The sequence below is a fragment of the Salmo salar genome, chromosome ssa22, assembly GCF_905237065.1.
Source record: "Salmo salar chromosome ssa22, Ssal_v3.1, whole genome shotgun sequence".
Lineage (NCBI taxonomy): Eukaryota > Metazoa > Chordata > Actinopteri > Salmoniformes > Salmonidae > Salmo > Salmo salar.
In genome coordinates this window covers 17,519,820-17,663,998 of record NC_059463.1, presented here as the reverse complement: position 1 = coordinate 17,663,998, position 144,179 = coordinate 17,519,820, and the positions used below count along the sequence as shown (strand labels likewise).

The 144,179-nt window shown below is 42.4% G+C and overlaps 6 protein-coding genes across 16 annotated transcripts in view; 2 read left to right on the top strand and 4 right to left on the bottom strand.

The window, feature by feature from the left end:
* LOC106582916 (RNA-binding protein 38) overlaps positions 1–1,699 on the bottom strand; it is an 11,012-nt gene extending 9,313 nt beyond the window's left edge. The window contains exon 1 of one of the 2 annotated variants that reach the window (XM_014166543.2): positions 1,171–1,699. In XM_014166543.2, the coding sequence (XP_014022018.1) occupies positions 1,171–1,383 (213 nt within the window). In that variant the 5' untranslated portion in view covers positions 1,384–1,699. The remainder of the gene's footprint in view (positions 1–1,170) is intronic. The other variant, XM_014166541.2, reaches the window with a different exon arrangement.
* Positions 1,700–29,473: 27,774 nt separating this feature from the next.
* Positions 29,474–50,656, top strand: LOC106582915 (bone morphogenetic protein 7). Of its 2 annotated transcripts, none has more exons than XM_014166540.2 (7): positions 29,474–30,090; positions 46,956–47,145; positions 48,084–48,232; positions 48,739–48,945; positions 49,178–49,254; positions 49,435–49,545; positions 49,837–50,656. In XM_014166540.2, the coding sequence occupies exons 1-7, from the start codon at positions 29,679–29,681 to the stop codon at positions 49,984–49,986; spliced, it is 1,296 nt and encodes a 431-aa protein (XP_014022015.1). In that variant the 5' UTR covers positions 29,474–29,678; the 3' UTR covers positions 49,987–50,656. The 2 variants fall into 2 exon arrangements, with proteins under 2 accessions (XP_014022015.1, XP_014022014.1); XM_014166539.2 differs by having other exon boundaries at positions 48,081–48,232.
* LOC106582792 (uncharacterized) lies at positions 50,647–61,731 on the bottom strand. The gene is made up of 3 exons (XM_014166220.2): positions 61,600–61,731; positions 52,810–54,075; positions 50,647–52,459 (listed from the first exon to the last, which is right to left on the bottom strand). Exons 2-3 carry the CDS (start codon positions 53,896–53,898, stop codon positions 52,124–52,126), a joined length of 1,425 nt encoding a protein of 474 aa, XP_014021695.1. The 5' UTR covers positions 53,899–54,075; positions 61,600–61,731; the 3' UTR covers positions 50,647–52,123.
* Positions 61,732–66,071: 4,340 nt separating this feature from the next.
* On the top strand, positions 66,072–96,558 carry LOC106582913 (dysbindin). 3 transcript variants are annotated; one of them, XM_045705484.1, is made up of 5 exons: positions 66,072–66,393; positions 81,003–81,093; positions 94,016–94,168; positions 95,568–95,711; positions 95,885–96,558. In XM_045705484.1, the coding sequence occupies exons 2-5, from the start codon at positions 81,009–81,011 to the stop codon at positions 96,133–96,135; spliced, it is 633 nt and encodes a 210-aa protein (XP_045561440.1). In that variant the 5' UTR covers positions 66,072–66,393; positions 81,003–81,008; the 3' UTR covers positions 96,136–96,558. The 3 variants fall into 3 exon arrangements, with proteins under 3 accessions (XP_045561440.1, XP_014022012.1, XP_014022013.1); XM_014166537.2 differs by having other exon boundaries at positions 66,075–66,393; positions 95,568–95,717; XM_014166538.2 differs by lacking the exon at positions 81,003–81,093 and having other exon boundaries at positions 66,075–66,393; positions 95,568–95,717.
* Positions 96,559–101,578: 5,020 nt separating this feature from the next.
* Positions 101,579–104,871, bottom strand: LOC106582791 (protein LSM14 homolog B). 4 transcript variants are annotated; one of them, XM_045705596.1, is made up of 9 exons: positions 104,628–104,871; positions 104,306–104,469; positions 104,044–104,179; positions 103,627–103,815; positions 103,421–103,492; positions 103,143–103,220; positions 102,894–103,055; positions 102,523–102,661; positions 101,579–102,435 (listed from the first exon to the last, which is right to left on the bottom strand). In XM_045705596.1, exons 1-9 carry the CDS (start codon positions 104,746–104,748, stop codon positions 102,279–102,281), a joined length of 1,218 nt encoding a protein of 405 aa, XP_045561552.1. In that variant the 5' UTR covers positions 104,749–104,871; the 3' UTR covers positions 101,579–102,278. The 4 variants fall into 4 exon arrangements, with proteins under 4 accessions (XP_045561552.1, XP_014021693.1, XP_014021691.1 ...); XM_014166218.2 differs by having other exon boundaries at positions 101,579–102,438; positions 103,627–103,809; XM_014166216.2 differs by having other exon boundaries at positions 101,579–102,438; positions 104,628–104,868.
* Positions 104,872–129,404: 24,533 nt separating this feature from the next.
* The window catches only part of LOC106582912 (cadherin-4), a 260,714-nt gene continuing 245,939 nt past the window's right edge, over positions 129,405–144,179 (bottom strand). For all 4 annotated transcript variants that reach the window (XM_014166534.2, XM_014166535.2, XM_014166536.2 and 1 more), the window contains 4 exons: positions 132,105–132,338; positions 131,834–131,973; positions 131,470–131,634; positions 129,405–131,290 (listed from right to left, as the gene is read on the bottom strand). In XM_014166534.2, coding sequence (XP_014022009.2) covers positions 131,084–131,290; positions 131,470–131,634; positions 131,834–131,973; positions 132,105–132,338 — 746 coding nt within the window. In that variant the 3' untranslated portion in view covers positions 129,405–131,083. The remainder of the gene's footprint in view (positions 131,291–131,469; positions 131,635–131,833; positions 131,974–132,104; positions 132,339–144,179) is intronic.

The following is a 144,179-nucleotide window of genomic DNA, read 5'->3' as shown; positions in this document are numbered from 1 at the left end:
GATTACAGCAAGGCAAAAAACGATACTCTGCATTTGCGCGTTCAAGCCGTACATTTGGGCAAGGATTTATTTTGACATGCGTTTGAATGACCGCAATACAGCATTGTATTCTGCTGGGGATATCCATTTGTACTTAAAGGCCCAGTGCAGTCAATAACGTGATTATTCTGTGTTTTGTACACTGAGGTTGGAATGTGAAATTGTGAAAATGATGCCCTTTTAGTGGAATGGCGAGGTGTAGCTTAATGCAATGAGTTAAGTATTTTTTTTTTTAAAGAAAAAAAGAAAAGTGACCTACGTTTAAATTGTGCCACCATTTTCTGTCTGTTAAAATTGTAAGTTTCAGTTTATGTGACAAAACAAGCAAGTATAGCGCAGAGAATCATTGCCGCAATAAAATAACTTTATCATAAACAAAGTGTATTTTCAGCAAGTGTACAAAACAAGAATTAATGATCTTTAACTCACATTTCTATGAATTTGGTCAGGTTGCCCAAAAAGTTATTTATTGCAGCTTTAAAAAATGGGAAGTGGCAATGCTGACAGCATTCCCCAAACCAACCACTCCCCATTTAACTGCTCTTACAGTAAATGTTCCAGAATATGAAAATGTACTGAAAGCAGCCCTGGTCAAGTTCATTTTGTATGGCAGTGCCCCTGATGGGCAGCGTTTGCACATTATAGACCATTCCATTGGTCTTCAAGTGAACTCCACCAACAACTAGTTCAGTTTCCCCTCCCCACTCAGACCACTCACAGGCAGTCCTAGCTAAATTCTTGCTTGCGAAAATGCATATGCCAAGAGGAAATTAGTATTTTTGACCATTTTAATTGAAAACAATCACCGTCAGGTCCTTAATCGTTACCAACAAGTTATTTGATAATGAGATAAAAACTGCTGCATTGGGCCTTTATACAGGTACTTGGCGCAGCCTCATGTATTGTTTTCCTCTAGGCAAGTAGCCTAGACAGTTCCATGGAACAATAACTTGATGGCAGAAGGAAACGTAGTGAGCATTTGCCTAATGACAACTACATAGAAAACAAAGAGACCAACCATTAACATTTTATAGGCAACTCGATTTTACTGTGTTGCAGTAAAGACGCACGTGCTGCCACTGATCAAGCTGCAGGTTAAATGCATAACCGACAAGTGTCAATGTTACTTACAAAGCCATATCCTCTGGATTTCCCCGTTTGTCTGTCCGTTATCACCACAGCCTCGTCGATGTCTCCGAAGGCCTCAAAATACTTTCTCAAGGAAGCATCGTTAGTGTGGTAGGGCAAACCGCCGACGAAAATTTTGGTAAAAGTAGTGTCTTTTTGAACTGCTGTAGAATGCATCACTTCCAGGCCTCCGTTCCCGAACTGATGCAAAAGCATTGACAAGCCGAGCCGGTAAGAGAGCTAGGCTAAAGACTAGTGAACAGTTAACTAAAGGTAGCCTAGTTGGTTAACCAACTATTGATATGTCCAGCATCAAAAGGCTATTAGCCGCTAGACTCGAGATGTTTTCAAATATGCAACAGGGGTCTGTTCTCGCTTGCTTCTCAAATTTACGTTTTTTCTTCCTTGATTCAGACCTTGAACTTCTTGTTGCCAAGTTCACTGCGTTTCCGTATAGGCTACTGCTTGAAATAGTTTTTGCGCTTTCTATATAGTTCCTTCAGTTGCCTCTATATTGAAAGTGTTCCAGGAGCGTTTATATACTCGCCGAACCTGATCACGCCCATTTTAGATGACTGACCTATGGGCAATGATTCTGGATGACCATTTTTTTTCTAACGCAGTAAAGCCCGCCCCCACGCGTTCTTCTTGCACCTGCTTTTGTCCTTTACTACACAAAGACAAGTTATAACTGTAGGTCTACAGCCCGCCTCACGCACATGTTACATTGTGTCACTCTCGTAGTAATAGAGAAACAACTCTACCTCGTCTGTTGTACCTTAAAGATACATTTGTTGACTTCATTTAGATTTTGTTTTGCAATTTTCTATAACCATATGCTGCACATGTGATATGCCTAATGATTGTAATGGCTCAACGATAGTGCCACAGTATGCGTCATAATACTGACACCTCCACTGTGACGCTATTTTGACCATGCCTGCTAAAACGCATTACACATGTCTTATAGTTCATCTTGTCATTCTTCTCACTGTCATAAATTCCAAATTGTCAGTTCAGTTTTTAGACTTAGCCTACAAGGGGTTCTCAATATAAGTGGCACAAACACATGTGATTCCAATATACGAATTACATGGATTTCACCTTCAAGGTTAGTATATACCATTATAATGATAGCCTATAAGCCAAATTGTACACCTCAGTAGCAATAGGTTACAGACGGCCGCGTTTTCCGGTCAACCCATTCATATAACGAGGATGATACATAGCATTATAATAGGCCCGCCAAAGACGAGCGCCCTTTAGGCAATTATCAACAAGGTATTTTTGCCAGCGCCCATCATAAAACAAATGCTTGGCTCACATTGATTACAAGAGTGATAACAGCGTGCAAATACCGCATAACTCTGTTTACTTAAACATTGCCGTTATATGATTCCGAGGGAGTTCACAGACTCGTAAATGGTGTGTGTCGGTCAGACAAGATTGTAGGCTATAATGCCACGTTCACAATAACTGGGTATTCGGAAATCTCCGACTTCCGACTTCAATGCGCACAAGACAACTGGGAACTCGACAACAACAAAAAAGAGCTCAGACTGGAAAAAAAACGTTTAACGGTTATCCAACTTGGAATTCCAAGTCAGAAACTTGGGCATCTTTCTAGAGCTCTTACTTTCCGACCTGAAGATCACTGACATCATGATTTGACCTCATGTTTTCATAGTTCCCAGTTGTCTTGAAAGCACCATATGCAAGTATATCATCCTGAGACTCAGCAATTCATTTTTGTCCTCTAGTGGACATCAGTTCGTGGTCCGTATCTCTGAGGCTATACAAGCCACTGTATTAAATCCTGTTGTCCCTTTTCAGAGGACATTCTGCAGGCTTTTCATTGATATCATGTGTTGGGGTGTGACCTTGACAACTTTATCTTCCTGGTTCATACAAAAATGTCTTTCATCAAAATTAGCACATTTGATGGAAATTTAAAAAGTAGTGTGTGTAATTATTAATCATAATTTTTGTGAGTTTGATATTCAAATTGTTTCTAGTAAGTGAATATCTCAGGAATAGTTAAGTGAGTTGTCAGGACTGTGTTATAATTTTCACATTAAATAAGAGCTAAATAAGAGTTTATCAAGAAATGTCCTCTGTAGTGGACACCAGAGGCTGCAGCTCTGTTTTTCACCTACTGTACCCATTAACTGTAATGTTCATTTTTCATATTTACTTCCGAATGCCCACTACAGTGGACCATTTTGCACTTACAATAAAAGATAAATAACAATGTTTTGTCTATTTTTTTCTCGGTAACCTTTCCCAACTCCCTAAAAAAATAAAATAAAAAAATAATCCCCCCAAACAATTATCAGGAGGATAGGGAGAGGAGTAGAGCTATCCCGTAAAAGAAAGGTTCTTGGGGTTATTGCTCAAAAACAGTCAAGCCTTTCTTTTTGGAATAACCTACCCTCTGAATTTATCACTAACGGTTTAAGCCACGGCTTAATGTTACACTGGTTGCCATGTTCACAGTGACCTCCAGTAGTATATAAATGATCGGTTAATTGTTCGGAGAAACATCAGTTAGGGCTGACTAGGGTCTGGAGAACATGCCAGGGCAAGTACCAGAATTGTGGGTCACCACCATTACTCCTGAATAAGACATTCATAGGACTCTACTTACTACAGGAGCATGGTACAGCATGGTACAGTGTTAGCTGGAGTACTATTAAACAACTTGACACACTGACAACCACATAATTTATGAAAATATGGTGCGGAGAGGGTAGAGGTAATAAAACATTGGGTTTCAAATGATGGATTGTGACCTGTGTGGCTGGAAACATTGGTTTGTTTAAATTGACAAGGCCTTTTTGATGAAAGCACAGAACAGTTTGTGAGGAGCCAGTGGACAGTAACACTGTCTTCCAATCGCTGGTGCTTTGGAGCACATCCGCTAAGTACCCAGGTCCTGGCTGGCAGTGAGACACTAATGACCACAATATAAGGCATTTCAGTCACACCTTCTCCTCCATGACCAGCGTCTATTCACAAATGGCCTTTGTAGCTCCCCACCACCCCTTCATCATATCCTACTGATAAATCCCCAATATCAGACTCCTTTCCCACTCCAATTCAAGACTCACCTGATGAATCAAACTGCACTGCGTTGATCCTCAACTGACCTCCCAACCGTTCTCTCTTGTCTGTCTGGATCACCGCAGGCGCAGGGGCCAACTGAAAGACAAAACATACCACCTAGTGGCCAATTAAAGAGTATCATGGTCATGTTAGCTCCAGTTTGAAGTTAATACAGTTGAAGTTGGAAGTTTACATACACCTTAGCCAAATACATGTAAACTCAGTTTTTCACAATTCCTGACATTTAATCCTAGTAAAAATTCCCTGTCTTAGGTCAGTTAGGATCACCACTTTATTTTAATAATGTGAAATGTCAGAATAATAGTAGATAGAAAGAATGATTTATTTCAGCTTTTATTTCTTTCATCACATTCCCAGTGGGTCAGAGGTTTACATACACTCAATTAGTATTTGGTAGCATTGCCTTGAAATTGTTTAGCTTGGGTCAAACATTTCAGGTAGCCTTCCACAAGCTTCCCACAATAAGTTGGGTGAATTTTGGCCCATTCCTCCTGACAGAGCTGGTGTAACTGAGTCAAGTTTGTAGGCCTCCTTGCTCGCACAGGCTTATTCAGTTCTGCCCACAAATTGTCTATAGGGTTGAGGTCAGGGCTTTGTGATGGCCACTCCAATACATGGACTTTGTTGTCCTTAAGCCATTTTGCCACAACTTTGGAAGTATGCTTAGGGTCATTGTCCATTTGGAAGACCCATTTGCGACCAAGCTTTAACTTCCTGACTGATGTCTTGAGATGTTGCTTCAATATATCCAGATAATTTTCCTGCCTCATGATGCCATCTATTTTGTGAAGTGCACCAGTCCCTCCTGCAGCAAAGCACCCCCACAACATGATGCTGCCACCACTGTTCTTCACAGTTGGGGTGGTATTTTCAGTTTGCAAGCCTCCCCCTTTTCCCTTCAAACATGACGATGGTCATTATGGCCAAACAGTTCTATTTTTCTTTCATCAAACCAGAGGACATTTCTCCAAAAACTACAATCTTTGTCCCCATGTGCAGTTGCAAACTGTAGTCTGGCTTTTTTATGCCGGTTTTGGAGCAGTGGCTTCTTCCTTGCTGAGCTGCCTTTCAGGTTATGTCGATGTAGGACTCGTTTTACTGTGGACATAGATACTTTTGTACCTGTTTCCTCCAGCATCTTCACAAGGTCCTTTGCTTTTGTTCTGGGATTGATTTGCACTTTTCACACCAAAGTACATTCATCTCTAGGAGACATAACGCATCTCCTTCCTGAGCGGTATGACGGCTGTGTGGTCCCATGGTGTTTATACTTGCGTACTATTGTTTGTACAGATCAACGTGGTACCTTCAGGCGTTTGGAAATTGCTCCCAAGGATGAACCAGACTTGTGGAGGTCTACAATTTTTTTTCTGAGGTCTAAGCTGATTTCATTTGATTTACCAATGATGTCAAGCAAAGAGGCACTGAGTTTGAAGGTAGACCTTGAAATAAATCCACAGGTACACCTCCAATTGACTCAAATGATGTCAATTAGCCTTTCAGAAGCTTCTAAAGCCATGACATCATTTTTGGGAATTTTCCAAGCTGTTTAAAGGCACAGTCAACTTAGTGTATGTAAACTTCTGACCCACTGGAATTGTGATACAGTGAATTATCAGTGAAATAATCTGTCTGTAAACAATTGTTGGAAAAAATACTTGTGTCATGCACAAAGTAGATGTCCTAACCGACTTGCCAAAACTATAGTTTGTTAGCAAGAAATTTGTGGAGTGGTTGAAAAACGAGTTTTAATGACTCCAACCTAAGTGTATATAAACCTCCGACTTCAACTGTATATACTCAGCATAGCATAGTTTAAACCAAAACTCACAGCCTGACTTCAAGTCAGTACAACTGCAACCCCAAACTCAGCGCTACACAGCAGCACTGAAAACTTCTATCACACTACTCTCAAAACAGCCAAACTCCTGACAGCCCACATCCCTGAATTCAAAAAATCATGGGATACTGATAAAGGACCCAGGAAGTGATGAGCTTCAATCGGCATTTTTTTCAAAATTGTGTTATTGACATAGCTTTGTTCTGTTCAATGTTCTCTACCAACACTGAGTACACTTTACTAATATTGACTTGCACAAGGTGTTTAAAGCATTCCATAGGGATGCTGGCCCATGTTGACTCCAATGCTTCCCATAGTTGTATCAAGTTGGCTGGATGTCCTGTGGGTAGTGGACCATTCTTGATACACATGGGAAATCCAGCAGTGTTGCAGTTCTTGACACAAACCGGTGCTCCTGGCACCTACTAGCATACCCCATTCAAAGGCACTTAAATCTTTTGTCTTACCCATTCACCCTCTGAATGGCACACATACACAATACATGTCTCAATTGTCTCAAGGCTTAAAAATCATTTTTTAACCTTTCTCCTTCCATTCATCTACACTGATTGAAGTGGATTTAACAAGTGACATCAATAAGGGATAATAGCTTTCAACTGGACTCACCTGGTCAGTCTATGTCATGGAAAGAGCAGGTGTTCCTTATATTTGTATACAGTTCTCTCAGTGTATATTGTACTCTCAATACCCCAATTCATGTTGTTAAATTTAAAAGAATACAAGATAAAAAAAATGGCTGACACCACTCAAACCAATGAGGGTTTGGAACTTTTTCAGCCTCTGCTGATCTTACAGCTATTGTATGTAGTAATTGTGCCTATGAACCAGATTTGTACTGTTAGCACTGAGGCGGTGTGCCCTAGGAGGAAGTCCACTGTGTCCAACTCACCCTGCACTAACATAAATTACATGAGCACATCTACTTCTGCTAAACTTCCCAGTAAAGCAATGAAAACAAGTAAGCATCCCGGAAGAAAAGTGCTCAAAATAGCCAACGTTACCATATGTAGCTTAAGAAACAAGGTTCATGAAATCAATAATTTGCTAGTAACAGATGGCATTCATATTCTGAAACTCACTTAGATAATCCATTTTATGATACAGTGGTAGCAATACAAGGTTATAATACACTGCTCAAAAAAATAAAGGGAACACTTAAACAAGACAATGTAACTCCAAGTCAATCACACTTCTGTGAAATCAAACTGTCCACTTAGGAAGCAACACTGACTGACAATAAATTTCACATGCTGTTGTGCAAATTGAATAGACAACAGGTGGAAATTATAGGCAATTAGCAAGACACCCCCAATAAAGGAGTGGTTCTGCAGGTGGGGACCACAGACGACTTCAGTTCCCATGCTTCCTGGCTGATGTTTTGGTCACTTTTGAATGCTGGCGGTGCTTTCACTCTAGTGGTAGCATGAGACGGAGTCTACAACCCACACAAGTGGCTCAGGTAGTGCAGCTCATCCAGGATGGCACATCAATGCGAGCTGTGGCAAGAAGGTTTGCTGTGTCTGTCAGCGTAGTGTCCAGAGCATGGAGGCGCTACCAGGAGACAGGCCAGTACATCAGGAGACGTGGAGGAGGCCGTAGGAGGGCAACAACCCAGCAGCAGGACCGCTACCTCCGCCTTTGTGCAAGGAGGAGCAGGAGGAGCACTGCCAGAGCCCTGCAAAATGACCTCCAGCAGGCCACAAATGTGCATGTGTCTGCTCAAATGGTCAGAAACAGACTCCATGAGGGTGGTATGAGGGCCCAATGTCCACAGGTGGGGGTTGTGCTTACAGCCCAACACCGTGCAGGACGTTTGGCATTTGCCAGAGAACACCAAGATTGGAAAATTCGCCACTGGCGCCCTGTGCTCTTCACAGATGAAAGCAGGTTCACACTGAGCACATGTGACAGACGTGACAGAGTCTGGAGACGCCGTGGAGAAAGTTCTGCTGCCTGCAACATCATCCAGCATGACCGGTTTGGCGGTGGGTCAGTCATGGTGTGGGGTGGCATTTCTTTGGGGGGCCGCACAGCCCTCCATGTGCTCGCCAGAGGTAGCCTGACTGCCATTAGGTACCGAGATGAGATCCTCAGACCCCTTGTGAGACCATATGCTGGTGCGGTTGGCCCTGGGTTCCTCCTAATGCAAGACAATGCTAGACCTCATGTGGCTGGAGTGTGTCAGCAGTTCCTGCAAGAGGAAGGCATTGATGCTATGGACTGGCCCGCCCATTCCCCGGACCTGAATCCAATTGAGCACATCTGGGACATCATGTCTCGCTCCATCCACCAACGCCACGTTGCACCACAGACTGTCCAGGAGTTGGCGGATGCTTTAGTCCAGGTCTGGGAGGAGATCCCTCAGGAGACCATCCGCCACCTCATCAGGAGCATGCCCAGGCGTTGTAGGGAGGTCATACAGGCACGTGGAGGCCACACACACTACTGAGCCTCATTTTGACTTGTTTTAAGGACATTACATCAAAGTTGGATCAGCCTGTAGTGTGGTTTTCCACTTTAATTTTGAGTGTGACTCCAAATCCAGACCTCCATGGGTTGATAAATTGGATTTCCATTGATTATTTTTGTGTGATTTAGTTGTCAGCACATTCAACTATGTAAAGAAAAAAGTATTTAATAAGATTATTTCTTTCATTCAGATCTAGGATGTGCTGTTTAAGTGTTCCCTTTATTTTTTTGAGCAGTATATTTACATAAAATATAGAAATGCCAAAGGTGGAGGTGTTGCTGTTTAAATTCAGAACCACATTTCTGTAAAGATTAGAAAGGATCATGTTCAATACTGTTGAAGTAATATGGCTACAGGTTCATTTGCCTCAGCTAAAGCCCATTCTGGTGGGAAGCTGCTATAGACCATTAAGTGCTAACAGTCAGTATCTGGATAACATATGTGAAATGCTTGATAATGTATGTGATATCAACAGAGAGGTATATTTTCTGGGTGATTTAAATATTGACTGGCTTTCATCAAGCTGTCCACTCAAGAAAAAACTTCAAACTGTAACCAGTGCCGGCAATCTGGTTCAGGTTATCAGTCAACCTACCAGGGTAGTTACAAACAGCACAGAAATGAAATCATCAACATGTATTGATCACATCTTTTCTAATGCTGCATAAATTAGCTTGAAAGCAGTATCCAGATCCATTGGAAGTAGTGATCACAATATAGTAGCCATATCTAGGAAAACCGAAGCTCCAAAGGCTGGGCCTAATATGGTGTATAAGAGTTTATACAATACGTTTTGTAGTGATTCCTATGTTGTTGATGTAAAGAATATTTGTTGGTTCGTGGTGTGTAATGAGGAGCAAACAGACGCTGCACTAGATACATTTATGAAATTGCTTATTCCAGTTACTAATAAGCATGCACCCATTAAGAAAATGACTGTAAAAACTGTTAAATCTCTGTTGTTCGATGAGGAATTGGAAAAATTGTATGGTTGAGAGGGATGAGGCAAAAGGAATGGCAAATAAGTCTGGCTGCACAACCGATTGACAAATGTGTTGCAAAATGAGAAATCAAGTGACTAAACTTAATTAAAAAGAAACTACACTATGAAACAAAGATAAATGACATAAAGAATTGATAGTAAAAAGATTTGGGGACCTTAAATTACATTTTGGGAAAAAAGGCAAACTCAGCTCCATGATTCATTGAATCAGATGGCTCATTCATCACAAAACTAACTGATATTGCCAACTACAAATTCCTGAGGATAATAGCGGATGATATTGCCACTCCTATTTGCCATATTTTCAATTTAAGCCTACTAGAAAGTGTGTGACCCCAGGCTTGGAGGGAAGCAAAAGTCATTCCGCTACCTAAGAATAGTAAAGCCCCCTTTAGTGGCTCAAATAGCCGACCAATCAGCCTGTTACCAACCATTAGTAAACTTTTGGAAAAAATGGTGTTTGACCAGATACAATGCTATTTTATAGTAAACAAATTGACAACAAACTTTCAGCATGATTATAGGGAAGGACATTCAACAAGCACAGCACTTACACAAATGACTGATGATTGGCTGAGAGAAATTGATGATAAAAAGATTGCGGGGGCTGTTTTGTTAGACTTCAGTGCGGCTTTGACATTATCGATCATAGTCTGCTGCTGGAAAAACTTGTGTTATGGCTTTACATTCCCTGCTATATTGTGGATAAAGAGTTACCTGTCTAACAGAACACAGAGGGTGTTATTTAATGCAAGCCTCTCCAACATAATCCAGGTAGAATCAGGAATTTCCCAGGGCAGCTGTCTAGGCCCCTTACTTTTGAAAATCTGTACTAATGACATGCCACTGGCTTTGAGTAAAGCCAGTGTGTCTATGTATGCGGATGATTCAATACTATAAAGGTCAGCTATTTCATTGACTGAAATGACTGCAACACTTAACAAAGAGTTGCAGTTAGTTTCAGAGTGGGTGGCAAGGAATAAGTTAGTCCTAAATATTTTTGAAACTAAAATTATTGAATTTGGGACAAATCATTCACTAAACCTCAACTAAATCTTGTAATAAATAATGTGGAAATTGAGCAAGTTGAGGTGACTAAACTGCTTGGAGTAACCCTGGATTGTAAACTGTTATGGTCAAAACATATTGTCCATAATAATGTGCTGCTCTACCTTCAAATTAAAATAAAATATAATTTTATTGGTCACATACACATGGTTAGCAGATGTTAATGTGAGTGTAGTGAAATGCTTGTGCTTCTAGTTCCGACAGTGCAGTAATATCTAACAAGTAATCTAACATTTCCCCAACAACTACCTAATACACACAAATCTAAAGGGGTGAATGAGAATACACACACACACACACACACACACACACACACACACACACACACACACACACACACACACACACATATATATATATATATATATATATATATATATATATATATATATATATATATGGATGAGCAATGGCTGAGCGACAAGGTGCAATAGATGGTATAAAATACAGTATATACTGTACATATGATATGAGTAATGTAAGATATGTAAACTTTATTAAAGTGGCATTATTTAATGTGGCATTGTTTAAGGTGAATAGTGATCCATTTATTAAAGTGGCCAGTGATTGGGTCTCAATGTAGGCAGCAGCCTCTCTGAGTTAGTGATTGCTGTTTAGCCATCTGATGGCCTTGAGATAGAAGCTGTTTTTCAGTCTCTCTGTCCCAGCTTTCTGGATGGTAGTGGGGTGAACAAGCAGTGGCTCGGGTGGATGTTGTCCTTGATGATCTTTTTGGCCTTCCTGTGACATTGGGTGCCGTCGGTGTCATCGAGGGCAGGTAGTTTGCCCCCGGTGATGCATTGTGCAGACCACACCACCATCTGGAGAACCTTGCCACTGAGTGCGGTGCAGTTGCGTACCAGGCGGTGATACAGCCCGACAGGATGCTCTCGATTGTGCATCTGTAAAAGTTTGTTAGGGTTTTGGGTGACAAGCCAAATTTCTTCAGCCTCCTGAGGTTGAAGAGGCGCTGTTACGCCTTCTTCACCACACTGTCTGTGTGGGTGGACCATTTCAGTTTGTCTGTGATCTGTACGCCGAGGAACTTTCCACCTTCTCCACTGCTGTCCCTTTTGATGTGGATAGGGTGTGCTCCCTCTGCTGTTTCCTGAAGTCCACGATCATCTCCTTTGTTTTGTTGATGTTGAGTGAGAGGTTGTTTTCATGACACGACACTCCGAGAGCCCTCACCTCCTCCCTGTAGGCTGTCTCGTTGTTGTTGGTAATCAAGCTCACTATTGAGTTGGAGGTGTGCATGGCCACGCATTCCTGGGTGAACAAGGAGTACAAGAGGGGACTGAGCACTCACCCTTGTGGGGCCCCAGTGTTGAGGGTCAGCAAAGTGGAGATGTTGTTTCCTAACTTCACCACCTGGGGGCGGCCTGTCAGAAAGTACAGGACCCAATTGCACAGGACGGGGTTGAAACCCAGGGCCTCCAGCTTGATGATGAGCTTGGAGAGTACAGTGCCTTGCAAAAGTATTCACCCTCCTTGGCATTTTTCCTATTTTGTTGCATTACAACCTGTAATTTGAAATTGATTTTTATTTGGATTTCATGTAATAGACTACACAAAATAGTCCAAATTGGTGAAGTAAAATGAAAAAAATTACTTGTTTCAAAAAATAAATAAATGGAAAAGTGGTGCGTGCATATTTATTCACCCCCTTTGCTATGAAGCCCCTAAATAAGATCTGGTGCAACCAATTACCTTCAGAAGTCACATAATTAATTAAATAAAGGCCACCTGTGTGCAATCTAAGTGTCACATAATCTGTCACATGATCTCAGTATATTTACACCTGTTCTGAAAGGCCCCAGAGTCTGCAACACCACTAAGCAAGGGGCTCCACCAAGCAAGCAGCACTATGAAGACCAAGGAGCTCTCCAAACAGGTCAGGGAAAAAGTTGTGGAGAAGTGCAGATCAGGGTTGGGTTATAAAAAAATATCCGAAACCTTGAACATCCTACGGCGCACCATTTAATCCATTATTAAAAATGTTTAAGAATATGGTACCACAACAAACCTACCAAGAGAAGGCCGCCCACCAAAACTCACGGACCAGGCAAGGAGGGCATTAATCAAAGAGGGAACAAAGAGACCAAAGATAACACTGAAGGAGCTGCAAAGCTCCACAGAGGAGATTGGAGTATCTGTCCATAGGACCACTTTAAGCCGAGCTGGGCTTTACGGTAGAGTGGCCATTGCTTAAAGAAAAAAATAAGCAAACATGTTTGGTGTTTGCCAAAAGGCACGTGGGAGACTCCCCAAACATATGTAAGAAGGTACTCTGGTCAGATGAGACTAAAATATAGCTTTTTGGCCATCAAGGAAAACGCTATGTCTGGCGCAAACCCAACATCTCCCATCACCCTGAGAACACCATCCCCACAGGGAAGCATGGTGGTGGCAGCATCATGCTGTGGGGATGTTCTTCCATCGGCAGGGAGTGGGAAACTGGTCAAAAGGGAAATTCTTGAGGGAAACCTGTCTCAGTCTTCCAGAGATTTGAGACTGGGACTGAGGTTCACCTTCCAGCAGGACAATAACCTTAAGCATACTGCTAAAGCAACACTCAAGTGGTTTAAGGGGAAACATTCAAATGTCTTGGAAAGCCTAGTCAAAGCCCAGACCTCAATCCAATTGAGAATCTGTGGTATGACTTAAAGATTGCTGTACACCAGCGGAACCCATCCAACATGAAGGAGCTGGAGCAGTTTTGCCTTGATGAATGGGCAAAACACCCAGTGGCTAGATGTGCCAAGCTTATAGAGACATACCCCAAGACACTTGCATCTGTAATTGCTGCAAAATGTGTCTCTACAAAGTATTGACTTTGGGGGGTGAATAGTTATGTACACTCAAGTTTTGTGTGTTTTTTTGGTCTTATTTCTTCTTCAATGTGGTAGGAATGTTGTGTAAATCAAATGATACAAACCCCCCAAAAATCCATTTTAATTCCAGGTTGTAAGGCAACAAAATATGAAAAATGCCATGGGGGGTGAATACTTTCGCAAGCCACTGTACTATGGTGTTGAATGCTGAGCTGTAGTCAATGAACAGCATTCTTACATAGGTATTCCTCTTGTTCAGATGGGATGGGGCAGTGTGCAGTGTGATGGCGATTGCATCGTCTGTGGACCTGTTGGGGTGGTATGCAAACTGAAGTGGGTCTAGGGTGGCAGGTAAGGTGGAGGTGATATGATCCTTGACGAGTCTCTCAAAGCACTTCATGATGACAGAAGTGAGTGCTACGGGGCGGTAGTCATTTAGTTCTGTTATCTTTGCCTTCTTGGGTACAGCAACAATGGCGGCCATCTTGAAGCATGTGGGGACAGCAGACTAGGATAGGGAGCAATTGAATATGTCCATAAACACACCAGCTAGCTGGTCTGCGCATGCTCTGAGGACGCGGCTAGGGATGCCGTCTGGGCCAGCAGCCTTGTGAGGGTTAACACGTTTAAATGTTTTACTTACGTCGGCCACGGAGAAGGGGCGCAGTTCTTGTTAGCGGGCCGCGATGGTGGCACTGTATTATCCCCAAAGCGGGCAAAGAAGGTGTTTAGTTTGTCTGGAAGCGTGACGTCTGTGTCCGTGACATGGCTGGTTATCTTTTTGTAGTCCGTGATTTCCTGTAGACCCTGCCACATACATCTCGTGTTTGAGCCGTTGAATTGTGACTCCACTTAGTCCCTGTCCCGGCATTTTGCTTGTTTGATTGCCTTGCGGAGGGAATAACTACACCGTTTATATTCAGCCATATTCCCAGACCTCTTTCCATGGTTAAATGCAGTGGTTCGCACATTCAGTTTTGTGTGAATGACGCCATCCATCCACGGTTTCTGGTTAGGTTTTAATAGTCACAGTGGGTACAACATCTCCAATGCACTTCCTTATAAACTCATTCACCGAGTCAGCGTATAGATCGATGTTGTTCTGAGGCTGACCGGAACATATCCCAGTCCGCGTGATCAAAACAATCTTGAAGAGTGGATTCCGATTGGTCAGACCAGTGTTGAATGGTTCTAGTCACTGGTACATCCTGTTTGAGTTTCTGCCTATAGACTGTAGGAGCAAGATGGCGTCGTGGTCGGATTTGCTGAAGAGAGGTCGGGGGAGGGCTTTGTATGCAACGCGGAAGTTAGAGTAGCAATGATCGAGTGTATTACCCCCGAGTACTGCAATCAATATGCTGAAAGAATTTAGGTAGCCTTGTTTTCAAATTTGCTTTGTTAAAATCTACAGCTACAATAAATGCAGCCTCAGGATATATGGTTTCCAGTTTACATAGAGTCCAGTGAAGTTCCTAGATGGCCGTCTTGGTGTCTACTTGAGGGGGAATGTACACAGCTGTGATGGTAATATGGCCGGCATTTGATTGTAACAAATTCTAGGTTGGGTGAGCAGAAGGACTTTAGTTCCTGTATGTTGTTATGATTACACCATGAGTCGTTAATCATGAAGCATACACCCCCACCCTTCCTCTTCCTAGAGAGGTGTTTATCTCTGTCGGCGCGATGCATGGAGAAGCCCGGTGGCTGAACCTGATTCTGACAACATATCCCGAGAGAGACATGTTTCTGTGAAACAGAGGATGTTACAATCTCTGATGTCTCTCTGGAAGGCCACCCTTGCTCGAATGTCAAGAGACTGGACATTGGCGAGTAGTATACTCGGAAGCGGTGGGCGATGTGCACGTCTACGGAGCATGACCAGGAGGCCGCTCCGTCTGCCCCTTCTGCGGCGTTGTGGGAAGCTTGTGGAAGGCTACCTGAAACGTTTGACCCAAGTTAAACTATTTCAAGGCAATGCTACCAAATACTAATTGAGCGTATGTAAACTTCTGACCCACTGGGAATGTGATGAAAGAAATAAAAGCTGAAATAAATCATTCTCTCTACATTTATTCTGACATTTCTCTGACATAAAGTGGTGATCCTAACTGACCTAAGACAGGGAATTTCGACTAGGATTAAATGTCAGGAATTGTGAAAAACCAAGTTTAAATGTATTTGGCTAAGGCGTATGTAAACTTCTGACCCACTGGGAATATGATGAAAGAAATAAAAGCTGAAATAAATCATTCTCTCTACATTTATTCTGACATTATTCTGACATAAAGTGGTGACCCTAACTGACCTAAAACAGAGAATTCTTACTAGGATTAAATGTCAGGAATTGTGAAAAACCAAGTTTAAATGTATTTGGCTAAGGTGTATGTAAACTCCTGGCTTCAACTGTATATATACAGTACCAGTCAGAAGTTTGGACACACCTACTCATTCAAGGGTTTTTCGAGATTTGTTTTACTATTTTCTATATTGTAGAATAATCGTGAAGACATCAAAACTATGAAATAACACATATGGAATCATGTCGTAACCAAAAAAGTGTTAAACAAGTACAAATATATTTTTTATGTTTGATTCTTCAAAGTAGCCACCCTTTGCCTTGATGACAGCTTTGCACTGACCTTCATGTCTTACTCCAATTATGTCTTACTCCATGTCTTACTCTCCCGGTCGAGCCGAGGAGAGTGCCAGAGCCCGAATGGCAAACTCTGGAGGAGCGTGTTATCACACTACGGCCACAGAAACGGCAGAAACGGAGCTGGCGGCTGAGCCGCGGGAAGAGCCAGAGACTGTCAGGGAGGCAATGGAGAAGTTGGGAGAGAGAGAGATGAGAGAGATGTTGTGCAAGTGTGTTTTGCTCAACATTCGACCAGAAGATCCGGTTAGCAGCCTGGTGAAACCTGTGTCGGCTCCACGCATCTGTCCTCCAGTGCGCCTCCCCAGTCCGGTACGTCCTGTGCCTGCTCCTTGCACTCGCCCTGAAGTGTGTGTCACCAGTCCGGTGCCACCTGTGCCAGCTCCACACATCAGGCCTCCAGTGCGCCTCCCCAGTCCGGTACGTCTTGTGCCTATTCCCCGCACTCGCCCTGAAGTGCGTGTCACCATTCCGGTGCCACCTGTACCGGCTCCACGCACTAGGCCTCCAGTGCGCATTCACAGTCCAGAGCTTCCGGCGACGGTTACCAGTCCAGAGCTTTCCGGCGACGGTTCCCAATCCGGAGCTTCCGGCAACGGTTCCCGGTCTGGAGCTTTCGGCGACGGTTCCCGGTCCGAAGCTGCCGGCGATGGTTCCCGGTCCGGAGCTTCCGGCGACGGTTCCCGGTCCGGAGCTTCCCGGTGACGGTTCCCGGTCCAGAGCTTCCGGCGACGTTTCACAGTCCGGAACCTCCGGCGACGGTCCACGGTCCGGAACCTCCGGCGACGGTCCACGGTCCAGAACCTCCGGCGACGGTCCACGGTCCAGAACCTCCGGCGATGGAGGTTTAGTTTCACTTAAATAAATATGTGGAACTATACTCACGATGCACCTTGGTGCGCTCCTTTCCAAGAACGTGACATTATGATATCATATACAAAGATGATAAAAAACGTAACATTTACAAAAGATACTATATTCGAGTTTAACCACAATATTTGTTGTATTATTTGTTCTGTCTTTTCTGGTGGATTAAACTGAAATTGCAACCAACTTTCTGTGGCTTGTTTTTAAAATAGCAATATTTTGGAGATTATTTCATTTTCAAATAACCGAAAGTGAGAGGTTGAAATCTGAATAAAGAGGAAAAAGGCCATTCTTGAACACGGGGTGAGACATTCTTACTAATCTGTTAGAGAACCAGTTTGGATTTAAATATAACTTTTGCATGACTGATGCCTTTAGTGAGAGGTCTAATGCTTTAATATGTAATAATGCAGCCCTCCAAATTCCTATTCATTATATTAATAGATCCGTTTCATTTTGTCTGGCTTGCCATTCCAAAAAAATTGAATTTGTTTTGCTCATATAATTTTTAAAAACAGGTTGCTAGGTGTAGGCAAGAACATAAGCAAATAAGTAAACTGGGATATGACTAAAGAGTTCATCAGGGTGATTTTTCCACAAATAGACAGATATGTTCCTGTCCATGGTAGCTAATCGTATCTATTTTTGCTAGTTTTCTATTAAAATGTATTGGAAGATAATGTCTTTCTTATGATATGTACACCAAGTATGTCCACATCACCATCAGAACATTTCATTGGTAAACTGCACAGTAATGTAAAATGTGTATTTTTTTGTGTTCCAATACCAATCCAATCCAGAGAGGTTAGAGAAGATATCTAGCTCCTCTACAACGCTGTGGAGGGATCCAAATTGTGGATTTTAAAGAAAGCATGAATCATCAGCGTACAATGACACCTTTGTTTTTAAGCCCTTGATTTCTAACCCCTTGATATTATTGTTGGATCTGATTTTAACAGCTAACATTTCGATGGCAATAATAAATAGATATGCCGATGGTGGACAACCTTGTTTTACTCCTCTTGACAGTTTAATACTTTCTGAGAAATAACAATTATTTACAATTTCACAACTAGGGTTACTATACATAACTTTAACCCATTTTATAAGAGATTCTCCAAAATTGAAATATTCCAGGCATTTATATTTAAAATCCAGTCGTACTTTATCAAAAGCCTTTTCAAAGTCAGCTATGAATACCAGGCCTGGTTTCCCAGATTTTTCATAGTGTTCTATTGTTTCCAGTACTTGACTTATATTATCTGCAATGTATCATCCATGTAAAAAATCTCTCTGATTAGGATTAATTATTATTATTATTATGAATTATTAATGCCTTTATGGGCTATGCATTTTGCATCACAACACTGAAGTGTAAGGGGCCTCAAATTTTTTACATTGAATTATTAACTTTTTTTTACCTTTATTTAACTAGCCAAGTCAGCTAAGAACAAATTCTTATTTACAATGACAGCCTACACCGGACAAACCCGGACGATGCTGGGCCAATTGTGCGCTACCCTGTGGGACTCCCAATCATGGCTGGTTGTGATACGCTGGTTCGATTCCAGGCTGTGTCTGTAGTAATGCCTCAAGCACTAAGATCCAGTGCCTTAGACCGCTGCACCACTCGGGAGCCAAATGGACTGGATCTTTTATTCATCACTTCTATCCTGTTTCAGCAATAATGAAGTCAGACTTTCTTATTGAGTATCCGATAATCTACCATTTGTGTAAGAGTGATTAAAACATGCTAATAACGGTTTTCCGAGTATATCAAAAAAGGTATGGTATACCTCCACTGGTTTTAATTGAATCAAGAAGTTCCTCCTCTGTAATTTGGCCTTCACATGAGTCTTTCTTTACAGCTGTTCATTGTACATTATAAATAGAAAAGTTCCTCCATTTCTTTTTGTTTTCCCTCTCATTTATTCTGTACTTCTATGGAACAGTTTTAATTGCTATCGATCTGTATTAGTCCTTCCATTTCCTTTGTTAATATGGACTCTTTTGACCTAAATTGCTTTTGTTTTTGGGACATACTAATAACGATTTTCCGAGTATATCAAAAAAGGTATGGTATACCTCCACTGCTTTGGTTCCAGCAAGACTGGCATAAGAAAGTAGTCAAGACTACTAGTTTGATTGAACCTCCTTCATGTATATCTCACTAGGTCAGGATATTTAAGCCTCTATATATCCACTAGTTCCAATATCCATGACATTTGTGATTCCCTTAAGTGTATGAGGGTGATAGTTTGTAGTGTGATTTTCTTTATGGTCCATTGAGGTATTTAAAACTGTATTATTGTCAAGGCACAAGGCGAGACCCAATGCAGACACAGATGTTTGGAGTCTTACAATGTTTATTAATCCAAAGGGGTAGGCAAGAGAATGGTCGTGGACAGGCAAAAAGGTCAAAACCAGATCAGAGTCCAGGAGTTACAGAGTGGCTGTCACGTCCTGACCATAGTAAGATGTGATTTTCTATGGTAGAGTGGTCAGGGCGTGACAGGGGGTGTTTTTCTTTCTTTCTATGTTTCTATTTCTATGTTTAAGTTCTAGTTTTTCTATATCTATTTTTTTTTTGTGGGGTTGATCTCCAATTAGAGGCAGCTGGTCCTCGTTGTCTCTAATTGGAGATCATATTTAAGTAGGGGTTTTTCTTCCTGGGTTTTTGTGGGTTATTATCTTTTGAGTAGTTTTTGTGTCTCTCTGCGTCACGGTTTGTTATTTTGTTAATTCAGTTTATGTATTTGCAAAGTTTAATGGATTTAATAAAATGTGGAACTACAACTGCGCTGCACTTTGGTCTGCTCCTTTCAACAGCCGTGACAGAATAACCCACCATAAAGGACCAAGCAGCGTGGTAAGGGAAGGTAAGAGATTCTGGGCGGTAAAGGACCCGGGAGGCAGGCTGGGGAGTATTGCCACCCGAGGGAGGAGATTGAGGCAGCTAAAACAGAGCGGCGTTATTATGAGGCGCTGTACCAACAACAAGGCAAGTGCGAGAGACACACGGGGAGCACACGGGGAGATTTCTTGCACGGGGGGCACACGGGGAGATTGACAGAGTCAGGTTGGAGACCTGTGCCAACTCCCCGTGCTTACTGTGGGGGGCGAGTGACCGCGCAAGCACCATGTTATGCTGAGTTACGCACTGTGTCGCCAGTGCGCAGTGACAACCCGGTGCGCTCGGTACAAGCTCCTCACAGGTGCCGTGCAAGAGTTGGCATTCAGCCAGGAAGGAGGATGCCTGCTCAGCGTTCCTGGTCTCCGGTGCGTCTTCTCGGCCCAGGTTATCCTGCGCCAGCTCTACGCACAGTACCCCCAGTTCGGCAACACAAACCTGTGCGACCTGTCACAACGCCTCGCGCTTGTCTGGCTACGGAAGTTATCCAGCCAGGACAGGTTGTGCCAGCCATAAGCTCCAGATCTCCAGTGCGCCTCCATGACCCAGTATACCCTGTGCCTGCTCTGTGCACCTAGCCTCCGGCGACGCGCTCCAGTCCGGAGCCTCCAGCAACGTTCCCTAGTCCAAAACTCCCAGCGACGTTCCTAGTCCGGTGAGACCTATTCCAGCTCTACGAAGGAAGCCTCCAGCGACGTTCCCTAGTCCAGAACTCCCAGAGACGTTCCCTAGTCCAGAACTCCCAGCGACGTTCCCTAGTCCAGAACTCCCAGCGACGTTCCCTAGTCCGGTGAGACCTATTCCAGCTCCACGAATGAAGCCTTCAGTGATGATCTATGGTCCGAAGCCTGTAGAGATGATCCATGGGAAGAAACCTGTAGGGATGATCCATGGCCCGGAGCCTGTAGGGATAATCCATGGCAAGAAGCCTGTAGGGATGATCCATGGCCCGGAGCCTGTAGAGAGGAACCATGGCGTGAAGCCTCCAGTGATGATCCATGGCGCGGAACCTGTAGTGATGATCCATGGCACGGAGCCTGCAGTGACGGTCTACAGTCCGGAACCTCCTGAGACGGTCTACAGTCCGGAACCTCCTGAGACGGCCTACAGTCCGAAACCTCCTGAGACGGCCTACAGTCCGAAACCTCCTGAGACGGCCTACAGTCCGGAACCTCCTGAGACGGCCTACAGTCCAAAACCTCCTGAGACGGCCTACAGTCCGGAACCTTCGGAGACGGTCCACAGTTCGGAACCTCCTGAGACGGCCTGCAGCCCAGAACCTCCTGAGATGGCCTGCAGCCCAGAGTCTTCAGCGACGGCCTGCAGCCCAGTCTTCAGCGACGGCCTGCAGCCCAGAACCTCCAGCGGCGGCCTGCAGCCCAGAACCTCCAGCGGCAGCCTGCAGCCCAGAACCTCCAGCAATGATCTACAGTCCGGTTCCTCCTTCAACGATCCACGGTCCAGTGGTACTAAAGCGGGTGGAGCGGGGTTTACGCACCGAACCAGAGCCGCCTCCTCTGCTGGAGGTTAAGGTTATGTGGACTGCATTTGAGCCGCCATAGACAATTGTCACCCTCCCTACCCTCCCTTTTGTTTTGTGGTTTCTTTTGTTGTTGTAGGTGCATTCGGAGTCTGCACCTTTGGGGGGGGGGGGGTACTGTCACGTCCTGACCATAGTAAGATGTGATTTTCTATGGTCAGGGCGTGACAGGGGGTGTTTTGTTTTTTTCTATGTTTTCTATTTCTATGTTTAAGTTCTAGTTTTTCTATTTCTATGTTGTTTTTTGGGGTTGATCTCCAATTAGAGGCAGCTGGTTCTCGTTGTCTCTAATTGGAGATCATATTTAAGTAGGGGTTTTTCTTCCTGGGTTTTTGTGTGTTATCTTTTGAGTAGTTTTTGTGTCTCTCTGCGTCACGGTTTGTTATTTTGTTAATTTAGTTTATGTATTTGCAAAGTTTCACGGATTTAATAAAATGTGGAACTACAACCGTGCTGCACTTTGGTCTGCTCCTTTCGACAGCCGTGACAGTAGCAGACAGGCTCATGGTCAAGGCAGGCAGAATGGTCAGGCAGACAGGTACAAAGTCCAGAAACAGGCAACGGTCAAAACCAGGAGGACTAGAAAAAGGAGAATGCAAAAAGCAGGAGAACGGGAAAAACGCTGGTTGATTTGGAAACATAAAAGACGAACTGACACAGAGAGACAGGAAACATAAATACACTGGGGAAAACAGTGGAGAAAACAAGCGACACCTGGAGGGGGTGGAGACAATAAAGAGGACAGGTGAAACTGATTAGCGTGTGACAATTATAATCTCTCACCATAATAATAGAGTCTTGTATTGCTTGTATGTTTGATAAATTATTATATATATTTTCAAATAGGCATGGATCATAATTATTTGGACCGTATATATTAATGAGCCATATCTGTTTAATAACATACTTTAAAATCATCCATCTACCTGTCACAATTCCCACCGACGGTGGCGCCCCCTCCTGCTCGGGTGGCGCTCGGCGGTCGTTGTCACCGGCCTATTAGCTGCCACTGATTCCCTTTTTTGGTTTTCCCTTTTTTTTGTTTTGTGCACCTGTGTTTAGTTTAGTTAATTAGCGGGGCTATTTAATTTAGCTGGTCCGCTTCCGTGTTTTGCGGGATTATTTCGTTACTGACGGCTCATGTTCGTGTCGGAGCTGTTTTACACCGTGTGTGTTTTCTCCCCAGTGTTTGGGAATATTTGTTTTGTGTGTGAGTGTACATTAAATACGCCACTACCCTGTGCTCGCTGCTTCCTGTGCCTCATTCCTTCACCACGACTACCAAGCCCTTACACTACCTGCGGATCTGTTTGGACAATTTGCACATTTGGATCAAAATGATTGTTAATTAATATCATCACCCCTTTTGCCCATGGGAGAAGTATATTTCGCCCCCCCCCGACCCCCAAGCCTTTTTCCACACAACTTCATCTAACGTTGTTGACTGAGTTTCCTGTTAATTAACAATAGATATTATATTCCTTCTCTTTTAGCCAGGTAAATACTGATTGTCGTTTCTTATTATCTACTAAGCCATTACAATTATAGTTGGCTATACTTGTTTCACCATTTACCATAATGAGATACAAGTTTCAATTATATTAATCATAATATATGTTTGTAAACATACCGTTCAAAATTGCTATAGTAATTGAGTGTCCATACAGCTGTACTATGATATTTGCATTGCTACTGAGTAAACCTCCAATTGCCCCCCCCCCATCCCAAGTTGAGTTGTCATTCCAGTGACTGGCGGACCACCTCTGTCCCCTCAGATCACAGGGACCCTGAGAGACCGGGTCCCATCTTTCGAAAAGAGCACATAGTGCCACCCACAGAACAGAAGCAGATCAACCCCCAAAACCATTTCCATTTCCACTTAGACTTAGACTTGTATTATATATAGTTATCAAAACATACATATACTGTATATAAAATCTTGCATATCTTAATTTCCACAATTCACGAAAAATATGCGTATGTACTGTAGGCAGTTTATGTGAAGGATTGTTACTTATAACCGGTATCGCCATTACAAAGATTACATTTTTTGCAAGCAACTATTATTTTAGCAAACAATTATTGTCATTCATCCTATATTGTCCCTAACATCATGACCCCATAGCAACAGATGTGGTATACATTCACACACACACACACATACATACTCATACACACTCGACCCATTTCCCCCACAAACAACCACAAGCTCAGATGTTCAACAGTTGTTCCATACCCGAGCCCAACTCAAGAAAGGACTTGATGTGTGAATGCATATACAGTTGCAGCTGTTTGAGAAGGCATGCAAAATGTTGCAAAAAAAAAAAGTTACAAATTGGGAAACTTGATTAACTAATGTCAAGTCCTAGCTGTTGGAAACACACACACGCTGGTCCCCCGTTGTGACCATTTTCTCAAGCATCTCTGTGCAGTCAGACATTTGATCATTCCGTGCCACTAGGGCCACAGTAATTTGCCCCCTCTCTGAATGTCCGAGTGTGACCCCCTCCCCAATGGGTTACTGCAGCTAGTATTGCCAGCACCGCCACTAACTGGGTGGGGGCACCCCAATGGAATCCCCACCGGCTAGGTATAAGGTCATCAAGGTTCTCATAAACATCTTTAAGAAATTCCTTGCACATTATGCTCACCTAATCGGGGTGCTTTGGCTTTGTAGGACCAACCCAGCCAGGCAGGCTCAGACTCTAGAGGGGGCAGTGCTGCTTTAGTGGGTTTCTGACCTCATTTATCTTTCTGTTTTGGCTGCGTATAGGCTACTTACAGTAGTCCATTAAACAGATAAGGACTTCTCCTTAGTGTGTGGGTCGCACAGGTGGGTGTCTAGGGTATAGGGTTGGGGACCGTTCCATCATGATAGGACAATAAATAACTAAACTATATTTATTATTTATTTTGAAATGTTTATCCCATATCTGCACAAAATTGAAAGCTCTCTCTCACAACCCATGCTCGCAGACATACATGGGCTCTTGTATTCACAACCATTTTCCTTTTTCATTGACTTAACTCAGTTTTGTCACCACAGCCCCATATACTACCCACCACTGCGACCTGTATGCTCTCGTTGGCTGGCCCTCGCTTCATATTCGTTGCCAGAACCACTGGCTCCAGGTCATCTATAAGTCTTTGCTAGGTAAAGCTCCGCCTTATCTCAGCTCACTGGTCACCATAGAAGCACCCACCCGTAGCACGCGCTCCAGCAGGTATATTTCACTGGTCACCCACAAAGCCAATTCCTCCTTTGGCCGCCTTTCCTTCCAGTTCTCTGCTGCCAATGACTGGAACGAATTGCAAAAATCACTGAAGCTGGAGACCCATATCTCCCTCACTAACTTTAAGCACCAGCTGTCAGAGCAGCTCACAGATCACTGCACCTGTACATAGCCCATCTGTCACGACTTCCGCCGAAGTCGGTCCCTCTCCTTGTTCAGGCGGCGTTCGGCGGTCGACGTCACCGGCTTTCTAGCCACCGCTGATCCACTTTTCATTTTCCATTTGTTCTGTCTTTGTCTTATCACACCTGGCTTCACTCACCAATCACTTGTTTATTATTTAACCCTCTGTTCCCCATGTTGCATTTGTGAGTGATTGTTATTTGTTACGTGGATGATTGTCAGGCGTTGCACTTTTGTTTTAGACCGTGTTTTGGCACTTGTATGTGTTATGTGCTGTCATTTGGTAACCGGTATTAAAGTGCGCCTGTTTATTATAGTCCGCTCTCCAGCACTTGACTTCGCCTCCCATAAACATGCATTACACCATCCAACTACCTCATCCCCATACTGCTATTTATTTTTTTGCTATTTGCACCCCAGTATCTCTACTTGCACATCCATCTTCTGCACATCTATCACTCCAGTGTTTAATTGCTAAATTGTAATTATTTCGTCACTATGGCCTATTTATTGCCTTACCTCCATTATCTTACCTAATTTGTACACACTGTATATAGACTTTTTTCTCTATTGTGTTATTGACTGTATGTTTGTTTATCCCATGTGTAACTCTGTGTTGTTGTTTGTGTCGCACTGCTTTGCTTTATCTAGGCCAGGTCACAGTTGTAAATGATAACTTGTTCTCAACTAGCCTACCTAGTTAAATAAAGGTGAACATTTTTTTTTTTAAATAAAAAATAAACTCCACACTTTTTTCCAAACACAAAAACACACACCCCACCTTCCATCACAATACACCCGCATATACCCACATAATGTGCTTTCTATGTCTTCTGTGTTCTGCTGTGTTTTTATCTCTACCGTGTTGATTTTGAGTACTTTTGTGTTCCAATTTGTAATATTTAAAGATGTATTATTTTGCTAATTATCCTTTCTTCTAATGCTGACTTATCTATTTATAAACTACTATATATAGAAAGTGGAATACTAATTATTTTACAACATTCCCTATCTTGAACGGTATAGTTCAGTTGTGGTTTATTTCTTCATCAATTGTTGTATTTCATTGTTTTCCGATATATATATCGTTTTATTACAATCCCTACTGCGGGTAGTATTGGGTGTTCCATTATTCGACTCCTTTATGGGAACTTTGTAATATTTAGAATAACCATGGAGAAGTCTTGGTGTCTCGGAACTCAGATTTTTCACTTTAAAATGTATGACAAACTAAAACCAATGATTGCAAACCATACAACTCTATGCACAACATGTACTTTGTTATTGTTCAAAGTAGTCCTTGTGCATGAAGATTTATGGTTTGTTTAACTTTGCAATCATGCTGTGGAATTGCCCAACTAGACTTTTCAAGGGGTAGTGTTTTGTATTTTATTCAACAAATGTTAATGGTTGTAAATTAACCAATTAATTTGAATAGTCTATATATGCCTACTGATTAGTTTACTCACATAGGGAGTTTATTGCAAAAACCTATTTATTGAGCATAATACAACTTTTTTATTAGGTCATAATTGAGGAGGAAAGGTACCCTACTATACTATATGCTGATGTCTGTGTTCACGTGGTCCATTGCCACAATGATACACAAGAGGGCAGCATGTGGCTGTGTACGCAACAGTAGAATGTGGCAGATGTAAGGGTTTAGGGGATTTTGTTGTTTTTCCATGGTTGTTCTCAACAGCTATAAAATATATAACTTCCACAGCATCTTCTTCCCCAACAAAAAGTGGTTGAATTATGCCCCCCATTAAAATGACTAAGCTGAAGAAAATGATGTTGTACTCATTATAATGTTGTCCTTTTTAGTCACATCTTTTATGTGTAGTTAATATTAAAGTTAATTTTGGTTTGTTATAGGGTAAGATGTGAGGTTGCCCACATGTAAAAACCATGTCCTTTCATAGTTTCCTTTAGATGAATCCAGCAGTATGAAGAAGGGATTATTTCCACCCCAAACCCACCGAGACACAATTTCTGAGTGGGACATGGTTTTGACTGAGGCAGTTTGATGTGGGTTAAACAACTGGCTTTGTTCTTGGCATGAGGTCTCCCCCCCCCCACACACACACACACACTGCACACATACCTTTGAGTGGATTGACAAAAAATAAATAAAGGGATATGAAAGTGCGTATGCATGTTACTTAAATAGATCTTCATTATAATAACACCAAATTTATAGCCAGGAGAATATTTCGGTTTGGTGGCTCAAGGACAGCAAATGTAGGTACCCAGTGAGTAAAATGACGTTGAAAAGACAACGAAAAGACGTATTTTCCGGATGTTTCAAATTAGTATTTTAAACATGTTGAAAAAAAATATTTTATGGGTTGAAATCAGGTTCATTTTCAGTTCTGAATGAGTGTTGAAAATACATATTTTTTGGTAATTTACTCAATGGCCAAATTTCAACTGCACATATATTCTCAATGAAGTTAACATTGTATCACAATACTAACCATTTAATATAAAAAAGTGGAGCCAAAATAGAATATTTATTATTGCTCCCATCTTTCACATTCACTTATGTTAGCTTTTTCTAAATAAAAATAAAAATACACAAAAAAATACTAAAAAAGATTAATAAAATAAACAAAAAACAGCAGCAATGATGTTCATAGTAGGCCAACCTACATAGGAAATCAACAGAACACTTCAACTACCATAACATTCTCACCAAAGGTTATAGAATTATTGTTCTTACTATGACATGTTATTGTTTGTCTACCGTAGTTGAATGCAATGACCGAAAGTCACTCTAGATAATAGAGTCTACCGAATGACCAAATTCTAAATATAAAACAAACACTTGCAAAGCATACTGGGTATTATACGAATGAGCTCAAACCCCAAACGAGGAAAAATTTGGTCATTCCAGACCAGACAGAATCTGAATGAATCATTGACGTCTAGGCTATTTTTCACAAGTTTGAAAATCCCAGTTGAGTAGAGTACAGTATGGTACAGGACAGTAAAGTTTAATTCAGCAGAGTACAGTAGAGTTTAATACTCTGTACTGTACTGTACTGTACTTTACTGTACTGAACTATACTGCACTGTACTATACACTATTTTTCTTTACTGTACTGTACTGTACGCTTCTGTACTGTACTGTGCTGTCCAAACTGAACCATAGTCAAGGCCGGTCTATACACTACAAAAAAAAGACGTCCAAAAGACATCGTCGTCATTCGGTGCTTAGTGGGTATTTTACCTTTCAGGTGAGGATTTTCAGAAGTTATTTATAGGCCCACTACATTCTTAGTGCTCTGTAGTGTGGTCCTATCTCTTTTTTTCTTCTTCTGAACAATAGAAAACATCCACAGGAGTAGGCTGTGTGTTGTGTGTTGTGTGTGGGTGATGCCAAAGATTCTGGGCCCCTCCCCACCCTCCTCTCACACAAAAAGAAGAACCCTAGCCGTGGGGAACTTCGCACCTTGTCCTGTAATTCAGTGGCTACATTAGCACCTCCCTTGTTATGTGTCACCACAGGGCTGCTGTTGATCATTCACACACAACAAGGGTGGACCCTGACTCATTGTTTAGGTTCAAAGGTGTCTGCTGGTGTGAAAGAGGGATTAGAGGATTATCCCTCATTACCCATTACCTTTTGATTGACCACAGGGGAGTAGTGGGAACACTCATGCAACAATCGGTAATGTAGAACAGGTTTGCTTGTGCCCTAGCAAAACACTATTGGAATTTGGGATTTATTGACGTCATAGGCTGAAAAGCATGCTCTAAACTTTCCAGAGGGGTATTGAAACGAGATGTTGGTCAGATAGCAATTGAACCTTTCAGCTGAGGAGCTGTGTTGGGATGTATTTGACCTTTGAGCTAAGGAGCAGAGGAGTGAGGAATCCTGGGATGGCCACACAGCGGGAGGAATGCCAGGCCTGAAGCCTCTGTAGTTACAGTAATGGGAAAGGGAGGCACTGACACAGCAGGAGTCAATGCTGTGCCAAGAAGTAATCAACTGTCCCTAACTGTCACATGCTTCACTTGCGGTTCAAAATTAGGCTGGAGTGGAACCTTTGAGTCTGGATAGACCTATTGGAAACAGGTGCTTTCAGCTCTTGTAATTTATATTGGTATTTTGTGTGTGTGTGTGTGCGCACACATGCCAGCATGCAAGCTAGTAAAAACTGTATACGTAAATGTTGTCCCTATAGGAAAAGCTCAAATGAGTTAAACTGTGATAATGATAAACTTGTGGTGGTTAAACTATTTGCACACCTGCAAGTTTATCAGGTGCACAATTTAGCATAATCTACTGAATTCTTGTCTAAGTTACTTAGTAACTATATGGCACCAGTTTATCAACTGATGCACTAGTTGCAATCATGTCCAAAGGATTGATAGGACAGGACAATTAGGTTTTAAACGTTTACTCAGATAGAGGTGCATACGCAACCAGCGACGATATTGACCCCCCCCCCCACCACCACCACCCTGATCCCCCATGGGGAAATCCCATCCCAAAGCCCACTGACCCCTCCCCTCAGATACTGCAACTCAATAAAGTGGGATGGCAGGGGAGCTGCTTGACATCGCAGCAGCAGCGCGAGCACACTCCAACAGCAATCCCGAGTGGTGTGCACCAATGCAGATGATGTGTGGCTGATGTTTGATTCAGTTTCTAAAGTAAGATCAGGGTCTAAACTCGTCCTCCAATGCATGCGGATTTGAGACACTAATTTTAGATAGCCTGTCTCTACCCTTATATGAATCAATTACACGGATGAATTTGATCATGGTGGTTTTATTGCATCTACGTGCGTCGGCGATGGTTCTTGCATGGGGATTTTGTATTTTGGGCGAGACAACTTTTTCTAACTTCACTCTGGATAACGAAGTTCAATCCAGCTTCATCCAGCGCCGTCTGCGGAACCAGGAGCGCCGGGAGATGCAGCGAGAAATCCTCTCCATCCTGGGGCTGCCCCACCGGCCACGGCCGCACATCTACACCAAACAAAACGCAGCCCCGATGTTTATGCTGGATTTGTACAACGCTATTTCCACGTATGGACAACAGCCCACCGGCTTCTCATATTATAAACCCGTCTTCACGACCCAGGGACCCCCGATGGTGACCCCCCAAGACAGCAGTTTCCTCAATGACGCGGATATGGTGATGAGTTTTGTCAATATCGGTATGTCCTTATCATCACCTTATCCAGAGATGTATCAATTCATTTCGATGGATATGAATTGAGAAGTTATTGTTTAGTCTACATGATCTCATTAATGCTGTAGCATAAAACCGCTTTCACCATATATCTTACTTTATTTTTTAAAAGCAAAATTAATTTTTGTTCACCTTTGCGCAATATTACCTAGACATTACCTAAACAGCTGCTTATGTTTACTTTGTGATATCTGATACTGGCACTGTCATGCTGATAGTTTACAAAACAATCTTATTGCTTGCTTTGACTCATTCAGTGATTCAATGTCTCATCGCTAGGGTAGCCTACATTTCATTGGAAAATAGTTTTGAAAAACACTTCTCACCGGGGGTTCTCTGTGGACCTGTCTGGTCTGTAGGTCTGCTGACTAGGAGAGCAGAGGTCAGGCAAGGTGAAGTGTGGGTGTGTTTTACAGCTCAGACAGAGCACTGGTGAGGATCCAGTGGTGCTCCAGACAAGAGTCTCTCTGTGGTTAACCTTGCCTTATAGCACAGGAGTTGACAGAAAAAGCAGGCTTACTTCAAGTTTACCTGTTGGCATAAGGATTAAAGAGTGAAAGCTTTCTTCAATGCCTTTTTGTTGTCTGAAGGCACTTTGCAGAAAGGACAGTACTGTTGAACCCGAGTGCATTAGCTAAGTGTTTGTCTGTGTGTATGACGTTCGATTTGTGTACAGCTCCTAATGTGGAGGCTTTAAGGTAACTTTCTCTGTGCTTCAGATAAGACTGCTCTAAGACTGTTCTGCATTCCGAGTTGTAAATGTTATGACAACATAGCTGTATCCGATTTCCCCTGAATCCTGTTAAAGCTCTGGGAGACCGGCTTCAGCAAGGCTTTGTTTCGCATGACTAGGATTTGAACAGGCATTTCAGTACCCTGGGGAGGGCAGGACAAGTTGACAGGGAGATAAAGACTCAGGTACTGCATCTAAATACTCTTTACTGGAGACAGCTGGCAGTGTGTGTGTAAATCAAGGTGGGGGGGGGTGCTTCCTTGGACATTATTGCGTTTCTAAAACCAAAATCCTGCTTTTGTTTCCTTTGGAGATCTTACTACGGGTCTGATATCACTAAAGTGAAACAGTAGACGGAATGGTGCCTGTGATTCCCACCCGGATGTGGCTTTTCTTCCAAAGACAACCATTTCCCCTTCATTGTCCTGGCTCAGGGCTTACAGGTTGGGCTTCATGGCCTGCTTTACAATTCAGTCATTTAGCAGACGCTCTTATCCGGAGCAACACAGTAGTGAGAGCATATAGTTTCATACTGGTCCCCCGTGGGAATCAAACCTACAAACCTGGCGTTGCAAGCACCATGCTCTACCAACTGAGCCACACAGGACCACTGTATGTGTTAGGATGGCAGTTTATCATCAGGAATAGATTTGGCACTTTTACACTTTTATTCCCGTTCATGTGTCTGTGAGAATGTACGGAGTGACCTTGTTAGAGAGAAGGGGAAGAAGTAAGTGCATAAACTCAGCAAAAAAAGAAACGTCCCTTTTTCTGGACCCTGTCTTTCAAAGATAATTAGTAAAAATCCAAATAATTTCACAGATCTTCATTGTAAAGAGTTTAAACACTGTTTCCCACCATAAACAATTAATGAACATGCACCTGTGGAACGGTCAAGACAGTAACAGCTTACAGATGGTAGGCAATTAAGGTCACAGTTATGAAAACTTAGGACACTAAAGAGGCCTTTCTACTGACTCTGAAAAACACCAAAAGAAAGATGCCCAGGGTCCCTGCTCATTTGCGTGAACGTGCCTTAGGCATGCTGCAAAGAGGCATGAGGACTGCAGATGTGGCCAGGGCAATAAATGGCAATGTCCGTACTGACAGGGCGGACAGCTGATCGTCCTCGCAGTGGCAGACCACGTGTAACAACACCTGCACAGATCGGTACATCCGAATATCACACCTGCGGGACAGGTACAGGATGGCAACAACAACTGCCCGAGTTACACCAGGAACGCACAATCCCTCCATCAGTGCTCAGACTGTCCACAATAGGCTGAGAGAGGCTGGACTGAGGGCTTGTAGGCCTGTTGTAAGTCAGGTCCTCACCAGACATCACCGGCAACAACGTCGCCTATGGGCACAAACCCACCGTCGCTGGACCAGACAGGACTGGCAAAAAGTGCTCTTCACTGACGAGTCGTGGTTTTGTCTCACCAGGGGTGATGGTCGGATTCGCGTTTATCATCGAAGGAATGAGCATTACACCGAGGCCTGTACTCTGGAGCGGGATCGATTTGGAGGTTGAGGGTCCGTCATGGTCTGGGGTTGTGTGTCACAGCATCATCGGACTGAGCTTGTTGTCATTGCAGGCAATCTCAACACTGTGCTTTACAGGGAAGACATCCTCCTCCCTCATGTGGTACTCCTGCAGGCTCATCCTGACATGACCCTCCAGCATGACAATGCCACCAGCCATACAGCTCGTTCTGTGTGTGATTTCCTGCAAGACAGGAATGTCAGTGTTCTGCCATGGCCAGCGAAGAGCCTGGATCTCAATCCCATTGAGCACGTCTGGGACCTGTTGGATCGGAGGGTGAGGGCTAGGGCCATTCCCCCCAGAAATGTCTGGGAACTTGCAGGTGCCTTGGTGGAAGAGTGGGGTAACATCTCACAGCAAGAACTGGCAAATCTGGTGCAGTCCATGAGGAGGAGATGCACTGCAGTACTTAATGCAGCTAGTGGCCACACCAGATACTGACTGTTATTTTTGATTTTGACCCCCACCTTTGTTCAGGGACACATTATTCAATTTCTGTTAGTCACATGTCTGTGGAACTTTTTCAGTTCATGTCTCAGTTGTTGAATCTTGTTATGTTCATACAAATATTTACACATGTTAAGTTTGCTGAAAATAAACGTAGTTGACTGTGAGAGGACGTTTCTTTTTTTGCTGAGTTTACATATGAAGTGCAGAGAAAATAGAAAGAAAGAGAAGGAAACACAGTGCCCCAATCCTCTCATGAACCAATGGCCACTCTCCTGTTGATTGGCAGTCTGTTTTCCCACCATTTTGTAAAGAGCCAGTCATGGTGGTCTCTGGAGTGATCGCTTAAAGCCAAACTGGATTAAGGCATTTCCCCTCGACAAACCACAGCTTCCAGTGAGGGAAAGAGAGCTACTCTTCCCCCCTCTTTCTACGGTATGTGCAGGTATATAGGTGGCCAACATTGACGCTTCTTGGAAATTATGGAATCTGTTCAGTTTTATTTGTTTAGCGCCTTTCAATTTCTAAACAAATTAACGGTTGGAAAAAGCTTTGGCTTCCAATGCCCATTATTTTGGAATGAGACGCTTGACGAGGAGGTGTCCACATACTTTTGGCCATGGAGTGTATGCACACACACACAGACTCATGGGTGTTAGAATCTCCAACCACCATCCAGTCTGCCCACTACCAATATGTATTCATCTCATGTCCATGCAACACATCTGACCATACAGATGCAGTTTGACTGCACGCATCTGTAGCTTGCCTGCCCATCTGTGTGATTATAATAGAGCTATAGCGATACTGAATACAGAGCTCAGGCCTGCTTTAGCAGTCTGACTATATTCTGACTGCATGGTTCCTGGTTGGACTGATTTGACCTGCATTCCTGCACTGCTAGTGCTTCTTGCTGGGAGTCTGCCATAGGCTGATACAGATGTCTCTGGGATGTTCTTGTTCCCATGAGAACACACCTGCAGCATATGGGAATAGTAGACAGGCCTATCCGTTATCTTTCACAGCTCTCCATGTGAAACAAAATAAAGAAGATGATGCTGTATAGTTAAAGTTTGACTTATAACAATTTTGGGATAAAAAAAGGGTTTTATAGTATAGACATAATGTAACTGTAAAAATGTATTACCTTTAAATGTGGCATGAATACAACCATTCATGGTGTTTTCATCTGATTGTCAAACAAATCACTTCAAAAAGTAGGTTACCTTCACACATTCATCCAAAATAATTCCAGCATCTGAACTAGTGTGTTGTGCACCCGCCAATTTTCCTTCAATTCGCAAGAGGTTGAAACTATCTCACTGGAGAAAGGATCCGAGCAAGCAAAACAGTGCCTCTCTGTCTTAGTATATGTATCTGATGCTGTCTGGCCAAAAAATTCCATACTGTTTTTGGCCAGACAGCATCAGATACATGGGCTACACATGCATGTCCTCTGCCTCAACGACAATGGCAGTATTATCTGCAGCACCTGTCTTTTTACTAAAGAAATGCGTTTTGTATCAAATCAAATTGTATTTCTCACATGCGCCGAATACAACAGGTGTAGACCTTACCGCAAAATGCTCACTTACAAGCCCAACAATGCAGTTTTAAGAAAATAGAGTTAAGAAAATATTGAGTAAATAAACTAAAGTAAATAAATAAAAAAAAAATAGTAACACAATAAAATAACAATAATGAGGCCATGTACATGGGGAACCGGTACTGAGTCAATTTGCGGGGTTATAGATTAGTCAAGGTAATTTGTACATGTAGGTAGGGGTAAGTGACTATGCATAGATAATAGACAGCGAGTAGCAGCAGTGTAAAAACAAAGGGGGGGGGGTCAATGCAAATAGTACGGGTGGCCATTTGATTAATTGTTGTTAAGCAGCCTTTTGGACCTAGGCTTGGCGCTCCGGTACCGCTTGCCGTGCGGTAGCAGAGAGAACAGTCTATGACTTCGGTGACTGGAGTCTTTGACAATATCTGGGTTCTTCCTCTGACACCACCTAGTATATAGGTCCTGGATGGCAGAAAGCTTGACCCCAGTGATGTATTGGGCCGTACGTACTACCCTCTGTAGCGCCTAACGGTCGGATGCCGAGCAGTTGCCATGCCTGGTGGTGATACAACCGGTCAGGATGCTCTCGATGGTGTAGCTGTAGAACTTTTTGAGGATCTGCGGACCCATGCCAAATCTTTTCACTCTCCTGAGGGAGAAAAGGCATTGTCGTGCCCTCTTCACGACTTTCTTGATGTGTTTGGACCATGACAGTTTGTTGGTGATGTGGACACCAAGGAACTTGAATCTCTTAACCCGCTCCACTACAGCCCTGTCGATGTGAATGTGGGCGTGTTCGGCCTTCCTTTTCCTGTTGTCCACGATCATCTCCTTTGTCTTGCTCACGTTGAGGGAGAGGTTGTTGTCCAGGCACAACACTGCCAGGTCTCTGACCTCCTCCCTACTGGCTGTTTCATCGTTGTCAGTGATCAGGCCTACCACCGTTTTGTCGTCAGCGAACTTAGTGGGGGTGTTGGAGTCATGCTTGGCCACGCAGTCGTGGGTGAACAGGGAGTACAGGAGGCAACTAAGCACACACACTTGAGGAGCCCCCATGTTGAGGATCAGCGTGGCAGATGTGTTGTTGCCTACCCTTACCACCTGGGGGTGACCCGTCAGGAAGTCCAGATTACAGTTGCAGAGGGAGGTGTTTAGTCCCAGGGTCCTTAGCTTAGTGATGAGCTTTGGGCACTATGGTGTTGAATGCTAAACTGTAGTCAATGAACAGCATTCTCAGATAGTTGTTCCTTTTGTCCAGGTGGGAAAGGGCAGTATGGAGTGCGATTGAGATTGCGTCATCTGTGGATCTGTTGGTGGTATGCCGAATTGGAGTGGGTCTAGGGTTTCCGGGATGACGGTGTCGATGTGAGCCATGACCAGCCTTTCAAAGCACTTCATCGCCACTGACGTGAGTGCTACGGGGCGGTAGTCATTTACGCAGGTTAACTTTGTTTTCTTGGGCACAGGGACTATGGTGCTTGAAACATGTAGGTATTACAGACTCGGTCAGGGAGAGGTTGAAAATGTCAGTGAAGACACTTGCCAGTTGGTCTGCGCATGCTCTGAGTACACATCCTGGTAATCTGTCTGGCCCCGCGGCCTTGTGAATGTTGACCTTTTTAAAGGTCATGCTCACATCGGCTATGGAGAATGTGATAACACTGTCCGGAACAGCTGGTGCTCTCATGCATGCTTCAGTGTTGCTTGCCTCGAAGCGAGCATAAAAGGCATTTAGCCCATCTGGTAGACTCGCGTCACTGGGCAGCTTGCGGCTGGGTTTCACTTTGTAGTCCATAATAGTTGGCAAGCCCTGCCACATCTGACGAGCGTAGGATTCAATCTTAGTCCTGTATTGACGCTTTGCCTGTTAGATGGTTCGTCAAAGGGCATAGCAGGATTTCTTACAAGCATCCGGATTAGTTTCCCGCTCCTTGAAAGCGGCAGCTCTAGCCTTTAGCTCGGTGCGGATGTTGCCTGTAAACCATGGCTTCTGGTTGGGATGTGTACATACGGTCACTTTGGGGACATCGTCGTTCTATATGCACTTATTGATGAAGCCGGTGACTGAGGTGGTATACTCCTCAATGCCATCAGATGAATCCCAGAACATATTTCAGTCTGTGCTAGCAAAACCGTCCTGTAGCGTAGCATCCGCGTCATCTGACCACTTCCGTATTGAGCGAGTCACTGGTACTTCCTGCTTTAGTCTTTGCTTGTAAGCAGGAATCAGGAAGATAGAATTATGGTCAGATTTTCCAAATGGAGGGGGAGGAAGAGCTTTGTACACGTCTCTGTGTGTGGAGTAAAGGTGATCTTGAGTTTTTTTTCCTCTGGTTGCACATGTGACATGCTGGTAGAAACGAGATAAAACAGATTTAAGTTTGCCTGCATTAAAGTCCCCGGCCACTAAGAGAGCTGCTTCTGAATGAGCATTTTCTTGTTTGCTTATGGCCTTATACATCTCGTTGAGTGCGGTCTTAGTGCCAGCGTCGGTTTGTGGTGGTAAAAAGGCGGCTCTGAAAAATATAGATGAAAACTCTCTTGGTCGATAGTGTGGTCTACAGGTTATCATGAGATACTCTACCTCATGCAAGCAATACCTCAAGACTACCTTAATATTAGACATCGCACACCAGCTGTTATTGACAATACACACACCCCGATTTCTCATCTTACCGGATGTAGCTGTTCTGTCCTGCCGATGCATGGAAAACCCAGCCAACTGTATATAATCTGTGTCGTCGTTCAGCCACAACTCGGTTAAACATAAGATATTACAGTTTTTGATGTCCCGTTGGTAGGATAGTCTCGTTTATTCTCCAGTGATTGCACATTGGCCAATAGAACAGATGGTAGAGGTGGGTTACCCACTCACCGAGTAATTCTCACAAGGCACACTGATCTGCGAGCCCTGCATTTCCTTATTTTCTTCATCGGAATGACAGGGATTTGGGCCATTTGGGAAACATTATATCCTTCACGTCAGACTCATTAAAGAAGAAATCTTCTTCCAGTTCGAGGTGAGTAATCGCTGTTCTGATATCCAGGAGATATTTTCGGTCATAAAATAGCAGCAACATTATGTACACAATAAGTTTCAAACAATGCAAAAAAACACACAAAATAGCACAATTGGTTGGGAGCCCGTAAACCGGCAGCCATCCCCTCCGGCATCATTCTTCACCCTAGAGTCTAAGGTCCTGGGGCTGGGTTTCTACTACCTCGTCGAGAACATGTTTCTCTAATCAATTCAAATCAAATGTTATTTGTCACATACACGTGTTAAGCAGATGTTATTGCGGGTGGCGTGAAATGCTTGTGTTTCTTGCTCCAACGGCGCAGTAATATCTAACAAGTAATATCTAACAATTTCACAACAATACACACAATACACACAAATCTAAAGTAAAGGAATGGAATTAAGAATATATAAATATTTGGACGAGCAATGTCAGAGTGGCATAGAATAAGATACAGTAGAATAGGATAGGACACAGAATATACACTACTGTTCAAAGGTTTGGGGTCTCATAGATATGTCCTTGTTTTTGAAAGATAAGCGCATTTTTTGTCCATTAAAATAACTTCAAATTGATCAGAAATACAGTGTAGACATTGTTAATGTTGTAAAGGACTATTGTAGTTGGAAACGTCAGATTTTTAATGGAATATCTACATAGGCGTACAGAGGCCCATTATCAGCAACCATCACTCCTGTGTTCCAATGGCACGTTGTGTTAGCTAATCCAAGTTTATCATTTTAAAAGGCTAATTGATCATTTGGAAACCATTTTGTAATTATGTTAGCACAGCTGAAAGCTGTTGTTCTGATTAAAGAAGCAATAAAACTGGCCCTCTTTAGACTAGTTGTATCAGAAATCAAGGTAAGACCCAGATGCAGACACGTTGAATAAACAATGGTTTATTAGACCAAGGGACAGGCAAGAGACAGGTCAATGCAGGCAAGGGTCAATAATCCAGAGAAGGGGCAACGGTACAGGTCAGCAGGCAGGGTCAGTGGCAGGCAGAGTGGTCTGGCAGACAGGTACAGAGATGGGAAGAGGCGAGGGTCAAAACCAGGAGGACGAGAAAAAGAGAGGCTGGGATAAAACAGGAGCTGACAGGACAAACGCTGGTAAGCTTGACAAACAAGATGAGCTGGCAACAGACAAACAGAGAACACAAGTATATATACACAGAGGATAATGGGGAAGATGGGCGACAACTGGAGGGGGTGGAGACAATCACAAAGACAAGTGAAACAGATCAGGGCATGACAGTACCCCCCCTCTAGGGGTGCCACCTGGCGTCCTATCTGGGCGCATACCAGATTGACCGGGGTGCCGGCGGTGGAAGTCGTCAATGAGAGCTGGGTCCAGGATGTCTCCAGCGGGGACCCAGCACCTCTGGTCAAACCCTCAGAAGGCGTCTCACCGTGTACGCCGGATGGCCATCGATGACACGGGGAGAAGGGGTGGGCCTGGAAAAGGAAGACAAAGGACTGTGAGACACAGGCTTAATATGGGACCTATGAAAGGTGGGGTATGGGTACGAAGGGTACGGGGCAACAGAAGACGAACAGCAGAGGGGCTAATGACCTTGGAGATGGGGAAAGGGCCGATGAACCGGGGGGACAATTAGCGAGACTCCACCCGGAGGGGCAGATCCCGGATGGACAGCCATACCTTCTGCTCGAGACGATACCGGGGAGCCGTGGTCCGATGGCAATCCGCTTGTCGTCGATACCTGGAGGTGGTCTTGAGGAGGGCCGACCGGGCTGTCGTCCAGGTACGACGACAGCAGCAAACAAACATCTGGGCAGAAGGTATGCCGACCTCCTCTTCTTGCTCAGGGAAGAGCGGGGGCTTATACCCCAGGGAACACTCGAAGGGAGATAGGCCCATGGCAGAGCAGGGAAGGGTGTTGCGTGCATATTCGACCCACACAAGCTGCTGGCTCCAGGTGGTGAGGTTGACGGAGCCCAGGCAGCGCAAGGTCGTCTCGAACGCCTTCAGAACGCCTTCCAGAACTGGGACGAGAACTGAGGACCCCGGATGGAGACCATGTCCACGGGCAGTCAATGGAACTGGAAGACGTGCTGTACCATGAGCTGGCCATCTCCTTGGCAGAGGGTAGTTTGGGGAGAGAAATGACGTGGGTGGCTTTGGAGAATCGATCCACCACGGTCAGGATGGCGGTGTTGCCATCAGACTTGGGAAGTCCCATGACAAAGTCCATGGAGATGTGGGACCAGGGATGGTGGGGTCAGGCACAGGTTGGAGGAGACCAGCCGGAGATTGCCGAGGAGTCTTGTTCTGCGCTCAAACTGAGCAAGCGGCGACGAATGCGGACACGTCCGGGACCATAGTAGGCCACCAAAGGCCAGGGTCCGACGGGCGCCAGTGTGGCAGACCAGCCTGGAAGAGTGGGCCCACTCCAGGACCGCAGAGTGGACAGTGTCAGGAATGAACATCCAGTTATCAGGGTCCCCCCGGAGTTTGGCTGGAAACACTGCCTCACGGACCTGCTTCCCTATCCCCCAGCTGAGATCCATCACCAGGCATGAGGTGGGAAGGATGGTCTCGGGTTCCGGGGTAGTAGTCGCGGGGCTATAGCGGCAGGACAATGCATCTGGCTTGACATTCTTGGATCCCGGCCGGTACGAGAAGGAGAATTTGAACTGTGAACAGCAGGGCCCATCTAGCTTGCCTGGAGTTGAGGCGCTTGGCGGAGCGGAGATACTCCAGGTTCTTGTGGTCAGACCACCCTCCAGCCAGTGCCTCCATTCCTCCAACGCCATCTTCACCGCGAGAAGCTCCCGATTGCCCACATCGTAGTTCCTTTCAGTGGCGTTGAGGCGATGGGAGAAGAAGGCGCAAGGATGTAGCTTGAGGTCAAGGGCAGAATGCTGGGACAGGACAGGCCCCACTCCGACGTCCGAAGCATCGGCCTCCACCACGAACTGACGAGATGGGTCCGGATGAACCAGATGGGAGCTGTGGTGAAGCGATGTTTGAGATCCCGGAATGCCAGGTCAGCAGCTGGGGACCACGTGAAGGGAACCTTGGGCGAGGCGAGTGCTGACAGGGGGGAAGCCAGGGTGCTGTAACCTCGGATAAAGCGATGATAGAAATTGGAGAACCCCAGAAAACATTGGAGCTGCACCCTGGACGTAGGCTGAGGCCAGTCCATCACAGCTATCACCTTCCCGGGATCCATCTGGACACTCCCAGCAGAGATGATGTAACCCAGAAAGGGGATAGTGGAGCGATGGAACTTGCACTTCTCCGCCTTCACAAACAGCTGATTCTCCAGAAGGCTTTGAAGGACCTGCCGGACGTGGAGCACGTGTTCTTGAGGGGAGCGGGAGAAGACGAGGATGTCATCAGTGTAGACGAAGATGAACCGGTTCAACATGTCGCGGAGAGCATCATTCACCAGAGCCTGGAACACAGCAGGAGCGTTGGTGAGGCCAAAGGGCATGACTAGATACTCGTAGTGGCCACTGGCCGTGTTGAAGGCAATCTTCAACTCGTCCCCCTCTCGTATCCGCACCAGGTGTTAGGCATTCCGTAGATCCAGTTTGGAAAGCACAGTGGCCCCATGGAGTGGCTCGAAGGCCAAGGAGATGAGTGGTAGCGGGTAACGGTTCTTAACCATAATGTTGTTGAGACCCCGGTAGTCAATGCACGGCGCGCAGGATCTTGTTCTTTTTCTACATGAAGAAGAAACCTGCGCCGGCGGGGGAGGAAGAGGGACAGATAAATCCAGCAGCTAGGGAGTGGCGTGGTGCAAGGGAGAAGGTCAATCCTGCAGTCATAGGGTCGGTGTGGCGGAAGCGACGTGGCCTGGGCCTTGCTGAACACCTCCCGGAGGTCCTGGTACTCCGCGGGAATGGCGGAGGGGTCCGGGGCACCTTCCGAGCCCCCAGGAAGATGTCCCGGGGCAGGTCGTGCTGACTTCAGGCAATGGGCGTGACACAACAGGCTCCAGCCATGATGGCACCAGTAGACCAGTTAATGAGGAGATTGTGTCGTTAAAGCCAGGAGAATCCCAATACCACGGGAATCAGAAGGGACTTTATGTGCAGGAACTGGATAGCCTTGATGTGGTTCCCTGACACCCGTAGGTGGATGGGAGTGGTGTTGTGGGTGACTCTGCCTATAGAGCGCCCGTCTAGCGCTCTAACGTCCATGGGAATGGAGAGGGGCTGAGTGTGGATGTTCAACTCGGATGCCAGGGTAGTGTCCAAAAAACTTGTTGGCCCCAGAGTCAATGAGAACCCAGAGGGATTTGGACTGGTCTCCCCACAGTAGAATGGCATGAAAAGGGGGTGTGAGCAGGGGAAGCAGGAATGTTCTCTACTTTCTCCTACCGGTGAGTCTGGCTTCTTTAAAGGACAAGAGGACAGAAAATGACCAAGAATCCCGCAATACAGACAACTCTTTGTATCGATCCTGTATTGCCATTCCAGCTCTGCCTAGTGGCATAGGTTCAGGAAGTGATGACTCGGCCGTCTTCAGCAGCCATCGTGGCAGGTCTTGAAGCCTCAGCAACAAGAGCTCGTCCTTGACCTCCTCTGAGGTGCCGTGCAAGAACATATCGAACAGTGCCTCTTGATTCCAAGAACTCTCTGCTGCCAACGTGCGGAAATCCACCCCATAATCAGCTACACTGCAGGAGTCTTGCCGAAGCTGGATTAGCTTCCGGGTGGCCTCTCGCCCGGGGAACAGGGCATCAAAGACCTTCCTCACTTCTCCCACGAACCTCTCCAGACTAGCGCATATGGCCGGCTGTCGTTCCCACACGGCGGTAGCCCAGGTAAGGGCCCTCTTGGACATCAGTGTGATGAGGTAGGCTATCTTGGAGCGATCCGAGGGGAAGGAGGAGGGCTGAAGCTCGAAGACGAGGGTACACTGAGCTATGAACGCCCGACAGGTGCTCGGCTCTCCATTGAAGTGTTCCGGAGGAGGTATGCGGGGCTCACGAGAAGGTGGAGTTACCGATGAGCCGGCACTGCTAGTAGCTGTGGAGCTGTAGGGTTACCACCGTGCTAGGCGGCCTCCCCGACAATCCGTGGAATTTCTCCAGCAAACTGGCCAACGCCCGGTCATAGTGATCAGCCAACGTTTGGACCCCCTCTCCAAGGCCACGAAGCAATTCCTCATGCCTACCGAGGGTGGAGATGGCGTTGTGCAGCTGGGCCGTGTCTGCTGGGTCAGTCATGGCCAGTTCATACTATCAGAAATCAAGGTAAGACCCAGATGCAGACACATTGAATAAACAATGGTTTAATAGTCCAAGGGGCAGGCAAGAGGCAAGAGACAGGACAAGGTAGGCAAGGGTCAATAATCCAGAGAAGGGGCAAGGGTACAGGTCGGCAGGCAGGGTCAGGGGTAGGCAGAGTGGTCCGGCAGGAGGGTACAGAGATGGGACAGGCGAGGGTCAAAACCAGGAGGGCAAGAAAAAGAAAAGCTCATGAGGCCCCTTGATGTTGTGAGGCAATTGCCTCTTCTGCCTAATGGTAAACCCACCAGTGTGTGAACCCAACAGGCTAAATTGAAAGCCGACTGTTTATCATGGTAATCTGATTTGGGGGGGGGGGGGATAAGGAGATTACACCAGGGATTTATTCTCTATACTCAAAATACTATAATTCCTCCAATTATTTTTTCATCCCTTTTTGAAAGATTGCTTTCTTTTTCCATTGGACACGGTTTTAGCTGAAATGCCAAGCAAGGTGTAAGGTTGTTTTGTTGGATAAAATAATCTGATCCAAGAAATAGGGCTTTCGAACATAAACCACTGAATTTTGTCAAACTTACACCAGTGTCGTTCGGTGCTGTTTATGATTAGGGAGGACAATATACTATATATATATTTTTTTTAGCATGGCCTTATTTCTATTACAGCATATTGGATGGCTGTCATTCATATTCCATTCATCCAGCTCGATGTAGCGTTGTACATAATACGCAAATTTTCCCGATACCCATGAGGTTGCATGTATGTAGGTGCACATGTCAAGAAACAAATTTGAGTAATCAAGGTGACAGACAGTGACACATTGAGTGACACAGTCTTTCACACTCTTGCCTTCATCTAGCTGATCTAGGGTGGAATCATTAGTCCAAACAGTTGCAAACAAAAGTTTCTATTGGACAAATTCATGTAGGTTTACCCCTGTTTCTGGTGCCATATGGAATTGTTTCAAGGTCATACGATGGATAATTTAGCAATTTGATTTAGGTAACCAATTTCTTTGTATTTTTTTAATTATTTGATAAAATATAGAATTTGGCCTTTACTTCTATATAGAAATGCATTGAATAACACATTCATAAATGGCAAATAAGACAGTCCAAAAAATGGATCATAAGGAATAAGATTTTGAAGTGTCTGTCCTTTATCTAAGAGATATAAGAAAGCTCAGGAAATATATATATATATTTTGTTCACACATTTAACCCCTTGTATTTTTGTGGCAATTTTTTATTTATTTCTTCCATTCATTTGTATGGGTTACTTTTAGACGAGGCCATGGGGATTGTGGCCAAACTGTTCGGATGCTACAGATGTTTTTGTGAGAAGACAGATTTTCGGGATGTCTCCTGGTCTGACAGACAGTGCTGTAACTCTGCCACTTTCCACCGCAGATGCGGAAGGGCGTCTTAGGTGAATGCAGCGGATTGAGATTCAGCCATTGTAAAAATAAATATCTCTATCTTGCACTGAGGGATTTTGATGGAGATTTTTTTATTCTTTCTTTGATTGACACACCGGTGCGTCAACAGACTCTAGGGGGTTTTAAGCAAGTGTTTTTCATTAGACAACAGGCATGCTGTCAGCATTGGTGGAAGTACCCAATTGTCATAGTTTAATGGAAAATAACTCAAGTAAAAGTGAAAGTAACCCAGTAAAATACTACTTGAGTAAAAGTCTAAAAGTATTTGGTTTTAAAGATACATAAGTATCAAAAGTTAAAGTATAAATCATTTCAAATGGCTTATGTTAAGCAAACCAGAGTGCACAATTTTCTTGTTTTTGTATTTATTTACGGAGAGCCAAGGGGACTCTCCAACACTCAGACATAATTTACGAACCTAAGCATGTGTGTTTAGTGAGTCTACCAGATCAGAGGCAGTAGGGATGACCAGGGATGTTCTCTTGGTAAGTGTTGAATTTGACCATTTTCCTGTCCTGCTAAGCATTGAACATGTAACGAGTACTTTTGGGTGTCAGGGAAAATGTATTGAGTAAAAAGTACATTATTTTCTTTAAGAATGTAGTCAAGTAAAAGTGAAAGTTGTAAAAAATATAAATCTTAAAGTACAGATACCCCCAAAAACTCTTGAAGTAGTACTTTCAAGTATTTTTACTTAAGTACATTACACAGCTGGCTGTCTGACAGTCAGTCTGTGTTTCAGCTTACTTTATTTTATACCAAGTAGATTTTCTAGGGTTTAGTTGTGCCTCTGATGAAGGATATTCATAAACTTCACCCATATCTTTTGATTGGCAGCTGAAAATTATTAACGCCAGCACGGCAAGTTGAACCCTTCGTCATGAGCAAACAAAAGTGTTGAAATGCCTCACAAAGAGAAGTTTGCATATCTGAGGGCTGATCTCTGGAGCTAATGGTCCCTAACGTAAACACACCAAGTCCTTACAAGCAATTATTGCCTACATAAAAACGCCCCTGGTTTCTTTCCAGCATTTAATTGCGGTCAAACAAATGACTAGCAGGGTTCAGAATGCTCTTCTTTATGGCGTATGTGTGTGTGTGCATGTGTGTGTGGTTAGAAGTCGTTTTAAGGGGTTTAAAGCATTTTGAGGCATGTGTGCTGCATTAAGTTGTGTGTCTGCTGGAAGAGGGTTTATGCTATTGTGTGTGTGTGTGTGTGTGTGTGTGTGTGTGTGTGTGTGTGTGTGTGTGTGTGTGTGTGTGTGTGTGTGTGTGTGTGTGTGTGTGTGTGTCTGTGTGTTATCCGGCACTGAAACAATACCAAGGCATGAGTGAGACAGACGTATGATGTCATGGCGGCTGCCAGTGGGCAGGATGTGTTTAAGGTGGGTAATCATCGCTCCACTCTGCACACCTCCAGTGTGGGAAGTCCCCCGTTGCTCCGGAGACCTCCACCAAGCTTTCCAAGGACAAACACATTGGGTAACACTGTAAAAACACGGCGTTGGAAACCTCCAGGAAATCTTTGGCTCTGTCCCACCACCATTATTCTGGAAACTCTGAGAGTAGCTCAGCTGTTTCAGGGCAGGGTGGGATATCGTGGATCTCAGTGGTGGCCCTTCAAAAGGTTCATTTCAACTGTTGGGATTTATCAAGCATACTCTCAGAAAGCTGATTCATATAAATGCTATTTTATAGCTTTATCATTACCTCCAGAGTATAATACTTTACGTATAATGGTTAAATGTATTCTCCTATAGTAAGGTGGATTATGGAAAACATACTGTACACTGAGTGTACAACACATTAGCAACACTTTCCTAATATTGAGTTGCGCCCCCTTTTGCCCTCAGAACAGCCTCAATTTGTCGGGGCATGGACTCTACAAGGTGTCGAAAGCGTTCTACTGGGATGCTGGCCCACGTTGACTCCAATGCTTCCCACAGTTGTGTCAAGTTGGCTGGATGTCCTTTGGGTGGTGGACCATTGTTGATACACACGGGAAACCGGAAGCGTTGCAGTTCTTGACACACAAATTGGTGCGCCTCGCACCTACTACCATACCCTGTTCAAAGGCACTCAATTATTTTGTCTTTCCCATTCACCCTCTGAATGGCACATGTACACAATCCATGTCTCAATTATCTCAAGGCTTATAAATCCTTCTTTAATCCTTCATCTACACTAATTGAAGTGTATTGACATCAAGGTGACATCAATAAGGGATCATAGCTTTCACCTGAATTCACCTGGTCAGTCTATGTCATGGAAAGAGCATGTCTTGTATTATCAGTGTATTGAAGATGATGACATTATGACCATAGTGTTTCTGCAGGGTGTAGGTCTGCATGTGCATTGGATTGGCTGCTGTGGTTTTCCAGTCAGTGCTTTTCTTGTGGTCAGCACATGTGTGCAATTTAAACATAGAGCCAAATTGAGCCTTGAGTGTGGTTTTCCTCCCACATTGGCACATTATGCAGACTGATGTTTAGATCAATCAGCTCTCTTATGGAAGCAGGAGTTTCCTATTTTTGATACAGTGCTTCCTATATGTGGGCTGAGCAATGTGGATCAGAAGACTTTGATTCAGCGATAGTTTTGACAGAATTAAACCAAGGAGTGGATTCCGATCTGATTGTATTCACAGCAGTGAGTGTGTTGGCACACATGCACCCCCACTGTTTCAAAAGACCAGGGGATGTGGCGAGAAAAGGGAGGTGCCTTTACCATCCAGCGTCTGTGTTAGTTGTACAGCTCATAATGGGTGAGGTTAGCCATTGGAAAAAGTTGATCCGGGATGAGTTGGTATCAGTAGTGAGTAACCTCTTCTCTTCCCCATCTCCTTTCATCAGCTAAGCTGGATCAGGATGTCCTGTCTTCTCAGCACAACAGGGAATTCCGCTTTGACTTGTCCCGGATCCCAGAGGGAGAAGCTGTCTCCGCTGCAGAGTTCCGAATCTATAAGGACTACATCAGAGAACGCTCTGAGAATGAGACCTTCCACGTGAGCGTGTACCAGGTGCTACAGGAGCCCTCTGACAGGTGACGCCTCTTCCATTAATCTTTGTGTGTGTGGCCTTGTAAAATGATATACTACACCCTGAAACAGCAGAGACGCCACCTTGAACAAATAGAGCACCCCCACAAGCACCACCCTCAATGCCCACACCTCCACCATTCACTTAATCCCCCTTCTCCATTACCTAACACCCCTCCCTTGACCCAACCCCTCTCTTCTTGGAGAACAGACCGCACTAGGCGTTTTGATTGTAGTGAACAATAGGTGGATTTCTCCAACTAGTAAAAACACCCCCTTCTCTGCAACACACACATACACACAGCTTGTCATGCTCGGTGACATCAGAGCCCAGTCGTGTGTAGGCATGGCCTGACCCACAGCGGTGACGGTGAGGCTATGAAGGTGCTGAGAACAAAAGCATTGTTATTCAGAGACACGTTTGCCTTTCATACAGACAAGGCAGCAAGACGAAGAGACAGTCTGAGGAGTAAGCCCGGGGGCCTGAAACTCAATCTGTAAACAAAGCCATTGTCTGTGAGATATGCCCCAATCAGTCTGGGAATTTTCATCTGTGATAAAGAGAGAGCCATTATTAAAAGAGCTATCGGTAGGGTTTGATCGACACTGCGTGTTGTCTCTTGTTTTGGATTTCATGTATCCTGTGTTCTCTCTGGGTGGCTAATCTTTACTGTTTTTAGAATATGAATCTACCATCTAGATCAACTTTTATATAACTGCTTTACTTTTACATACTGCACTAGATAGCATCACACCTGCTACTGAGGAGAAGGGTTTGAATTGCAATGTGAAGTGGCAAGGCTATACATTTATGCAGATTTTAGTCAACCAATGTTAGAATTTAGAGCACACTTCCTAGGTCGGAAACTATTTGTTGTGTATCTAACTGTTAGACTGCATGTGCTGTGTATCTAATGTTAGTAGTCTGCGTGCCCCGTAGTAGTGACGACTACCTGTTTCTTCTGGACACGCGGGTGGTGTGGGCTGCAGAGGAGGGCTGGCTTGTGTTTGACATCACGGCCACCAGTAACCAGTGGGTGGTGAACCCGGACCATAACCTGGGCCTGCAGCTGGCTTTGGAGAGCATGGACGGTGAGTCACTGTCAGAGTTATAAGGGTGCTGTATGGCCACTGGTCCAACAGAGATAGAGCTCTATGGCTGGTACACACCCACCACATAAGATTGAACTGAAGCATACCAATATCAAAGACGATGTATTATATTGACAAGATATTAAAGTGACCGTTCTAACAATGGAAATATATGTCCTCAACGATGGAAGGCAGGCGAGATCAGATGGAACCATTCTATCCAATGAGAGGGCAGATATGCGTGTGAACAACAGGCGCGACTAAGTTGTTTCTCTCAAAGTTGCCGGAATGTCACGTGCATCCACTTGTATCAGTACATTTGTAACAGCCTAAACTGCTATTCGATCAAATAAGCCTCAGGTAATTCGACACTCTCTCATAGACCTCCGTTAAAAAAAAGGGCTTATCTCACACGGACAGGAGTAAATCCTCTGGCTTCACCTCTCCCTCTCTGCCAATATGTACCCTGGACTGAAGTGTGCATGTCTTTCTGTCTCCCCCTAAAGGTCAGAGTATGAACCCCAGGCTAGTGGGGCTGCTGGAGGGCAGTGGGCCCCAGGACAAGCAGCCCTTCATGGTGGCCTTCTTCAAGGCAACCGAGGTTCGCCTCCGCAGTGTCCGTTCTGCCCACGGCCACAAGGGGCGCAACCCCAACCGCTCCAAAAAACCCAAGACTCCCCAGGATGCACTGAAGGTTGCTGAGGCTGCAGCAGGTACACAAATGGAGCACCCACTTGGAGCACAATGAATCAGTCATATAGCCACTAGATCTATACACAGACATCATCTGATAAAAAATGGCTGCTCCTTTGACATGTTAGAGTACTTTGTGTTGATAAAAGCATTCAGGCTATGGATAATAGATAGCATATACCAAGATACAGTGCTCACAGTTGATTGTTTTGATTCATATGTATGTTGTTCATTTGACCCTTTGTCTTTCAGAGAACCTCAGCACAGACCCGAAACAGGGCTGTAAGAAGCATGAGCTGTATGTCAGCTTCAGAGATCTGGGATGGCAGGTACAGTACTACGACTCCTTCTATCACACCAGTTCTGTTCTGTACTGATCTGAGCACGTCCTCCTCTTTCTCTGTTCACCCACTTAGATAGGTGTTTGACTTGACTAGATTCAATGACATCTGCGTCTCCGTTGGTTGGATGTACTATTGTTATATGAGTCATATCACTTGTCCTCTCAGGACTGGATCATTGCACCAGAGGGCTACGCAGCGTACTACTGCCAGGGCGAATGTGCCTTTCCTCTGAACTCCTACATGAACGCCACCAATCATGCCATTGTGCAGACTCTGGTAAGAATATTCATGGTTTTCATGAATCATATCATCATGTACATTTCTGAGGGGGTTGAATATGGCATTTACTCAGGGTTTCACTGCAGGGTCTCTGGCTTCATTGTAAATTTAACCATTCAGCAGCTGATTGAAATTCTTATATTCATTTTGTGAAATCAAAGCGCTCTTTGATGTCCCACATCCTGTGAGAAAAACTGCTGAAGTATCAACACACATTTTCCCACACACTTGAATCTTTCTAATTGTGCATGGTTCCCCTGATACTGGTGTTATATTCTTTCCCCCCAGGTCCACTTCATAAACCCAGAGACAGTGCCCAAACCCTGTTGTGCCCCCACCCAGCTCCATGGCATCTCAGTCCTCTACTTTGACGACAGCTCCAACGTCATCCTGAAGAAGTATCGCAACATGGTGGTCAGAACCTGCGGCTGTCACTGACCACCATCAGACCTCCCCTTCCCAGGATACACGGGGGCTAGTAGAGGAACATAAGGAAGAGGGGGAAGAGGGGACGGTGCAGGGAAACTAATTTACTGCCTGATCTATAAGGACCTGTTGCTTCAGGAGTTGCAGGAAGACCAACTCCCTTTATTATTGGCTGCAAACAGACAAGTACATAAAGTACTGGCAAAGATGTTCTACTTTATTGCCTTGGCGCATTGAAACAAGTAGAGCCATATTGCCTTAGTGCAACTGCAAAGAGGATCTTTGGCATCTGGACTGTATACACTACATGGTGCATGACACACAGGATCAAGAATGCTCATCTAGAGACCATAATAGAACTCCCAGTCAATACCATGGAGGAATGAAACATCAGACACTGAACTGTCATCTATTTATTTATAAGCTCATTTTACTTCAGTGATCAAAGTAAGGAAAGTGTTGATGAATACAAAAAGTCAGCCCCGAGGACAGAGGCATGAGACTCAAATGAAATGTTAGAGATGCTCAATTAACTGATACAAATGTAGAATTGAGCAATTGTTTGTTTGTCCATGAGCAGACATTTTACAGTGTCTTTTAAAAAGACAAGTTCTGCTGTGTGCACTCAGCGTCTCTGTAAAAACATTGCATATGATTGCATTAAACGGTCTATCAAAATGTGTTTACTTTGACACATGACTATTTATTTTACAGCATACATTTTTTTCACAAGCAGCTGGGTTTACTTAGATTTCAAGGAGAACAAAATGGCGGTCTATTTTTCCTTTGAACAACAGGTAGGTGATGGTGTAGTTTGCAGAGCAGAGGTCAGGTGTAAGACATGTGGCTGTCTGTATGCAGATTGAGAGGCTGCTGCTGTGAGGGATGACAGGGCTGACGTTAAATACGAGACTACGTGGGATTAATAGAGCAGGCCCTGTTGGGTTCAGTTTCCTGGAGGAGGGGGCACAGACATACTGTGCATCACTAAGCGCTGCACAACACAACAGAGGCATGTGGTCCCAGAGATGCCAAGGTTTTTGCCCACAAGAGACAGATCGAGAGAACTCTGAGTTATCATTCAGTTTCAGCTGCCTTTTGATGTCCTTCCAGATCTGCAGGTGGGCGAATCGAGGCTGTATTTTCTGTCAAAACTAAATGTCAGAATACAGCAACAAAATATACCAGAACTGTCAGACATAGCAGATGCAATACATTTATATCATTTGGCCAGAAAAGCATTTTCTCACACAGTGACAGCCAAAACATGGTAACTGAAAACGTTGATGGCTTTATGCATGATATATCATTGGCTCATAGAGCCAATGATATACTTATTGTAAACATCATCTGGTGAGGTAAAGCATAGAAAATATACTTTAAACATTTACTATTCTTAATCAACACAAACATTTTCCTAAATCAGTTGCAGTTATTTACCTTACAATGCTTCTACATCTGCATTGCTTGCTGTTTGGGGTTTTAGGCTGGGTTTCTGTATAGCACTTTGTAACATTGGCAGACGTAAAAAGGGCTTCGTTAATACATTTGATTGATTGATTGAGTTATCATTTCAGAACAAAAATATTGTCATACTGCAGCAAGAAGTAAGAACAGACAAACACCAAAGAAAAACCACCAGTGTATAATGTAATGCCAACAACTGTCAGCTATACAGCACACAGAGAGACATACTCACTGAGACGTACTAGAACATTCACTGTTCTACATACAAAAAACTGTCAATTAAAATGGTTTATATAGGAGGTAGCGAAGAATAAAAAATATTCCCCCTGAATGATCTAATTGATCAAATTCTAACGTTGGCTAAAGATAATATGTTGTGTCTGACATATTCTCTCTCACATCTCCGATAATCCATGGCTTTTACACCAGGGCCTGCAACTGTCCTTTGCTTACTATCCCTACAGAATCCTGAGAGTCAAATTTATATTTCTTTCCTCCTTTATCATAATTATTCTTTATACAAAACAGAGACGGGCGGAGAAAGGGATGGAAAGAATGTGAGGTTGAGATAAAGATAATAAAACAAAAGTTAGGCTTGGCTTGGTTTTGTTGGCTCCCTCTCCATAATGGTAACGGTGTGTATCATTATCAGTAAGGGCAGTTGGTGCCTGGGCCACGCAGCTCAGGGGCTGACCAATGCCTCTTCCGTGCTGGGCCCAGCCACCCCTCCCTGCCCTTTTATTGGCCTGTCTGGAGCAGCGGGAAGGGGAGAATGTGGACAGGATGTTTGTAGGGTCTTAGGCCCTCCATGTCTCCCTCGGGCTGGGGTGCCAGGCTCCTGGGGCTGGGTGGCTAGGGGGGCAGAGGGTGATGTAGGTATAAGAGCCAGGCAGACATCACCAACACTGAGCTGATGGCAGCGGAGGCCACACAGACGGGCTGTTCTCGGGGGGCAGCAAGAGGACCAGCCACGTCCGCACACAAAGAACGGGTACTCCACATACACATCCAGAAACTCCTGTGATGAGAGATACTGTTAGTCATGACAATGCAGTACCTCTCTTTGTCCTCTAAGTGGTGGTAGGGTTCTGCAATTGGGGATTGGCATCAATACATGCATCATGTCATGATGAGGGATACTTTAGGAATGTTAATCATTATCATTTTATTTACCTTACTTTATGATGTAGACTGATCAAGAAGTGTACTATTTGCAAATATGTATGATATCTTGTATATTGAATTCCATGTTGTAAATTATGGAAACGTGAGAAGCCAAAAACACACTGACCTAAAACACACTGACCCTGTTATGAGCTTGTGTGATATAATGATGTAGTAGACTCAGCAGGATCAGGACCAGCTCACCTGAGAGTGTTCCTCATGTAGGAGGATGAGGAGGCGGGAGAGGGAGGGGTCTGTGGAGGGGGAGATGTGCTGCACAGTGCAGCAGCTCAGATGTAGCGCTGGACAGGCCTCTGCGCCGATCAGGAAGTCTTCTGTCTGCAAATCCTCCACCCTCCTCAGTCGCCCGTCTCTGAGCTCGATTAGAGAGCCTGCCGCAAAATGAGGGAGCAACCAGGGCAGCTGGTCGGAAGAGGTGGAGGGGTAAGAAGAGTGATAGGTGGAGAGAGGGGGAGACACGGCTACTTTTTCTGTTACTCCCACAGTCCAGTTTTTCTCTGTTGACTGAACAGTAAGTGATGGTCTTATGGGAGATTGTTCTGCAAACGCCAAAGGACTTTGCCCTGAATCAGGATACTTGGGGGCTGTGGAGTGGTGTGTGAAGACCAGTTCAGGGTGGTGGTGTAGGTCCTTGGAGGCAGTAGGAGAAAGAGCAGTGTTAAGAGGGACAGAACCTGCCTCTGAGCTGTGGCTCTGTGGCTGGTGTACCCCCTGTTTCTCTCTTCTCATAAACGGGCCCCTCTGTCTGTTTTGCTGTTCGGTGTGTAGACTTAACTTCTCCCTCATTTTTTTATTAAAGTGCCAACTGTACCCTCCATCCTCCCCACTGGGCTCCTCTGTAGGCTGGGCCAGATTTCTGCAGATAAAGTGGCGGCGTGGGTGTTCTGAGGGATATGTGGAGCGGTGATTGAAAATGTAGGGAATATGCCAGCCTGGCGGCACTGCAGCCCTACCTCTGTAATAGTGCTCCCTCCACTCAGCCCAGCCATGGCTATCCCTGATAGGAGAGGAGAGATGGTTGGCTCTAGTGGTAGAGGCTGTGGTGGGGGGGGACTGGGTCCAGGGTTGGTATAGCGGGGGAACAGATGCATGTGTAGGTGGGAGCAGGTTTGAGTGAGATGCATTGTAGGGCTTGACTACATTATGGCTCTTGTAGGGGAAGGGGATCTTGAATGTGACAGCAGCAAGCTGCTCTGAGAGGCCTGGTCTGGGGTCCCTCTTTTTGGGCGCGAGGCTCTCTCTGTCTAGGTCTGGGGTTGGTGTGGTGCTCATTGGTTCACCCAGTCTTCACATATACTGTCACTTCTCTTCTCCGGCCTACAGGTTGTTGTGGAAAGGTTAAGTCAAATAAGCCTCCTGTGAAAGAGGCCGGCTAAGGGGTCCTGTCACTCCCTGGTGAAGCATCACTGACAGAGAGGTCACAAGGGGTCTCAGTCTCAATGCTCCGGTCTGAAAAAAGACAGGAAGGTATTTGTTTGACACATGTTATAATTTAACCATGATCCTTATGTCAAAAGCACTAAGATAAATTTATACATTTTATAGCCTCATATTACAGGATTTTCAGCTTCTAGTCACATGGCTTTTGATGATTTCATAAACCATACTTCACTGTGTACTCATAACACCTCTCTCTCTCTCTTATCCCTCTTTCTCTCTCTCCCTCCCTCTAACTTCTACTTCATTAGTGATAGACAGAGACTTTCCCTGCCCTTTCTCCCTCGCTCTCTTAGACCCCATGTGGAGTAACAGATTGTAACTATGAACCTTGAAGTCTCATCACTAATTTCTCCATTGCCTCGAAATTGGAGCCTTTCAAATCATAGACTGCTGCATTGAGAGTGTGATTGACAGCTGAAGTCTGGATCAGTAGAACAGGGTAGATAAGGGGAGGTGTTGCACAGGGGTGCTGTACTTTCCAACACTGCCCAGCCTGGACATTCGGTTCTGGGCATGAAGCCATACATTTCCTGACAAGTAAAATTGAACGTTTTTGAAATGTTCTAAGAACGGAAGTGAAAAATGTGCCTGTTCTGGAAACGTACATTTTTAGGTTGCAGGGAGGTTTTAGGTTGCAGGAAGGTTGATTATCCTCAGATCCTCAAAAGGTTCTACAGCTGCACCATCGAGAGCATCCTGACTGGTTGCATCACTGCCTGGTATGGCAACTGCTCTGCCTTCGACCGCAAGGCACTACAGAGGGTAGTGCGAACGGCCCAGTACATCACTGGGGCCAAGCTTCATGCCAACCAGGACCTCTATACCAGGCTGTGTCAGAGGAAGGCCCTAAAAACTGCCAAAGACTCCAGCCACCCTAGTCATAGACTGTTCTCTCTGTTACCACACGGCAAGCGGTACCGGAGCTCCAAGTTTAGATCCACGAGGCTTCTAAACAGCTTCTACCCCCAAGCCATAGGACTCCTGAACATCTAATTAAATGGCTACCCAGACTATTTGCATTGCACCCCCTCCCCTCACCTCATCACTGCCGCTCTCTGTTGTCATCTATGCATAGTCACTTCAATAACTCTACCTACATGTACATACTACCTCAACTAACCGGTGCCCCCGCACATTGACTCTGTACCGGCACCCCCCTGTATATATCATTATTTTTTACTGCTGTTCTTAATTACTTGTTACATTTATTTCTTATTCTTATCCGTATTTTTTGACACAGCACAGTTGGTTAGAGGCTCGTAATTAAGCACTTCACTGTAAGGTCTACACCTGTTATATTCGGCGCATGTGACTAATAAAATTTGATTTGATTCTGAGAACGTTTTACTATGGTTCCCTGAACGTTTTCCTGGGAGGTTTTAAAGTTCTGAGAACTGAAATTATAGGTCATGTGGAAGTTTTTGAATAACTTTCAATGAATGTTAAGACTGTAAGACTGCTAGCTTAGTTTAACTGTTTGGAACTCCAAGCACAGATAAGACACATGGAAATAATTTTGCTTAGGCATTAATCATGCAAACACATTTCTTTTTTTATTGTGCCACGGCGTCAGTGAGAATCAAACCTATGGTCGTCTATTCCCTCTCCATGGAATTAGTCCACTGCGCCATTAGGATGGAGCTAGCATGACATGTTTTTTTTTAACTCATACATAGCCGTTCATTTTAGTCTATTCTAACAGACAACATTTCAAAGGAAACAAGCACTCATTAAGATCGGGTGTGGCCAGCACAACCGAAACACACTTAACAAGATCGAGGACTGAGAGAGTTTTTTTGAGGCTGAGAACAGAATGTATACATTTTTCAATAACATTCTTAGAATGTTCTTTGAACGTTACGGCTTTCTTGTGTTTTTTTTTATGTCAAACCAGTTGGAGAACGTTCCTAGAACAAGTTCCTTAAATGTGCTGAAAATGTTCCAAAGCCAAGCAACTATCCCTCACTAATCCCAGAACATTGTGGGAAGGTTGTATGCAAAATAACCATAGGACAACCACGCTCTCTCACCAAGCACTAAGAAACATATGGTTCTCAGAATTGTATGTGCTAGCTGGGTGATACATATAATTGTCATGAAAACCTCATGCTTCAATAAGATAATCTGATAAAAATTAATCCACTTCGAGTAATATCTTTCATTCCTACCCAATGATCAACATACATGGAATAGATTTTAACGTCAACAGGAGTTATTAATTCTTCTGTAGCTGACCTACAATGCAGCACAGCAACAAACAATTTATTAATGTGACCCTGAACAAAATACATGCAGATAAAGCTATTATACTTCTCATGTGGGGAATTGTAAGTGAATTGTTTCGGCTAGTTTCATGTTGTTCTTGATACCAGGTCTAGTTTTGAGGTGTTTTGACTGATTTCATGTCAATGCTAATATGGCTAAAATTCGCTAGCTAGCTAACCAACGACTGTAACAATGTATTTAAGAGACGAGTGCTCATTGTGCAAATGTATGTTTTGAATAAATATTGGTAACTAAATATAGTTTACATGTTGTCAACAATCTAAGCCAACCCTGTCTGTTTTGCCCCATAGTTCCATACGTGTTGCTTTTGTTGCTAAACAACCAACCCATCAACCATGTTGTTTTAGGTACTAGTCTGGAAAATATTGCATTGAGAGTAGGGCCGTGGCGGTCACAAAATTTTGTCAGCCGGTGATTGTCAAGCAAATATCTGTCATTCTCACGGTAATTAACCGTTAATTAACATAAACACATTTAGCATCTCCTGGCTTCCACAACTACAAGCCACTGATGCAGACCTTAGGAACATCTACATTTTAAAAAGTTTAATAAATCCATGTAATATAGCCTACACCTTCACAATAAATCCATTATTTATTTATGCCAGGTCTTAAGCTGCATTAAATTAATTAAATATAATATATTTCAGAAGAACAGAATAACCAACTGCGCACGTCCTCATCCAATTCCAAGGTGTTACTTCCTGATCTGGCTATGCCAAATGGCTGTGGGCTGCATTAGTTAATTTAGCAGACAAGATTTGCTTAGAATTCCGTGGTATTATTTTATAGTATGAATAATACAATTGAACAAAGCTGAATAAAATAGAAACAATATTTTCTCCAAACGATTTGAGGGAGTGTGCACGGCTATTCTGTGTTGAGCAGTTAACAAAGAAATAGGTATTCCTATATGCTTAATTTAGAGTTATTAATGTAACTTTAGTTGTTCAACAAACGTTGGGGTATATGTTTTGATTTTTAATACATTGTAAGGTTGCATGATGAGACTAATGATGATTTGAAAAAAGTTGCTTGAAAGGCATGAGCTCTGCTTAGTTTTTTGTTCCAGGCTGTACACACTTCATCAGTCTCGCGTTCACAATTTGACAAGCACTTGATAATGCCTTGAATTTCATGGCAGCATCCCCTTTGTGTGGCCGTAATGCACCCTAAAAAAATACATGCCTTTTACGGCCAGTGGCCGTTGTGCCTTTGGCCTGGAGTGCTGCGTTGTCCCCTTCTCCCTGAGTGCTGCGCGTTCCAAAGCATCTCTCACTCACATGGCCCTCCATCACGTGATCAGGTCTTTCTCACAGGCTACAAGTGAAGACAGACACATCGGGGACGCAACTGTCTGCGTCCTTGTCCAATTTCAAGGTGCATATTGAAGCTATTGTCCACATTTACTTTTTGTCAGCCAACAAGATGAGTAGGCCTAACGAACATCAAAAGCACTAGCTTATGTCAATCTACTATCTCCCATAGTACAAAAGTTGACCTATTCTATTCTGTGTGAAAAAAATAATATTCCAAACATAGTCTGGGACAATTGGGGATACGATAGAACCCAAATGAATACAACCACTAGTTTAAAAAAACTTTTTTACGCAATGTGGTTGACTCAACAGATTAGAATGTTTATCTTAAAATGTTGCTAAACTATTAATCTATTTCTTCACATTATAAGGGAAAGAATGCGCACACGGCAGTAGGCTATAAGTGCGAATGTTCCATTAGCGGGAAAACACCATTCTCAAAAGTGACCAAAAATGGGATTATGCATATAATGCATTTATTATTAAGGTGCATTTCTATGGTGAAAATTATCTTCCCCAAACATGAAACTCACGCGCTGCTTATGTAGGCTCTACACCCCTTGTAAAGCGGATTAATGTGCTTAATTTTAAGACGTTTTTTGGCCACTTTAGTTGTGACGCAAACCTTATCAAAACATATAGGCCTATGGGCTAGGCTACATGAGGTGTGCAAAAAAAAGCATAGTTTCTTGCCTCATGCTGGGCATCATTCACAAGTGACAATATATACTGCTCAGAAAAATAAAGGGAACACTTAAACAACACAATGTAACTCCAAGTCAATCACCCTTCTGTGAAATCAAACTGTCCACTTAGGAAGCAACACTGATTGACAATACATTTCACATGCTGTTGTGCAAATGGAATAGACAACAGGTGGAAATTATAGGCAATTAGCAAGACACCCCCAATAAAGGAGTGGTTCTGCAGGTGGTGACCACAGACCACTTCTCAGTTCCTATGCTTCCTGGCTGATGTTTTGGTCACTTCTGAATGCTGGCGGTGCTTTCACTCTAGTGGTAGCATGAGACAGAGTCTACAACCCACACAAGTGGCTCAGGTAGTGCAGCTCATCCAGGATGGCACATCAATGCGAGCTGTGGCAAGAAGGTTTACTGGGTCTGTCAGCGTAGTGTCCAGAGCATGGAGGCACTACCAGGAGACAGGCCAGTACATCAGGAGACGTGGAGGAGGCCGTAGGAGGGCAACAACCCAGCAGCAGGACTGCTACCTCCGCCTTTGTGCAAGGAGGAGCAGGAGGAGCACTGCCAGAGCCCTGCAAAATGACCTCCAGAAGGCCACAAATGTGCATGTGTCTGCTCAAACGGTCAGAAACAGACGCCATGAGGGTGGTATGAGGGCCCGACGTCCACAGGTGGGGGTTGTGCTTACAGCCCAACACCGTGCAGGACGTTTGGCATTTGCCAGAGAACACCAAGATTGGCAAATTCCCCACTGGCGCCCTGTGCTCTTCACAGATGAAAGCAGGTTCACACTGAGCACGTGACAGACGTGGCAGAGTCTGGAGACGCTGTGGAGAACGTTCTGCTGCCTGCAACATCCTCCAGCATGACCAGTTTGGCGGTGGGTCAGTCATGGTGTGGGGTGGCATTTCTTTGGGGGGCCGCACAGCCCTCCATGTGCTCGCCAGAGGTAGCCTGACTGCCATTAGGTACCGAGATGAGATCCTCAGACCCCTTGTGAGACCATATGCTGGTGCGGTTGGCCCTGGGTTCCTCCTAATGCAAGACAATTCTAGACCTCATGTGGCTGGAGTGTGTCAGCAGTTCCTGCAAGAGGAAGGCATTGATGCTATGGACTGGCCCGCCCGTTCCCCAGACCTGAATCCAATTGAGCACATCTGGGACATCATGCCTCGCTCCATCCACCAACGCCACGTTGCACCACAGACTGTCCAGGAGTTGGCGGATGCTTTAGTCCAGGTCTGGGAGGAGATCCCTCAGGAGACCATCCGCCACCTCATCAGGAGCATGCCCAAGCATTGTAGGGAGGTCATACAGGCATGTGGAGGCCACACACACTACTGAGCCTCATTTTGACTTGTTTTAAGGACATTACATCAAAGTTGGATCAGCCTGTAGTCTGGTTTTTCACTTTAATTTTGAGTGTGACTCCAAATCCAGACCTCCATGGGTTGATAAACTGGATTTCCATTGATTATTTTTGTGTGATTTTGTTGTCAGCACATTCAACTATGTAAAGAAAAAAGTATTTAATAAGATTATTTCATTCATTCAGATCTAGGATGTGTTATTTTAGTGTTCCCTTTATTTTTTTGAGCAGTGTATAATTCACAAGTGATAGGCTAATATTATCAATCATCAGACTATCCAGAATTTAATCTTGTCTTTACATATACTAATCATGCATCCGTCTCGAAACAAGGACAGCAGGAAAAAATATATGTCATCTATGCTATTAAATAGCGAACGGAGGATGCTTTTCCCATGGTTCATTTTCATGCCAGCCAGGTAGGTTATACTCTTGTTTTAAAGATAAGCAATGTGCTAAATATTAGAAAAAGGTTAGAAATAAATATATTAGACCTAGCATATCGAAAGATAATGGGATCCTCCTCTTTTTAAGAGGCCATCACTCTCTTTTCTCAAGCAATTGCATAGCTTATAGAAATTATGCTCAACATGAGTTCATGGGCTCTCATGAAGTGTTTGATTAGATTTTCTATTACATTTGCACTGATGTCAGAGTGATTATATAGTCAGAACCCTTTATGTAGTCTCCCTATTGTTATTTTACTGCTGCTCTTAATTACTATCTGTATTTTTTTAAACTGCATTGTTGCTTAGGGTCTCGTAAGTAAGCATTTCACTGTAATTCGGCGCATGTGACTAATAAAATAACTTTTTATTTGATTTTATTTGATTAGAGGGACAATAGAGTGCTGAGTACCAGGCTACTTATGACCATCAACAGCATCAGATCTTGGAGAAGTCTAATTACCCTGACTAAACGGTAACGTGTAATTTGACCGCCTTCATGACTCGTGACCCCTGTTTTGGCGGTAATACGGTCACCGCATCAGCCCTAGTAGAGAGACCTTTGTCTAAAGATGCCACATATCAAGTTTCATGAAGATCGGTCATTCGGTGCCAGAAGAGCAGCATTTTAAGTGTTTTTCATAAAATTCTAAATGGCGGAAAATCTATCATGGTGGACCTTACGGGTCACTGAGGCAAATTAGTTCCTCGTGAGGAGAGGGACCTATGTACATAATTTCATTGCTTAAAGTCAAACGGGGTGAGGGGCGTGACCTTTCAAAGTTTGTATTTTCAGTCTCTTGTCATAGCGCCACAATCTGGCCAATCAGTGTAATTTTGTAAATGCCGGATCTCTATGGCAAGAAGCATCATTCACACAAGTTTAATGCAAATCGGGCCAGTGCTGTCTGAGATATTGCGTGTGACTAATATAGAAACGTACGAATGGATGGAGACATCCACAGTTCCTTCCCCGATTTCATCGTGGGGGACAACCGTGCTGTATGTACTCAACTGTGTTACTATTAGTGGAATAGTAATTGGTATGAAAGTCCTGACATATAATGTTTAATGGTTATCATTATATATGTGCAGAGATCTTTTGTCACAAACAAAACATTGCCAAGCTACTAAAGTTACACCACAAAACATATCACTATACGTAAATTCTGATTGATGTGAAACCTAATGATCTAGATGAGTTACAGTAGATGCATTTCATCACTGATGCAATACAGTATCGCTGTTGAGTTTTTGCCACTTGGTGTAAACGTAACACTTCAGGCAAAACATAAAATAAATAGCATGTATATCTAATGACTACAAGGGCTGTTAACATGAATACCTTCCTCCCACACACATACACACATGATTATTATCAGATACACATGTGAATACTTGATGCCTTACCTCTCTCTTCTGGTAAAGGTATGAGTCCTTAGTAAAGCATGTTGCAGAGTGAATGAACATCCAGACAGCATCACTATGTCTATCAGACAGATGCAGGCTCTATTTTTCCTCCCACCCGCTTTAACCCCTCGGTAGAAGAGAGTGGGAGGAAAAATAGAGCATGCATCTGAGAAGGTTTTCTTATAGAGGGGCGTGACCTCTAAAGAGCATGCACCTGAGAACGTTTTATTATGGTTCCCTAAACATTTTCTTGGGAGGTTAAATTAACATTCTGAGAATGGAAATTCTAGATTACTTGAAGGTAATTAAATAACGTTCAAAATCATTTTTTATTATTGCTTTGGTATTAATCATGCAAACAGATTTATTTTTAATTGTGGCACGGTGTCAGTGAGATTCAAACCTATGTTCTTTAACCATGGAATTAGTCCACTGCACACCAGGATGGAGCTAGCTTATAATGTTGTTTTTAAAACTCATACATAGCTGTTTATTTTCATTATATTCAAACAGACTCCATTTCAAAGGAAACAAGCTGTCATTAATATCAGGTGTGGACAATTAGTGAGTTCGGCCAACACACCTGAACACACTTAACAAGATAGAAGCTAGAGAGAGTTTTGTTTGCGCTGAGAACAGAATGTATATGTTTTTAAATAACATTCTTAGAAGGTTCTTTGAACGTTACTAAGGTTTTCTTGTGGTTTTTATGGAAAGTTTTCTTAATGTTCTGAGAATAAATACACTTTAAATACACTGAACAAACATAAACGCAACATGTAAAGTGTTAGTCCCATATTTCATGAGCTGAAATAAAAGATCCCAGAAATGCTCCATACGCACAAAAAGCTTATTTCGCTCAAATCTTATCAATACATTTGTTTACATCCCTGTTAGTGAGCGTTTATCCTTTGCCAAGATAATCCGTCCTCCTGACAGGTGTGGCATATCAAGAAGCTGATTAAACAGCATGTTCATTATACAGGTGCACCCTGTGCAGAACGTTATGTGCTAGCTGGGTATCCTGCACCATTCATAGAATGTTGTGGGAAGGTTGTATACAAAATAACCTCAGGACAACCACGCTCTCACCAAGCACTAAGAAACATATTGTCAGAACGTTATGTGTAAGCTGGGCCACCATCTCTAGTCCTCTCAACCTCTCTAACATATTTCCCACTTTCCCTCTCTCTGGCTCTGTCTCTCTCTCTCTATGTTTCTAGCTATGTCTTCACTCCATCTCCCTCCCTTCTTTCCCTTTAACAACTCTTCTTTCTCTCTCTCTCTATCTTCTCTCTGGTTTCCGACTCTTTCCCTATTTCTCTCTCTCTCTCTCCCCTCTGGGTGTATAAATAGACATGAGACTGCTGTGAGACTCGTCAGCTGATAGTTGGGGTATAGCTACCTGATGGGCGTGGCACTCTGCTCGGTCATGGTAAAGGCAGGAAACTATAGCTTCGAATGTTCCGGGCATTACACACCTTTAGCTTTCTTGAGTGTTCAACCAGGTGGAATGCAAAACTTTCCTATGGACTATACACTGAGTGTACAAAACATTAGGAACACCGGCTCTTTCCATGACATAGACTGACCAGGTGAACCCAGGTGAAAGCTATGATCCCTTATTGATGTCACTTGTTAAATCCACATCAATCAGTGTAGCTAAAGGGGAGGAGACAGGTTGTCCGACAGACAAATCTGGGTTTGGCGGATGCCAGGAGAACGCTACCTGCCCCAATGCATAGTGCTAACTGTAAAGTCTGGTGGAGGAGGAATAATGGTCTAGGGCTGTTTTTCATGGTTTGGGCTCGGCCCCTTAGTTCCAGTGAAGGAAAATCTTAACTCTACAGCATGTAAAGACATTCTAGATGATTCTGTGCTTCCAACTTTGTGGCAACAGTTTGAGTTAGGCCCTTTCCTGTTCCAGCATGACAATGCCCAAGTGCACAAAGCGAGGTCCATAAAGAAATGGTTTGTCAAGATCGGTGTGGAAGAACTTGACTGGCCTGCACAGAGCCCTGACTTCAACCCCATCGAACACCTTTGGGATGAATTGGAACACAGACTGTGAGTCAGGCGTATTCGCCCAACATCAGTGCCCGACCTCACTAATGCTCTTATGGCTGAATGGAAGCAATGTTCCAACATCTAGTGGAAAGCCTTCCCAGAAGGGTTGAGGCTGTTATAGCAGAAAAGGCGGGACCAGCTCCATATTAATTCCCATGATTTTGGAATGAGATGTTCGACGAGCAGGTGTCCACATACTTTTGGTCATGTAGTGTGCATCCGTTGGCTTCACAGTTATTGCAATTCTCAGTTGTTGAAAATTCCCACAGCCAATTCTCACTTCCCACATGTCTATCACTCTATTACTATGAACACCAACAGTCTTTTCTTAATTCTCTCACTGCGGCATACCTTTGAGAGACACCCAATACATCCGATCCAATGAACATAACGCCAGTCAGTAATGCCAGTAAAGTTAGAAAATGATCAGCCATAATTACTTTCTATTCAACAGTTAAAAAGATCAGCATTTAGACCTAGATACATTCAGAACAAACATTATTTTGAACTCATGACACTAAAATATATGTTCCTTCTTTTACTCTCCTTCGTTCTCCTTTCTTTATATTCTGATATTACATTCTATTCAGCCCTACACTCTCATTTTACAGACTAAAAAGTGATGATGGCCTGATCTGATTCATATTTAGCTGCAAATGCTTTATTCTCTGCAGGGTGAAACCCCAATCATGATGAATCCCACAAACACATTCGAGAGAGGTGACAAGAGCTTCTCATTTTGAGTCACATCATGCTTCCTCTTCCCACACACACTTTCTCAGACAGTACAGGACATGCCATTAGCGTTATGCATGCATCTGCAGTCAGTAGCTTACATCTGCACCCATGCATGGATGCCAAGACTTGTTATTGTTAAGGTTTCCACTATATACAAGGACAGAGTTATTCATATGTCCTTCCCCTCTCTCCATTTCTTTATCTTTATGTCTCTCTCTGGGTGTTATCGTGTGTGTGTGTGTGTGCTTTCAGTTGAAAGCTACCTCACAGGAAAACATTGTATACAATGAAACCCCATTGACATTACCGTTTATATACCATATATAAGGCCTATTCACGTCAAGCTAATAAAACATTTCATATGAGCTATTTGGATGCTGGAATAATAATGATCTATTTCCAACAGCTCAGGTTGCAAGGAAAAGAAAGCCTATATATATTTTCACCACTAGATGGTGTCAATAACTTTGATATTCACATAATGCTGTTTTGCTGAGTGATCATTATTTATGTACTTGCAAGCAATCATGAATTACCATTAACATTGTCCAAGGCAACATATACATTTGCTGGGACTGTACTACCCTTACATCAAAAATACCTACTTTTACATGATACTTTTTGCATTATCAGTATATAGTACGGTATCAAAACTGCATTGCAATTAACATTAGCAACACCTGCTCTTTCCATGACATAGACTGACCAGGTGAATCCAGGGGAAAGCTATGATCCCTTATTGATGTCACAGTGTAAATAAAGGGAAGAAGACAGGTTAATGAAGGACTTTTAAGCCTTGAGACAATTGAGACATTGATTGTGTACATGTGCAATTCAGAGGGTGAATGGGCAAGAGGAAAGATTTAAGTGCCTTTGAACAGGGTATGGTAGTAGATACCAGGCACACCAGTTTGTGTCAAGAACTGCAACTCTGCTGGGTTTTTCACACTCAACAGTTTCACGTGTGTATCAAGAATGGTCCACCACCCAAAGGACATCCAGAAAACCTGACACAAATGTGGGAATCATTGGATTCAACATGGGCCAGCATCCCTGTGTAACACTTTCAATTGAGGCTGTTCTGAGGGCATAAGGGGGTGCAACTCAATATTAGGAAGGTGTTCCCAATGTTTTGTATACTCAGTGTAATTGTATGCTTTTACGGCTACAAAGATTTCATTAAAATATATTCCTATAATAAATATTTTGCAGTCTAGCTAAACACAATAGGATATTTTAGAGGTGTTAGCTTCTAATTCTATTTTTTTGTTGAAAAAAATGGAACCTATGCCATGAACTAAATTATACATAAAGCCTCTGAAATCAACTACTCCTCTGAAGAACAGTGTGTGCTCTGTCAAAAGGGCGAGCCTTTGATTTGTTCAATAACATCAATGCTATTCCATTAATGGCAAGAAGATCTCGTATCCTGCCGCGTTACATTTGGTGCACATCAATTGACCCTTGAAGTGAGAAGGACACAGAGGAGAAAGAAGAGCGAGAGAGGGCGAGGACGACAAAAATAAAAGCAAGTGTCTGTCTACTGACTTGGTATTTTCCACTGTTACATAAAAGACCCTGCGCTATAGCCTATCCACCCCTCTCACACCAAGCTCCTCCCTCTGTGAATGACCACTTGGTATGCTCCACAAGCCATAACCTGCTGTCCTCATCCAAATACTTTAGTTGACTGAGTGAGTACACTAAGGGAGAAGGGTCCTGCGTGTGCTTGAGAGAGCCAGTGACTTTCTTGGGAGTGCTTTGACTCTGTCTGTCTGTCCCAGGAGAGGAGGAGGGCGATGAGCTGTCCTGCTAAAGCTCTGGAGGGCTGATTGTTCCCCACCTCATCGAATCTCTGTGCCTGACTGTGTGAACTGACCCTCCAGTCTTCCTCAACAGCACATCTTATCTGATTCTGCAGCTCTCTGTCCGAAGCTGCCAGCACCATGAGCTCATCTGGAGCAAACCTCCACAACAAGCGTCTACCCTGTGAGTAACTTTACAGCTTCTTTAGCTCTCTCAACAACTGCTTGAATGTGTAGGAGTTGGAAAGACTGTGTCACTGTGTGAATACGCCATAAGTTATTACAGATAATTCTTGTCATTTATTCTGTACTGTACTGTTTTTATTAACTTTCTACATAGGTTCATTTACTGTAATCCCCCTATTGCTGAGCAGAAAGATACATAGAATAAATTCCTGTCCATATTTGGTTATCTGCTTTAGCTTTTACAGACAGACAAACACATTCAATATTTAGGGAAGAGAAACATAAATCAAGCCACAATCAACAGAACCTGTTGAAGTAATTATGGGTGAAATACTGATTCCTGTTGTTGTGGTTGATGTTGTTGTTGTTGGTGTTGTTGTTGTTGTTGGTGGTGGTGATGTTTGAGCATTTAAAACAAAGAATGTGTGTGTGTGTCAGTGTCTGTGTTGGCTGCTTTGAATGTTCAGCCGATGTGGTAAGGACCTGCAGATTTTGATGTTACTAATCCTGGCATACTAGACATGCTTTACTGACCAAATAAAGACAAGAATGTTGAATCATCACCATATATACTGTCCCGCTGTAATCAGTGGGACTCTACTCAAGCCGCTGAGGGTTCTTAAAGGGATATATTCTAATTTTGGTTAGGGGCCACAAAGGCATCCATTGGTTTCACTGATGTAAATCTCTAACTCCTAATGAGATTGTGTGTCTATCTCCTATGGGAACAGATTGACTGCAGTGACATAGGGCTACAGACTGTCCTACAGACGGTGCTCTCACAGAGAAACCCAGATAGGGGTAATTTAATTTGTCAGTAGGTCAGTGAGAGACCTACTGGGGCTAAATTGGATCAGAACATGACTGTGAGAGAAGACATCTTCCATCTGTTGCATTGACCAGTCCCGGTTCCCAGTGCCCTGCCTGTATGGACTGCATTGTGTGGGAATGTTATGTTTGGAGGCACAGTGGTTTGGGTTGGCTTGGAGGACTGAACAGCTGTTGTCACACTGTTGAAAAGTTAGATGACGGGCTGAGAATTATTGGAGTGAGCAGTTGGTATTGAATGGTCACAGACAGGATGGTTGCTGCCAGAGTGCTCCTTTAAAACGGAGCCAGCCTCCCACCGAGGCAGACACAGCCTGGTACTGTCCTCATAGTGACACAGCCCACTGTAGGATGGAGAGATGGTCACAACACAAGTCTGTGTTTTTAGTTCACCTGTACTCATTTTAACTTTGACTGCTACAGCTGCAGTGTAGATACTGTAGTTTTCCCCCAAGCAATAGTCCATCCAACCAACTACCTACCTCAGCCCATATTTGGTTTTGTTTTTCTGCTCTGTTGCACCCCAGTATTTCTACTTGCACATCCTCATCTGCACATCACTCCAGTGTTAATTGCTAAACTGTAATCACTTCACCAATATGGCCTTACCTCCCTAATCTTACTTCATTTGCACACACTGTATACAGATTTTTCTATTGTGTTATTGACTGTTTGTTTATCCCATGTGTAACTCTGTGTTGTTGTTTTTGTTGCACTGCTTTGCTTTATCTTGGCCAGGTCGCAGTTGTAAATGACAACTTGTTCTCAACTGGCCTACCTGGTTAAATAAAGGTGTAATAAAAAATATTTAAAAATCCCACCCTCTGCTTGGTGAAAAACAACCCCGGATTCAGACCAGGTACATATTAATGCTTATAGGCATATTGTAGCTAATTAAATACAAAATTCAAAAGGCACTCGCACATCTGAGCAATCTTTTTGCAGGTGCATGGTAACAGTTGAACAAGATGAAGGAAAAAGGAAACTGCACACTGCTGTTGATAGTATCACTGATATTTAATATGCTTTACGTATCGGCCTCATGGCCTTCAGCTAATTAAATACAACAATACAGTTATTATTCATTATTCATAAATCAGTGCAAACTTGGTTAGAGCAAGTTTCTGTTCTGTGAAGGGAGTAGTACACAGCATTGTGTGAGTTCTTCAGTTTCTTGGCAATTTCTCGCATGAAATAGCCTTCATTTCTCCAAACAAGAGCAGACTGACGAGTTTCAGAAGAAGGATCTTTGTTTCTGGCCATTTTGAGCCTGTAATCGAACCCACAAATGCTGATGCTCCAGATACTCAAATAGTCTAAAGAAGGCCAGTTTTATTGCTTCTTTAATCAGAAAAACAGTTTTCAGCTGTGCTAACATAATTGCAAAAGGGATTTCTTATCATCAATTAGTCTTTTAAAATGATAAACTTGGATTAGCTAACACAACGTGCCATTGGAACACAGGAGTGATGGTTGCTGATAATGGGCCTCTGTGCGCCTATGTAAATATTCCATAAAAAAATCTGCCGTTTCCAGCTACAACAGTCATTTACAACATTAACAATATCTACACTGTATTTCTGATCAATTTTATGTTATTTTAATGGACAAAAAAATGTGTTTTTCTTTCAAAAACAAGGACATTTCTAAGTGACCCCAAACTTTTTAACGGTAGTGTATGTTTTAAAATATTATTATTTGAACATTACTAATGTTTTCTTGTGGTTTTCATGGAAAGTTTTCTTAATGTTCAAAGAACATTACTTTAAATAGAACCATGAGGAAACCTGTAGAAAACATTATGCTGAAGTACCTAAATTCCTACATATGGTTCTCAGAACATTATGTGCTAGCTGGGTATCCTGCACCATTCCCAGAACATTGTGAAATAGTTGTATGCAAAATAACCATAGGACAACCAAGCTCTCAACAAGTTATAAGAAACATATGGTTCTCAGAACGGTATGTGCTAGTTGGGCAGGCTCATGACAGCACAAGATTTGAGAAATGCTAACAACAACAGAATAGATCAGTGCAAGGCCAGAACTATTCTATTGCGTTTAGCCAAACATTTCAGTGACACTCCCTAATGATATGAAAATAGCAATGTAAACTATTCCTCACAAAAAGAGGATCCACAACAAATAGGTTCCAGGGACACCAGGGAAGATGAACAATGGGATAGTTTATGTGTTGCCAAAGGGCTGGTAATGAGTTATCATGTGATTATGACTAGGAGTCTTCAACTCACGATGGAGGGAGTTCAGCTGACCGAGACATACATCCACTCCCTCACAACACTCCTGGCAAAACCTGCACATTCATGGTGAGTGAGTGTAGTCCAATGGAGACATTTCTCAGATGTCACCTTCTTGGGTCCATTGTGGACCAGTAGTCTGCTCATGGACCATATAGAGGGCACTAGGACAGGAGACTGAGGCTGACTGACCCATAAACGACCCTATTGTCTGTTCGGGGTGTGTGTTTGTGCTGGGGGAAGGAGGGGGTTCATAAAGTCATTGTGGTGTTTACAGAGTGGGGTATGTGGTGGTGCCAGGCTGTGATTCAACCCATTGCAAAAAGCTTCCCCCACACACACAATCCAAACAAACACACAGCTCAACTCTCACCATCAATAATTCACTCTCTTTGCAATTGGAACCAAGCCCAAATGGAAGATTCAGGAGAGAGAGCAGGAAGACACACAAAAATTACCCAAAATAAGCAGTGTAAAGAAAAAACGATGAGGCATCTTCTGTTTTATGAAAGGGAGGCTGCTGCCTGCCACTGAGGTCAGTTTACCACCTACCAAACCTCTTCTTTGAACTAAGTAATTGCACAGGGCTTCATATAATCGGATGATAAAGCTAGTTTTTCTGAAGCTGTTTAAATGTTGCCCCCTGATTCGCAGCAGTTTATCCAGTGAATTTCCAGTTACAGGCAGTCATGGCCAGCTGGTGATCTCCATAGTGCCAGCTTTAGCCAGCTACTAGACTGCTGAGAGTGGAATGTGATGATGAGAGCAGCAGAAAATACATTCTGTGAAAACAGCAAGACATCCTCAGCTAACGGGCCCCAATCAGAGTTGTCACATTTTTTCTCTCGGCTCTCCCTGTCTATTCCACACCCAATCCTTTTCCTTCGCTTTAAAATCCTACTGCTGGCTTTCCTCTGAAGCTAAGCAAGGTTGGTCCTGGTCGGTCCCTGGATGGGAGATCAGAAGCTGCTGGAAGTGGTGTTGGATGGCCAGTAGGAGGCACTCTTTCCTCTGGTCCCCCCCCAAAATATCTCAATGCCCCAGGGCAGTGATTGGGGACATTACCCTGTGTGGGGTGCCGTCTTTCAGATGGGATGTTAAACGGGTGTCCTAAGTCTCTGTGGTCACTAAAGATTCCATGGCACTTACCGTAAGAGTAGGGCTGTTAACCCTGGTGTTTTGGCTAAATTCCCAATCTGGCCCTCATACCATCATGGCCACCTAATCATCCCCAGTTCTCAGTCAACTTACCTGGTAAAATAAGGGTTAAATAAAAAATTATATTCCTTCTTTCTCCCACCTTCTTTGTACTTCTATTGAAACATTTACTCTTTAGCTGACCTTTCTCACTCCTCTCTGTGTTTTGTCCACTTTCCCTCCTGACTTCACTCCTCTCAAACTCCAGAACAAGTGATGAGATGGTCCATGTTAAAATAAAATGTTTCCTGTCACCCTCCCACACCGTCAGCAACATTAAAAGGTCAGTCTCATCTCCCCAAACAGCATTACATCAGGTCTTGTTGGTCCTGATGCATCTGGTCAGGAGTCACTGCCTGGTGAAGGGAGGGAGGGCAAGAGGGAGAGAGAAAGAGAGAGGGTGAGAGACTTGCAAAGTGATTTGTAATTCCAATATTTTGAATTTTCTTTCCAAATTGAGAATGACTACCGGGTTGGAAAGAGTAAGATATGAGATTACCTAAAGCATGTAAACTGGAACAACCATTTCAGTAACGGGTGCAATAAATCCAAGTAACAGATTGGATTAGTTTAGCAAAATGTATGTTATACATAAGTAGCATAAGATTAATTAATCAAAAATATGGTTATTGAAACAAACAATTAAAGAAATCTACCTGCAATAGAGCATGCTGGGAAATATGAGAATGATGCCTGTGGTTTTGGTTTAACACTGGTTTAATTTGCTGTATGGCAGAGAATTCCCTCAAAATGAGAGTTTGGCAAACTAGTCTATAATCAGTTTGCACAGAAGGAAGTGGCCATTCCCATAGGGGTTTTAGTTTCAGAGCTGCTCTTGCAGGGCCACAAACCAGCAGCCCGAGTGAAGATCTAAAACCCAAAAGCATCTGGATCATCTGGAAAGCTAATCATCCATGTTTTGTTCCCAAACACTGTTTGTTGTTCTGAGGCTCTTCCGGTCATCACCGTCTTAGTATCTGGCTAGCACTAAGGTGAGGATGAATACAGGGAGGGACAGTGCGTTGTTTATATAATGGGATACCCCTTCCTACCCTTCCCTACATGCCCATGGAGTAAAATAACTTCCTCTCACTCACATCAGGTCTTCAGAATCAGGCCCAGGGCCACTCCCTCACATCCCTGCTTTCGTATTTCTGAAAGGGCTCTTTCTGTTTTTACTGTCAGATCTGTGTTTGTCTTTGTGTGGGAAGGTAGAGTGGGCACGCTGACATGTCCGGCTCTGTCTGAATCCGACCCATTTCACACATCCAGCTGGTACTGAGCCCTAATCCTACACTCTGTCCCTCCCACAACATTCACTGAGAGGGAGGGAGGGAGTGAGTAAAAACTGTGAAAAAACCTTTCTGTAAGAAAGTCAGACAATCTGCCTTCCTCCTTTTTGTCCCAGTCCTCTCTCATTGCCCTCCCTCCTCTTCCTCCCTCCTGAATAGCCACTCTGTGTTGCCTGCTGGCTGTCACACTAGATCGCTTGTGGTGTGAACTGGGGGGGGGTTGGGTAGGGGATGGAGAATGACTGACCGGAAAAGTGATCTCATCAAGCCAAGACATTTGTGATCACATCATTGTGTGACCTAGGGAACTGATCAGAGGTAAAAAGGTCAGTTGTGAGTTTCCCAGACCTTATTGATTAAGGTGACTAGATGGTAACAAAATGGAATAGGAAGAAAAGCATCTTTAACTACTCTCCCTTTAGCTCATGAATAAGCCAGGTCCCAGGCCTCTAAGAAAAATACAATGCATCAATGTCAACCAGGTTGTAGGATCTATTGCACTAACATGACGGGTCATATCCTCTTACATCTAGACGTTCCGCTAGCGGAACACCTGCTCCAATATCCAATGATAGGCGTGGCGCGAATGACAAATTCCTCAAAAATACAAAAACTTCAATTTTTCAAACATATGACTATTTCACAGCATTTTAAAGACAAGACTCTCCTTTATCTAACCACACTGTCCGATTTCAAAAAGGCTTTACAGCGAAAGCAAAACATTAGATTATGTCAGCAGAGTACCAAGCCAGAAATAATCAGACACCCATTTTTCAAGCTAGCATATAATGTCACAAAAACCCAGAAGACAGCTAAATGCAGCACTAACCTTTGATGATCTTCATCAGATGACACACCTAGGACATTATGTTATACAATACATGCATGTTTTGTTCAATCAAGTTCATATTTATATCAAAAAACAGCTTTTTACATTAGCATGTGACGTTCAGAACTAGCATACCCCCGCAAACTTCCGGGGAATTTGCTAACAATTTACTAAATTACTCACGATAAACGTTCACAAAAAGCATAACAATTATTTTAAGAATTATAGATACAGAACTCCTCTATGCACTCGATATGTCCGATTTTAAAATAGCTTTTTGGTGAAAGCACATTTTGCAATATTCTAAGTACATAGCCCAGCCATCACGGGCTAGCTATTTAGACACCCGGCAAGTTTAGCACTCACCAATATCAGATTTACTATTATAAAAGTTTGATTACCTTTTGTTGTCTTCATCAGAATGCACTCCCAGGACTGCTACTTCAATAACAAATGTTGGTTTGGTCCAAAATAATCCATCGTTATATCCGAATAGCGGCGTTTTGTTCGTGCGTCCCAGACACTATCCGAATGGTAAAGAAGGGTCGTGCGCATGGTGCAATTCGTGACAAAAAATGTCTAAATATTCCATTACCGTACTTCGAAGCATGTCAACCGCTGTTTAAAATCAATTTTTATGCAATTTATCTCGTAAAAAAGTGATAATATTCCGACCGGGAATCTCCTTTTCGGCAAACAGAGGAAAAATCACAAAGACGGGGGCGGCCAGGGCACGCGCCTAAGCCCACAGTCCCTTGATCGGCCACTTGAGAAAGGCGATAATGTGTTTCAGCCGGGGGCTGGGATGACGACATTCAGGTTTTTCCCGGGCTCTGAGCGCCCATGGAAGACGTAGGAAGTGTCACGTTAGAGCAGAGATCCTTTGTAAAAGATAGAGATGGCAAAGAAGTTCAAGAAATGGTCAGACAGGCCACTTCCTGTAAAGGAATCTCTCAGGTTTTGACCTGCCATTTGAGTTCTGTTATACTCACAGACACCATTCAAACAGTTTTAGAAACTTTGGAGTGTTTTCTATCCACAGCCATTAATTATATGCATATTCTAGTTACTGGGCAGGAGTAGTAACCAGATTAAATCGGGTACGTTTTTTATCCAGCCGTGAAAATACTGCCCCCTAGCCATAACAGGATATTCAATTTGTATAGCTGAAGCGATTGAAATGAATGGTAATTTACGATTGAGCCGACATATGCAGCATTTACCGTGAATGCAGTCTCCACGACAGAAACCATTGGAAGCAATCGAACAGTGAGTGGACTTTCCCCTTTGCCCTTTATATTGGCTTTTTTCCAGCTTTTAGATATTCATAAAACCCTCCATAGCCTACATTGTCTCAATATCATATGCCCATGGGGAGCAATTTTGGTGCCTGTCACCGTATTTAGACATAGATTATTTAAAACAAGTTCCATTTTATTATAATTATTCATCATCTTTTTAGGTCTTGTCATAAGTGAAATTAATCATGCTTAATGTCAACGCTTTGCATGTCCATGGCTCACAGGCTGACTACGCCGCTCACGTCGCGTGCACGAGCGTTGCAAAATAAATTTAGAAATCTATATTATTCAATTATTGCGCGTGCCAACGAGCGTCTGCATTGCCAAGGGCTAAAATAAAAGTCAGTTCTATTTCTGACGCAGATCGCGCTGCAAGTCCTGCCTCTCCCATCTCCTCATTGGTTTTTAGAAGTAGGTACCCACGTGCCATCTCCTCATTGGTTATACCCACATGGGTGACTGAAAGACGAAATAGGTCGGTGGCGGTAATGCATGTAATTTATGAAAGTTGCCAATCGCAATATAAAGTCAAGAGAAGAAAAAGCCTGGAAGGAGGAGAGATGACTATAAACGATTCGGTTGACCGTTTATGTGTGGATTAATTGGTGGAGTTGAGGACCTTGTGCATTTCAGGTAAAATAACAACTCAATGTTTATATCCCAGGACAAATTAGATAGTAACAGCAAACTAGCTAAATAGAACAAATTAGCTAGCAAGTGCAAACTAGCTAGCTAAATTGCCATACATGTTTAATGCTTTTCGACATGTCCCCAAATTAATATGATTGGTTCAGAGTTTGTTTTGATATTTTAACCTGCGTGTCGTGATCGCGTTTGGTGTGGGGGACAAAATACATTTATGCACGATGGCGCATGCGCACAGCCGGTTTGGGTTCCATGTCAGACATAATTGCGATTTAGAGTACAGTAGGCCTATATCAGTGCTAATGCTGTGTTTTAAAAAAATGTTTTTCCTTATAACAAATGTGGACTGCAGCATGTTTAGCAAACATGGGATAGGCCTACATTTTGTTATTTTGTTTCAGTTGGCTATTTCCACTAGGTGTACAAAACATTAGGAACAACTGCTCTTTCCATGACATAAGCTATGAAGGCTATAGTCCTTTATTGATGTCACCTGTTAAATCCACTTCAATCAGCGTAGATGAAGGGGAGGAGACAGGTTAAAGAAAGATTTAAGACAATTGAGACATGGATTGTGTATGTGTGCCATTTAGAGTGTGAATGGGCAAGACACAGATGTAAGTGCCTTTGAAAGAGGTATGGTAGTAAGTGCCAGGTGCACTGGTTTGAGTGTGGCAAGAACTGCAACTCTGCTGGGTTTTCACGCTAAACAGTTTCCCGTGTGTATAAAGAATGGTCCACCACCCAAAGGCAATCCAGCCAACTTGACACAACTGTGGGAAGCATTGGAGTCAACATGGGCCAGCATCCCTGTGGCACACTTTCGACAACTTGTAGAGTTCCTCCCCCGACAAATTTAGGCTGTTCTGAGGGCAAAAGGGGGCGCAACTCAATATTAGGAAGGTGTTTCTAATGTTTTGTATACTCAGTGTAGAACAGAAACATTTGAATTGGAGTTGATAACAAAAGACTGTAAATACACAATTTCAAGCAAGACACATATTTAGCCATGGAGCATGTTCTGATTGACCAGTGAAGGGCCAAGCATCAACACACCTACAACTTATTTATTCATCAGAAACCAGCCTTTTTGGGCTATCAGCTATTGCGCCCATAATTCCCCACTGTGAAATTACCCAAAATATTTTTGACACACCCAGACCTATAGCGCTATTGCCAGCGCTAAGATTTACCATTGCCATTGCATTAGGTTTTTAAAGGCCTATGCAGTCAAATATTTGATTTTCATTTGTTTTATATATCTTCCACGCTATGAGGTAGGAATAATACTCAGACATTTCGAAAATTATGATAACGCACTTTTAGTGTAAAAGCTGTTTGAAAAGATTGCCCGAAATTTCTGCCTGTTTTGGTGGGATGGAGTTTTGGTCTGCCTGGTGACATCACCAGGCTGTAAATTAGCTAATAGACCGATAACATTTTTTCCAAACCTCTCTGCCAATAACAGCATATTTTCCCCACTCCGACTACTCCCAGACAGTCCTAGCAAAATTCTTGCAGTAAGGTACTTAATTGTTACCCAGAAATTATTTGATATTGTGATTAACCTTGGACCTTTAACCTTTTCAATTTAAATAAATGTAATAAAAAATGTCATCTATTTAATCCCCAAAAGTAATTATTTATTATGAGAGGGCCATAAACAATACCTAGTAATTCTGCATACTCCAAGAAAAGTTAAAATCTCACTTTCTGGTAAAAATATTTATAAATGGCTGAGGTGTAGTCACTTTTGTACACAGTACAAATATGATAAAAATATGAGAATATTACATTTTATATTATGTATTTCCTATTCAACAAACTAAACTCAGCAAAAAAAGAAACGTCCCTTTTCAGGACCCTGTCTTTCAAAGATAAATTATTTGGATTTTTACGAATTAACAGATCTTCATTGTAAAGGGTTTAAACACCGTTTCCCATGCTTGTTCAATGAACCATAAACAATTAATGAACATGCACCTGTGGAACGGTCGTTAAGACAGTGGCAGCTTACAGACGGTAGGCAATTAAGGTCACAGTTATGAAAACTTAGGACACTAAAGAGGCCTTTCTACTGACTCTGAAAAACACCAAAAGAAAGATTCCCAGGGTCCCTGCTCATCTGCGTGCACGTGCCTAAGACAGCACTACAGGTAGACAGGATGGACAGCTGATCGTCCTCGCAGTGGCAGACTACATGTAACAACACCTGCACAGGATCAGTACATCCAAACATCACACCTGCGGGACAGGTACAGCATGGCAACAACAACTTCCCGAGTTACACCAGGAATGCACAATCCCTCCATCAGTGCTCAGACTGTCCGCAATAGACTGAGAGAGGCTGGACTGAGGGCTTGTAGGCCTGTTGTAAGGCAGGTCCTCACCAGACATCACCGGCAACAACGTCGCCTATGGGCACAAACCCACCGTTGCTGGACCAGACAGGACTGGCAAAAAAGTGCTCTTCACTGACGAGTTGTGGTTTTGTCTCACCAGGGGTGATGGTCGGATTCGCATTTATTGTCGAAGGAATGAGCGTTACACCAAGGCCTGTACTCTGGAGCGGGATCAATTTGGAGGTGGAGGGTCCGTCATGGTCCTGGGAGGTGTGTCACAGCATCATCGGACTGAGCTTGTTGTCATTGCAGGCAATCTCAACGCTGTGCGTTACAGGGAAGACATCTTCCTCCCTCATGTGGTACCCTTCCTTCAGGCTCATCCTGACATGACCCTCCAGCATGACAATGCCACCAGCCATACTGCTCGTTCTGTGCGTGATTTCCTGCAAGACAGGAATGCCAGTGTTCTTCCATGGCCAGCGAAGAGCCCAGATCTCAATCCCATTGAGCACGTCTGGGACCTGTTGGATCGGAGGGTGAGGACTAGGGCCATTACCCCCAGAAATGTCTGGGAACTTGCAGGTGCCTTGGTGGAAGAGTGGGGTAACATCTCACAGCAATAACTGGCAAATCTGGTGCAGTCCATGAGGAGGAGATGCACTGCAGTACTTAATGCAGCTGGTGGCCACACCAGATACTGACTGTTACTTTCGATTTTGACCTCCCCTTTGTTCAGGGACACATTATTCAATTTCTGTTAGTCACATGTCTGTGGAACCTGCCAGCCCAATGATCAGTGCATGTCTCAGTTGTTGAATCTTGTTATGTTCATACAAATATTTACACATGGTAAGTTTGCTGAAAATAAACACAGTTGACAGTGAGAGGGCGTTTCTTTTTTTGCTGAGTTTATGAATAAGGCTTAAAATTACTTCTAAATATAGTATAATCAATTCATAAAATTACTAACTATTAGATTACACCTAGTATATTTAGTTTGAGAGAAAATATTCATATTTTCTAAAGGTCTCTTGATCAAAACATCTGCCCCCATTGCTGTGAACGTCTCACAGAACTTGGCTTCCTGAACTTGTTAGGAACTTGCCTTTCATCTCATATTAATCATGTTCGTCTATGACAAACAGAAAGTGTTTTTTGTTTAAAATCCATACATTTTTTTGATTACTGGCTATAAATCGATCTCTGAATGTGCTACAGTGGCGAAACCATATTACAATGTAAGGATTCCAGGCATATGCTGTGATGTAGGGTTCAGCCAGGAGTTGATGGCCTTCACACAAGGCAGAAGAAACATACTCCTGTGAGAATTAGGGTTACCGCTCATTGCAAGCCATTTTGATCTATGGTGACAACAAATCAATATATAACTGAAATTTCGGTTGGAACCGGAACCATAACCACGCAGGACCCCAAAACAGGGGACTTTACATCTAAGACATTTTAAAAAAGAGCCCTCAGACATTTCACCAGAATTTTGAGATGCACCCTGGCGTGTTTTGATATTCCAGAAATCAAAACGAATTAAAGTTAATGTTGGACATCCTCCTCAGATGCCTGGCCTCAATTTTGTCTGGCATCTTGCTTTGTCAGCATGGCTTCCACTGTGCCCTTATGAGAGAACACAGTGGCATATCTGGTTGTGTAAGACTGTGAGAAGAGAAAAAGGAGTCACTCTTTCCCCATGCCTACACTGAACAGCTCTGGTCTGAGCATGCAGACCTCTCCAGTGACCTTGTTGAATGCCATCTATACCTGATGGTGGACATATTAAAGAGACCCTGATCCATTGAGGTTTCTTTATTTTCTTTTTTTGACAAATGTTAAGAGCTTGAGCTAACATACAGTTTGTATTGTTGTGCCTATTTTATCTTACACTTATCTTATATTGTTATGATAATATGCATTTATTTATAAATTACAAAGGTTAAAATTACTAGGCGTAACAGAGATTGGGGTCTGATCATGAGTTTATGTTGCCGTAGAGATGCAGTTGTCTGTATTGCTGTTAAGCGCAGGTGTCTCAGCCCTGGTTGTGATGTCAGGCATCATGGAACTTCTCGCTGAAGAAACTCTCTCCACTTCATGTACACTGTCAGGGCTGCCAGATGGTTTCTCCTCAGTGGTCTTGGTTCTTTTTTCATCCGAAAGGGTAGGTGATGGAGATGGCACACCAAGCAGCTGCCAGCCCAATAGAGATTCCTGGGGACCTTTGCTGTTCCTCAGGAATGATGTTGAGGAGCAGGATTGGCAGTTGTGAGGCCATGACCGTGAGGAGGTTGGAGTTGTAGTTGACTCTGGAAGAATCTGGGTTACTTTGGCGTATGGCAGTGAGGATAGTGAGGACAGTGACCACGGGACAAGGAGACCAGTCTGAAAGACTCCTGATCTCCTCGATGGGAGTCTTTGATCTGCTGAGACTGGGAGGATCTGATGTCAGAGATCTGGCAGATTTTCAGTCCATAGATTTTTGTTATTGGCTGTGTCATAGTCAAGGTCTGGTGTGCAGGTTGTAGAGGCTTGATCTGGAGCTTTCTTTTCCCGCTTCCTCTGGATGAGGCAGATCTGGTTGATTTGTAGGAGTTTGGTCAGCATTCTTGGTCCTTAGCATCTTTCCTTCTTTTTCCATGGTCAGGTTCTGGGGTCTTGAGGTCTGGTTGGGTGGCTTTTTTCTGTTTCATCTTCCTGAGGCAAATATAGACCTACCATGTGAAACAGACGATGTTGGTCTACTGTGGTTGTCATTTAGATTTCTATGTTCAGAGGAGTTTGATCCTGGTCGTTTTTCCCTTCTTGCCAGAGCCAACCCCGCAGCAGGTCAGCAGTAGACTGGAAGACATGAATGAACTGGTCTTCTTATTATTTCATTTTACCCCATCTTTTTCCTGATCAGTTTGCCCTTCAGGGGCAGTCGGGTCACTCTGGGATTTACCTATTTTAGTAGATTGGGCTATCAATCGTGTCGGTCTTGAGTTTTTGTACAACGAAAAGCAATAGACAAAAACTCCTGAGACGCTCTCTGAAAGCAATGTGAGCAAAGCTTTGAAAGCAATGGGCTTTTATATGGATGTAACCATTATCATGTGTTACAGATGTTGGATCCCTGTTAAAGCCTGAGGACTTGTTTTGGGCACAGCTATTTTGTGTTGTCAGAAATAGAAAGTGACAGCCCTTGTATTTTTAGATATTGAACTCAAATCTTACTGCTGGCAAAGTCATAAGAATCCCCCCCCCCCAAACATTTAGTATGCATAGAAGGGTACACCTTGGTCATTGACAATGCATTTCCTTCTCCATACACATTGTTTGTAGCCACTGTAGCAGGATGAGCAATTCAGTGAACAACTATCCCAAAATGGAAATATGACATGAATAACAAGTAAACAACTAACAATATCGATCTCCTCGGTACCTAATGAATGAATGTTGACACCTACCAGAATAATTATCCTACAGTATAGGGTCCTCTAGCATATTGCTTGGTCTGCTGCTGCATCATTTTAGACATGACAGGTAAGCTTGCATGCATGATATCATACAGGCTACAATTTTTTGTGATGGCTAAATAATCTATTTTAGTGACTGTTTAAGAATGATTAATAGCCAGAATAGTGGTGTTTCACTGTGAAGCTAATATTGCATTAAAGCTAATAACGTTTTATTTCTAATGAGTAGGCTTGCACTGGGATGAATTCATACAACTATCACACCCATGTATATTATTCAATTAGACCGATGTTGAAGATCTGCTTTTATATTCGTTGGTAAGTAATATTGAAAGGTGATATGATGCAAACTAGATTAGAAGGCCTAGGCTACTTCCTCTTAATGTAAGCTACATCCATTGGTGACTGTCATGGTGGCTGGGAGGTTCACAAGTTCTTTACATCTGCAGGGTGTCATGTCCTTCCACCTGGAACAAGCAGACAAGGGGGAAGAAATTAACCTCACTACTCAAATTTCAGTGCTGATTCAAGTTGCTGAAGGTACAACTACCTTTATTAATATGCAATCGTTTTGTCAACAGTTCTGTATATTTTTTGTCATGGTTAAGTTGCTTACAGCTTGGTAGACAGACACTGCATGCTAGCTAGCTAGCAAAACAGACTCATCAGCTGGCTAACAAGCCTAGATTGATCCCGAACGCCGCTGGCTGTATTTCCTATGTTTTTCATCAGCTGTTAAAATGTCTTTCTTCCAAAAGAATTGGGCAGGACTGTTTTTTCCTGCCAAACCAATGCAATGGAGTGAAATGCGATCAGTTGCCCACTTTAGTCCCTGAAAACAAATGGGGGAAAAACGAATTTCCTACAAGTCTAACTGACTAGCAAGTTCACCAATTCATAATTTAAAAACGGTCACAATTGACACATTGCTGATGCTACAATGAGTTAGTTTAGTTGATCTCTAAAACAGCCCACTGGCAGGATGAGATCGCCTGCTAGCTAGCTATCATGTCCGACGTGTTAGCTAGTTAGTTTGCTTGGCAAAACGACAGTTACTCAACATTTGACTTGCAAATTTATATGAAAGCAATTTATTGAACATCATTTGGTAAATAAATGTTATACTTACATTTCAAAAGTTATTCCTTATTGTTCTGGAAAATGTTATCCCAAGCGGGGACTTCTGTCAACCATTAATTCACCGCAAGGTGTTATGGGATAGCCTCCCCGGCAAAGGAGGATTGGGACACTGAATTTGGGACATGCCTATTTTGACGTCCTACAAATTCTGCCCTTTATTATTGCCAGCTGATGTCTCGTTAAACCATATTGCGCTGAATTCACCCGTACAGCTGTTGCAACCATTAGTGTTCACCTCATTATAGCTTCCTAAAAGATGATGGGCTTGTTCGACATTGCAGCCGACAGTGCAGGCAACTGCCGACTGACTGATCTACAAAGAACCTTGCATCACAAATAACTGGACATTATTATTTGTATTATTATTTGTAGGTCAATCAGTCAGTCATAATTTACCCATGGTACATTATGGTTTTGATCCTCTCGAACACCGCCTATGTCGGTGTCCTACTTGCAACCAAAGTCTTTCAAGATATGTTCGCCCTCTAGTTGGTATTGTCATCTCAACATATTGCTCCTTTTTCAACAGACTAAGGGCTTTTTATCTGTTTGACAAGCATTCCGTACAGTAGAAATAAAGTATTTTCTTGTTTATCATGGCAAATCTACGATTGCAATTTACCCGACGCTTTGTCTGAATGGGAACTAATGTTGGTGTAACCTACTGATTGTTACTATTTATGTTATCCAAAAGTGTTTGGTATGGGCATCTCTTATCAAGCTCGGGGGTACAATAACCCTGGACTGTCCATATTTGAGATGTGTAACTACATCAAGTCAATCACGGGATTGAGTTATTTGTGCCAGAAAGGCGTGGGCCAGAATCAAACCCACACTGATACAGTAGGCCTATATGTGCGTGCTGGCCTTAACCGCTAGACCACCCAATTAAACTCCATTCGAACCCTTAGGATGCACTAGATATTTTCATGTCGTGAAGACCAATGTCTATCTTGTGTTATTAAAACCTCTTGAGGATACCCTAGGATAGGGGGCGCCACAGCGCATTTTGAAAAAAATTAGTTCCCATTTTCAACGGCCTACTAATCAAACTCAGAAGCTAGGACATGCATATACTTATTATATATGGATAGAAAACACCCTAAAGTTTCTAAAACTGTTTGAATGGTGTCTGTGAGTATAACAGAACTCAAGTGGCAGTCAAAACCCCGAGACCGATTGAACCAGGAAGTGGAATTCTGAATTGTGGACTCGACTTCTCATCTTTCCCTATTAATCACACCGTTAACAATGGTTCAGTGAGCACTTCCTATTGCTTCCACTAGATGTCGCCAGTCTTTTCACAGTGGTTTGAGCCTTATACAGTCGAAACTCAGTGAATGAGACGCATTGGAAATTGGTCACAGGGGATGGGCCATCACCATTATGACGCCGGCGGCCCTGTCTACCCCCACCTTTGGAAACGTTTCAAAACACTCTACAACCGTCCCCGTCGAATCTGATTGGCTCTCTTGGTGTTACAGGCCCTGAAGATTAATGTTTTACAACGTTTGACATGTTTGAACGAACCTAAATGGGAAAAAAAAGTTTTATTTCGAAACGGCAGAGTATTTGGATACAGCATTCAGATGCGCTAACAACAGAAAGCTAATGGAACATAAATGATGGACTTTTTCGACCGAAAATACATCTGTTGTGGACCTGGGATTCCTGGAAGTGCTTTCTGATGAAGACAACTAAAGGTAGGCGATTATTGACAATATTATACAAGATGAGATGTGACATGCGATTGTTCCAAGATGGCGCCGAGCTCGGTTTATTAGCTCATTTTCTGTGTATCGCATCTCCTTTTATCGCAAAGTGTGATTACCCAGTAAAGTTAATTTAAAATCTGGTATGACAGGTGTTCTCAAGAGATATTCATCTATAAATGTTAGATTGACAATATAAATTTAAAAAATCGTTTTCGAATAGTAATTTAGGGAATTGTAGCATTGTTTCCCGGGACGCATTTGAGGGGAAAATAGTCAGTCAACGTTACGCGCCGATGTAAAATGCTGTTTTTATATATAAATATGACCTTTATTGAACAAAAGAATGCATGCATTGTGTAACATGATGTCCTAGGTGTGTCATCTGATGAAGTTTGTAAAAGGTTAGTGCTGCATTTAGCTGTTTTTTGGTTATTTGTGATGCAAGTGGTTGGTCGGAAAATGGCTATGTTGCTGCTTTTTACGATGGACTCATCTAACATAATCTAATGATTTGCTTTTCCTGTAAAACCTTTTTGAAATCGGACGACGTGGGTCGATTCAGGAGAGGTGTATCTATATATATATATATTTTTTTTAATTATTAATTTTTTTAATGCTAATTGGCGATATGATTTTTCGCTGGATTTTGATCCCGCTAACGGGATCAGACGCTGAAGAGGTTTTAAGCTATATAAAATGATGGTTGTCGATGTGTATGGCTGCATTTCAGATACATTTTTGTACATTTGAATGTTGCAGTAATAGGACCTAGGCCTAGCATTTGAGCAAGTGAGAGAGAAAATGATTTTGATTGCAAGCCTTGATCCCAATGAGCAACAAAAGAGTGATCAAGTTAAGATCCGACATCTGTAGGTCTCCATAGAAACCAATGATGCATTACAGGCAATAACTTTATGACATCACATTGTGATGCTTTTGGGTTCCGTACATACTAGTGATGCAGTAAACATCGCAATAGGCTTATTTTTCAGCCTAGCATTGAGAAAATTGAGAAATCCGATCATGCATTAGATTTCCATTGAGTTTTCTATTGTATATGTCTGTAGACCCAGACCATGAGTTCACATGATCTCCCAGATTGAGGCTGAAAAAGAGCAGCCTGCATGGCGAGAGTGTTTCAGTGGGCTCAGTCGTACGACTTCATGACGTAATCGTAACTCCATCACTCACACCATGCTTTGCTTTCTGTGGGGGAGTAAAAAGAGTGACACTATCCTTCTCTCTCTGTTGGTTCCATAAAAAGCAGCTCTGGGAGACTTGACCTTTAGAAAATACAGAGTTGGAAATGACAATGAAAAAAGTTATAAAGGTTGGGTAATGATTTTTCATCACTTGATGTTAACAATGACCACGAGGGTAGAGAAAAGGGGATGATAAGAGAAGAGAAGACAAGAAAGGAGAGGAGAGTAGAGACTGCTTCAGGAGTGAAAGACATATCTCTAATTATATCGGTTTGTTACATGCCTCAGTTTAGCTTAGTTGGTCAGATAGCTGTTAGCCTGCACACCATTGCAGGTTATGTTAGAAAATAGAAGTGACAGATGAAAGTATGTTGCTCAATGTAACGAGTTACATCATATACATACACATAGCGGTTGTGACAGCTAATGAGGTCTGATATGTTTTGGGTAAATGAGGGTGGGTTCAAAGAAAGTGCAACCAAATCAGGGGCAATAGAATCTAAGATGAAGCACAGTTGTGGCCTAATTCCATGACTGCAAACGTGTAACCCATAGAGCACACAGAATACCAATGTTATGAACCACCATAACTCATTTAATGTTTGGCAGGACACAGCAGACATCTCACCAGCTCTGTATTTTTGCTGTGTCATTTTGGTTTTGTGCCTCTGGAGCTCTGAGAGTTTTCTTGGGCTGGTGTCAGAGGCTCTCCATCACACGGCTCAGTGTCATAGTGTTTACCCACGGATGCCCAGTGGTGCAGACAGACAGACAGACAGACAGACAGACAGACAGACAGACAGACAGACAGACAGACAGACAGACAGACAGACAGACAGACAGACAGACAGACAGACAGACAGACAGACAGACAGACAGACAGACAGACAGACAGACAGACAGACAGACAGACAGACAGACAGACAGACAGACAGGCCCAGGGGATGAGTGAGGCGTCTCCCCTCTCCTCCCCGGCTGACTCGAAGCCCCAGGACAGGGCTGTCAGACTGAAGGAGACAGGAAGTTACTGTGACAGGCCTGCCTCCTGCTATCACTAGACAGAGGACTCCACAGGACCCACAGGGAGGTTGGGGCTGACACAGCAGACTGGACTGTGGGGAGCCTGTTGCCCTTTTCAGATGGCCTTGAATCATTCTGCATACAAAGGAAAACCAGGAACACCATTGGTATTATCATTATACTGTACCGTTTGCTTACTGAGAAGCATGGGCATACACAAACAGAAGCAACACTGCTTGTGATTCCTTGTCACGACTAAGCAAGGATAAAAAAAAACATTTTATGAAGAAGATGTGGAAATACGTGGTCGGAGGCCTAGTTCCTCTTTCCCTTGTTATTGTTTCTATCCTGATCCCTCGCTGTCCTCAGCTGCTCAGAGCCTAAGTACTGTGCTGCTAATAGCACCACTGCCTGTGTGTGATCAGTGCTCACAGCACAAGCCAGATAATATTTACATTATTCCCAATTTAGACCAGGCGTAAAAACCTCATCCAATTAGCCCAATCCCTGTCTGTAGCTTCTCATTATGCTTAAATCCCCAGACACTTTTTTTCAGAGTAGGGGGTCAATATATGGATGTGGTGGGAGGAGAGAGCGAGGCCAACACTTTTACAGAGCTGTGTTGAAGTCTCCAATGTATATCAATCTGCTGTCTGCTCACATGTGTGTACATGTCACTTTATGATGTCCATATTCCATCGCTAATCCATTAGTGACTGTGTTTACAGATTGAGTTTTATGTTGACAATGGAAGAAGATGTCTTGTCAGTCTGTATACGTGATGTGTTCAGGAAGGGAGCCCACCATAAAAGGTGGTGTAACCTGAATTACTCTGAGCCATGAACACACTGGCATTCCTCAGGTTATTCTGGGTTCCTGCATTTCTCTTTCCTGTCTCCTGTGTATCACACTTGTGTGCTGTCCCCTCCTCTGGCTCTAGCAGCACTTTGCTTTATTACAATGGTGCTGATGAGGTGGGAAATGTGATTGCATTGTATCCCAAACAAGATTAACTTAGGGAATTGACAGTTGGCATTTGCAAAGCAATTGGTGGGTGTTGAGTGATTAATACAGTACACTGTGGTACTGTGTGAATATTGTATGTTTTGATTTCTCAAGCCATCCACACTGGTCAGGTAATTTATGGGTCTGCAACAGTAAAAGCATTAGCATTATGTTGAATGGGCCGGCTCTAGCATTTTGGAGGCCCTGTGCGAGATTTGGTTGGGTGGCCCCACACCTCGCAGAAAAACATTTTAGTGGCCCCCCTATTGACGGTGGAGATCTGCCTACGGTGGGGTTCTGCCCAATGATGTCTCTCTACCAGAGGAACTCAATGCATTGTATGCACGCTTCAACAATAACAACACCATGCCATGCGTGAGAGCCCCCACCAAGCCAGAGGACTGAGTGATCTCGCTCTCAGAGGCCGATATGAGTAAGGTCTTTAATTAGGTCAACACTCACAAGGCAGCAGGGCTGGATGGTATACAGGTCCGCATTCGCAGAGGACGCACAGAACAGCTGGCAGGCATATTCACAGTCATTTTGAACCTCTATTTGTCCGGGTCTGTAATCCCCACGTCTTTAGCTGACCACAATCATTCCTGTTCCCGAGAACTCTAAGGCTTTATGCCACTATAACTAGCGCCCTGTAGCACACATCTGTAATCATGAAGTGCTCTGAAAGGCTGGCTATGATACCCATCAACTCCATCATACCAGACACCCTAGACCCACTCCAATTTGCCACCCCAACAGATCCATATACAATCTCAATTGCACTCCACACTGCCCTCACCCACCTAGATAAGAGGAATATCTACAGTTGAAGTCGGAGGTTTACATACACCTTAGCCAAATACATTCAAACTCAGTTTTTCACAATTTCTGACATTTAATCCTAGTAAAAAGTCCCAGTCTTAGGTCAGTTAGGATCACCACTTTGTTTTAAGAATGTGAAATGTCAGAATAATAGTAGAGAGAATGATTTGTTTCAGCTTTTATTTCTTTCATCACATTCCCAGTGGGTCAGAAGTTTACATACACTCAATTAGTATTTGGTAGCATTGCCTTTAAATTGTTTAGCTTGGGTCAAACGTTTCAGGTAGCCTTCCACAAGCTTCCCACAATAAGTTGGGTGAATTTTGGCCCATTCCTCCATACAGAGCTGGTGTAACTGAATCAGGTTTGTAGGGCTCCTTGCTCGCACATGCTTTTTCAGTTCTGCCCACAAATTTTCTATAGGATTGAGGTCAGGGCTTTGTGATGGCCACTCCAATACCTTGACTTTGTTGTCCTTGCCACAACTTTGGAAATATGCTTGGGGTCATTGTCCATTTGGAATACCCATTTGTGACCAAGCCTTAACTTCCTGACTGATATCTTGAGATGTTGCTTCAATATATCCACATAATTTTCCTCCCTCATGATGCCATCTATTTTGTGAAGTGCACCAGTCCCTCCTTCAGCAAAGCACCCCCACAACATGATGCTGCCACCCCCTTGCTTCACGGTTGGGATGGTGTTCTTTGGCTTGCAAGCCTCCCCCTTTTTCCTCCTAACGTGATAATGGTCATTATGGCCAGGTTATGTCGATATAGGACTCGTTTTACTTTGGATATAGATACTTTTGTACCTGTTTCCTCCAGCATCTTCACAAGTTCCTTTGCTGTTGTTCTGGGATTGATTTGCACTTTTCGCACCAAAGTACGTTTATCTCTAGGAGACAGAGCGCATCCCCTTCCTGAGCGGTTTGACGGCTGCGTGGTCCCATGGTGTTTATACTTGCGCACTATTGTTTGTACAGATGAACGTCGTACCTTCAGGCGTTTGGAAATTGCTCCCAAGGATGAACCAGACTTGTGAAGGTCTACAATTTTTTCTGTGGACTTGGCTGATTTCTTCTGATTTTCCCATGATGTCAACCAAAGAGGCATTGAGTCTGACGGTAGGCCTTGAAATACATCTGCAGGTACACCTCCAATTGACTCAAATTCTGTCAATTAGCCTATCAGAAGCTGCTAAAGCCATGACATCATTTTCTGGAATTTTCCAAGCTGTTTAAAGGCACAGTCAACTTAGTGTATGTACACTTCTTACCCACTGGAATTGTGATACAGTGAATTATAAGTGAAATAATCTGTCTGTAAACAATTGTTGGAAAAATGACTTGTGTCATGCATAAAGTAGATGTCCTAACCGACTTGCCAAAACTATAGTTTGTTAACAAGAAATTTGTGGAGGGGTAGAAAAATGTGTTTTAATGACTCCAACCTAAGTGTATGTAAACTTCCGACTTCAGCTGTATGTGCGAAGGCTGTTCATTGACTACAGCTGCTAGTCCCCTCCAAGCACGTCACCAAGCTTAGGACCCTGGGATTGAACACCTCCCTCTGCAACTGGTTCCTGGACTTTCTGATGGATCGACCCCAGGTGGTGAGGGTAGGCAACATTACCTCTGCAACGCTGATCCTCAACACGGGGACTCCACAGGGGTGTGTGCTTAGTGCCAGGACAACAATCTCTCCTCAATGTCAGTAAAACAAAAGAGCTGATCATGGAGTACAGGAAATGGAGGGGTGAGCACGCCCCCATCCACATCAACTGGGCTGCAGTGGAGCCGAGAGCTACAGGTTCCTCAGTGTCCAAATCACCAAGAACTTAAAACTATCCACACACTCCCGCACAGGCGTGAAGAAGGCGTGACCTCTTCCCCCTCAGGAGGTTGAAAATGTTTGGCATAGGCCCTCAAATCCTCAAAAAGTACAGCTGCACCAATGAGAGCATCTTGACTGGCTGTAGCACTGTTTGGTATGGCAACAGCACTGCCCTCGATCGTATGGTGCTACAGAGGGTGGTGCGGACAGCCCAGTACATCACTTGGGCCGAGCTCCATGCCATCCAGGACCTTTATCAGACAGTGTGAAAGGAAGGCCTGGGAAATTTGTTAAAGACCCCAGAAACCCAAGCCATAGAGTATTCCCTCTGGTTCCACACAGCAAGCTTTACCGGTGCATCAAGTCTGACACCAACAGGCTCCTGAACAGCTTCTATCCCCAAGCCACAAGACTGCTAAATAGATTAACAAAATGGCTACACTGGTTATCTGAGTTGACTGTTGTATTTTATTTTTGCACTCTCTATGCACACTCACAAGACTCAACACACTCAAACACACTGATACTCCAACACACACACACACACACACACACACACACACACACACACACACACACACACACACACACACACACACACACACACACACACACACACACACACTTTATTTGCTCTCACACAACATGCACACACATTTATAATAACTCTACACACACACTCACATATAATCATCATATACGCTGCTGCTACTCTGTTTACCCCCATTCATATCTACCTCTATCACTCCAGTATCCCTGCACATTGTAAATATGCTGTTCGAACTGACCCTGTATATACAGTGTCTTCGGAAAGAATTCAAACCCCTTCACTTTTTCCACATTTTGTTAGGTTACAGCCTTATTCTGAAATTGATTAAATTGGTTTTTCCCCTCATCAATCTACACACAAAATTGCATAAAGACAAAGCAAAAACAGGTTTTTAGAAATTGTTGCTTATTTATTAAAAATAAAAAACTGAAATATCACTTTTACATAAGTATTCAGACCCTTTACTCAGTACTTTGTTGAAGCACCTTAAGCAGCTATTACAGCCTTGAGTCTTCTAGGGTATGATGCTACGATCTTGGCACACCTGTATTTGGGGAGTTTCTCCCATTCTTCTCTGCAGATCCTCTCAAGCTCTGTCAGGTTGGATGGGGAGCGTTGCTGCACAGCTATTTTCAAGTCTCTCCAGAGATGTTCGATTGGGTTCAAGTCCGGGCTCTGGCTGGGCCACTCAAGGACATTCAGAGATTTCTGCGTTGTCTTGGCTGTGTGCTTAGGGTCATTGTCCTGTTGGAAGGTGAACCTTACTGCACATGCAGGGCATCATTAAGTGATAATAAATCATTCACAAGTGATAATATTGTCACTCATCAGACTATTTTAATCTTGTCTTTACATATACTAAATAATATATGTGGGAAATGTGTTATGATTTAGAATGGACCATTTTCATGCACCTGTCGGAATAGGTGAGCTTTTCCCATGGTTCATTTTCATACCAGTCAGGTAGGCTATACTCCTGTTGTAAATTGAAGCAATGTGCTTAATATTTGGAAAGTTGTGAAATAAACATAGTAGGCCTAGCCTATAGAAAGCTGATTGGATCCTCTTTTTAAAAGAGGCCATAAAAACAGTTTTATCATGCCTATAGAAATGTTGCGCAACATGAGCTCATGGACACTCATGAAGTCTTTGATTCAATTTTTAATTACATTTGCATTGATGTCAGTGTGATTAGAGAGACAGAGTGCTGAGTACCAGAACATAAGCAACTGGCAGTTAGAAAGTTTGGTACTCGACTAATGACCATAAGCACCATCAGAGAGCAGTTTTGGAGAAGCCTAGTTACCGTGACTAAAAGGTCACATATTACCGTCACCATAACAGCCCTACCCTAAACCTTAAGTAAACCTCTCTCTGAACAGAGTACCCACCACATTTCTGAACAATAAAAATGCCCAAATAAAAAGGTAGTAAACCCAAAATGGCTTTGTAAATAAAAGTATACCAGTGACTGAGCCTACGAGTGACTAGAGAAGGCCAGCCAACCCTGGTATACAAAGTGCAGTGGTGCGTAAGGGTTTTGCAGTTTAAAATAAATCTCAAAGTGCCATGGTAAAGGGTGTCAATTGATCTCAAACACTGAGCGGAAGCATTCATATATAAACTATCCCATAGTCTAGTAAAGGCATAAATGTATCTGATACTAGCCTCCTTCTGGCTTCAAAAGAAAAACAGGCCTTATTCCTAAAATAAAATCTCAATTTCAGCTTCAAATTTTTTGTAAGTTGTTGAATATGCAATATAAAAGAGAGGCCGTCATCAATTAGAATTCAAAGATATTTAGATGAGGTTACAGTCTCAATCTCAATGCCTGAACAGGTAATAATAGGTGAAAAGTTCAGAGGTCTATTTCTTGCTTTAGAAAACACCATTAGTTTAGTTTAGTCAGTATTGAGGATAAGTGTCACGTCCTGACCAGCAGAGGGAGTAGTTGTTTAGTATTTGGTCAGGACGTGGCAGAAGTTGTGTGTTGTATGTAGTTTCTAGTTGTTCTGTTTCTGTGTTAGTCTTGTGACTCCCGATCAGGAACAGCTGGATATCGTTGTTCCTGATTGGGAGTCATATATTAGGTGTGTGTTTTTCTCTTGGGGTTGTGGGTTGTTTTATTTTACACTGCTAGATTTATGTACAGCATGTAAAACTGTCACCGGTTCATTCGTGGTTATTGTTTTGTCCGTGTACATCATAATTTATTAAAAATGATGTTGAGCACGCAATCTGCTGCGTATTGGTCCACTTTTTCTGACAGTGATTTTGAGATATCCTCAGACGAAGGAGAATATCGTGACAATAAGCTTCAATTGACATGTTGAACAGTATAAAAAGCATTTAGCAAGTTCTGGAAAGCTTTTGTAAGAGACGAGGCACAACAATAAATAACAGTATCATCAGCATAAAAATTAAGTTGTGCATTTTGGACATTTTTGTAAAGGCCTGACTGGTGGAGTTCTGCAGATATGGTGGTCCTTCTGGAAGGTTCTCCCATCCCCACAGAGGAATTCTAGAGCTCTGTCAGTGACAATCGGATTCTTTGTCACCTCCCTGACCAAGGCCCTTCTTCCATGATTACTCAGTTTGGCCAGGCGGCAGCTCTAGGAAGTGTCTTGTTGGTTCCAAACTTCTTCCATTTAAGAATGATGGAGGCCACTGTGTTCTTGGGGACCTTCAATTTTGCAGACATTCTTTGGTACCCTTCCCCAGATCTGTACCTCGACAAAATCCTGTCTCGGCGCTCTATCGACAATTCCTTCTACCTCATGCCTTGGTTTTTGCTCTGACATGCACTGTCAACTATGGGACCTTATATAGACAGGTGTGTGCCTTTCCAAATCATGTCCAGTCAATTTAATTTACCACAGGTGGACTCCAATCAAGTTGTAGTGTAACGGCTGTCGTAGAGAGGGGACCAAAGCACAGCGTGTTGAGTGCTCATGATGAATATTTATTTTAACTCAGAACACTAAAGAAAATAACAAAGGGAAAACGAAAGCGCACAGTTCTGTCAGGTACAGAAAACTAAACAGAAGACAACTACCCACAAACACAGGTGAAGAAAAAAAAAACGACTTAAGTATGATCTCCAATTAGAGACAACGAGGACCAGCTGCCTCTAATTGGAGATCATCCCCAAAAAACAACATAGAAATAGAAAACTAGATCCTAAACATAGATATACAAACATTCAAAAACACCCCCTGTCACGCCCTGACCTACTCTACCATAGAAAATAACATCTTACTATGGTTAGGACGTGACATGTAGAAACATCTCAAGGTTGATCAATGGAAACAGGATGCACCTGAGCTCAATATCGAGTCTCATAGCAAAGGGTCTTCATGTAAATAACGTATTTCTGTTTTTTATTTTTAATACATTTGAAAAGAAAATAAATTTTTTGCTTTGTAATTATGGGTTATAGTGTGTAGATTGACGAGGAAACATTTTATTTAATTCATTTTAGAATAAGGCTGTAACGTAACAAAATGTGGAAAAAGGGAAGGGGTCTGAATACTTTCCGAATGCACTGTAGCTTGCCTACTTCTCGTGTTCTTGGTCGGGATTCGGCCATGATAACTACAAGTTTAGATGGCTGCCGAGACTAATTTACCAATCTAAAGATTCTTAGCTGACATGGCTAATTGATTGACTGTCAGTGACTGACATAACATGAGAAAATGCACAACTGCTGATGCAAAACCACATTTCTAAATTGCACCCGGTTTATTCTACTATTCTTACTCTCAACAGTAAGTTGATACCCCAACTGAGTTCCTAAAACTTGTTGTTTCATGAATAAAACAAAGGAGAGAATGTATGATATGTTTTACAGGATCAATCATGCAATCATATTTCACCGTATAGCATTAGTAAGAAATGTTGCACATGCATGCTCTGTCTACATTATGCTAAAAGTGTCTGCTACTGAGTGGTACCAAGGAAACCAAGTCTTCAAGAGGATATGAAAAGCCAAAAATTCACAGCCCCAAAACCTGAGATTACAGTAAAGGCTGAGTTTTTCCTGTCATTTCTTGTTCCTATGGTTCAGTGTTACCCCTTTCTGGCCATCACATTGTTTGTACAGCTTTGGGCAGTGTTGACCTTGCAGACCTGTTTGACCAGAGTTTCTGACATATGTTCTGTTGTTCTCTGTGCCAGCGGAGACCGAGCATGCTCAGAGGGTCCCAGGAATGGACGTAGCCCAGCAGATGAAACTGAGAGAGCGACAGCGCTTCTTTGAGGAGGTCTTTCAGCACGATGTGGATGTCTACCTGTCCTCTGCCCACTTGCAGATTCATGACTATAAGAGACGTGAGCGTAGTCAACATCACACATGTCTATCTATACCCAAGCTCTACATTTACCTTAGCCATTACCCTAACCCTAGATTCATGTCCACACCCTGGCTAAACCCTAACACTAACCCTAGATTCATGTCCACACCCTGGCTAAACCCTAACACTAACCCTAGATTCATGTCCACACCCTGGCTAAACCCTAACACTAACACTAGATTCATGTCCACACCCTGGCTAAACCCTAACACTAACCCTAGATTCATATCCACACCCTGGCTAAACCCTAACACTAACACTAGATTCATGTCCACACCCTGGCTAAACCCTAACACTAACACTAGATTCATGTCCACACCCTGGCTAAACCCTAACACTAACACTAGATTCATATCCACACCCTGGCTAAACCCTAACACTAACACTAGATTCATGTCCACACCCTGGCTAAACCCTAACACTAACACTAGATTCATATCCACACCCTGGCTAAACCCTAACACTAACACTAGATTCATGTCCACACCCTGGCTAAACCCTAACACTAACACTAGATTCATGTCCAAACCATAGCTCAACCCAAACCCTATCCATATCCTTATATCCAAGTCCGCACAATTCAAGTACTCGCTCTCTATCACTCGCCATATTACACTGAACAAAAATAAATAAGTATCCCAGAAATGTTCCATACGCACAAAAAGCTTATTTCTCTCAAATTCTGTGCACAAATTGTTAACATCCCTGTTAGTGAGCATTTCTCTTTAGCCGAGATAATCCATCCACCTGACAGGTGTGGCCTAAAAAGAAGCTGATTAAACAGCATGATAATTATACAGGTGCACCTTGTGCTGGGGACAATAAAAGGCCACTCTAAAATGTGCATCTTTGTTACACAACACAATGCTGCAGCTGTCTCAAGTTTTGAGGGAGTGTGCAATTGGCATACTGATGCAAGATAATTTAATGTTTATTTCTCTACCATAATCTGCCTCCAATGTTGTTTTAGAGAATTTGGCAGTACGTCCAACCGGCCTCACAACCGCATGTAACCACGCCAGCTCAGGACCTCCACATCTGTCTTCTTCACCTGTGTGATCGTCTGAGGGGAGGGGGGTGGTATTTCTGTCTGTAATAAAGCCATTTTGTCGGGCAAAACTCATTCTGATTCGCTGGGCCTGTACACCTGCCCAGCCATGTGAAATCCATAGATTGGGGCCTTATCAATTTCAATTGACTGATCTGCTTATATGAACTGTAATTCAGTAAAATCTTTGTTGCATGTTGCGTTTATATATTTTTTCAATATACACACGTGAACGTTTCTAAATGTTGCTAAACATTTCCTTTGAGATGTGAAGCTGACATGATATGCCTCTAATCAACCTCATGGTTGTCTCCTGGGTTGTTGTTAGCTCCCATTGGCAGTGTCTCGTCCATGGAGGTTAATGTGGACATGCTGGAGCAGATGGACCTCATGGACATCTCTGACCAGGAAGCACTGGATGTCTTCCTCGGCTCTGGGGGGGATGAGGGGGTGCTGGCCTCCCCTCTGCCAGGTAAAGGTGAGTGGAAGGGAGACACCAGTCTGAGGATGTCCTATGTTGATAGTGTAGTATTTGGCAGAGAGTCGAGGCTTTTACCCTCCCTATACTAGCTGGCAACACTAACTGCAATACTGAGTGCAGCACTGAGAATCTTTTGTCTAATATCCCCTTCATTTCACCTACAGTAGTTCATGGCAACAACAACAACGATAAGGTAATCAACCAGGGACGCTCTCTCCTCTACACTGACGGTTGTGATGGGAAGTTCCGAATGTCCTCCACCTCCTCCACTAACAGCCAGAACACCAATGAGGACAGACGGGACACCCAAGTCGTCCAATCAGATGATGAAGATGTGCATGTCGACACAGTCTTGCTGATGGGATCACCCCCAGGGAAAGATGAGGAGAAGGATCAGTCTATCCTCTCTTCTTAGGCGCCTTCCTTCACTTTCAATATTCAGTAACATTTTGGACTTACTGATTCTTACAAGTATCACTTAAACTGGACACTCACAAACAGATGTCTTCCATCGACTGGCAAGGCAACTGACACTTTCCACAGCCTTTTCTTTACTCTTCATTTTGTTTTGCCTGAACTGTACATAAAAAGCCAAATCTTCTCCAAGCTTGCTTATCTCCATTTATACTTCTGGCATGTAGACGACAGGACATTTCTTTGTATTTCCTCATTTAGCATCCTATTACGATCTGGCAATGTGTGGTACTCTTTTGGGAAGGACATTTTTGTGTGTAAGCATGCTTTACTATACTACAGATCAGAACAACTGAGTGTTAGTAAAAAGTACGATTCTGTATTAACCAGGTTGAAATAAAGGTTGAATAATTTCTAAAATAAAGATGTAGAGAATTAATATTTTTTTATGTAAGATGTAAATAAAGACAGGTTAACCTTTTTTTTCTTTAGAGAGAAACATATAAACTGTGCACAACTTTGCCATGCTTTGTAAATCTGGCCCTTAGTTCCCATATTCCCTAAAATGTTCAACCAACCCAAAACACCTGCCACAAATAAGGACATATTGTACATAGTGCTTAGTGGTGCTTTAATTTGTTTTATCTTTCTCTTAGTCTCCTGTTATTCTCTGACATAAGGTTTATTTATTTTAACTATAAATAGGAATAAAAAAATAACATTTGTTTCCCTGCAAACAATTATTTTGGTTCCTTTTTTGTGTGTGTGTGGAGGTATTTGTAATGAACACGAGGGGAGACAGAGAGCTGGTTTCAAGCACAGGGCGCTGCAGGTGTTTATTGCAAAGGACCACAGGAGGAGGAAGCTAGCTGGGTCCAGGGCAGGCAGAAGGTCATACACAGGGGGTCTAAAAAGGCAACAGTACAGGCAAGGAAAAAGCTAGTCTGGGAGATCAGGCAATAGGAAGATAACAGGAAACCTGATAGGCTAAAGTACAGGCAGGGAACAGGCATAAAGCACCATTAGTGAGACATAACATCACAGGAAACCCAGCGCTCCAAAAGATGTGTGTCACAAATCAAACAATACCTCACAGTGATGGGGTGCAAAGCACTGAACTAAATAGTGTGTGATAATGACATACAGGTGTGTGAACAGGTGATCAGAATTCAGGTGAATGGGATCTGGAGAGTGAGCTGCGTTCAGGGGATCTATGTGTTTGAGAGTGTGAGCTGGAAGGTGAGCTGGAAGTGAGCTGCGTTCAGGGGATCTACGTGTTTGAGGGTGTGAGTTGGAAGCAGACGTTACAGTATTGTGTGAAAATGTTGTGCAAAAGTATTTTTACTGTTTGTAACAGTGGCTCTCCTGTGAATCTAGACACTTTGGCATGCAAAGTAATTTATGAACCCTGCTACTGGGCTTGCTTGTAGGCTAGATGTGCACTGTTCACAGGTCATCCTACCACCAGGACCTGTTAGACTTAATACTTCTACCTCTTTTTATTTTAAGCATTCTTTTTCACACAAAACATTAATTAATGCAAATGTGCATATACAAAACAAACTCATTGAATGTGAGACAGCTTGGCATGCTAGTTTAATTGTTCACCACACATGCATTACCTTAGGCAGATTTTATCTGAAAAATGTATGCATAAGAAGGAATGCAGTTCAACTTCTTTCACCACACTACCACACTGAACTGACATGAGCACACATCCATCCCCAAACACATTATCTCCAAAACATAAACTTTTCAAGAAATAAAAAATACTATAATTTCCCATTATTAACAAACAAATAGAATTATGAAACTTCAGAAAATATTCTTGGTCCATGAGTCATGAAATGTTCAGAGTATATTGAGGGGAATTCATTTACTGCTTTCAATGAATGCAAAAATATACACTACCGTTCAAAAGTTTGCAGTCACTTAGAAATGTCCTTGTTTTTGAAAGAAAAGCACTTTTTTGTCCATTAAAATAACATCAAACTGAACAGAAATACAGTGTATACATTGTTAATGTTGTAAATGACTATTGTAGCTGGAAACACCAGTCTCAATGTCAACAATGAAGAGGCGACTCCGGGATGCTGGCCATTTAGGCAGAGTTGCAAAGAAAAAGCCACATCTCAGAATGGCCAATAAAAAGAAAAGATTAAGATGGGAAAAAGAACACAGACACTGGACAGAGGAACTCTGCCTAGAAGGCCAGCATCCCGGAGTCGCCTCTTCAATGTTGACGTTGAGACTTGTGACTTGCGGGTACTATTTAATGAAGCTGGCAGTTGAGGACTTGTGAGGCGTCTGTTTCTCAAATTAGACACTCTAATGTACTTGTCCTCGTGCTCAGTTGTGCACCGGGGCCTCCCACTCCTCTTTCTATTCTGGTTAGAGGTAGTTTGCGCTGAGAACATCCCTGGTCATCCCTACTGCCTCTGATCTGGTGGACTCACTAAACACAAATGATTTGTTTGTAAATGATGTCTGAGTGTTAGAGTGTGCCCCTGGCTATCTGTAAATGATGTCTGAGTGTTAGAGTGTGCCCCTGGCTATCCGTCAATAAAAAAAGAAAAGAACATTGTCCCGGCTGGTTTGCTTAAAATAAGGAATTTGAAATGGTTATTACTTTTACTTTTGATAGTTAAGTATACTTCAAACCAAATACTTTTAGACTTTTACTCAAGTAGTATTTTACTGGGTGACTTTCACTTTTACTTGAGTCATTTTCTACTAAGGTATCTTTACTTTTACTCAAATATGACAATTGAGTACTTTTTCCAACACTGCCAAGAAGATTCAAGGATGTATTTGCTGCAAAAGGTGCTTCATCAAAGTACTGAGTAGAGGGTCTAAAAACGTATGAAAATGTGATATTTCAGTTTTTTTGTTTTTGCAAAAATGTATTTAAAGATATTTTTGCTTTGTCATTATGGGGCATTGTGTGTAGGTTGATGAGGGGGAAAAAAAGATTTAACCCATTTTAGAATAAGGCTGTAATGTAACAAAATGTGGAAAAAGTCAAGGGGTCTGAATACTTTCCAAATGCACTGTGTGTGTACCGTATGTAAATGTGTATATATATACAGTTGAAGTCGGAAATTTACATACACCTTAGCCAAATACATTTAAACTCAGTTTTTCACAATTCCAGACATTTAATCAGAGTAAAAATTCCCTGTCTTAGGTAGAGCGAAGTATTTATTATTTATTTCAGCTTTTATTTCCTTCATAACATTCCCAGTGGGTCAGAAGTTTACATACACTCAATTAGTATTTGGTATCATTGCCTTTAAATTGTTTAACCTGGGTCAAATGTTTCGGGTAGCCTTCCACAAGCTTCCCACAATAAGTTGGGTGAATTTTAGCCCATTCCTCCATACAGAGCTGGTGTAACTGAGTCAGGTTTGTAGGCCTCCTTGCTCGCACAAGCTTTTTCAGTTCTGCCCACACATTTTCTATAGGATTGAGGTCAGGGCTTTGTGATGGCCACTCCAATACCTTGACTTTGTTGTCCTTAAGCAATTTTGCCACAACTTTGGAAGTATGCTTGGGGTCATTGTCCATTTGGAAGACCCATTTGTCACCAAGCTTTAACTTCCTGACTGATGTCTTGAGATTTTGCTTCAATATATCCACATAATTTTCCTACCTCATGATGCCATCTATTTTGTGAAGTGCACCAGTCCCTCCTGCAGCAAAGCACCCCCACAACATCATGCTGCCACCCCTGTGCTTCACGGTTGGGATGGTGTTCTTCAGCTTGCAAGCATCCCCCTTTTTCCTCCAAACATAACGATGGTCATTATGGCCAAACAGTTCTATTTTTCTTTAATCAGACCAGAGGATATTTCTCCAAAAAGTACAATCTTTGTCCCCTTGTGCAGTTGCAAACCGTAGTCTGGCTTTTTTATGGTAGTTTTGGTTTTGGAGCAGTGGCTTCTTTCTTGCTGAGCGGCCTTTCAGGTTATGTAGATATAGGACTCGTTTTACTGTGGATATAGATACTTTTATACCTGTTTCCTCCAGCATCTTCACAAGGTCCTTTGCTGTTGTTCTGGGATTGATTTGCACTTCTCGCACCAAAGTACGTTCATCTCTAGGAGACAGAACGCGTGCGTCTCCTTCCTGAGCACTATGATGGCTGCATGGTCCCATGGTGTTTATACTTGTGTACTATTTTTGATCCAAGGATGAACCAGACTTGTGGTCTACAATTTTTTCTGAGGTCTTGGCTGATTTCTTTTGATTTTACCATGTCAAGCAATAAGTGAAATAATCTGTCTAAACAATTGTTGGAAAAATTACTTGTGTCATGTACAAAATAGATGTCCTATCCAACTTGCCAAAACTATAGTTTGTAAACAAGAAATTTGTGGAGTGGTTGAAAAATTTGTTTTAATGACTCCAACCTAAGTGAATGTAAACTTCTAACTTCAACTGTATACAAACATGTAAAAGTGTTGGTTTCATGAGCTGAAATAAAATCTCAGAAATGTTTCATACACAATCGCTCAAATGTTGTGCAGAAATGTGTTTACATCCCTTTTAATGAGCATTTCTCCTTTGCGAAGATAAGCCATCCACCTGACAGGTGTGGCATCTCAAGAAGCTGATTAAACTGCATGAACAGTACACAGGTGCACCTTGTGCCAGGGACAATGATTTTCCACTAAAATGTGCAGTTGTCACAAATGCCACATGTCTCAAGTTTGAGGGGGCATGCAATTGGCATGCTGACTGCTGGAATGTCCACCAGAGCATTGAATGTTAATTTCTCCACCATAAACTGACTCCAACATCGTTTTAGAGAGTTTTGCACTACGTCCAACCGGCCTCACAACCGCAGACCACGTGTATGGCGTTGTGTGGGTATGCGGTTTGCTGACGGTGGGTTTATGGTATAGGCAGGCATAAACTATGGGCAACAAACATTGCATTTTACTGAAGGCAATTTGAACGCACAGAGATACCTTGATGAGATCCTGATGCCCATTGTCATGCTATTCATCCGCCGTCATCACTTGTTTCAGCATAATGCACGGCCCCATGTCGCAAGCATCTGTACACAATTCCTGAAAGCTGAAAATGTCCCAGTTGTTCCATTACCTGCATACTGACCAGACATGTCACCCATTGAACATGCTTGGGATGCTCTGGATTGACATGTTTAACAGTGTGGCCCGCCAATATCCATGCAACTTCGCACAGCCATTGAAGAGTTGGACAACATTCCACAGACCACAATCAGCCTGATCAACTCTGTGAAGGACATGACAAACATTTTCCTGGTGCAGTGTGACACCAGATACTGACTGTTTCTGATTCATGCTAAGGGCTAATTCTACAACAGTAGTTGGAACAGCATATCAAAATATGTAAATTAAAGATTAATGTTTAGTCTACCATTTGTAGATTACACTGAATCAGGCCACAAGCAATTTCTCATGTAGTTTATTATTACTGGATTAGTAACATACAAGTTTCCCAGTTGCAATTACATTTTCAGTACAGAGAGAGAAAAAAGATTTGCTTTTGTACAACTAACCAATGTTCATAATTTTAACATGTGGGAAAAATCACCCTTTAAGGGCCATGTGTACATATTTGGCCAGTCAATAGACATGCCAACTCAGTTTATTTACAAGAAATAATAGAAAATAAGTAATTTAAGTACATCGCCTTGGTCCAATCTAAGTAAACATTTCCTAAAGAAATATGCCTGCAGATTATTTTATTTTTTTACAAGGCAAAATCAAAAATGTTTAATATGTACAGATATTGCACTACACTACCATGAATGACAATGGATTCTGAACACAAACTATGTACACAATTGCAATTCCTGCTCAAATAGTGAAGTTCCGTACACAACTTTGACAAGGCACAAATGAGAAATGAAAGGAAACTGCAACTTAAAATCTTAACCGTCATTTGGATTGAAGGGCTCCAGGGCCAACAACAAGTCTTTCAAGAGGAAGGGAAGAATCATAGAACACTTCAGTATCAACTCACAAATACCAGTAAAAGATAAAACAAAAATAGACTGATGCCAAGTGATGGTAGTAGGAAAGCATCTAGGAAACTAAAACGCAAATAAAAGCTAACATTATTACAGTAAGAGGTAGGTAACTGCACACCTGTTCACACCCTTGCACTGTCTACTTTGGGCATGGGGCGCTGGTTGGCCCTCCCTGCTCGTCTCCCACGATTGTCCCCTCGGAATCCTCTGCCCCTCAGGAATCGGCCTGGAACGCCAAACGTCTCCACATTCAGCTTGCGCTCCTCTGCCCAGGTGGTCCTACTGAGAGACAGGGCGGGACAGAATCAGACAGCCTGTTAATTCACTACCATTTCACATTTTTAATAAGGTACATATTTTTTTTACCTAGACATCATCTCAGATGAGACATTGTCAAAGAAGCACTTTGTTTTGTCATAGTAGAACTTCTCCCCAGGAGGATCCTCCACTGTGCCCTCAGTGTTCTGGCCCTCACTATCCCCAGACTCCACCTTCTCCTCTGGGTCTGAATGAAAACAAAGGGTCATATTCTTATACAGGGATTAAAAGAGCAAGGCTACCAACTCAAAATCCTATAATCATTTTAGGTGTGGTTAAATTGAAATTACATTTCCATCTCTGCAGTTTAGCAACTTAGTGTTGAGGTTGACAACCAATGTTATACATGCAGTATTTCACCGAGCATCAGTTGGGTTTCAAATTTGGAATAGTTGAGAATTCACTTTGTATGCAGGTACCTTTAATGGTCAACTTTTCCTGAAGCTCCTTCTCGAGTTCATCTTTGTTGAACTGAGCATTGGCAGTTTCAAAATCAAAGTCAGACTCAAATTGTAAGGTTCTGGCTTTTGAGTTTCCTACAAGAAGCTGACCTCTCCCACGGTTCCTTGCCCTACGATTGCCTGTGAGCATATTGATACATTGAGACATTAAGACATTAACAAAAATAACAGCAAATCTCTACAATAGACATTGACATTGCTAATGACCTTGTCTTCGTCTCTGTGGTCTGCGGTTCTCATCATTGCCTTGCCTTTGTTCCTGGGCTGTGCCACGCAGTATTTGATCTAATGGACAAGGGATGAGGGGGGCATCACAACATCCATTTTAAGATCATGACAGCATTGCCAACTATGAGTAATGTGACGGCATGACACAAGACAAGTGCAAGAAAGTTCTTGCTCCCTCAATTGATAAGAATGCATAAAGCAGGAGTAAAAACACTCCAGAACATGGGTGTATGCATTAGTTGAGTACCGTTGCTAACCTGTTTCCATGACAAATTCAGGTAGGTCCCGCTGGTTATTTTCTGTTTGCTTCATATAGTAAACAGTTTCCACTGCAAAATGTTTCACAAGAGATTAAATGTTTCACAACAGAATCCAACTAATGAATACAAAGGAGTTCATGTTGAGTACTCCAACTACGTCCCACGCTGTACAAGAAGCCCTGATCCCGGTTGTCTGAGCTTACCACTGGAAGCAGTCCTCTGAGACGGAGGGCCATCTCTGCCAGAGTGCTGGGAAAGCCGACCAGACTCTCTGCCTTGCTGCTGGGGGGCTGACTGGGCTATTTTTTCAGCAGCATTCTCAGCTGGTACAGTCTGGACAGCCTGTTCTACCATCGGGCCTCTTCTTGCTGGAAGGCTGTGAAGTCCTGCTCCTAAGGAAGGCCCAAGAATACATGGAGAAAGACATTAAGAGATCTGGAGAGTTTCCCAGAATTCTTGAGATAAGACACTACATGGAGACAAAGTTCAAGAAAATGTGCTAAATAGCAGTTAAGCATAAGGGCCTCAGCAGTTCAGGGGCTATTAAAACAATCTGGAAATACAGTACATCATGAAAGTGGCTGTGTGTTTACAAGGGTCTCCACGACCGTTTCACTCACCCAGACCCAGAGAAGCAGCATACTGCTGGTTGAGTAGAGAGTTGGCAGCCAGTTGGTTATAGGAAGGCACCATACTCCGGTAGGGACTGTATGGGGCCTGGGATGGGTATGTGGACAAGGAGCTCCCAATGGACGACTACAAAAAGGAAAAGCAAACGAATGCTTAGAGCTGATGGTTATGTGTGCTTTATCATAGGCATGGAAGCCAATTCTGTGATGTTTTTTTCTTAACGAAGTTGATGTACTGGCCCTTGTCTCCTACCTGTACAATGGCAGGGTCCTGAGGTAAACCATGGTGTGGTTTCAGCGGCTCACACACCGTTATGTCCTTGATGTCACTCCCTCTGAAAATTATGTATTCATAAATGTCATCTTTGGGTGGCACTGGTCTGTCTGTAGGTCGTCGTTCTGTCCCGAATGATTTAACTGAAAAGAAATTGACAAGATTGTACCTTTGGAAGTAGGATTGTTACCCAAAGCATGTAGACCCAAACGCAGCATGCCAGTTATTCATTCCAAACGTGGAACATCAAACGTCGGGGCTAAACCTAATGCTTAAACTCCTCAATTGAGGGAAAGCTCACCCTTTGCCAAAGCCACCGTTGCGTTATCCGTGTCGATTGTATACAAAATGCCCTCATAACGAATCCCGGCCTTGGAGATAAGACTTATTTTACTTCCAATATAAGGTGTTCCGGTGCTCATTGTTGCTGTTACAGTAGTATTTTATTTCGAATTCTCAAAACAAGCCACCGTTGTTTCCGCATTCCCCGAAGGCTGACACCAAACTAGAATTTATAATGTATCTGCAGGTGGACAATTTGTGAAAACAGGTGCGTTATATTACAAAACCAATTGGCGACAAGCCTCCATTAGCCAAGCCTGCTGCTTGAGTGAAATGAAATTATTATCGTGTCACTACAACAAGTCCCTTTAATAGAGCAATGTTTTAGTTGGATTTAGGGGAATAGCCTAAACGTTTTCTGACAACTCGAGAAACTGATTTTTCGATTGACCTACACATTTAGGCTATCCATATTGCATAGGCCTATCATTGATGGGGATCATGCGTCTAGTGCCCGATGCACTATGTAATGTTAGGCAAAAACCAAACCAATCTTTTACGTTTTTTTGTGTGTATTTTTCCAAAAATGTTTGAATAGTCTATTTGTGGGCAAAAATAAAAAACGATGAACTAAAAATCTTCGTATTTGTATGGGAAACTGGCCCTATTGTTATAGTATTTGTGCTTTTATTTGTTTCAATTGTTGTATTAATGTATTTTTTTATTTTAGGCATACATTTAGCACATTTTTCTCCATCGTCTAAAAGCGTTTTTATTTTTCGTCAGTAGGCCAATCTGAAAAAACGGATAGGCTATAAACCTACACAAGCCTATGCCATCAAAAACAGAACATTCTGTAAATAGTTTATCATTTATCAATTCCATAAATGTATTTCACACCGAACACAACTTTTCCTATATGTTGACAGTCCCCATGTGGTTTTGACGTCATTCTAAAATGTTGTTGGCAGAGAAGGTTTGGCCACGGCGCCCTCAAATGCATTTCTAAAGTGTCGCTCCAAACTTCCTGAACAAAAACAGCGGAAGCTGTTGAAGCTCGAGGCCCAGATGCGCAACAACGGGGAATTTGCATAAATGTATGGTCCAAATTCTGTCGCTAACCATAATTTCATAATCGAATATATACAGTAGCATAGAGCAAATCTAGAATATGAATGGAAATACGCTAAATACAATGTGTACTATCCAGTTCATTCCACCATTTCCCCAACTCTCTTTATTCCCTGTAGTTCCACCCAGTACATCCTTGTCATGATATTTGGAGCCATTTGTTCTGCCCTTTATTATCAGGAAACACCAATCGCTGCATTCCCGGAATCCCTGTGGGGTGAAGTTCCAACCCAGCTGTTTTCAGCTCTTGCCATAGGTTTTGGATGGGATTCAGGTCTGGACTCTAAACTGGTCACACCAGAACAGTCCAGCATCTCTTCTTGAACTATTTATGGGTGCTTTTTGATGTGTGTTCGGAGTTGTTGTCCTGCTGTAAAACCCACAGCCTTCAATGGAGACTCAGTTTTTGAGTTGAACATTGGACTCCAAAACACCTGATAATCTGTTGATTTCATATCTTGCGCACGTTCAAGTACCAGAGGCATCAAAGTAACCCTGCAGCTTTATCAAACCTCTGCATCTTTGATTCTAGGGAGGGTGGTATTTTCAATGAATTATTAATTTGGTCGAAAGTAAACGCAGCACTGATCTGTATTGCGAAAGATAGGCATTTTGTTTCATTGGTCCACAGAACATTTCCCCCATGATTTAGGCACGTTTATGTGGGTTTAAGTTAAATCAGTCTCTTGTGTCTCCTTCAGCAGTGGGGTCTTCCTATGTTTACCAATGACCAAATGAAGCATTCAAAGAAAATAACACCCTCCCTACAGTCAAACATGGGAGAGGTTTGATAATGTTGTGGGGTTGCTTTGCTGCCTCTGGTACTGGGGGAGCCTGGAATGTGTGCCAGACATCATGCAATCAGCAGATTATCAAGGTATTTTGGAATGCAATGTTCAACCCAGTGTCCAAGATCTGTGTCTCTGTTGAAGGTTATGGATCTTCCAGCAGGACAACCCAAAAGCAACCTGGAATGGTTGAAGAAGAAACGCCAGCGATGAGTCCAGATCTGAATCACATCCATAACCTATGGCTAGAGCTGAAAACAGCAGTTGATGGAGGGTAGGCACCTACCGCCATACCCCGTTTAAAGGCACTTACATCTCTGAATGGCACACATACACAATCCATGTCTCAGTTGTCCCAAGGCTTCTTTAACCTGTCTTCTCCACTTATTTGAAGTGGATTTAACACGTGACATCAGTAAAGGATCATAGCCATATAAAATATCTAGTTTGTAAAATAGTTTCTATTGAGCTCAAAATTGAGAGCTGAGAAATAAAAGGTATATCTACAGAAAGCTGATAATCTCCTCTCTCCAACTGTGACAATGGGATAGCAGTGTTCTCCCTGCAACTGGATTTTAAAATGTTATACAATCAGAACACTTTTTTTCTCCCGGAGTATAGGCTCATCACTGCCTACGTCTCTGCTGTATTCACTTCTTGCCCACATCCTCTTGAAACATAATAGCAGCTAGCAAGATGGTGATCATGGAGGTTCTTTTTCATGGATGAATTTCTAAAGTGGCTAGTTTGCATCAACTACCTTCACTAAAACCCTCTGAAGTTACCAAAAGAGTCTGTCATATCTACCAGACCTTAGTCCAGGGATCGTCATCAAGATTAAAAAATATATAAAAAAATCCATTGAGTGGATGGTAAGGGGGCCGGAACATAACTACAAATCATTTGTAGACTGCAAAATGACAGCAAGAAGCCCAAACAGATGTAATATTTGACTAAAACCAAAATGTCAAACTTTACGTTTTGTATACGATCACATGTATCTCTGTTATGTGTGGGAATACTTTGGAACAGATTACCAAAATTAAAATCACTTGGAGCTGATTTGCTGGTGTTTTTACAGTCCCTCAAACACACACACAAAATAAATCAAATCACCTTTGGCCCATGGGCCGCCAGTTGGGGAACCTGCCCTAATCAAATCCTCTAAGTTCTACAGCTGTTCTATTGAGAGCATCTTGACTGGCTGCATCCTTGCTTGTTATAGCACCACCCTCGATCGCATGCTACTACAGAGGGTACTGCGGACAGCCCAGTACATCACTGGGGCCGAGCTCCCTGCCACCCAGGAAGGAAGGGCCAGAAAATAATCAAAGACTCCAGCCACCCAAGCCATAGACTGTTCTCTCTGCTTCCGCATGGTAAGCGGCACTGGTGCATCAAGTCTGACACCAACAGGCTCCTGAACAGCTTCTATCCCCAAGCCACAAGACTACTAAATAGCTAACAAAATGGCTGCATGGAATATCTGAGTTGACCTTTGTATTTTATTTGTATTTTTGCACTGTCTCTATGCATACTCACATGGCCCTACACACTCACACACACTGACACTCACACACACAAACACCATCATTTGCTCACATAATATGCCCCTACTTTTATACTGACTCTACACACACGCACACCCACTCACATACAATCATCATACACTCCTGCTACTCTGTTTATCATACAGTGCATTCGGAAAGTATTCAGACCCCTTTACTTTTTTCCCCCACATTTTGTTACGTTACAGCCTTATTCTTAAAAGGATTAAATGAATGTTTTTCCCCATCAATCTAAACACAATACCCAATAATGACAAAGCTAAAACAGATACCTTATTTCCATAAGTATTCAGACCGATTACTATGTGACTCGAAATTGAGCTCAGGTGCGTCCTGTTTCCATTGATCATCCTTGAGATGTTTCTACAATTTGATTGGAGTCCACCTGCGGTAAATTCAATTGATTGGACATGAAAGGCACACACCTGTCTATATAAGGTCCCACAGTTGACAGTGAATGTAAGAGCAAAAACCAAGTTATGACGTAGAGGCATTGTCCGTTGAGCGCCGTGACAGGATTGTGTCGAGGCACAGGTCTGGAGAAGGGTACCAAAAAAGTTCTGCTGTATTGAAGGTCCCCAAGAACACAGTGGCCTCATACCCAAGAAGACTCAAGGCTGTAATCGCTGCCAAAGGTGCTTCAACAAAGTACTGAGGAAAGGGTCTGAATACTTATGTAAATGTGATATTTCCGTTTTTTTTATGAATTTGCAAAAATGCCGTACAACCTATTTTTTGCTTTGTCATTATAGGGGAATTATGTGTAGATTGATTAGTGAAAGAAAAACAATGTAATCAATTTTAGAATAAGGCTGTAACGTAACAAAATGTGAAAAAAGTCAAGGGGTCTGAATATTTTCCGAATGCACTGTATATTCTGATGCCTAAGGACCTTACCCCTACACAGATCTACCTCTATCACTCCAGTATCCCTGCACATTGTGAATATGCTACTGGAACTGACTGACCCTGTACATAGTATGCTTACTTACTTTCATGTGTTCTTATTTTATTTCTTGTGTGTTTTTGTTCTACCTTTTTATGTTGTTTTGATACTTTGGATTTTTCCACTAATGTACAGAAATGTACCATAGAAAAATGATTCCAACTAGCAGATAGTAATGATAATGCAGGGAAACAAATAATAAACACTACCATTCAGAAGTTTGGGGTCACTTAGAAATGTCCTTGTTTTTGAAAGAAAAGCACTTATTTTATAAACATTTTTCATTAAAATAACATCAAATTGATCAGAAATACAGTGTAGACGTTGTAAATGACTTGTAGCTGGAAACGGCAGATTTTATTTTTTATTGGAATATCTGCATAGACGTACAGAGGCCCATTATCAGCAACCATTTCTCCTGTGTTCCAATGGCACGTTGTGTTAGGTATTCCAAGTTTATCATTTTAAAAGGCTAATTGATCATTAGAAAACCCTTTTGCAATTATGTTAGCACAGCTGAAAACTGTTGTCCTTATTAAAGAAGCAATAAAACTGGCCTTCTTGAGACTAGTTGAGTATCTGGAGCGTCAGCATTTGTGGGTGTGATTACAGGCTTAAAATGGCCAGAAACAAAGAATTTTCTTCTGAAACTTGTCAGTCTATTCTTGTTCTGTGAAATAAAGGTTATTTCATGTGAGAAATTGCCAAGTAAGCATTTGGTGTCTTGACCATCTTTTCCTATGGTCTGGTACTATGTGGTGCTTTAATGTATGTGTTGACAGGAGGACAGTCGGTACCAGCAGACCAGTGACGTGCCTGCCCAGCTCAAGTTCTTTGAGCAGATGGGTCAGATGGAGAAATAGGAGCAGGAGAGAGAGATTCTGATGAAGGCAGCAAAGGTACTGGACTTGTATCAGAAGCACAGACCAATTCCACTATCACTCCCTTTTATATTTGACTTTCAGGGCCACTAGTGGGGAGAAGCGAAAATGAATGAGTTTATTCTGGAGACCCACTTGATCCACTCTGATCTCTTTCCTGTTGGGTGTCCTTTCAATCTCGATCTCGTCAGGAAGACCCTGAGCAGCTGTGGTTGAAACAGAAAGCCAAAGAGGTTAGAGATGGACATGAGAACTTGGCATAACAAAATACTGTGTGTGTGACTGGAGTGTCCATAGTAGGGGTGTGTGTGTGTATCTCACACGTGTTTCTCCAGATGCAGGAGCTGTGTCAGTTGAGATCGAAGGAAGCTAACCTGATGGCACTGGCAACCGTCGGCCCCAGGAAGATGAGGAAAATGGAGCTGAAGCTGAGGTAACATGGTATCCTCCTTCCCTCAGTGTGATGAGGTTTCTTTCTGTATTTAATTCACATTATTAGCTGTCTTTCATTCTTGCTCACTTACTTGCTGCCTTACACAATCTCTTCTTTGTCTCGCTTTGTTTTTATTTCAATTTCGCCCTCAAACTCCCTCTCACCTCTCTGTCCCTTTGTCTCTTGCCCCCCTCAAACTACCTCTATTGTTCTCTGACTGTCGCTCTCCCTCCCCTATCTCTCTCAGGGCTCGGGGTCAAGTCCCTCTGCGTCGGGTAGTGCTAGTTCAGGAGCGTCCAGACAATTTACCCACCAGAGCATCACTCGTGTCAACCCCAGGGACATGCTCTTCTGTCTGGAGATTGAGAGAGACACCAGTCACTCCCACCTCATCTAGAGAAGCTTCCTTAAATAGACACCCCATAGAGACAGACCGGAGAGCTGTCACTCTCGCCTCCACTATAGCAACTCCCTCAAATAGAGAGCCCAGACAAAAAGGTATCTACCCTAGAATTGGATAAGAGGGATGGGACAGTGATAAAAGGATGTCATGCTTCTCCAGGTCACAGTGAATGGAACGTTTGTCTCCACTGTATACTCTGGTTGTCCTTTCGTTCTCCATCTAGTTCTATGCCAGACTGCTCCCTCTACACTCCATCTTCCCCCAGAGCATTCCTGGGACTCTCTCACATGTTCTAGGTTTTTATAAAGGTTTTAGTGACTTCGTTTTTTAGAGTCCCCTTTTAATTAAACTGTAAAGAAGTAAATATTTGCATTATATTATTATACATTTTACTTGGAAGGCCATTTTGTAGTTACATTTCAAGTAATTTTATACGTCTGTTTATATGAAAACATGTTTTAAAGAATTAATCAGCTGTGTTTCTAATGGTTGTTAAGAACATTATCTTTGTTTTGTGATAGTTATTTTATTGGCCTCTGAATTAGTTTGAACATTCTGATTTCTGCTTGTCTACTGCAGTGGTTCCCAACCAGGGGTACTGGGACCCCTGGGGGTACTTGGTCTATCCACAGGATGTACTTGGTCTATCCACAGGGGGTACTTGGTCTATCCACAGGATGTACTTGGTCTATCCACAGGGGGTACTTGAGAAGACTCATGAGACCATAGGCCTACTGGTAAAATGCACATGAGGGGGTACTTCAGGGGTACTTAAGGCAGAGCAAAATTCAGTTGGTGGTTCAGTAACCAAAAAATGTTCAGAACCACTTGTCTACTGAGTTTCCTTCCTGACAAAATAAGCCATATATTTGTATCTGATCTTGAACAGCACCACAGTTAATCTAGTGATTCCTGCTGAATCTGAAGCAGTAGATTTTTGTCTCATCAGTTTTATCTGTTTGAGCTTATCTTGAATTCATTTAACACCTGATTTACTTAACAAAAGGCACATCTCAATAGGTGGTCCAGGTATCCTCATGACATGGGTCAAGTGAGGGGGGTGGCCTCTCTCGTTTTCTATTGCTCCTCAAATAAGGACAGAGGCTGATGACATCACAAAGTCACCATCAGAGCAGCTCCTTCAAGTGTGCAGTCGTGTCTAAACAACACTATTTTACTTAACATTTTTTTTTACCTTTTAATGTTTGTACTTTTACTGCATTTACACTAATGGGATATCGCTGTTCAACAGGAAAAGTTCAAAAATCGCAAGAGGACGTCTTTAAGGATTGCATGTATTCTTCTACCCTTTCCTCAATTAACTTATTAGTAGGGATAATGTTCTATTCTAAACCTCAAAACATGCAAACGTTGTACCTTTTTCTAGTGAGATTCTGATTTTGATGATATTTAATATCAGTATGAACGAGGATGTTATGCTATTTAAAGCTTTCTTATCTGCTCAATAATCTGTGCTTCTGTGCCAATGCCCCATTGGACAGCCCTAGCTAGAGCTCTGTAGTATTTCTGTTCCAATGCCCCATTGGACAGCCCTAGCTAGAGCTAGAGCTCTGTAGTATTTCTGTTCCAATGCCCCATTGGACAGCCCTAGCTAGAGCTAGAGCTCTGTAGTATTTCTGTTCCAATGCCCCATTGGACAGCCCTAGCTAGAGCTCTGTAGTATTTCTGTTCCAATGCCCCATTGGACAGCCCTAGCTAGAGCTCTGTAGTATTTCTTTCCCAGATCACTTTGATTTTAGATGCAGATTTTTCGATACCTTTTCATATTTGTCTTTTAAAAAGAAATAAAAGTAAGGGGGTATTGGAAGCATAGCATGTCTCCCATAGTTTGTGTACATTTTGCACAGACACTTGTTCATATGTAAATATTTTACCTAAAGTTTTTAACTGCAATGGTTTTGTTTAGGATTGAAAGAGAATAAACCACTTCAATAAAAGTGGGAAAAATATGTATTCCTTGTCATATCTGAGGTAGCCACCTCATACAAGTACTTGGGACTATGGCTAGACGGTGCACTGTCCTTCTCTCAGCACATATCAAAGCTGCAGGCTAAAGTTAAATCTAGACTTGGTTTCCTCTATTGTAATCCCTCCTCTTTCACCCCAGCTGCCAAACTAACCCTGATTCAGATGACCATCCTACCCATGCTAGATTACAAAGACATCATTTATAGATCGGCATGTAAGGGTGCTCTCGAGCGGCTAGATGTTCTTTACTATTCGGCCATCAGATTTGCCAGCAATGTTCCTTATAGGACACATCACTGCACTCTATACTCCTCTGTAAACTGGTCGTCTCTGTATACCCGTCGCAAGACGCACTGGTTTATGCTTATTTATAAAACCCTCTTAGGCCTCACTCCCCCCTATCTGAGATATCTACTGCAGCCTCATCCTCCACATACAACACCCGTTGTGCCAGTCACATTCTGTTAAAGGTCCCCAAAGCACACACATCCCTGGGTCGCTCCTCTTTTCAGTTCGCTGCAGCTAGCGACTGGAACGAGCTGCAACAAACACTCAAACTGGACAGTTTTATCTCAAGCTCTTCATTCAAAGACTCCATCATGGACACTCTTACTGACAGTTGTGGCTGCTTTGTCTGATGTATTGTTGTCTCTACCTTCTTGACCTTTGTGCTGTTGACTGTGCCCAATAATGTTTGTACCATGTTTTGTGCTGCTACCATGTTGTGCTGCTACCATGCTGTGTTGTCATTTGTTGCTGCCTTGCTATGTTGTTGTCTTAGGTCTTGCTTTGTGTTGTGTTGTCTCTCTTGTTGTGATGTGTGTTTTGTCCTATATTTATATAGTATTTTTATATATTTTTTATCCCAGGCCCCAGTCCCCACAGGAGGCCTTTTGGTAGGCCGTCATTGTAAATAAGAATTTGTTCTTAACTGACTTGCCTAGTTAAATAAAAATAAATAAAATAAAAAATATCTTAAGATCCATATTCATGCACTAGAGGGCAATGCTACATCACTGATGTCTACATGTTCAGTTTAGGAAATTATATAATTACTAGCAGCAACCCGGCAAATGATTGGATCTGATTAATTTGATTCAATGCAAATTCAACCATAGAAATACAATTTATATAATAAGCAGTGTTGGGTAGTAGTGAATTACATGCAGTTCAACCATTAATTCAACTACAGTTTGCAGTAGCTTGGTGGTAGTTGAACTAAATTAAATTATTGCTTGTGTTTTCAGTAGTTTAATAACTTTTTTGCCATGTAGCGGTGCAGCTAACTACTGGAACTACACACTGTTTTTGCAACCCCGCCCCCCCCCCCAAAAAAAAATATGGGCGAAGTAGGTAATAAATTCCTTTTGTTTTTATGGCATCAGACCTGCCTAATTCTCAATTTGAACAAAGTTTTTTGTGTTTAATAGGGCAAAATTACACATTCTGTTACCATGTGACCCCAAAGTGATCCTGTTTTTGCATGGACATTGCCATTGAGGGCTTCCACCATTTTCAAGTAATCATAATAATTTATTCAACTTTTTATAGTGCTATTCATTACATAAATAATCTAAAAGCACTTTAGCAACACAAAAAGACAAGCATTTTAGAAATCAAAAACATCATGAGATGGAAGGTAAGAAGGTTGGAATGTTCATGGCTTGAGTGATCATTGGGGGGAGGTGGTCAAAGGGGGAAAGCAAGCAAATACGGTCTCTGGAGCAAGTCTGGGGGCAGGCAGGCAGCACGGTGTCATCAAGGACCAAGGTGGCTTCTCCATACTGTAGAAGGACTTGGATGAAGTTTGAACTCATGCACCACAGTTCGTGGACTCCACAGTAGGTAAAGCTAGCTAGTCCTTCACTACTACCAAAATGAAGCACCCACTTGGGTGAAGCTACGGCAGTCACGTGGCACCCGAAAGCACACCACATTTCAATAATAATTCAAGAGTAGCCTTGTAACTCAAGCCTCCCTACAATCCTCATCACTGCACACCTCAGCCGTATTTATTTATCTATCCTCAACCTCTGGACACATGCCTGGCATTTGAATCAAAACAATTGCCAGCTAGCCAGCTGACATTAGCTAGCTAGCCAAACAAACAAATTACTTGCCAGCTTTAGTCTTTAAATGGTGGACTCCATGACATTAACTGTTCATCCTTAAAACAAAAAAGCCATAAAAATGTATTAATTATACAAATATTTACAAAATGTACAGGAGCTCCCTGCCTATGTACATATAATACCTATATACAATGCATTTGGAAAGTATTCAGACCCCTTCCCATTTTCCAAATTTTGTTACGTTAAAGCCTTATTCTAAAATGTATAAAATAAAAACATTTCCTCATCAATCTACACCCAATACCCCATTATGACAAAGCAAAGACAGATAAAAAAAAAAAAATGGAAATACCTTATTTGCATTAGTATTCTGACCCTTTGCTATGAGACTCGAAATTGAGCTCAGGTGTATCCTGTTTCCATTGATCATCCTTGAGATGTTTCTACAACTTGATTGGAGTCCACCTGTGGTAAATTCAATTGATTGGACATGATTTGGAAAGGCACACGCCTGTGTATATAAGGTCCCACAATTGAGCAGGAATGTGTCGAGACACAGATCTAGGAAAGGGTACCAAAAAATGTCTGCAGCATGGAAGAAGTTTGGAACCACCAAGACACTTCCTAGGGCTGGCCGCCTGGCCAAACTGAGCAATCGGGGGAGAAGGGCCTTGGTCAGGGAGGTGACCAAGAATCCCATTGTCACTCTGACAGAGCTCCAGAGTTCCTCCGGAAATGGGAGAACCTTCCCGAAGGACAACCATCTCTGAAGCACTCCACCAATCAGGCCTTTATGGTAGAGTGGCCAGACGGAAGCCACTCCTCAGTAAAAGGCACATGACAGGCCACTTGGAATTTGCCAAAAGGCACCTAAAGGACTCACACCATGCGAAACAAGATTCTCTGGTCTGATGAAACCAAGATTGAACTCTTTGGAGGAAACCTGGAGGAAACGTCTGGAGGAAACCTGGCACCATCCCTATGGTGAAGCTGGAGACTCATATCTCCCTCACTAGCTTTAAGCACCAGCTGTCAGAGCAGCTCACAGATCACTGCACCTGTACATAGCCCATCTGTAAACAGCCCATCTATCTACCTACCTCATCCCCATACTGTATTTATTTATTTATCTTGCTCCTTTGCACCCCAGTATCTCTACTTGCACATTCATCTTCTGCACATCTACCATTCCAGTGTTTAATTGCTATATTGTAATTACTTCGCCACCGTGGCCAATTTATTGCCTTAACTTACCTCATTTGCACTCACTGTATATAGACTTTTTGTTTTCTTCTGTTCTACTGTATTATTGACTGTATGCTTTGTTTATTCCATGTTTAACTCTGTGTTGTTGTATGTGTCGAATTGCTATGCTTTATCTTGGCCAGGTCGCAGTTGCAAATGAGAACTTGTTCTCAACTAGCCTACCTGGTTAAATAAAGGTGAATAAAAAAAATAAATGTAAAAAAAAAAAATTGTGGCAGCATCATGCTGTGGGGATGTTTTTCAGCGTCAGGGACTGGGAGACTAGTCAGGATCCAGAGAAAGATTAACGGAGCAAAGTACAGAGAGATCCCTGATGAAAACCTGCTCTAGAGCGCTCAGGACCTCAGACTGGGGCGAAGGTTCACCTTCCAACAGGACAACGACCCTAAGCACATAGCCAAGACAACGCAGGAGTGGCTTTGGGACAAGTCTCTGAATGTCCTTGAGTGGCCCAGCCAGAACCCGGACATAAACCCGATCGAAAGTCTCTGGAGAGACCTGAAAATAGCTTTGCAGTGACGCTCCCCACACAATCTGACAGAGCTTGAAAGGATCTACAGAGAAGAATGAGAGAATCTCCTCAAATACAGGTGTGCCAAGCTTGTAGCGTCATACCCAAGAAGACTCGAAGATGTAATCGCTGCCAAAGGTGCTACAACAAAGTACTGATTAAAGGGTCTGAATACTTATGTAAATGTTGCATTTCATTTATTTATTTTTTTGTAAAGAAATCTATAATCCCGTTTTTGCTTTGTTGTTATGGGGTATTGTGTGTAGATTGAATAAGGGGGGAAAAAACTATTTAATCCATTTTAGAATAAGGGTATAACGTAACTAAATGTGTAAAAAATCAAAGGGTCTGAATACCTCTGAATGTACTGTATGTACATACAAGACTTATATAGTGCCTATATAAGACACTGAATGGAGCCAGGAGTTATGGTGCTGAATGGCATTGTATGAAATGACTGACAACTGTAGTAGATCTACTGATCTGGAACATACGTATTCAACTGGGTGGGGATACCTATGATTTGGGAGAAAATTGACTACTTTAAAATGTAGACACTATAATGGCATATGATGGCACAGATACAAAGATGAGTCCTCTATATAGCTATATGGCCTTTTCATATCTGTATCTGCCCCTCATTGGCTAGAATGGTCCTACCTGATCTCGCCTCCACCTGCCTGCCTGCCTGCCTTCTATCTTTGACCACACGTATTTCCATTGTTAGAGTGGTCACTTGACTATCTTATCAATATAATAGACAATCTTTGGGCAAATGGTGGTTGTATAAAGCTGTAATATTCAGAAATCGCTCTGTCATTTCCTCCTTTTGTCACGTCCTGACCAGTATAAGGGTTATTTGTTATTGTAGTTTGGTCAGGACGTGGCAGAGGGTATTTTGTTTATGTGGTTCGGGGTGGTGATTTATGTAGTAGGGTGTTTGATTTATTATTTCCGGGTTTTTGGGGTTATGTTCTAGGTTTTTATTTCTATGTGGTCTCTAGTCTTTTGTATTTCTATGTCTAGTTTATTGGGGTTGGACTCTCAATTGGAGGCAGGTGCTTTCTCGTTGCCTCTGATTGAGAGTCCTATATATGGGTAATTGTTTGGTTTGGTGTTGTGGGAGATTGTTTCTTGTTTTGCATGTGTGAGCATGACAAGACTGTTTTGTTGTTCGTGCGTTTTTCGGTTTGTTATTTTGGTGTTCTCTTTATTTACAAATAAATATCAAGATGTGCATCCACATTCCTGCTGCGTTTTGGTCCTCTATTCCCGACGACAACCGTTACACCTTTCTAAAATTCTAATAGTTTGCATTATTTCAGGTGACAAAACACGCATAGTGAAGAGAATCATTGTATGATCTAAACCACCATGAAATGTATTTTCAATAAACAAAAATATTTTGTCATTTTTTCTGAAGCTGGTCTACAAAAACGAAACTTAAGAACAGGAAGCATGGAAATAACACACATAGAACAGGTCTACCACTTCTTTGACTTGCTTTCAATGCAAATGACAGATCTATAAATTCCATTTCATTGTGAATTTGGTCTGGTCACCCAAAAAGTTAGATATTGTAGCTTTAAATGTCCAATGAAGCAGTTTTTTTTAAATCTCAATATCAAATCATTTCTGTGTAACAATTAATTGCCTGTTTTCAATTAAAATGGTAAAAAAAGAAACAAAAATAGGTTATTGGCCAGTGGACGTCGCGCTTCTTTTAGTATTTCAGTATTTTATTAAGATCCCCATTAGATGTTGCGAAGGTATATGTTACTCTTCCTAGGGTCTTTTGAGCCTAAAATGAAGAAAACCGAGATCCTCCCGCAGCTTAGATTGCTTAGCGTATTGTAATATAGATTTGGTTATTGCAGGTCTTGCATAACCAATGCTATAGTAGAGCTGTCAATGGCAATATGCTGTACTGAATTAACATAGTATCACATTTTTATAAAATGTCCTAACAGACATTTAGGTAGTCCTAATCGTCTGATTGAACCAATAGAATTGAGATATTATCTCGTTCCCCTGATCCATTTCCTGTTGATGGTGTGGTGGTTGATTTCTTTACTATCAAATGAGGAGAGACAAATTTATCACACAAGTCAGAGTTATACTTAAACTAAATCTTTAATAGTGAGAGCTTTGCAATCACAATGGCTGGTCGACGAATCACAGTTTCTGATGATCCATTGAGAGCAGCGAGACAAAAGTACAAAGGTCTTTTATAGCCAAGATACACCCCTTTCAACCTACATGACGAACAACAGATACATAGAATGTGTCACAAGGTGAAGATTTGTATGAAAGATACCTATAATACATAGCCGACAGTATCTGCTGTGTCAACAGTTTTCATTGTATAGACCAGTGTCTGTCCCTCCGACTCCAAACTGTAACCATCTCTCCCTGGTATGGTATAGAACAGAAACATTAACTCATTGCATGGACTGCTCTTTAGGTTTTATCATCCAAAAGACATCGTAAACCTCCTGTCAGTATTATCTACCAGAGGCCCATCCTCAGTAGAACACACACACAATAGTTAAGAATACTCTAGTTAAATAAAGCAACCATTTGATGCAATAACAGTATTATAACATAATCTTGCAATGTTGCCACCATAATGGACATGCACACGGTGGCCCTGTCTACTAGCAAATGTACATCATCAGCTAGGCTACTGTGTCCGTCTGCTAACCGAACCGTCTGTCCTCTGTTCTATGTCGGGCCGGCTCGGTTCAGTCATCCACTATTATCATCAAAAGACAGGAATGGGCTGCACAGTGTGCCTGACGTATTGGAAACAGATGCTACATCAGATGCTAACTGTGGGACAATAGCACCATTCTGCATGCCTGTTGGGACATAGGCCTGATGTTCCATTTATTGTGACCAGCTTCAACATGCATGCAGAACAATTAATATAATGGACAGTTGCAGCTTTCAATACTAATCTCTTCTCTTTCCATTTCCACTCTGTTCAGTGGTCATGCTGTTGATCTCCACAAGATGGCAGTAGAACTTGTGCTATTGACAGGTACATGTTTTCAGCTAACCTCAGCAGAGCAAGATCTTCTCAATATGGACTTCATTATGAAATGTAGGCCTACATGGCGCTCTGATTTGATTAATCCTTTGTCCTCTCAACTCAAATAGTGCAGTTTACTCAGTTCAATCTCCAATCTAAAACAGCCTGAGGGTGGGGTTAGTGGTCACTGTCTGTCACTCAAAAGCATAATATCATGGATGCCCTTGCTGTGCATTTTGCTAGATTTTCATTGAATAGTGATGTTTACAGTATCCATAACTTCCATGTGGGCACAATCAGAAAGTGGACAAGATCAGGACAAAGGTCGCATGTTAGCTCCAGGTATAGACCAGGCTAGCGTTAGTTGCTTCCTTCGTGCCAGACACACAGGGCATCTGAATACAGCTCTGGTGAGTCAGGCTCACCTGCCCTTTGTGCTTCGGCCCAATCCAATATTTTCCCTGGTAATTCCCCTCTACTTCACGACATGGCTGCTCTTTCAGAGTTAAGTCCACATAAGCTCCCACTTGAGTGTCAGAAGCAGAACGATGACTGTGGTTGCCTAGCGACATCTCAGTGAGTGCACCTAGAGGTGGTGGGTAAACACTTTGAGCCTTCCAGGGGGAGAAGTGACATCACTCTGTTTCCTGTGATAGGTGCCATATAACATGTTTGTTTCCATCTCTTATTTGTTACATTTTAATTGATGTCATACTGCTGTTCTCCTACATGGAAATTCTGACCTGAGTTATGCGTTCCTAAATGGAACTTTATTCCCTTTTTATGCGCTTATCTCTCTACCCGTATTCTGACCTTGAATTTAAGCATGGGGAAATTGCCATTGCCAGCAAGGTATGCGTTTGAGGTGGAGATCAAAGAAATGAAGGTGTGGCGGAGGGTGTGTCTATTCTAACCTTGATTTATTTACCTAATACTTCCACCACCTTTACACGAGAGGAACCTATCGGTTCCAAGTGGAAAAGCATCTTTTTTTCAGATAGAAATAACAGCATTCTCCACACACTGTAATTTATATATAGATAAGAGCTATTGATAAGAGCTAGGTAAATGAGTAATCCGTTTGGAAAAGCGGTTGTAAATACACATAGCAATTTTTTACAATTATTTTTCCTTCTGATCCCTAGTGACGAATGTGAAACCAGTCATATGGAAGTCAAGTGAAAATCATATCAACATGCATTGCGGCCCTTTTTCAACAGTGAAGTAGGCTATAAATAGCTGTGCCTTTATTTAGAATTTTTATTGTATGCCCTCATAATATGCAGGGATTTAATTTGGAGACCCAGGCTATAGGCATCTTCTGTAAGACGTTTTAATTATATGCCCAGGCTTTTCTCAGTTTTATTTTACAATTTGTATCATGTTAAATATTAGCCACCATCGGGAGCCACGGTCAGTAATACCCACATACATTCATAACGGTCAATTAAGTGTTAGTTTCCTTAATTGTTTACCTTTCTTTCCTCTGTCACGCACATGTAGCTGTTCCTGAGGGTTGCTAGCATTAGTGGATGCTAATGTTAATGTTAATTTGGGTCATGTAGCCTATTTGAATCATTATGGAACTCAGACCACACGTAGCCAGTTTCACGACGACTGGACCATTGGCATACGACGACTGGACCGTTGCTAGCATTAGTGGATGCTAATGTTAATGTTAATTTGGGTCATGTAGCCTATTTGAATCATTATGGAACTCAGACCACACGTAGCCAGTTTCACGACGACTGGACCGTTGGCATTAGTGAGATTAGGGAACATTTATAGGACTATTTTACACATACTTCAACTTCCAATGTTTCATGGACTGAACTTGTATATTGTATATATACCACTGTATTTTTGATAAGTCAATATATTTAGTGCGTAAAGGCCCTTCAAACCTGTTTTTTATGATTCATACTTTCCTAACCCTAAAATCTACCAGTTGGTGCTGAAACCGAGATGAATGTGCATATACTTAGACGGCTGTTTCTTATTGAGCCCTATATTCTGAACCCGTTTTCTCTATGTATTCTAGTATGTCGACAAAATTCGAATGAAAGGTACATCGTATTTATAGGGATGGCTTAAGATAAATGTACTGAAAACCCTAGTGAATGAAAACTCCATGAGAAAATCTGTTGGCCAGCAAGTGGGAGGGTTTTCAGCGGTTTACTTACTTTTATTCAGTGCGCAGTTGAAGTCGGAAGTTTACATACACATGAGCCAAATACATTTAAACTCAGTTTTTCACAATTCCTGGCATCTAATCCTAGTAAAAATTCCCTGTCTTAGGTCAGTTAGGATCACCACTTTATTTTAAGAATGTGAAATGTCAGAATAATAGTTGAGAGAATGATTTATTTCAGCTTTTATTTCTTTCATCACATTCCCAGTAGGTCAGAAGTGTACATACACTCAATTAGTATTTGGTAGCATTGCCTTTAAATTGTTTAACTTGGGTCAAACGTTTTGGGTAGCCTTCCACAAGCTTCCCACAATAAGTTGGGTGGATTTTGGCACATTCCTCCTGACAGAGCTGGTGTAACTGAGTCAGGTTTGTAGGCCTCCTTGCTCTCACACACTTTTTCAGTTCTGCCCACAAATTTTCTATAGGATTGAGGTCTGGGCTTTGTGATGGCCACTCCAATACCTTGACTTTGTTGTCCTTAAGCCATTTTGCCAACTTTGGAAGTACGCTTGGGGTCATTGTCCATTTGGAAGACCCATTTGCAACCAAGCTTTAACATCCTGACTGATGTCTTGAGATGTTGCTTCAATATATCCATGTAATTTTCCTGCCTCATGATGCCATCTATTTTCGGAAGTGCACCAGTCCCTCCTGCAGCAAAGCACCCCCACAACATGATGCTGACACTCCAATGCTTCACGGTTGGGATGGTTGTAAGTCGCTCTGGATAAGAGCGTCTGCTAAATGACGTAAATGTAAATGTGCAAGCATCCCCCTTTTTCCTCCAAACATAATGATAGTCATTATGGCCAAACAGTTATATTTTTGTTTCATCAGACCAGAGGACATTTCTCCAAAAAGTACGATCTTTGTCCCCATGTGCAGTTGCAAACCGTAGTCTGGCTTTTTATGGTGGTTTTGGAGCAGTGGCTTCTTCCTTGCTGAGCGGCCTTTCAGGTTATGTCAGTATAGGACTCGTTTTACTGTGGATATAGACACTTTTGTACCTGTTTCCTCCAGCATCTTCACAAAGTCCTTTGTTGTTGTTCTGGGAATGATTTGCAGTTTTCGCACCAAAGTACGTTCATCTCTAGGAGACAGAACGCATCTCCTTCCTGTGCGGTATGACGGCTGTGTGGTCCCATGGTGTTTATACTTGCGTACTATTGTTTGTACAGATGAACGTGGTACCTTTAGGCGTTTGGAAATTGCTCTCAAGGATGAACCATACCTGTGGAGGTCTACAATTTTTTGGCAGATTTCTTTTGATTTTCCCATGATGTCAAGCAAAGAAGCACTGAGTTTGAAGGTAGGCCTTGACATACATCCACAGGTACACCTCCAATTGACTCAAATTCTGTCAATTAGCCTATCAGAAGCTGCTAAAACCATGATATCATTTTCTGGAATTTTCCAAGCTGTTTAAAGGCACAGTCAACTTAGTGTATGTAAACTTTTGACCCACTGGAATTGTGATACAGTGAATTATAGGTCAACTAATCTGTCTGTAAACAATTGTTGGAAAAATGACTTGTGTCATGCACAATGCACAAAGATGTCCTAACAGACTTGTCAAAACTATAGTTTGTTATCAAGAAATTTGTGGAGTGGTTGAAAAACGAGTTTGAATGACTCCAACCTAAGTGTACGTAAACTTCCGACTTCAACTGTAGCCACACCTGTAGAGCGCATTTACGTGCCTACATTAGGTAAGTCTGAATACAAACTACTGAGAAGTGTGTAGGAAAGGTGTACATTTCCTAAGTCTGAATCAGCCCCCAAGTGGGGACTAGAGTCAGCAGCATGACACTGTGGGTGGAGGGGTGGGTGATGTGTGTGTGTGTGTTTGTATTACTATACTCGTGTATACCGGAAATCCCCAAGTCCCCACAAGGATAGTATAACAAGGAAAATTCTCCCTCATGGGGACATTTGCCGGGTCCCCACAAGGACAAAGGATATTTTAGGCTTTGTGGTTCAGGTTAGGGTTAGAATTGGGGTTTAGGTTTAGGGTAAGGAATTATGATTAGGTTTAGGGTTATGTTAAGGGTTAGGGAAAATAGGATATTTAATGGAAATTAATTTTGGGTCCCCACAACGACAGTACAACATTGTGTGTGTGTATGCGTGCGGGTGTGTCTATTGTTGAGGCAGCACATGAAGGATTCTAAATATGGATTGAGAAGTTCTGATAGTACTTCAGTAGGAAGTCCAAAGTCAGAACCTTTGCAAAAGCTGGTGGTGAAAGGAAGAGATCAAGCCAAAGTGCCTTCCCCTTGTTTACCTTTTCAGATGGATATGCTCTTGAAGGACCATGATGGTTAAAGGTTAAACATGGCTCAAATCAAGAGGAGGCTCAGTCCTAGAGGACCAGAGGTCAGGGGGAGGTTAAGAGGAGTCTTTACTGTTTGAAGTAACAAGTCAGAGATCATCGAGCAGCTGGCCTTGATCTCCATGAAGAGGAAAAACACCTAGGGCTCTATTCAATCTGTATCGCCTAACCGTTACAGATTTCGCGATAGAAATGTAAAGGTAATTTCTGATTGAGCCGACATATACAGCATTTACCGTGAATGCAGACTCCGCCAACGCTAAACATTGCCTTTAAATTTCAATTGGGCTTTAGCGCTGAATTTCCGCGATACATATTGAATAGAGCCCTTATCCTTTATTTACACTAACTTATTGGGGTCTTTTCCCGTTCATGTCTTTTACTGTTCCAGAGTGGGTTAATGAGTATTGGGGTCGAGTGAAGCGGTCTGCTCTGCCCTGGAAATGAGCCCAGTGTTTATGACTGCCGCTGGAATGGGTTCATAACCGCGGCTGAACCTGTGAAGTATTGAATCTGGGGTTAATAGCCTGTTGGCCTCTTTAATGGGCTTCATTCAGACCAGCCCACTGCTGCAGGCCACACACACACACACACACACACATCACAGTGTCATGCTGCTGACTAGTTCCTTAGGCAGTGTCTCTCAGACTCATCACCTGGGGGCCGATTCAGACTTAGGAAAAGTACACTTTTCCTGCGCACTTCTCAGTAGTTGGTATTCAGACTAACCTAATGCAAGCGTGTAATGTGTTCTACAGGTGTGGCTACCTTGCGCGCACTGAATAAAATTAACAGCTGAAATCCCTTCTACTTGATGGCCAACAGGTTTTCTCATGGAGTTTTCATTCAATAGGGGTTTCAGTACATTTATCTTAAGCCATCCCTTTAAAAACGATGTACCTTTAATTTGAATTTTGTCGACAGACACTACAATACATAGAGAAAACTGGTTCAGCAGGTACATAGTCAGATAGGTTGGCATTACTCTTCATCATGTTACTGTAATATCATTACACATACACAGTTAATGCTAGTACACATGGTGGCTGATGACTTATTTATACTAATCACTCTGCTTCCAATCTATTATTCATGTAAAGCACTGGTCTGCATGCCTGTACTGATGCTGACGAATGGAAATGGGATTGAATGGAAATAGAAAACAGAGCACGAGTCTCTCAGACTAACCATACTCTCCACCCCAGTCTGCATTAGCCATGGATGAAGGCTTCCAAACCCTTCAAAGTGGGCTTGCTCACAATCACTGCACTCTGACAGGACCAGATAAGGCACTAACACCACATTGGAAAGGGCAGATGCTGCAAGTCAGTTGTTCAACAAGGTATTTTAGTACAACGCAGTGGTCCTTTGCAGAGATAGACCTACAAACAGATACACAACCACATTCTGGTGGAAAGTTTGCAAATTGTATGGTAGTTTGGTATGTGATGGGTAAACTAATATCTGAAAGATGTTATTTACATAAATACAGAGTTTGGTTGAGACCCATCTGGTCTCTGCTCCGTCTCTCTCCCCACCGCTGCATGACTCAACTTTTCAGATGAGCAGCCAGAGGTAGACTGGGATGCGGACAGAACTAGACTGGACTTACTAGACTGGACTTACTCTCTACTCTGAGCATTCACATCAAATTGATTCTCCTGCTTTGGTGCCCAATTCAATCAGATCCGCTTTTGCCAAAATCTGTATAGCGGTTGTTTTGGCGATGTCAGAGGTGGAACTGCATTAGAGTTGTCAAGTCCACAAGCAGCCCTGTGCAGTAGGCTATTGCGGACACTGCCATTGGATGCAGCGAGTCGCATTAGTAATAATCCCATACAGCCTCTACATCTCGATAACTGAAAAAATCTTTATTGTTCGTTTAATGATTTTAAATTTGACTGTCATTATTTCAATGGGCTATACAGCCTACACTTTCTCGTCTCGAACTTCTAACATGAGTGGGAAGGGTGTAGCTTCGTGATAAACACACGAGCAGCCGCTCACCGATTTGACAGCTCTTAATGCAGTTACACCTCCGACACCACCAAAACACCAGCTATGCGGGTGTCGGCTATTGTCGGTTAACGCTTAATCTGATTGAATCGCAGCCTGATCTCATTCACAACCTGATCTTAAAATAGCAGGAGTGCCCCACAGTGTCAGCACAACAGACCCGGTATACAAGTCCCTCCCAGGGCGCTGACAACACTGAAGCAGCCCCATTAGCACTAAATTGTAAACAGTCAGTTACCCAGGCACCACCAACACCCGGCGGTCCAAGTCTTTGTCAGATTGGATTGTTCCCTCTGCCGGCCCAAGAGACTAGGCATTTATGGGGAGGAAATTAAAGAGCTGGGCTGAGCGCATTTGAAAAGGAGAACTTTATTTACAACACATAGGGGGCTGGCCACTGGCCAACTGCTAAACTATTGCTCAGTAGCCTATACACCATTTATCAATAAGCCATGTCAAGTTTGCTTTTCCCTCTTTAAAACTTATCAGTCCTAGGGACTCTCACTACATTCATTTATCTGCATGTCTAGCCCTTATATTTAGCCTCACAATAAAGTATTTTACCATTTTCTTTTCGGGACAACCAGGGCTACAAGTAGAACACAAAACAATTTGACATTAACAGTGGCATTCATGAGTTTTATTGACAAATGTGACCGACTGCCTTGATTTGGTCTTATGTAGCAAAATCTTTAATTGTGTTTTTTACTTTGGATAAAAGCAGAGACACAGAGCTACAAAATGGTATATCATACACTGTATTTGAGTAAGAATGGGAAAGTAATTCTGCTTTGAAAGTTGATAAACTTGTAACCTCACTTTCGAGAAAATTGCATTTGAATTTTTGGTACCTACTGGAGAGCTCTTTGCCCACACCCATTCAGCATCGTTCACACCCTCTTAAGCTTTAGCCCCCACCCAAACTCTGACCATTTTACTCGCCCTAGCATTGGTGGCTAACTGTGCTGCTGGCAACAATTTAATTACGCTTTTTTGCCGGCGTTTACTTACACCGGCCATATTCAACGGGTGTTGAGCATTCGTAAATTCATCAGTTATTCTGCACTCTGGCACACTCAGATGAGAAAGCTCTAAAATCGGAGTAGATGGCCAGACTGAATTTACGAACAAACCCGAAATGGTTACTTGCATAGTGGAGTCTTTTGTTACGACATGTAGCTAGCTAGCTAGGTAAACAATTTACCATAATCCCAACTCATGATGTTACTACCCTGCATGAATCTGCAGGTAGCTAACCAACCAGGTTCAATGTTAGCTAGCTAACATTAGACTATAACTAGCAATGCAAATGGCTCTGAGATATAAATAATAAGATCATACACGTAACGTTAACTAGCGAGCCAGCCAGCTAACGTTAGCTAGCTAACGGTACACTTTAACTTGAAATGAAACCACTTTGTCAAAATTAGAAACGTGTAATATCTAAAAATGTAGCTAGCTAGACTATCTTACACATATACATCAAGGATGGACGCATCTCCCTGTCACGGATGCCATGGTTGCCCTTAGTTTGAAGATGTAATCCAGAGACCGGTGTTTTCTCCATCTCCTTAGCTATGATACTCAAATTCCACTGATTTCAAAACTCGGTCCTCCAGAAAGTGGAGAGCAACACTTATGCAGTTTTACTACACGATACATTTTTATAAAAAGCCGCGTTAAACAGGATTACCTACACATACTGACCAGCTCAAATAGACAGAAGCATGCCATATGGCAGACCAATCCAAACTCACCTCGGCATGTCCAGCCCACTCATTATCTCAGCCAATCATGGCTAGGGGGAAGGTTGCTAACTTTTCTGTGGCTAAACCAACTAGGCTCATAATTTAACAATTGTATTAGTATTTACATATGGCATACTGGTTTGTTATTAAGGCACATGAAAGGTCACATGCATTTTTGTAAAAAAACAGCTTTCCTGTGAAGTTGTGACCTGCGACATACACGTAGTTTCTTGAAACGAGTCACAAATGTCAGGCAAAAACCTAATAGAAAATGAATTTATAAGAATGCTGTAAGTACAGAAATTGTTTGCTCAGTAGAAAATGACTATCCAACTAGTTAGTGACAACTGTGTGGAGTTTGTGACAGCAACTACGTCAGTATTGTAGACACTATGTCCTGGGATTTCCTATGATATTCTATATAGAAGAAACCTTACCTTCTAATGACTTGTTTGACTTGTGAACGTCATTGAGCAAACATGCGGATTTGAGAGAGTCTCCGCTATTCATAGTGGGCTCATAATAGTATGTAGCTCAAACCATATGGATTTTACAGACGTTTTTGTGAGAAGAACCGTTTTTGGGATCCGGCCTTATCTCACAATCCGCTCTAGCTCACCCCCTGCTAATCACATACTAATGGTTAGTATCAGCTGAAGCAGAAGAACACAAATAGACAAAACCAATGCAAAACAAGTCTGTAGCTCAAACACACACTGTTTAAGGGGTTGGAAGCACTAAATCACGCCGGTGTGATTGTGGGACTCAAAGTGTGCAGGCCAGGGCCACAGGAACTGCTTGCCAATATATCAAAGTAGCCTAACCCTTGAAGAAACCGAAGTAGCTCTCCATTTGCATCATCATCTGAAGACAGTTATTACTTTTTAATAGTTACTTGTGCAAAAGCAATGCCATTCACATGTGATGGAATCTTCTTGTTAGTATGGTTGCTGTGCTTCACCGTATGAATGGAAGGATTCCTTATTAAATTTATCTCTCTCTCTTTCTCTCTCTCCAGGGTTGGGTCTGTGTGGACCTGGGTCTAAAACAGGTTAAAAAAAATATATAATTTCTCTCTCTGGGTGTCTCATTAAAGGCTCTCTATCTAATGAGATTAGGTCCTGTGGATTAATGGTGTGGCTAATTGATAGACACACAGCCGGGGAGGATTAAAATCCTTCCATTCCCCCGCCGCTTTTTGGGGCCTCAGCTGACTAATTGAAATCACAGGGATGGACACAAATACACGTTGTGACCCAGCTCTGCAGTGTACAGGGAGTTAGAACCGTCAGGCCTTGACATCCAGCAAAAACACAAACAGAGAATAGTACAGTCAGTCATTCAGCGAGGGTGTAAAATAACCAATGGCCAAGTTTAAGATAAAAATAGTATCAAGAGTGTATATTCCAGGAGGGTGTAATCTCAGAAAGTTGGAGTGAAGAACACTGATGGTTGAACAGGGTAGAAATGAGTAAGGTGCCACATTTTTAAAACATGTCTCATTTATTTTCTAAAGCACATATCCAGATCAATGAAGAAAATAATTCAGATACACTGAATAATAGAACAACTATCAGCAGGCATGGCTGTTTAACCCTTGAACAGTTCCAACTTCAGAGGCCGACAGAAATGCCTTCGTCAAAGACACATGAGAAGAGGGAGGGCTGCATTTGACATATTAAAAAAATTGAACTATAACAAAGCTTTCTTAATTCTTAAAAAAGAACCAACAATTTTTTGTGTGAAAAAGATAAACTGAAAGAAACCTACAGCATCTTGACCAAAATTAGAAAAGAAACACACGCACACATTGAAAATGGCCGGGCCAAAATGTCATTCAGCCCATTGAAGAGCGAGAGCATCAACTTTTGGCCAAAATGTCATTCAGCCCATTGAAGAGCATCAACTTTTTTGTTGTTAATACTTCAAAAAATAGGTATCTTACAGCATTTTCTTTTTTGAATGTCTTTTTACAGAGTATATTCATATATTTTCAGCTTACTATTTTTTACATTCTCACCACATAAGAACAAGTGCGTTGAGTAAAACATTTTGGGAAAAAAAATCATGCACCTTTTAATAGTTTTGTTGACCTAAAAAATGGGAATGTTCAAGGCAAAAAAATCCTTATAACGCTTCGTTTTCAGTGCCTTCTTTCCAAGCCATTTAAAGTCGTACTGTCTCATACTGTCCCACTACTCAGATCATGCCTATATAAGTTTTACAGTGTGGAAAGCAACACAAAACCGTACAGGGCAGGCAAGCGTCCAAACGTAAATGCTCCTAGACTGAGTTCACAGAGGAAAGGCAGGCATTCTCTGTTTGTTAGAAAAACCCCACATTTATAAAAACAACCACATACACTCACACACCCAATGTCAGTGTGTTGTTGTGTTGACCGGATGATGCTTGGGAAAGTCTTCGATCACCCTAGTGTGTATCAGGTCTCACTGACAGAGGGTTGCTTTAGTAGTACTTCCCCAAAATGCTCCAAAAGGTCAGAGTTCATCTGATCTTAACCTGCAGCCAGCCCTCGTTGTGAGGTTCACTTCTCTGTGTTGCTGCTGGGTACAGTAGTTCTTTCTACACCAGAGAGAAGAGGAGAGGGAGACATATGAAGGTTGGGGGCATGGGGGTTACAAGGGAGTGTGCCGCTCGAAACCACTCCAATGGCAAACAACCCTGAGATAGCAGGAGTCCAATACAAAACACACCACAAAAGGCACTTTATAAAACGACAGTGCTTCTGTTCTAAGGAAATTCAAGTTGAGAGAGAAAGTGTCTTTCTGTACACTCTGTTCAGCGTTAAGCCAAAAAGAGACGGGTTTGTCCTGTTCCTTTTTATCATCCAAGCCAAACGAGCGTCATCACTCCTGTCTCTCAGAAGTGCCTTGTGTCCCCAGATAGCTTGAGGTTCAGTAGAGTGAGAAACAAAACACACTAAAAACTTGCCACTAAAAAAAGCCAGAATAGAGTAGCAGCAGAACCTAGTGAGGTCACAGGCCGTGTTCTAGAACAGTCTCTAACGTCCGTTCTGTCCTCACTGGTCTACTATGGAAATATCTAATATGGTACTGCTTGGGCCCTGCCTGTGGTTTCGAGGAGCATCTGACCCCAACCCCAAACCCTCCCCCCCGGACCCCCTCCGTACCCCACCCCTTTCTCAGTCGTCGTCTCCTCCGCCGTAGAGGTCAGCCAGCTTCTTGAAGCGGGGGCCCCAGTCGTTGAGGTAGTCGTAGTCCTGGTCCCCTGAGCTTGAGGAGTTGAGGGAGCTGACAGAGCCGGCTGTGGAGCCGCTGCCCTCGTAGTCAAACACCAGCAGGGAGTCATAGGGCGGGGCTGTGGGGTCGTTGTCTGCTGCCCTCAGACCCTGAGAGAGAAAGACAGAGGGTAAGTTAACACTGAGGAGAGGAAGGCAAAACACTTCTACTGTGCCTTGCTACTGTGTTTGAAAACTTTTGAAAAGCTATCACTGTTAAGTACAGGGACGTGAACATTAAGACACTTGTATGATCTTTCGAGATGAACAATGTCTAATAGTTAACATACGTCGTTGATGAAGTCTCCGATATCTCCGGGATGAGGCAGGCTGGGTCTGACGGGGTACTGGGACTCAGCGATGACAGGCCTCTCGTCCACCCTGCGCACTCCCGTTGGTTTACAGATGATGTGGTCCAGAGCCTCGGGCTGCTGCAGCTGGCTTAGGTCATAGTCCTGCAACACCAGACAAGGAAGGGGACTCAGTGTAAGTGTAAGAATGGCGGAGAAAGTGTTTGAGTCCAATCACAGTATTTTTAAACATTACATCTTCATCATCGGCTTCATCATCCTCGGTGTGGTCATCATCAGGCTATAAGTATGGCTGCGCTGTTAAACGAAGTCCTAGTGCATGTGTAATGTGTATATCACTGACCTGGTCCTCCTCTCCTCCTCCCTCCTCATCGTATTTCAGGATGTTGTCTCTGACGTCGTCCTCTGGGTCGATCAGCAGGGGCTTGGCCTGACGCTCCTTCTCCCTCCGCTTCATCCACATCACAAACACCAGTACCATTGCTGCAACACACACAGCACATCAGCAGGGTAGACAGAGGAGGGCTGGGAGTAGTATGTTGACACAGACAATGACACCTACAGCGCAGGTGTGTGTGTGTGTATAAGTGTGTATAAGTGTGTATTATACTCACTAAGCAGTATGATGATACAGATGAGTATGGCTATGATCGCTCCGGTCCCCAGTCCAGCGGCAGCCACAGCTCCGGTGGTAGTACAGTCTCCGTTGTCGTCACACGGACACACCTTGACCTTTATCATAGACCTGTTAGAGAGGGGCGGGTTCCCAGAGTCCGACACTATGATGGGAACATCATACACCCCTGCATCCAGGTAGGGAATCCTCAGTCTCAGCTGGGCATAGTCACCTGCGCATAATCACACAGACACAATGTCCCGTCACTGCGTGAAGCTCCCAGTATCCGATAGCAGTGGTGTAAAATATAAACAGTTGACCATTCTGGAGTTTTACTGTAGTCATCTATGGCCATATGAGCAGTACTGCAGAGATAAAATACATGCAAATACATACTGAATAATACACAGGCAGTTACTGTAGCTAAATAGACACGCAGCTATTACACAGGATATCCATTCAACCTAAAACCAGCGTATCAGTTTTTTTTAAATTGTTTTTTCTACAGCACATCACAACACAAAAACAAAACGCACACCATACAACACATTCCCCGAGGTGATCAACATATGGTTTCCAAATTTCGTCAAACACTTCTGGTTTTTATTTCGCTTTATAATATACAAAATCCAACAGTATAGCCAGATAGTTCAGTCCTCCAGTTTCTTATTGAGGGTGAATATAAGGCTTACTAATTCATGCCTATACATTTTTTTGCAGCAATTAGACCTAGATTTCAAAACTTTCTCTGATATTGATCACCAATATATACATTTCCCAACAGACAGAAATGTATATACATTCCTAGACACAATGAAATGATAGCACATACATTATCCCAAAATGGTGTCAGTTTATCACAGAATCACAGCATATGTAATAGGGTTCCTTTGTGCTTTTTGCATCTCCAACCAAAATGTGACATTACATGGGCGCAGTCCTATGAATTATCTTAAATAATCATAAGGTATTACATTTTTGTTTCAATACTCCTCCATGCACAAGGATAGTCTGCTGTCCATTGTTAAAGTGAATGCAGATGTGTAGCACAGTAATACATTTTCATATGAGGTAGTCCAAAACCCCCAGGCTATTTAATTTATTAAAAAGGTTGGATGAAATTGAAACTGGCAGGGCCTGGAATAAATACATCAATCCTGGTAATATATACATTTTTATTGTGTTGACTCTACCTACATGTAACATAGATATTGGGAAGAATCTCCATACTGAACATTGAATTCAATCTTATCTATTTATGTTCTCGTATTTCTAATTCTTTATGGGTATTATTTTTCTTATGTGAAGAGTAATACATGATACAACCTCTCGTATATGCTTTAACCTCTTGGGGCTAGGTGGGACGCTAGCGTGCCACCCGTGGTGCACTCCATCAACAGCAGGTGCATTTCAAGAGCGGCAAATTTGAATCCAAATAAATGTCAAAATTCTAATTTTTCAAAAATACAACTATTTTACACCATTTGAAAGATAAACATCTCCTTAATCTAACCACGTTTTACAATTTCAAAAAGGTTTTACGGCGAAAGCATAAATTTAGAGTATGTTAGGACAGTACATTTACAAGAGTTGTGTGTAATGTTTTGTCAAGTCAAAGACAGGGTCACCAAAACCATAAAACCAGCTAAAATGATGCACTAACCTTTTACAATCTCCATCAGATGACACTCCTAGGACATTATGTTAGACAATGCATGCATTTTTAGTTCTATCAAGTTCATATTTATATCCAAAAACAGCGTTTTACTATGGCATTGATGTTGAGGAAATCGTTTCCCTCCAATAACCGGCAGTCAAGTCAGCGTCACAAATTAAATAATTAAAATTAGAAAACATTGGTAAAATATTATATTGTCATTTAAAGAATTATAGATTTACATCTCTTGAACGCAATCAACTTGCCAGATTTAAAAATAACCTTACTGGGAAATCACACTTTGCAATAATCTGAGCACTGCGCCCAGAAAAATACGCGTTGCGATACAGACTAGACGTCATGTTGGGGAGATCTAAAATCGAAAATACTATGTAAATAATCCATTACCTTTGATTCTCTTCATCAGATGTCACTTCCAGGTATCACAGGTCCATAACGAATGTAGTTTTGTTCAAAAAAGCTCATCATTTATGTCCAAAAATCTCCGTCTCGTTAGCACATGATGTAAGCCAGCCGGACTTCTCGTCATGAACGAGGGGAAAAAATATATTTACGTTCGTTCAAACATGTCAAACGTTGTATAGCATAAATCATTAGGGCCTTTTTAACCAGAACATGAATAATATTCAAGGTGGACGAATGCATACTCTTTTATAACGTATTGGAACGAGGGTACCCAACATGAACTCGCGCGCCAGGTGTCTAATGGGACATCATCGTTCCATGGCTCTTGTTCGGTCAGATCTCCCTCCAGAAGACTCAAAACACTTTGTAAAGGCTGGTGACATCTAGTGGAAGCAATAGGAAGTGCCAAAATATTCCTAAGCCCCTGTGTTTTTCAATGGGATAGGTTTAAAGTCAATACAACACATCAGGTATCCACTTCCTGTCAGAAAATGTCTCAGGGTTTTGCCTGCCAAATGAGTTCTGTTATACTCACAGACACCATTCAAACAGTTTTAGAAACTTTAGAGTGTTTTCTATCCATATATAATAAGTATATGCATATTCTAGTTACTGGGTAGGATTAGTAACCAGATTAAATCGGGTACATTTTTTTTATCCAGACGTGCAAATGCTGCCCCCTAGACCCAACAGGTTAAGATCTTCCCAGACAACAGTTGGGCATACTTCATTATTTAAATATATTTCCAAAAACATGTATATGTGTGTGTTGAGCTATGAGGTAAACTTCTTATCTCCAAGTAACATTGTGTTGAATTGCCATGCCTTTGCTATTGGCATAGGAGGTTTGAGCTTTAACGTGAAGGACAATGAGCTGTGGTCCGTAATTATTCTAGGAAGGTATTTACATCCAGAAACACATGCAATTAAAGTAAAGTTAACTATAAAAAAGTCAATTCTTGAATATGAGTTGTGGACGTGAGAGTAATAGGAGTATTCTCTTTCAGTTGGATGTTTATATCTCCACAGTTCACATAGACCCAGCTCTTTGATGCTGTGGTTTAATACCTTACACATGTTAGGAAGAGGATATAGTTTAGTTGATGACATTGAAATAGTTTTAGTATAAGTTCATTAATGAACTTTGGGTCGTCTTCATGTGGGCAATAACAATTCAGTAAAGTGAATTTCCTTTTACCATTATTAAACATCCATCTGGTCTGAAATAATTTCTGTAGACTTAAATGGGACTTTTTTAGCAATGAGAATTGATACTCCTCTGGATCTTGCGGAGTAGGTGGAGGAGAATGCCAACCCATCCCAAGCTCGCACAAACCTTTCACTTCCTTTTGCTGATAGGTGAGTTTCTTGTAAGAAACAGATGTTGGCGTTATTCTTTTTCAAATATGAAAATAACTTCATTATTTTGGCTGGCTGCACAATTCCATTGACATTCCATGTCACACATGTTAAGTATTATCCACAACACGTGATATTGAGATGGGTCTTTATATATTTTTGGTCTCATAGTGACTCCATACATTATGTAAGGTGTTGATACACTACATAAACAGCTACAATGATAATATTGTTGATCAACCCTCAAGCTTCTTCCTGTTGGGGATACAATCCCATTAACGGGATTGGTTGGACAACAACCAGTGAGATAACACGGCGCGAAATTCAAAAAAAAATTATCTCAAAATTAAAATTCAAGTATTATACGGCATTTTAAAGATACTCTACTCGTTAATCCAATCACATTGTCCGATTTCAAAAAGGCTTTATGGTGAAAGCAAAATATTAGATTATTTTAGCATAACACCTCAGAAAAAAAGAAGCACGATAGCCATCACAAAACCAGATATACAGCTAAAATTAAGCACTAACCTTTGACAATCTTCATCAGATGACACTCCTAGGACATCATGTTAGACAATACATGCATTTTTTGTTCGATCAAGTTTATATTTATATCCAAAAACCCAATTTTTACATTGGCGCGTTACGTTCAGAAAATGTTCTCCCCCGATAACTTCTGGTGAATAGGCACATTTAATTTACGGAAGAACTCATAACGTTGAAAAAAAAATTATAACAATTATTTAAAGAATTAGAGATAATCTACTCCTTTATGCAGCCACTTTGTCAGATTTCAAAATAACTTTACGGAAAAGGCACATTGTGCAATATTCTGAGTACAGAACTTAGCCTTCAATGCTAAGCTATACAGTTAGCCTACAACCCCGACGTCGACAAATCTCTAAAAATATGTTAGAAATATTTACTTACCTTTGCTGATCTTCGGCGGAATGCACTTGGATGGGCACCCACTTCCACAAGAAATGTTCATTTGTTCTGCAAAGCCCATAATTTATTTCCAAATACGTCCGTTTTGTTGACCCATCCAGAACACTTTACAATGCCATGTGGCGTGGACGCAAATCCGTAGACGAAATGGCCAAAAGTTCCATTACCGTTTGTAGAAACACGTCAAACGATGTTTACAATCAATCCTTTAGGGTATTTTTTTACATAAAATTGCGATAATTTTACAACCGGGCAATAGGTATTCGTCATACAAGAAAAATAAAACAACAGCTAAGTCACGTGGATGCGCGTCATAAGACACCTGTTCTCAGACTGGCCAGGGATTGAACGAGCCAGAATTTTCTGCCCGGTTACAGATGATGGATGAAAGCAGTTCCTAAAGATTGTTGACAGCCAATGGAAGAGTTAGGAGGTGCAACGTAAATCCTATGTCATTGTAGTTTTTCAAGGGATTCAAAAGAAAACTACATTTTGAATTTCTCCCACTTCCTGACTCAATTTTTCTCAGGTTTTTTGCCTGCCATATGAGTTCTGTTATACTCACAGACACCATTCAAACAGTTTTAGAAACTTCAGAGTGTTTTCTATCCAAATCTACTAATAATATGCATATTCTATTTTCTGGGCCAGAGTAGTAACCTGTTTAAATTGGGTACGTTTTTCATCCGGCCGTGAAAATACTGCCCCCTAGCCCCAACAGGTTGGGCATGTATTCACAAGACATCATTTTTTTTGTATTTTTTTACAATAAATCCCGCATGATCCTTTTTACCCTCCTCCCTTACCCCGTTGATGCTTCCCACATGAATCTGTCCTGTACTGTTGCTCAGGTGAGAGAGCGACCTTATTGGTGCCGCCGTAGTGGCTATTTCCTTTAATGCAGGTTATTGGTCAGTGACTACGCATTTCAAAGAAAATATACTAAATCACATCAAATCAAATTTTATTTGTCACATGCGTCAAATACCGTGAAATGCTTTCTTACAAGCCCTTAACCAACAATGCAGTTTTAAGAAAATAAGAGTTAAACTGAAGTAAAAAAAAGTAACACAATAGAACATTAACGAGACTATATACAGGGGGAACCGGTACAGAGTCAATGTGTGGGGGTACAAGTTAGTTGAGGTACTTGAGGTAATATGCACAGATAGAGGTAAAGTGACAATGCATTGATAATAAACAGCGAGTAGAGGCAGTGTAAAAAAAACAAGAGGGGGGGGTCAATGCAAATAGTTTGGGTAGTCATTTGCAAAATTTTTCAGCAGTCTTATGGCTTGGGGGTAGAAGCTGTTAAGGAGCCTTTTGGACCTAGACTTGGTGCTCTGGTACCGCTTGCCGTGTGAGAAGTCTATGACTTGTGTGGCTGGAGTCTTTGACAACTGATAATACAGTGGCATGTATTCATGGATGCCAAGGTAAGCCACGTTTACCCAAAAATATTGATCAAGAAATAAATAAATAATGTATCTTTCCTATCTCTGTGTTTCATAATTTTCCTTCAATACGCAAGGGGGCTGAATGTATCTCATCAGAGAAAGCATCTGAGCGAGCAAAATAGCGCCCCTCTGTCTTTGTATGTGTAGCCCATCTATCTGATGCTGTCTGGTCCAAAAGAGAATGACATTTTTGCCACCCGTAGTAGGAAGGAAGTGAGCATTTGGCCTCCCTTGATAAGAAAAGTATCAAATAATTGCCAATCCACGTTGAGCTACACTGAGTGCGCTCAACTGTGAATGGTACTCGCGGTCCAAAAGAAAAGTGTCAAGGAAAGCCAGTTTGGATTTGGCTTCATACCAATCACATCACATCAAAAGCTAAACGTTATTGACAGAAAAATACTTGAATTGTTGCATCTCGTTGTGTTGTTGTCCTCCGGTGGTTAGCTAGCTAGCTAGCTAAAATTGTTCCTTTCCAAAATTAGCCATGGATGGAGATAGGGATTTGGACTTGCGGTTTAACTTCATTCTCCGTACTGGCCAATGATTATGACGGTGATTCTGATCCAATCATGAAGTAATTAATTGTGTCCCTGGCCTGAAGTTCAATATGTAGCTAGATGTAGTAGGCTAATATTAACTAACTGGCTCATCGTTGCACATGAAAGGAAGTTAGGCTAGTGAGCAAGTATTTTAGCCAGGTAGCCTAGGACAATAAAAACTAAAAGCATGTACTGTATGACAGTCATAGACTGTTTTGGCAACATGAAATAGAGGAGGATGGCATTGGCGTTTCTCTACAAGTAGGGTGAGTCAACATGTTTTTTCTACTTACGCACAGATATCAGTACCAGTTACAGCCAAATCATATTTAGCTTACGTTGATTGGACTAAATCGTTTTTTTTGGTATCTTTTAGTGCACACTGTATTAGACTAAGCAGAGGTGATTTAATAATGTTGAAATGTTGAAGTTGAAATGGTTCTGGAATAGTGGAGGCAGCTCCTGTTTTCTTTGCGACTTGCTGTAACTCGCCGGTGTTCTAAATCAATAGTTGTTTAGTAGTCCGAAAATGTCAGAAACATACATTTGATTGACCAGCAACTGTTTATTATTTGCAATATGCTTTGTGGACTCCACTGGACAGATGTTGCTCTTCGGTTTTGTGATGAAACAAAGGTGTGGTTGAATTTATTCTGCCACTGTGTCTTTTTATTGTCTCTGCCTTAGGCCTATATCAAGGTGGCAAGGCAAATTAACTAACAGGTTATAGGTTAAACAACGAACTTTTCTTTCTGGCTTGATTTCCCAACACATGCTAATGTATTTATATAGTCTTGGCCAGATACATTTTTTTACCATTATTTAACTAGGCAAGTCAGTTAAGAACAAATTATTATTTACAATGCCGGCCTACACCGGCCAAACCCGGTCCAATTGTGCACCGCTCTATGGGACTCCCAATCACGGCCAGATGTGATACAGCCTGGATTCAAACCAGTGACTGTAGTAATGCTTCTTGCACTGAGATGTAGTGCCTTAGACCCCTGCACCACTCGGGAGCGCTCTAGTCAACCACAAATGCCCTATTTTAAGTAAGTAAGGTGCGTTACGAAGGACAATATTTATCTACTGAACAAAAATATAAACGCAATATATGTGTTGGTCCCATGTTTCATGAGCTGAAATAAAAGATCCCAGAAATGTTCTATACACAGATGTTCTATCTCTCAAATTTTGCTCAGAAATGGATTTACATTCCTGTTAGTGAGCATTTCTCCTTTGCCAAGATAATCCATCCAACTGACAGGTGTGGCATATCAAGAAGCTGATTAAACAGCATGATCATTACACAGGTGCACCTTGTGCTGGGAACAATAAAAGGTTGCTCTAAAATGTGCAGTTTGTCACACAACACAACGCCACAGGTGTCTCAAGTTGAGGGAGTGTGCAGTTGGCATGCTGACTGCAGGAATGTCCACCAGAGCTCCTGCCAGAGAATGTAATGTTCATTTCTCCACCATAAGCAGCCTCCAACATTATTTTAGAGAATTTGGCAGTACGTCCAATCGGCCTCACAACTGCAGACCACGCCCCTACCTTTTTTTTAAAGGTATCTGTGACCAACAGATACAGACCATCTGTATTCCCAGTCATGTGAAATCCATAAATTAGGGCCTAATGAATTTATTTCAACTGACTGATTTCCTTATATGAACTCTAACTCAGTGAGATTGTTGCATATTATGTTTATATTTTTGCTCAGTGTTTAAAAATGTCCACTGCCCAACTAGTACTAAATTAAAAACTTGAATTTTTTTATTTTATATATAACATTTAAATAACATTTCTTAAAAACGGTCAAAGGTTTTATTACACCTGCTCATTCAGGGTTTTTCTTTAATTGAACTATTTTCTACATTGAAGAATAATAGTGAAGACATCAAAACTATGAAATCAAACATGGAATCATGTAGTAACCAAAACAGTGTTAAACAAATCAAAATGTATTTGAGATTTGAGATTCTTCAAATAGCCACCCTTTGTCTTGATGACAGCTTTGCACACTCTTGGCATTCTCTCAACCAGCTTCACCTGGAATGCTTTTCCAACAGTCTTGAAGGAGTTCCCACATATACTGAGCACTTGTTGGCTGCTTTTCCTTCACTCTGCGGTCCGACTCATCCCAAATCATCTCAATTTGGTTGAGGTCGAGGGACTGTGGAGGCCAGGTCATCTGATGCAGCACTACATCACTCTCCTTCTTGGTAAAATAGACCTTAAATAGCCTGGAGGTGTGTTGGGTCATTGTCCTGTTGAAAAACAAATTATAGTCCCACTAAGCCCAAACCAGATGGGATGGCATATCGCTGCAGAATGCTGTGGTAGCCATGCTGGTTAATTGTGCCTTGAATTCTACATAAATCACAGACAGTGTCACCAGCAAAGCATCCCCACACCATAACACCTCCTCCTCTATGCTTTACAGTGGGAAATACACATGCGGAAATCATCCGTTCACCCACACCGCGTCTCACAAAGACACAGTGGTTGGGACCAAAAATCTCCAATTTGGACTCCAGACCAAAGGACAAATTTCCACCGGTCTAATGTCCATTGATCGTGTTTCTTGGCCCAAGCAAGTCTCTACTTATTATTGTTGTCCTTTAGAAGTGGTTCCATTGCAGCAATTCGACCAGGAAGGCCCATTTGCGACCTAGCTTTAACTTCCTGACTGATGTCTTGAGATGTTGCTTCAATATATCCACATAATTTTCCATCCTCATGATGCCATCTATTTTGTGAAGTGCACCAGTCCCTGGTGTTTTTCGGCTTGCAAGCCTCCCCCTTTTTCCTCCCAAAATAACAATGGTCATTATAGCCAAACAGTTCTATTTTTGTTTCATCAGACCAGAGGACATTTCTCCAAAAAGTACGATCTTTGTCCCCTTGTGCAGTTGCAAGCCGTAGTCTGGATTTTTTATGGCAGTTTTGGAGCAGTGGCTTCTTCCTTGCTGAGCGGCCTTTCAGGTTGTGTCGATATAGGACTCGTTTTACTGTGAATATAGATACTTTTGTACCCGTTTCCTCCAGCATCTTCACAAGGTCCTTTGCTGTTGTTCTGAGATTGATTTGCACTTTTTGCACCAAAGTACGTTGATCTCTAGGAGACAGAGGTCTTGGCTGATTTCTTTTGATTTTCCCATGATGTAAAGCAAAGAGGCATTGAGTTTGAAGGTAGGCCTTGAAATACATCCACAGGTCCACCTCCAATTGACTCAAATGATGTCAATTAGCCTATCAGAAGCTTCTAAAGCCATGACATAATTTTCTGGAATTTTCCAAGCTGTTTAAAGGCACAGTCAACTTAGTGTATGTAAACTTCTGACGTCAACTGTAAGTATTCAGACCCTTTACTATGAGACTTGAAATTGAGCTCAGGTGCATTCTGTTTCCACGGATCATTCTTGAGATGTTTCTACAACTTGATTGGAGTCCACCTTTGGAAAATTCAATTGATTTGACATGATTTGGAAAGGCACACGCCTGTCTATATAAGGTCCTACAGTTGACAGTGTGTGTCAGAGCAAAAAAAAGCTATGAGGTCGAAGAAATTGTCCGTAGAGCTCAGAGACAGGATTGCGTCGAGGCACAGATCTGGGGAAGGGTACCAAAACCTTTCTGTAGCATTAAAGGTCTCCAAGAATACAGTGGCCTCCATCATTCTTAAATGGACATAGTTTGGAACCACCAAGACTCTTCTTAGAGCTGGCCGCCCGGCCAAACTGAGCAATCGGCGGAGAAGAACCTTGGTCAGGGAGGTGACTAAGAACCCCATTGTCACTCTGACAGAGCTCCTGTGGGAATGTTTTTCAGCTGCAGGGACTAGGAGTCTCGTCAGGATCACGGGAAAGATGAATGGCGCAAAGTACAGAGAGATTATTGATGAAAACCTGCTCCAGAGCGCTCAGGAGCTCAGACTGGGGCGAAGGTCCACCTTCCAACAGGACAATAGCCCTAAGCAGTGGTGGAAAAAGTACTCAATTGTCATACTTGAGTTAAAGTATAGATACCTTAATGGAAAGTTACTTAAGTAAAAGTAAAAGTTACCTAGTAAAATACTACTTGATTAAAGTCTAAAAGTATTTGGTTGTGTTAGGTTCTAATTTCTCAGAGTAAAAACTCGACAGACACTATGAAAGCTTAAACCAAGTTTATTCTTCCCAGAGGATCAATACAGCTGCATTAGACAAAGACATTGTTCACACAAGCACTGATATTTAACCCTTTCTCCTAGGCTGAGTCTCCTCCTACACATCTGAACAAACATTGTATCTTTACCGCTAGGCAGGAAACTAAATGATACTGTCAGCGATTGCTAGGAGTGGTGGTAGGAGTCAGGCGCAGAGAGCAGAGGTAAGGAAAAATGTGTTTATTCCTTAAATACGAAAACGGTCGACGCCAGCAGAACCGGCGTGAATAACGAAGTGCCCAAATACAACGGGTCCACAGTAACGCATATAAAACAACACATGCAGATCGCCAGCACATCCAACAACAAAAAACACTCTGACGAAAATAATCCCGCACAAACCTGGGCGGGCTAAACAGGCTTAAATAACCATAAATCAAGAGACACAAATAAGGAACAGGTGCAAACAATAAGACATACCAAACGAAAAGGAAAAAGGGATCAGCGGCGGCTAGTAGGCCGGCGACGACGACCGCCGAGCGCCGCCCGAGCAGGCAGGGGAGCCACCTTCGGTGGGATTCGTGACAGATACGGCCATAAACTTTTCTTTCTCCCGTGACCTGACCTGACCTCGACCCCTTTCATCACTAATCCATGGATCTCTCCCAAGTTTAGGAGTTAGTACCCAGAATCCATCAGTTCTAAATATACTTAAGAATCAAAAGTAAATGTAATTGCTAAAATATACTTAAGTATCAACAGTAAAAGTAAAAGTATAAATCATTTCAAATTCCTTTTATTAAGCAAAGCAGGCGGCATAATTTTCTTGTTTTAAAACTGATGGATAGCCAGGGGCACACTCCCACACTAAGACATACTTTACAAAAGATGCATTTGTGTTTAGTGATTTCGCCAGATGAGAGGCAAAAGGGATGACCATGTGTTGTCTTGATAACTGAGTGAACTGGATCATTTTCCGGTCCTGCTAAGCATTGAAAACGTAACAAGATATTTTGGGTGTCAGGTAAAATGCATGGAGTAAAAAGTACATTCTTTTCTTTAGGAATGTAGTGAAGTAAAAGTAAAAGTAGTCAAAAATATAAACGCTCCCCATCCAACCTGACAGAGCTTGAGAGGATCTGCAGAGAAGAATGGGAGAAACTTCCCAAATACAGGTGTACCAAGCTTGTAGCGTCATTCCCAAGAAGACTCAAGGCTGTAATCGCTGTCAAAGGTGCTTCAACAAAGTACTGACTAAAGGGTCTGAATAATTATGTAAATTTAACATTTCAGTTTTTATTTTCAATATATTTGCAAAAAGTTCTAATAACCTGTTTTTGCTCTGTTATTATGGGGTATTGTGTGACAATTTATCAATTTTAGAATAATGCTGTAAAGTAACAAAATGTGGAAAAAGTCAAGGGGTCTGAATACTTTCCGAATGCACTGTAATTAGTGTTTGTGAAACAAATATAGTGTTTACTATTAAGGAGTCCTGTCTAAGGCTGGTTCTACCTTCTGAGATAGATGA

Excerpts from the sequence above, each read along its gene's own strand:
- LOC106582915 (XM_014166539.2), top strand. The coding sequence starts at position 29,679 with ATGAATTTGATCATGGTGGTTTTATTGCATCTACGTGCGTCGGCGATG. Across the intron at positions 30,091-46,955 it reads GATGAGTTTTGTCAATATCG|CTAAGCTGGATCAGGATGTC; the intron begins GTATGTCCTTAT and ends TCCTTTCATCAG. Across the intron at positions 47,146-48,080 it reads CTACAGGAGCCCTCTGACAG|TAGTGACGACTACCTGTTTC; the intron begins GTGACGCCTCTT and ends CGTGCCCCGTAG.
- LOC106582792 (XM_014166220.2), bottom strand. The coding sequence starts at position 53,898 with ATGAGCACCACACCAACCCCAGACCTAGACAGAGAGAGCCTCGCGCCC. Across the intron at positions 52,460-52,809 it reads TACATGAGGAACACTCTCAG|GAGTTTCTGGATGTGTATGT; the intron begins GTGAGCTGGTCC and ends CTCTCATCACAG.
- LOC106582913 (XM_014166537.2), top strand. The coding sequence starts at position 81,009 with ATGTCCTTCCACCTGGAACAAGCAGACAAGGGGGAAGAAATTAACCTC. Across the intron at positions 81,094-94,015 it reads GCTGATTCAAGTTGCTGAAG|CGGAGACCGAGCATGCTCAG; the intron begins GTACAACTACCT and ends TCTCTGTGCCAG. Across the intron at positions 94,169-95,567 it reads GATTCATGACTATAAGAGAC|CTCCCATTGGCAGTGTCTCG; the intron begins GTGAGCGTAGTC and ends GGTTGTTGTTAG.
- LOC106582791 (XM_014166216.2), bottom strand. The coding sequence starts at position 104,748 with ATGAGCACCGGAACACCTTATATTGGAAGTAAAATAAGTCTTATCTCC. Across the intron at positions 104,470-104,627 it reads AACGGTGGCTTTGGCAAAGG|TTAAATCATTCGGGACAGAA; the intron begins GTGAGCTTTCCC and ends ATTTCTTTTCAG. Across the intron at positions 103,221-103,420 it reads TGAATTTGTCATGGAAACAG|ATCAAATACTGCGTGGCACA; the intron begins GTTAGCAACGGT and ends CTTGTCCATTAG.